At 40.5% G+C, this 132047-nt stretch overlaps 4 protein-coding genes and 1 long non-coding RNA gene across 5 annotated transcripts in view; all 5 read right to left on the bottom strand.

The window, feature by feature from the left end:
* skor1a (SKI family transcriptional corepressor 1a) overlaps positions 1-7268 on the bottom strand; it is a 10019-nt gene extending 2751 nt beyond the window's left edge. Inside the window, exons 1-7 of the mRNA XM_046393394.1 lie at positions 7058-7268; positions 3148-4909; positions 2494-2575; positions 2329-2385; positions 2079-2141; positions 614-688; positions 323-397 (exon numbers count right to left, since the gene is read on the bottom strand). Coding sequence (XP_046249350.1) covers positions 323-397; positions 614-688; positions 2079-2141; positions 2329-2385; positions 2494-2575; positions 3148-4899 — 2104 coding nt within the window. The 5' untranslated portion in view covers positions 4900-4909; positions 7058-7268. The remainder of the gene's footprint in view (positions 1-322; positions 398-613; positions 689-2078; positions 2142-2328; positions 2386-2493; positions 2576-3147; positions 4910-7057) is intronic.
* Positions 7269-14793: 7525 nt separating this feature from the next.
* Positions 14794-61733, bottom strand: map2k5 (mitogen-activated protein kinase kinase 5). Its single transcript, XM_046393258.1, has 22 exons — positions 61304-61733; positions 60627-60675; positions 59986-60053; positions 55968-56037; positions 55163-55203; positions 53706-53773; positions 53532-53580; positions 51882-51946; positions 44932-44971; positions 44735-44803; positions 44239-44320; positions 43090-43151; positions 41605-41653; positions 41422-41495; positions 40259-40309; positions 40080-40151; positions 38631-38660; positions 33978-34004; positions 33585-33617; positions 27943-28004; positions 26754-26799; positions 14794-17412 (listed from the first exon to the last, which is right to left on the bottom strand). Exons 1-22 carry the CDS (start codon positions 61400-61402, stop codon positions 17302-17304), a joined length of 1317 nt encoding a protein of 438 aa, XP_046249214.1. The 5' UTR covers positions 61403-61733; the 3' UTR covers positions 14794-17301.
* Positions 61734-63392: 1659 nt separating this feature from the next.
* Positions 63393-74342, bottom strand: LOC124061523. Its single transcript, XR_006843769.1, has 3 exons — positions 74274-74342; positions 66451-66631; positions 63393-64139 (listed from the first exon to the last, which is right to left on the bottom strand). It is a non-coding gene; the product is annotated as an uncharacterized LOC124061523 (long non-coding RNA).
* Positions 74343-83873: 9531 nt separating this feature from the next.
* LOC124061452 (mothers against decapentaplegic homolog 3) lies at positions 83874-112703 on the bottom strand. Its single transcript, XM_046393270.1, has 8 exons — positions 111921-112703; positions 92155-92348; positions 91649-91783; positions 91035-91157; positions 89874-90086; positions 89576-89713; positions 88174-88318; positions 83874-86455 (listed from the first exon to the last, which is right to left on the bottom strand). The coding sequence occupies exons 1-8, from the start codon at positions 112121-112123 to the stop codon at positions 86332-86334; spliced, it is 1275 nt and encodes a 424-aa protein (XP_046249226.1). The 5' UTR covers positions 112124-112703; the 3' UTR covers positions 83874-86331.
* Positions 112704-131358: 18655 nt separating this feature from the next.
* Positions 131359-132047, bottom strand: part of LOC124061340 (mothers against decapentaplegic homolog 6-like) — an 18189-nt gene continuing 17500 nt past the window's right edge. Inside the window, exon 4 of the mRNA XM_046393052.1 lies at positions 131359-132047. This exon is cut by the window's right edge and continues 307 nt beyond it. Coding sequence (XP_046249008.1) covers positions 131711-132047 — 337 coding nt within the window. The 3' untranslated portion in view covers positions 131359-131710.

The following is a 132047-nucleotide window of genomic DNA, read 5'->3' as shown; positions in this document are numbered from 1 at the left end:
AAAATAACCTTTGCAAACAAAACAGTGTGGCTTCAGTTTCACCCTCTGTTATCTAATAATTTACTCAGCTGCAGGAGTAAAAGTATGGAGCTTCCAGGAAAAAGGCGGGACACAAATCGTCAATATTTCAATATGCAAGTGTCACTTTTCCTTTCTTTTTTAAGTTCAGAGGCTAGTTGGTTCATATTGATTGTGATGGCCTATGTTATTTAAACTTTTTCTTTTATGGCTCATCCCCCTCCCCATAAACTTAAAGAGCATTGATCTACATCCGCTTTACACGTATAATCTATGGAGGCACAAAGCACAGAGAGACACCAACCTCGAACAATCTGCAGCTGCTGGACCATTTCCTCTCTGTAGGACAGCTCACGCTTCATTTGATCCTGAAAATTATCTGAAGAGTACCGAAGGCCACGTCAGATGGAAATCCTCTGACACTGTGCAGGTAAATTTAAAGACACGCTCCCAAATTCAAGGACAAAATAACTTGCTGTTGACCTAACATCTAAGCTGCAGGCAAAGGGTTTAGGTTTTCCAAACAAAGACGCGAACTCATCATCGCTCTGTGACTTTGACACACGAAATGCAACCACACTGACTTGTGTCTTACCTTTTAAATGCTGAAATTCTCTCTCCAGCTTTTTCCTCAGCTCAACTTGTTCTGCAAGCTGCTTCTGCAATTCTTCTGCAAAGTAAAAAAAGCCAAATTGGGTGAATTTTTTTATTTTTTTCCACCACATTATTTTAATCTGCAACAAGGAAATGTCATCGCCCACCCAAAAATATTTTGTGTGACTCCTGCATAACAAGCTGGGATGTGGTGCAGTGAGAAAACACAATGCAAATAACCAATCTGAGCGCAAATAACTTTCAGAAATCGTAAAAGCAAGCAGCACATTTTTCCTTCTCTGTGTCCTTCACATCAGTTTGATTCCACTTAATATATTTTGAATTTCTGCACATGAAGATTTATGTCAGCTCAGTAAACTGACTTCAGGTGCGTTTACATCCTTGATAACAACCATTTCATCGCTTTCCTCTTGCTGCTGCCACAGTAATTGCCATGCATTGCCTGGAGGTTGAGACGATAATAATGGAGTCCCAGGGTTTTTCCAAGCGTTGTAAAATAATTAGCTGCCGTGCCTCGGGGTTATGGCTCTGTTCGTTAAAATATTAATAGCCTCTAAACGATTTCCTCTTACAATAATAAGTCAAAACTCCCACATCTTGTGATTAAGTGGTTAACAACTATGGAAACACTTTAGGCCTACAAAAATGTAAATTCACATTTAGATTTTGGCACGTCATCTTTAGCAGGCCGTGGGCATTTAGCTGCATTTAATGTGAGCTGCAGTTCAGTGTTTACTGTATCAGTGGGCTGCAGTGCACTCTTTTATTTTGAAAGTTAAACAAACCTGGACAAACGGATGAGTTAAATTTGGGTTGATGAATTCAGAAATTCAAACAAATTAGAAAATAATTGGATGTATTTAATTACATTTATTTTTATTTTTTTTAAACTTTTAAATAATAAATAGATGGGCTGTTTCTTAAGCTAAATGTGGTGACCAGGCCCTGCAGGATATGTACTGTAGTTTACATTTTATGATCTTTTTACTGTTTCTAAAGGTCTTAATGGTCTTGGTGCCTCATATTTGTCAGTTTTGGTTTTAGCATACGGACCTCTTGAACCCTCGGGTCTTTTGCTTGTGGGTTTTTAATTATCCTTCCTTTTCCATCCTTTTATTTCTGTGGCGCAGGTCCTCCTGAAGACCCGAGGGCAGCAGACGATGTTGAAGACTCACTTTTTAAATCTGGCTTTTAATTTGTCTTTATTTGCCTATTAATTCATGTAGTTTATTTATGATGTCATGACCTCAGTTTTTGTGAATTGTTATGAGTGTTGGCGGGGATGGAGGGATCGTTAATGTTATTGTATGACCTAAACAAATAAAATCTGCTTGACAGATTGACTGATTGATTTACATACGAGCAGGCCTCAAAGCAGAAATAAATGCTGATGATAATTAATATCATCTGCCACACTTTTTCTCTCCTTCCTTTCAGCCTCCTACCTTTGGCCATGTTCTCCAGATTTCTTTCGTGCATGCTGATGTCGATGCGTAAAGCTCCATCGGCTGCACAAAAACCATCAAACACGTTATTAATTCGACAAATAAGTCATGTGAGCAACTACGAAATCGTGAAAAAGGCTTCTGAGGAAAAGGAGTTAAGCAGATCAAAAAACAGAGAGGCTGAGTTTTGAAGTTAAAAATGAGAAAATGCAAAACTAAATAATAATAATTACAATAATTAAAAACCCACCTTGTCGGTCCCTTTGCTCCTCGTGGTGGTTGTGTATTTCAGACACATGATGAACACCTAAATGTATACAAACGTTTTGATTTAAATTAAATTTAGATAAAAGAAAACAAAATAAACGGACCATTTGGCATTAATAACCACATCAGAAATCGGTCGGCTGATTACCGTCGGATCTGCTCGATTGTTTGGAGCCAAACGACGGAGGCTCGTTCAGCAGCACGTGGCCGTCCTTTTCAGGAGCGTACACCTGTAAACCGAAGCACACACTCCGGCTTTAATAACGCACAGCAATTATATGTCATTTAGCGCGAGTCTTCCCATAATTGAGGCCTTTTTCCTTCAAAGCCCTGCAATTTTAGATTATGTGAGCTGATTTCTAAAAGGAAAGCAGGATGGTTTGGCATTCACACGCACTAATTTGGTGGCGAAATGTCTTACAATCGAACAGACACGCAGGAAAATATTTTAGTATGAACAAATAAAAGAACTAATCAGAAGTAATTGGGTTTTAGAGTTTAATTACTATGAATTGCTCCTCGTTGATTTCTGCTTAATTCACCTATGAGTCGGCCTGGCAGGCTTGCTCAAAGGCCCTTTGGCAGGGCATCTGAATGACACTTTATCCAAACCCTATTAGACGTTTTTCTTATTAATATTTACAAAATATGCCTATCAAATATGTATTTTCACTTCCAGGCCAATTGATCGTGGCTGCATTTTCATCGGCCTCCTCTGTTCTGTAAAAGCACATTCGCCACCACTGCGACAATTCAGCTTCGCCCGCGGGGATCATTAAAGTTTCATTTAATCTAATCTTACTTCATGAAGAGGAGAGCCATTACGGATCCGTCTGTCCTCATCTGATGACCCAGTGTGCGCGGAGTCCTCCGCTGATGCTTCCGCTGCGGGGCTGGAGACATCAGGCTGGTCCTGGCTCTCCTCAGCACCCGAAGAGATCCGGTCCGGCACAGGAGAGTCATCTTTCTCCCCTCCCGGCGAGATCTCGGCCGGATCATCCTCGTCTTGTCCACGGTTGGACTCCACGTCCACGTCCAGCTCGTCGTCGTTCACCACGCTTTCTCTGTCCGGTGATATCGACCTGTAACTGGAGCTCTCGCTGATAAAATCCGGGGACAGGCAGCCAGGGCGCACGCCGTAGCTGTCCCGGTTGCCGTAGAGTTTGGCGATGGTCTCCGCGTCTTTAACCACGGGTCTGAAGGCCGAGACGTAGCTGATTTTCCTCTGGGAGGTCTCATCCCCCGACTTGTCCTCGTCATTCCTGGTGGAGGAGGACTGGGAGCTGGAACAGCGCTCTCCGCAGTCCTGCTGGTGGTGTGGGTGGTGATTGGTGTCTTTGGGTGTGTTTGCGCACCGGTCGCTTTGGTCCGATAAGTCAAGCTCGCCCTGACGGATGCCTGGCATCTCTGGAGGGAGTTTGGGTGGAGACCCCGGGTAGGGAGCCATGGGTAGGCCACCAGCTGTAGGCCAAAACATTGAGAAAGCAGGGTAGAGGGTGTCCTTCGCGGCAGGCCAAAACACGCTGGAGACATTGGTTTTGTTCGCATCAGGCACACCGTCGCTCTTTTTCGGACAGAGCCCATAGCTGGGGAAGCCATACGGGTGGTGGGGGAACAAAGGTGGGGGGATTTTCTGGAGCATGCCAAAGTTCTTGCTGGGCACTGGGATGACTGGGTAGGTCCGTGCGCCGCTCGCCAAACTCAGGTTATTATTCCCCTGATCCTCGTCGCACCGTAAAGTTTTGTGGGGGACCTCAGGGGAACGTGACTGGGCCAGACTGGACGAGGCCTGTGACTTCATCGACGAGGACATTCCCGAGCCGTTCATGGGCAGAGTCCTTTTTCTACTCCCCCCGTTGAACATGGCCTTTACATCCTCCCACGCGTGGATAATGTCCTCAGATTTTATGTCCGTCAGTTTCAGGTGGCGTCTCCACGAATTGAAGTTGGCCGCGTCCGGCTGCAGGTACTTGGACTCTGTGGTGCGATGGGAGTGGAAAATGAATTTGTTTGGGGAGAAGTACATGTTGCAAAGGCTGCACTTGATGCACTTCGCTCTGGAGCTGTTGTACCTGGCGGGGATGAAGCTGCCCCTGCAGCCCCAGGCGCAGTCATGAGACACATCAAATGCGAAGTTTTCTGGCAGCTTCGGGGGGGAGTGCGCTCCCAGGAAGGACTTGCAGAGCCTCTCGGCCTCCCGTTTGGTGATCATGCCGCAGCGCCTGGAGGAGATGGGCATGGCCCCGGCGCGCCGCAGAAGCTCCAGCTGGACGGGTGTGCACTGCACACAGGTGATGCCCAGAGCGACCCGGCGGTTGTGTATCTCGTTGTAGCTGTAGTTTTTCAGCAGGGTGTTAGAAATCTGTGCCAGGCAGAGTCTCTCTTTACCGTCTATGACCAGAGACACGATGGGCACCCCGTACAGCGAGGTCTCACTCACTTGGTTTGGTTTGAGGGAGCTGGGCCTGGAGAAGCTCTGCGCGTCCTGCTTTGAACCGGGGGAAGAGCTGGCGTCTCGTCCCGCGTCTCGAAGCTGTGCGGACATCGACTCCATCCCTGGAAGCCTGTCAATCAAAGAGGAAAGTGCAGTGACAGCGCATCAGTACATCATCTTGAATTATTTTAGGTCGTGACAACAAAAACTGGCACTTAAAGGCAATAAAATAAAATAAAATAAATGATAAAAAAATAAAAGAAAAATGAAGGTAAAGGGGGAAAAAGCCCAATCCAAATTGTCATGATAGCATGTAAATAAAGATGACACAATAACAATACTAATAGTAATTAAGTATCTTAAGCGGTAGGCCTGTTACTGGTGATATTTATAAAACAACAACAACAACAACAACAACAACAACAATAATAATAATAATAATACATTTATTCAGGCATTTGCAGGAAACGTCTTGTTAATCATTTCTCGTGTCGGTCCAGTCCTGTCTCAGGTTATCCGGGTTCCTGCGCGGAGGTGGATCTGCTGCTCCTCTTATCTTCAAATCGGCTCTGCACTTATGGGGCAACTACTTAAGAGTCACGTAAGATCCTTATACGCGGATAAGGACAGAAGGAAAATGCAGCCTGAGCCGCGCCAATGCGCTTAGCAGAGAAGAAAAGAGCGACCATAAGCTGCTTTCCTGGTAATTACACAGATCCAAGAGCGCGTCTTCGTATTGTTAATAAAAGACCAGCCCTATATATAATTAAAGCTTCTGCGCAGATCAGCCTCAGCCAGTTGCTCGACATTAGGCCTGTCTCACGTTCACCTGCGCACACTCACTTCACGCGTCTGCTCACCGTCTCTGCGCCTAAAACAGCTCGTGCTTTTTAAACAACGCGACGTCAATGAAACTCGTCCGGAGCGTCTGGCCAGTTAACACAGTTTTTTGTGCGATAAACAAATCAAAGAGCGACTGGAAAATTATCACGATTCTCTGGATAATAACAATCAAAATAATAACTATAATAATAATAATAAAAGCATACCTTTCTCTCCTAAAAAAGACGACACACTCCAACAGGGTTTGGGATGGAAAAATGAATACTAAGATGAATTAACAGATGGAAAAGCAGGCCCGGTGAGTCCAGAAGGGGACGATGATGGTCTGACAGGAGAAACTCTGAGCTGGAGTCGTTATTTCACTTTATTTCAGTGCAGGCAGTCGCAGACAGGACCTCCATCCCGTTGGATCCCGGGGAGGTGAATGGCGTGACAGGAAGCACATGGCACCTCTCTCCCCCTCTCTCTCTCTCTCTCTCTCTCCCCCTCTCTCCCTCTCTCTCCTGTCATGCTGTGCAATCTCTCTCTCTCTCTCTCTCTATGTGTGTGTGTCCCAAAGACACACTGAACGACTACACACCAGTTTCAATAATTCACAGTTTTGCAGCTCTGACGCACAAACATGATCAGAAACAGAAAAAAATATCACGCACAATTAAGCCCCCGCTGACCCCAAATGGAGGCACATTTTGGCCTTCAGACCCACGCTTATGAATATGTTTGCTATTAGCCTACGTATATATAATTGAGTGTGTGTGTGTGTGTGTGTGTGTGTGTGGTGTGGGGTGTGGGGTGGGGGGGCATAGCACAGTCATGTAAGTATGCGCGAATACACGCCAAAAAAATAAGAGTGAAATTGTAACACTGGTAATTGGGGACCCTGTCAAGGACCCTCTAGGGGGCCCCCGGACCTCACATTGGAAACCGCTGCCGTCCTAACAGATCATGTACAGTGTGCTTCAAGCATCAGCTCAGCTGTAATCATTCACATCCCGTATTATTTGCACCGCAGCAGGAGCCGAGCTGACAAACAGAGGCGGCGCGAGTAGCACTTTGGAGGGCAAGAATGACAAAAGGCCCGCGCTCATTTATCAAGTTTCACCGCCATCTGTTAGGCTTCCACACCGACCACGCAAGTCAATCTGAGGCCTGAGAGATGAAAGGGACGTGGGAGAGGAGGAAAAGAAGGACCCGAAGCTAAACAAGAAGAAAGGCTGGCCTTTGAGTTAGATTTTGTTTGTTTGTTTGTTTGTTTGGTGTGTTTTTTTTTTTTGGGGGGGGGGGGGGGGGGGGGGCGTCAAAATCATCTTGACGCGATGGAAATGAATGAATCTGGCACGAGCAGATGATAATGATGATGATGCCTCAGGCCAGACTGTTTTACACACACACACACACACACACACACACGCTTGGCTATAAAGGAGTGGCTGACCTTATGCAGACAGAAGTGCGCTGCAGCAGGTGGATGGACAGAAGCACACTCAGTGTTGGCAAATGAACAGCAGGAAGTCTGTGAAGTGAGGAAAAAGAAAAAGCAGTCAGACATTTTTATTTGGTTTTTCTTTTTACGAGCAGCCACGTCTTCACACCGGACCCTCACCTTTCCTGTGGGGTTTCTACACGCAGTCCTTCCCCTCTTTGTATTTCAGACGCTGCATTCATTTGGAAGTGATGACAAATGTAAATATAAGATGTTGTTTTTTAATTTTTTTATCGGCCCAAATTCTCCATGGATTAAACCCTAAAAGAAGTCTTCATCACTTTCATCAGGCCGACATGAGCTGACTGCAGGTGTACTGGTGTCAGCTGACTAAACACACATCTTGGGTGATAATTATTTAAAACACAATCACAGATTTAAAGGATTTATGGTGCAACATGTTTAAAGATCAGCCCACATATTATTATCTGACTTTATTTTTGTTACTTTAGTGTTTGTTAGGTTATAGTGTTGACCATCCAGCCTGAGCTACTTTACACCACAGCAGAGGATCAGTCCTGCACCTTTTCATGTTCCTTTATGAGCTGTTTGGCGCTTAAAAGCTTAAAAGGAGGCAGGAGGGACTACAGGACCAGGACCCAAACAGATGGGTGACATTTTCCCGTACTGAGCATGTGGTTCATTTTGAGTCAGTCCTGCCATATACTTACGAACAGCTGAAAATAATCCCAACAAAGGCAGCATTTCCTCGTGATGGAGCGTCAGAGAACAGCGAACATGGACCCCAGAAAGTCTTTGTTCGGCCTTGAATTCAAACTGACCCACAGCTGGTTATGCACACTTCATGTGATCTGTAGGAAAACAAAAGGGGCTTTGCAGCCAGTGGCAGTGAAGTTACACTGTAAAAAAACAAAAAACTAATGAAGGAAGCCAAGATAAAGTAAACAAACAGTTGAGCGCGTCTTGAGCACGACAGTTTCTAATCAATAAAGTTGAAACTGCAGCTGTTAAGCTAAAGTGGACTCATTCCACACACTCTGGTTGATGTGAGAGTGTGTGATGAGTGTGTGTGTGGAGCCAGTGTATGAAGTGTGTATGAAGCATCATCAGCCCGTGTGCAGCCTGAGCTCGCCTGTTTTACCTCCCTGCAATATTGATGGCGAACCCGATCCTGAACGCATCCTCTCGTCTTTCACCATCAAGAGGCTTCCCCTGCAGCCCCCGCCAATAATTACAATTTTATACTGTAATTATTCCTCTCTTTTTAATTATTTAGACCGCCGACTTGAAAGCAGCCATTGTCGCTGCTTATTCCGGGGGAAACGTGAGCTGACGTGGCTGGATCAGCAGCGAGGAGTTTTTAATTAGACATTTCAGCGGTAATTTTAGGCGAGCTCTTTATTATTACTGTTGGATACAAATTACCCGGGCCTCATTGATATGCGCTCGATTGTTTAAACAAACCTTTAACCTGAAACATTAATGCGCCTCAGGTTTAGGTCATTAGGGCTCCCAACTCAGCAGGTGAACCCAGACCTGATGGATTATTTAACACGGCTGTGGATGCGACAGTTGTTTGTTTGTTTATTTATATTTTTTTTAAACAAGCGTTTGATTTGTACTCACAAAATGCAACAAAGCCTGGCGACCGTCTGAGCAACAAATCGGCCTTGAAGCAACCCTCTAAAAGTTATTGTAAAATATGACAAAACCCTTTAATTCAGTTTAGAAAACATCACAGCTGGGAGGTTCTCGCGTACTCTCCCCTCATGGTGCATTTTTAAAGAGATTTATTATGGGCTGCTTTTGCTCCGCTGTTATTTCAGGACATTTTATTTTATTTTTTTTATTGTTCGTGCTCTTCTGGTGCATCTGCTCGCCTTATGCAAATCAATTGAGTTTGACTTGACTTTTTAATCAAATCCACAAACAATTTACTCGATTGTAAATCAACGTCAACTCAAGGAAAATAAAAAAAAATAAATTAAAATAAATAAATAAAGAGAGTGAATTAGCTTGGGGCCATAAGAGAGGGTTCTGATTGGCTGATCAGAAACTTTGAGGTCAAGTTCAAACTTCTTCCTGCTGTCACATCACTGACGAAAAACTGCGTCCATTTTAAACAAAAACTGATTTTAAGACCCAAAAGAACACATGTGGCTGTAAAACTACAAAGGCTTTTGCGCATTTCCCGACACTGATTGCACCGGAAACGTGATTTCCACATTTTTCCCCATGAGGCCTTTCATCCTAAAGGTAAAAGTTTATTGCGCATGTTGCCATATGATGTAAAATAAAGATAAATCAAGGCCGCCTCAATCAGGACAGGCTTCATAACAGCAGCAATCGAGGCCAAATGTTTTATAATTAACAGAGGTATCAGCACCCTATAAAACCGTGACCCCTATAAATCCCATTTTAGAGACCAATCAATCCTCCTCTTGGACTAAAGGACCTATTGATCCCCTCGTTGCTCGGCTCACCTAAACGCTTTCTCTGTGTCCTTTTTCTGTTTCCAGTGAAAAGAGTATTTCGATTGCACTTTTTTTTTATTATTGGAGGAAAGATTCCGCCGAGAGCAGGGCGATGGCTCGAAAATTAAACGGTGACATTTTAATTACAGGACATTGATAAAGGGATCCGGGTAATGGCTGTGTACAGGGCGAGCACTCATTGTCCCGCCTGATGTGCTAATCAAGCGGGACTGCTCTGGAGAAAAGGTCAGCGGCCGATACAAAGCAGAGACGCAGCTCGCTGGGAGTTTGGGAATATGAAGACGCATCTCCAAACAAAGCGCGGTCAATATCCCGGAGAGAGGCCCGCCAGATGAGATCATGGAGCATCCAGATTTTCATTCCAGACATATTATCACTATAGGTCACATGAAGCGCAGCCATAGATCATCTGGTGCCACAATTTACACGCCACGGAAAACAGTTGTGGCAGGCAGAGCTGTCACAATACCGCCGGGCTGACGGATCGTGGCTGCTGCTCCCAGTGGGCTGCAGTTTAGATAAAACGACCCCTCTGATCGGCAGGTGTGATAATAGTCATCGTGTCAGCTTTATAATGTGATACAACGCCGTGACTTAAGTTTAGGAGCTCAGGGAGAGTCTTCACTCAATGCTTCAGCAAGGGTTTCACAAATAACTGGGGCCAAGTAACATCCAGAGCTCCTCTTCCATAGAAATAAAATACTTAAGTGTATTAATTTCAGTGTTCAATTATTTTCTCTGAGATGCAGTAAAAGTGAGCCTTATTCACACTGTCAGGTACACGAATGATTAATCCTTCCAACCGACCCAAAGTTCTTTACAGTACAAACAAAATCCAGTCCTAGTAAAGGCTCAAATAACCTGTTGGTGGTGCTGCAAGCAAAGTGTGGGAACCATCAAAGTCAGCAGGATTCGTCTGCTGAGGACCATCAATGTCTGATCTCGTGGGGATCCATCCAACAGCTGGTGGGATATTTCAGTTTGGACCAAGCTGGATGACTGGCATTGCCCTCCAATGCATCCATTCGCAGGTCTTAAAACAAAGGAGGGCATGCAGGGTTTTCATGAAAGGACACTCACTGTTTCCTGATCAGCCCTATAGATATAGTGGATTGTTGGAGCTGTGATCCATAATGGCAATGATGTCATTACATATTGATCAAAACAAATTTTTGCTGAGAAACAAGTAAGCCAACATTCATGATCACCAGAGGATGAATGCCAATGACTTTGGTGATATCCTATGATTTTTAATGAGGTTTTGAGTGACAGGTCTTAACAGCCTGTGGATGGATGGCCATGTCACTTGGTACAAACATTCAAGTTCTGCTCAAGATGAATTGTAATTCGCTTACTTTTCATTGGTCAGTCACTTTCAATGTGCCCAATTCTTCGTTTTATGAACAAGTACCCACAAAACTAAACACATTCCCATAACTCACAAATGTCATCATTTTAACAAACTGAAGTAATTAGTAAACACGGTACCCGCGAGACACCAGAATCCTAACATAGTTGCTTTGAACATGCTAACATGCAGACATGAGCATTTCACTTAAGAGTCCGAGAAACATCTTGTTCCCATTTGGATCAATATTACTCCTTACTTTGGAAAGCAATTAAGCAATTCAAAAGGGTTCTGTTGTTAATGAACTCACTGTAACCCTTTTGCAAAGGAGCTGCATTTAAAGTGTGAACTGCAGGTACACTCAGCCAATGGCCTTTATAGTACGGTCAGATTTTTGGAAGTGATGCATGGTGGGAGTACTTGAATAGCCAGCAGTGTGTATGTGAGGCGAATTAACAGCAAATAATACTGCTGATTTTAAAACAAGTACACTTGACCAGCTGTGGGAAGTGAGCAGATACTTCAGGATTGTCAGTTTCAGAAAGAAGCAAAAATGTTTAAAGATGTTCCCTCTTGAAAGGACGACGAGCTTTGCAGTTCTTCCCCAAGTTCAGAAGAGCCTTTGACTGGAGGCACGCAGCGGCCTATGGGCTGATATTTAAGCACAACTCTCTCATTGATCTGGTAGCAGGCGTCCAGTGTTGTTGTTGTTTGAAAGGCTTCTACAGTAAGTGAGACAAAAGCAAAATGACTTTGGACAGATGCTGCAGTGGTGCACTACAGAGCCGACTATGCACTTTTCGACTTTGGGACTTTGCTGGCAGGAAGTTCAGTCAGTATAGAGACAGTTCTCTTTGCCACTAGAAATTCTTGTAATTTTAAAATAAATAAATACAAGGCCAAGCAGTATTCTGGCTCAGAGTGGGTATTTGTTGTATTACTGCCTTTGGGTGTCTCTCAGAAGAATGACTGAATAATAAATTGCGGTGTAAAAAGGAGTCAAATAGCTATATATGTGACAGTGGGAGGATCAGTGAAGGTAACCTCATTAACAAAATAATTTTGCTTAACCCGATTTTCATTCCTTACTTTATTTCAAATAAAGTAAGGAATGAATTTCTGCATGTTCATATAAGCATGAAAGAGCTTTGAAATCACATCATCTGTCCTTCTGCTTTCTGAGGCTCCTTTTAAAAAGTTCATAATACACACAATGCAACACAGCACTGACTGACTGCATGCTGTTTAGGTGTGTGTCAGGGTCCTGAAATGTCTTCACGGCTCTGCTGTGTTCCACAAATCAGATCCTGCTGCCAGTCAATGTGTATGAAGCTGCATTCAGACAGAAAATTGTATAAATTACTTTGTACAAGGTCTCCAATTGAGCAAAGTATGACTAACAGTAAGTAACACAACAAAGCTGTGAATGCCACAAGTGTCAAGTGTCAGTAAGGAAGCCTGGGGAGGACCTAAGTAAATACAAAACTTCTTTATTTAAAAATAATTTTATGGTGAAAGCAAGACAAGTATTGTGTGATCTTTACATGAACTTCTTTTGTTGAGGTCTGATCTATTTGACGCTCGAGACAAAAGAAAAGATTTGAGAGATTATTTGAGAAAAATGCAGCCTATGTGAGCCGTAAAGTTATTTTATCACATGACAGTAAAAAATAAAAAAAAAATAACAATAAACCCCCCCCAACCTTTTTACATTAAAGGATTTTGGTGAATGCCATCCTTTATTTGCATGGACATTAATGTCATATTTGGCAAGAATGTTTTGTTTATTCTTGATTCCTGCAGTTGTGAACAGTGACGCTTCACTGTTTTTAATCCAGCCATTTGTGATACAAATCAACAAGTGGGTATGAGGACAAAACTATATGGCAAACTATGCAACAGTTGTAAAGATATTTTATTCTAATTAAAAGAATGTCAACTTCAAGGTGGCACTGGAAGACAAATCAGATTGGCAAACCAAAATCAGTAGGATTCATCCTCTGGGAACCACGAATGTCTGCACTAAAGTCCACTGCAACTCATCCAATAGTTGTTGACCAGTTAGCATGGCTAAAATCAACCAGAAATCAGGATGCTGCTATCACTATGACTTTTGGTATTGTCTGTTGTTTAACTGTTTGGGCCTCAGTTTCTCTCTAAAAGTCTCAAAACAGCAAGTTATCAAATGTCGATTATTCAAGGTAATGCTGGCGGATGATCTTCTATTTCAAACCATATTTTTTGACAAACTGAGATTAGCCAAACAGTTTTCACAGTGGCACATTTTTTAACATTAAATGACTTGAATTAATGAATATATTTACACTAAAATTGTGGCTGATTTTGGTAGTTTTTAAAAATACTCATCATATTGTGTTCTGAACTGTTAATTCAGTGGTGTATATTTGTATTACATTCAGAGCCTTGTTAGGATTAGTTTGTGAGGCTGTTGAGAGGCTCCGTTGAGTGTCTGGTTAAATTACTTCTTAATGGTTCCTCCTGACGGGTCTGAGGTTAAAATCCTGTTATCAAGATGTCCATGTTTCACTTTAGCTCCTCTTATAAACTCTGACAGGTGAAAGTATGCATACTGAAGGCTTCATGTTCAGTAACGTACAGAGTTATAACAGACCTTTTCGATTCAGCTGTATTGACTTGCACAAAAACAAAATGTGAGGCCTCATTGATAGCTTAAGATGAAAAGGAAAAAAAAAAACAATGTAAAACAATCTCCTTATTAGACTTCACAGTATGTGTGTACTTTGAATTATTTTCACAGGTTAATGCACAAATTAATAACCAAGAATAAGGCTGAGGTTAATTAAAGGTTGACCAAGATTAATTATGAAATGCAAATTTTAACTGAACTTAAAGGATAGTGAGGTGCTGTCAGGTTTGGGTCAGTCTACGCCAAGACATGCAAATGTCAAACTATTAATGAAGTGACCCTCTTTCCTCTATAAACATAAAGTCATGTGACAAGTTGGGGCCATGTCCTGCAGGTGTCCCAAGTCTTGTTATTGCAATTTAAAAACCATCAACCTACACTCGGTCGCCAGTTTATTAGTTAAACCGCACAGCTAAATTTAGTTAAACACAACAGGCCTGCAATAAATCCTACATTCATGAAGGTTTACAGTGTGTGAACTGTTTTAGAGAGGTGTCGACTGAATTTAAAATCCATTTTAGAGCCTGCAGTTTGTTTGTTTACTATTGAACTGCACTGCATTACACTTAATATCAGAATCAGGTATTAGTTTGTGTTTTAGTTGGCTGTTTCTGGAGCCGTCTCACCACCGTCTTCAGTTAACATGTAATTATTCAATGCACCACATCGTGGGACAACAAAACACACAGAAGTCAATGTCGTAAGCATTATTGTGTATCGAAGTATACTGGATTATGCTTGTAAATGTTTTAGGTACTCAAAACCAACTAAGAAACTGTACGTAACATGAAACAGGGACAGCTGGTAAGCTTTCCAGCATTTTCCTAAATGTTCCGTTTTCTGTTTTCATTGCACATTTATAGCCAGACTTCAAAAGCGCTACAACTTTAAAAAGTTAGCAAAATCGAGAGCGATACAGGAAATGAGTGACAAGAATAAAAGTCAACAAGACGTCAGTCGTACAAACGCGTTTAAGTCCAGAGAAACTTCATCTACAGAGAATCTACTTGAACCATCTGGGCTGATGAAGAGAAGTCAGAAGGTGATATGTTAGTTACAAATACTCAAACGTAGAGCGTATCCTCAATACGATTGACTCGTGAAGCAGTGAAATCTGTTCTCCTTTCAAAATACAATCACAACATGTAGACGGAGATAAAGAAGAGAATATATGGTACAACATAAAGTGAAATGAATCTCAAGCTTAACAACATGATTATGTTTAAATACATTTTATTATTACTTGTGCATTATGGTTGGAATATGTGCCAACACAGATAAGTACAGAAAAGGCCATAATCAGTCAGTAATGTATCAGCACTAATATTTCTGCTGAGTCCCATCACTGACTTAATGCTTTGTGGTTTTAGCAAAGACAGGAAAAATAACAGGGCTAGAGTCACAAGAGGTGATCTCTGTTATGTGCAGGCTGAAAAGTAAAAAAATAATAATAATAAATATTTTCACCGATACTGCAGATGCATATTTAGAAATCACAGTCAATGAATACACATTGCCAAACAGTAAAATATCAGAAGATTTGGAGTTTAAAGTACATGTGTTCAGATAAATGAAAAAGTTTTTTTTTTTTAAGTCATTTTTTGGTTTCATTTGGGTTTAAAGAATACATTAATATTTGCAGAGTGTTCACGAGCAACCAGCGGCCACTTCACACTCCTCCTATTTCGCAAGCATTCATTAGTTTTACCACACTGCTTAAGTTGCATTTAAGGACAACTTCTGTCTCGCAGATGCACTGATAATTGTGTAGAATTTGATTTACCCACAGTGACAGTTAATTCAGATATGTGTGATATAATGAAGGGTATATTTTCAATTTTTGTGCAACTGAGGAAAAATCCATGTCAATATATTCCTGTTATGGTTTTCACTTGTTGACCTATTATGACCAATTACACTGCAGTGATGAGCAGTTAATGTCAGTATGGGCTGCTGTATTTAACTTTCATGGTAAACAGTTTTGGTTAGTATTTAAGATATTTTTAACTGAATGATTTTGTATTTATAAGAAACAGAAATCCTTTGGAACAGAAATCTGATAAAATACTCCACTTACTAGCGTGCACCAAAACTTTCTACTTTCTAGTTCTAGAAGCCAGTAAGCTGACCATGAGCTAAAACTGAATTGGATTTCCTTTTTTTGTTTTCAAGAAGATACTGGAGCTGCCACTCTGCCATTTTCAATCAGTTTTCCACACACTGCTTTGTCGGCCATCAAAAACCAGACAAATTTCATATGTGTGTAGTATGGATTTGGACACAGCAGAGTACACAACCAGCATACTGAAGAAAGTACTCACCACATGTATAACAAAATGATGCTTTAAGCCTTTTTTGTTGCCCTGACATACTGCTGTTAGGTTTGTTTCCAGCGATGCTCCCGCTGCACGCGTCACCGCTGGCTGTGTTTCCTGTGCCTTTGTGGAAGTAATGGCATTTAATTGCACTTGAGCACGACATATTTCAACAGCTGCACACAAAGACATTGTCAAAGCAATTCATTTCAGTCACTTTACCCACTAAGTGCGCCTCTGTCAGGAGAAATCCATATAATTCACCATTTGGTTCGTCAACGGTCTTTGGCGTTAAGTGCACTGCATTAATGCTTCCCCTCTACAGCACTGCCTATCAGCTGATCTCATTAGGCAACGCAACAGAATTGTATAATTTTGGTAAAGCACATGACATATCTTCCTAAAGGATTTACTGATGAAGAAGTGGATAAAACAAAAGCTTAAAACTGGTTTGCAAGGGGAAGAAGAGTTACGGATCATGTTGCGTTTGCGTAAATGGCTGCTGAATGAACACGGAGAACTGCTCCAGCGCAAGTTCCTCTCCGACCGTTCATTCAAATGGAAATAAAAGATAAAAAGGCAGGATCAAAATGGAAATAAACCCTGGTTCCTCCCGGTGGGTGTGAACAATGAACCGTTTTGTCATTGTCCGTGTCAACATTTCACTCCATTTTAACACTGCAGAAGCGTCTCAAATTCTTTGATACCACAGGCTTGTTGTTCATTTAAACATTCCTTAAGACAGAGACCGAGCTTTGTATCCTCACAGGATTAGGAGACAACTGAGTACAAATGTTCTAGTCCTGGTATCGAAACTAGTAGTTTTTCTTTTGGGGGGGGGGGGGACCCTTCCTGTTACAGGTACAACCGAAGTTTGCTGAGGTATTAATTTACACCACTGGAAAAACAGGCACACACATGGGCAGTTACTCACAGGCAAAAAACCTTAACATTCACGAGAGGGCTGTCAACAGTAAAGCACAAGCCGGTTATTTGAGATCCCATCCCACAAACAGAGGATGACTGCCAGCGTATTGCAGTCTTACACTCTGAAGTTATTTAGTTCAGTTGGACCTGCGACGCTCACTGGGTTTCAGTATACTCCTGAAGCACGGCGGGATGAAGCTGCAGATGGAGACCACCGCAAGTAAAGACAGCGCAGGTTTCTGTGCACGTTTTGGATGCAGATATTCAGAGTTCAAAGGAGCTCCTCAATGTCACAGCGCAAGACACATAAATACTTCGTGTGAGATTTACTCACAAGAAGTATTCGACATCTAGTGATATTTGTCCTTGTATATAAAGTCACTTGTACAGTGCACATGGACGTACTTGACCCCGAAGCCGTTAAGTGTTCAAGGTTTGGGATCAAACGTCCTGGTCCAACGTGGGCGGACAGCAGGAGGACGTCAGACGTGTCCCTGAGCCTGTTGAGCTCGTCTCTCCTCCAGACAGCGACAAACCCACATGGAAACCACCTCTGCGTTTCCATCGTTATACTGAATGATGAATGAATGTTCCTAAAACATTAAGAGAAAGACAGAAGTGTTTATTTATTTATTTATTTTAGAACTGACAAGTTTGGTTTTATTTTGTATCATAAAGAAGACAAACAGCTTAAAAGCAAAATTATTGAATTTAAAGGTTTAATTTGATGAATCTGGATCTAACGACGAGGAGGAAATTAATTCAAAAGGTCAGAGTTTAATGACAATTTTTTTTCAAAATAAAAGTAATGGCAAAGATGCGGCTGATTATTCAAGTTAGGTTTTGTGAGTACATTATTTATTTTTTTGAGACTAAATTGCAGAGACGTATCCAGACAGACTGCACTTTATGCACCACACATACGACCTTGAGAATAAGTGCCATCCGTGGTAAATACGGACTGAAGTGGGTGTGGCAACCCAAGTAATAAGCTTTCATAAAAACAACAACAAAAAGATGTTCCCATCGCTATCAAAAATGTTTATAACTGCTCCGCAATATCATTTTTATCATCAAACAGATTGAAGTCACAAAAATTATTACAGCTTTATGTGAAGTGTACGGTTTAGTTCTACTTGTATAATTATTCTAAAGCATAACTCAAGAAATAATAATAAAATAGAAATAAACAAAACAAGAACACCATTAAACCCTCTTAAATATTTATGTCCAACAGATTTGGTATAAAAGCCACACGTTTAAGTAATGGCTTTTCAGGTCATTTTTAAGAAATATCTTTAATGATTGACATGAATCATCACAGGCTGTAAAATGAGCTTTGTAATAAAAGGCAGCAGTGGCAATAACACAAACTGTCAACCGCTAAGAAAATCTCAGGTAAATTAGTCCCCCCACACCCCAGATTTTCAACAAAGAGTCCAGATTTTTCATCAGTGATGGTGATCAGCAAGCTCTTGAAAAGCCGTGACCACGTCTCTGTCGGTTGGTAGCTCATAAAGTTTGTTAAATGCTTGCGGGGTTCACTTGTTACTGCCGCAGGGCTGAAACAGAGATGTCACATGTGATATCTCAATGACAACAGTCCCAATCACCAGCCTCATCTGGGACACTTTCCAGACCAGAGCCAGAGGTCCCGGAGGTCGCAGAGAGGTCAGAGGTGAGAGGGGAGGGGGCTGTAAATGAGACACATCAACTGAGACTGACCATGAATTTTATTTGTGGTGTGTGGGTGACCAATTAGATAAACAGCGCCGCGGCCGGCCAGTTTAAATGAACTTGTCAACGTTGATTTTGCTGATATACGTCCTGAAGACTGTCCCTGCTAATAGCTCAGTCTGAGCGTGAGCAAAGAAGACAATGAGTATATTGTTATTAATTTTGTACACTTCTTCTTCAAGGCCAAAGCCTGCAGCTTTTCTTCTCACACTGTATGGATCAGTGGGCCACAGTGTAGGTGCTCACACTGAATGTGAGACATAAGAACCACAGTCTTTTAGTAATGTCCAGTGACAACTTCAGTGAAGTTTCAGAATCAGAATCACAATTCCTTTATTTATCCCTGATGGGAAATTCTTATTATTTCTTCTTCTTATTATTTAATCGAGCAAGACGGCTCCAAAGAGTTTTAGGCACAACATGTAAAATACTGCTCAAGTAATATCAAAACAAGCCGACTACGATTTACCATGTTTGACAGCAGATATCAAACCTCAGAACAGCTCCAAGTGCAAGAAGGCCAACCACATTTCTGGACATGTCAGAAATCCATCCAACTGTGTGCGAACCAGATCGCTGATCATTATGGCAATTAATCATGAACTGTGACCCTCCTCAAAATGGACAACTGACCTGAAGAGGAATTTCTGAGATCTGAAATGATCAGAAATTAACTGGTGTCTGTGTATATGTCAGCCAATAATAATGTTTTAAAATGTCCATTTGATATTTAGTGCTTGAAAGGTATTATTGTAAAAAATACTGTGTTTGGTCGGGCTACAATACAATGTTTAAAACTAGAACAAAGGTTATTAGACTCATTACTTCACTTATGGATGAGCACATTTTTTCATAAAACACTGAAAATATTTTAAAGTGAGCCTAAATATTCGCAAATGCCTTTTACAATTACTTTACTGCGCTTTGCCATTAGGGAAATAAGCCCATTCTGTCAATAAGAATATCATACCTCACTGTAACAGTGACGTTACCAGTTTGATTTTTTTGTTTTTGTTTCTGGGGTGACACAATGTTAAAAAAACTCCACAGCAACATCCAAACTGGTGTAGGCATTGTAAGATTAGTAGGACAGACTGGTAGTGATGGTCCACTTTCTTCCTCCTGGGAGGCTTCTTGTCTATTTGCGGTCACACTGGAAAAGAATATGTGCATGTATCTAAAAGGAAAGTCACATGAAGGGTGACTACAGTGAACAGTGAAGTTACTGTAGCATCATGATTCCTCTATGAAATCTACCAAAATCAAACTGTTTGATTTTGACTGTTGCTCACTTTGGTTACTTTACAGTGTGTGAACGTTCAGTCGCCACATGTTTATTCTGGTGTAGTTTTATAGTTTGAAAGAAAATGGTAACACATTCCTGAGTGCTCTAATCCCCGACGAACTAGAGATTGTGAAGGACTTGGGGGGAGCCCCATCAATCCTGTTGTCCTTCTAATGGGCAGCTGGGGTTAACACAGTCTGAGGTTAATTACTCTCATATCAGTGTGAGCTTGTGTGTGTGTGTAAGTATGAGACGGGTGGAGTGGACGCTCCTGGGTGCCCCTATGTGCTGGATACCCATCTCATCAATCATTCTTCCTTGCCTCAGTAAAGAGGGACTGATACCGAAATAAAGAAGAAAGTCCTGAGTGGTGTTTTAAATTCTCTACCACCACCTCTGCTCCAGAAATTAACCCTGACAGGCCGGACACATCTGCTGGAATCTGACCTGGATGAAGGTGCGTGGCTTGTCAACACGCACTCACACACCATACATGCACAGACACTGCACTATACTCCACCCTGCACTACCTTACTTTGAACTACCTCCAGTAAAGTATTTATTTCACTTATTTTATTTTGTGTTACCTTATTCTATTTTATTTTTATTATTTTTTATTTTATTTTATTCTTCAATTATATGTTACTGTTATGTTCTATGTATGCACCAATCACCAAGACAAATTCCTAGTAATGTGAAACCTCTTCACTTACATGGCAATAAAGTCTTTTCTGATTCTGATTCTGATTCAGAAGCACGACATTAACTCACTCCGAGCAGTTTTGCGTTTGAAGCCGTGGTTCAGAACTGAACGTATCCTTAAGCCAACACAAAATACAGCTAATTAAATGTCATCATATAAAATCAAAAAACTAAAAAAATAAGAGAAAGAGAGAACCAGAGACAAACGTCAAAGCGTCAAACTTCATTTCACAGGCCCTGTGTTGAGACTGTTTTATGAACTGGTGTTTCCATGACCAAAAATGAACTTCCTGTCTAAACACTTAAGCCAACATGACCGAGAAGATGGAAATTTAAACATCTTTAATTCCATGACTACTGATCAAACTCCGTCTGCAGTCGCACTACCAATAAATCGACCTTGTTACGATATTTAACTGACTTACTTCACTGCGGTCTCAGCAAACACGAGGTAGCAGGCACACTCAGATTTTACGTACCGAACTCTGCTCTGATTATCCAGTGTGGCACGAACTGCAATCACATCAAGCACGTTTGAGGGAGTGGACTCACTACAGATAGAGTTTCCAGACAGATAAACTGCTTCAGATTGTCATTAACGTGCCTTGGGTTGATGCAGCCGCATACAGGTACACACAAACACACCCTGATATTAAGGATGTAGTAATACATCCTCTGTCTCTCTCTCTCTCTCACACACACACCCTAATTAAACTACTTGCAACTTAAATATGAAACCTGTAAGCGAAGTGTTATAAATACCGAGTGAATAACCACTCCTTAGGTCAGTGAAGGTGCTGTGACTTTCTGCTGTAGCAGTGTGAGGACAGAGGTGAGATTGGGGGGGGCAAGGACTCATTTAAAAGTTACATTAATCACCGTCTGGCCACATCAAAATGGGATAATCACCTGCAACTGCTCCGCTCAAACAGAAATGGCCCAAACCCAGGGGAAATTCTACCTAAGTCTTTAATTGTTCGAAGCCTTTGAAGGGTCTGTTTAATCTAAGATTAATTCATGCGATTTTAAATAACTCTATGTTTGATTAATATGCTCAGAAGAAATTAAAAGGAGTTTGAGGCAATTATAACAAGAGACTGGTCACCACCTCATTAGTGATGGAATTGGAGGAAATATGGTGTGTTTGTCAGTGAGTGTGTGTGTGAGACGGAGAGAAGGGCGAGGAGGCAGATAGAATAACAGGGTCTCTACAGATCTGCATGCTAACCACTTGCTCCCTCCGGAAACTGTCTGGCTATAGCTGCTGTGCGCATGAATGAAATGTACGTGTACTTTGGTCGATCTCAGCGCACAGAGATCTTCAGAGGACTTCTCTTAGTGTTACACTGTTGTTTCCCCTCTAAACTTAATGATCCAAGCATGTAAAGCTCCTTCCAAATCTCTCTGGGTTTATGTCAAAGAAGACCCAAGGGATGTGAGAGCTGTGAAAACATTCAGCAGCAGAGGGGCTGACAGAAAAGTTTAAGGACGAAGTTTGAGACGTGTACCTCCAAATAGGTCCAATGATATATAAATCCGCACGGGAAAATCCTTTTTGCACATATAGCAATGTAAAGAGTTTGACACGTATTCCTCGGACACTAAAAGTACTCCCAAAGTTTGGGACACATGACAACTTCAACTCAACTTCACCAACAAGGACCAGTGACTTTATAGTAAAACCATCACCAGGTCTTGAGAATATCACACATCACCTCTTCTTTAATAGTATCACATGATCTGCAGACATGAAAATGCTGAAGAAATTGGGAAGCAACACTCTGAGAGCGTCTGTCATATTCTGTTATTCTGCGGACCCCAATCCACTGCATGCAACATCTCATACATGTCTGTTTCCACAATGTGGTGTCACTAAGTAAGTCAGTAAAGGACATTAGAATCTTTTCAGTGGCTTCTTCTTCAAAATAAATAAATAAGAAAGTTATAAGAAACTATTTTGTTGTGAATAGAGTTAATGAATGGAGGAATCAGCAGTGTGGATGGTAAGGGTCAGTGGTTACTAGGTTGACATGATGTAGTATAACAATTATCCACAGTTGTTGATACCGAAGCTGGAAGGGGTCAAAACTTGGTGCTGCTCAGCTTCTCTGTGTTTTTGTGTTTCTAAACTCGATTTGAGAACAGTCCGAGACAGGAGGGGCTCTTTTGTGAGAAACTGAGGGGCTCATCTGGTGTTTCCGGGGTTGAAAGGGGGCAACGAAATTTGTGTGTGTATGTGTGTCTATGAATAGAAAAGCAGAATAGGAGGATTGCATTGACAAGGGTGCTAAAAGGCTGTGTGAAGGCTGCTGGCTGGGGAACGGGGGACGACGAAGGAGAGGGGAGGAGGGAGAAATGAATTGTCCATCGAATCTCAATCAAAGACAATAACAGTGTGGGATCATGCGTCTCATACACACAAATGAACACATGCAAAAACAAGCGCACAGACATGCAAAACATCGATACACCACTTGTATTTGGCCCTGCAAATCTATTAATATGAAGCTAAATGTAATGAGTCACAAACGCTACATTTTCTGTCTTTTTTCACCCCAGCGGTTAATAAATAAGGAAGTATGTGCTGCCTGCAGACCAGCTCTTGTACTGAAAGAGACGAGGGAGGACAAAGAATCAAAAGCAGGAAACCTCAGACTGGACAGGTCATCTCCAGCTTACATCCTGGGAGCAGGCCAATGGAAAGTCTCCTCAGCTGACTAACGTCATGAGCTTATGATGACAGGATAGAGTGTCCACAATGAAAGATGCATTAGTATGAGGACAGAAAAACAGACCCACTTTTCTGTCTGATGTGATTCTTTACAAAGGAAGGGACTTGAAGAAATGGGAAGAAGAAGAGGAAGAAGAAGAAAGGTCTCTTACTGATAAAGCCTTGACTAGTTTAGCATCCAACAAAGTGACAAACTGATTATGAGTCATGGTGTAAACCATCTGGGCTCAGCTTAACTCAGTGTTTCCTTTAGTGCTGAGACTTCTTGGTAAGGTATCACATTAAAAGCCACACATTTACTTGTTACATTTTGTGTGTCACTAAAAACTCAACTTTTTTTGAAAATGCTTAATTGAGGCAGTAATGACCAAATGTGTGCCAATTCACCAATCGATCAACATATTAAACTTTACAAAAACAACATTTTTGGAGGATTGTGTTTGTGTATCAGAATGTGGTGAAAAGGACACATTGTTTAATTTTGTTTCATTCTATCAATGTTGGAATTTCTTCTTTCACTGCACCTCTTAGCTGCAAAAAATGAAAAAAAAAAAGGTTAAGTTAACCGGATGAATTATAAAGAGTATGAGCAAAGCATCCAGTATAAGTAGTTGTGGCAGACTGTTTACAGCTTCAGGAACGAAACCCATCAAGAGCAGGCATGCAATCAAACAGCAGCCCTTTAAAGAACATCTAATAGGATAAAATCCCAGCGAAAACAATGTCAATAAAAGCTATACCAGTGATTAGAGAAACCACATGCTGAAACCTGATGAGCAAGCTAGAACTACTAGGTGAGTTTGTATGGTCATAAAGTGACATTATTTGCTCAGTTTCTACACTTCTGTGTGATTTCCCACATTAGCTTCCAGGAGAAACGAGCTGCAAAGATAAAAACTGAGAGCAAATGGTGGCAGTTTCTCTACAGCGCACGAAGAGGGAAAAAGGCGAGCTGTGGCTAGGTGCATTAACATACAGATAGAATAGGTAAAGAGTTTTAATGTACTCAGGAGGCTGGGGGTAGCGTGAGCGGAGGAGGAGGAGGAGGAGGAGGAGGAGGAGGAGGACGGAGAGAGAAAGACAATCAGCAGGCTGGTGCCACAAAGGCAGGCACCCGTGACCTTATATCTGAGTTCATCGTGGGCAGAGGAAGAAATGAAAGGCCTACAGGAAGACAAAAATATAGGCAATGGAAAGATGAGAGATGGAGTAGAAAGTGTGAGTAGAAAAAAAGGGAGACATAACAATGTGGAGAAGAGTGTGTGTCTGAGCAATGATGATGACCGGAAATATTGGGGGGTGGGGGAGGGATACAGGAGGAAAAGGAAGCTACAAGACAACACTTGTGCTTCCCAACAAACAAGAAGGAAAAAAAATGGCAGGACTCGCCAAGTCATCATCCTGTTAAGCAGAGTAATAAACATTCTTTCTTGTAGTCTAACACGGGCTGCAAGCTGGACGTAGCACACATGCATCACTGAAGAGAGCATTCAGTTTACCAGCTGGAGACAAGAACCCTAAGGAGACTTGCAGTTTGTAATCTCAAATTATGGAGGATATTCTGGTTAACACAAAAATTATATCATATATATATTATAGAATTAAATACATATTGGAGTGTAGACAAACTGATCAGAACCACTGGATAATATTTAGGTTTACAGAGGATCCTGGGATCAGTGGTATTCATATGCTGATGTTATCAGATAAATGTGTGTGTGTTGAAATGAAGCTTTGGCTGTGAAAACAAGCCATGGAGAACACAATAAGCCACAAGAGCACAATGTGAAAGTGATCTTATAATTCAATCTCTTCAAGTATTCAAAGTCTTCGCCGTGGAAGAATAAACAGAAAAGCAGCAGAGAAGATTTGTCAAGCGCACAGTCAGCCAGTCGAAGAAAAAACTGGAAACAGAACAGATTTTTCAGCCAAACTAAAACTAACATCCTCTTCACTAAAACAATTATATAGAAAAATACAAATATCCACCAAAGTAGTAAAAGGTACCACTCAACAAACACAAAGGTAGATGTGTCCAAGCAAATACAACGAGCAGAAAACAACAGAAGAAGTGCGCGTCTCACCCTCCACAGAAACACTTTCTCTTTTTCTGGAGGGAAGAATTCGAGTGTCTAGACAACATTTCCCTCCACTCCTCCCTGCTGGTGTGAGACTGAGAACATACATCCTGTTATCAGCTCTGCATTTACACCCTCCAGCCCTGCGTCCCCCACTACACAAACCTTCAGCCCTGCTCTCTCTGGGGACCTAACTGTCGCTGTCCTTGGTCCTAAAACAGAAACCTGAGCGTGTTGCAGCTCTTAAAAGGCAATCTGTGCAAACTGCTGAAGCCCCGCGTGCTACTGCTAGAACAGAGAACATCATCGAGACACGTGACAGCACAAGCAGGAACTTTGAAAACTGTGCTGTACCAGAGCCACAATGCACAGAATCTATAGACACCGTATAGACTGATTTGTTTTGATTAACACGTTTGTATATTTTAAGTGGAACTCCTTGTCGATGGCATTTTAAATTTGCATAATGCTATTAATGATAACAAAAAAAATAACTTTATACTTTTAATATTCTTAATGCTGGGAGATAATTTATCAGGGTCTCAGCTTCTCACATTTTTAAAATTTAGACTTTTTAAAATTTAGATTAAGAGAACAACGGAGCCCATCCAATTAGAAATTTCATTATTTCAATGAGAATACTTAAAGTACACACTGCCACGGGCTATTTTACCTTACATGAATGAGTGCTGCAACGTGCACATAAACTACCAAAAAGGAAAGGTGGCTTATAACATTCTGAAAAGGACCAGGTGATTCATATTTATGAATAAAAAGAAAAACAGACTCAGTCAACCCAAGTGTTACTAACTTGAAGAGGAGACATGGGGTCACTGTGGTGACAGCAAACTTTTAGATTTTTAAGATTTAATTATTTGTACACTAAGATGAAAGACAAGTAGTCTACATGGTGCTGGGAACGAACACACACACACACACAGAAACACTTAAAATTAATTTCCTTTTGTCCCTTGCTCAAATTTTTATTAGGCTATAAAATTTAATTTTTGTAAACTAGAATTATCTGACTCTTGCACTGCAAATTGGCCTGATTCATTCAGGTTGGCTTCAATGCAGTGAATTTAACAAATTATCGCTAAGTAGGTTTCAATCCTCAAGGTTTCTCGCTGACCTCCCTGACATCTTTCATTGTTAGTAAAAAGTTCATTACTGTTGTTTCAAGACAGCAATGCCAACTTTGAGGGTCCTTGAACCTGAGCACCTCAATCATTGCAAAAAATACAATTGTATGTTCCAAACACTATCAACATAATAAAATTATGTTTAATTGAATTTTCATTGGAATTCATGAATATGATCATAACCCTCTGTACACAGTTATTCAAAAACAATATTTTGTGGTCCTTGGAACGGTTCAATGGAAGGCTTGGTTTAACTTACCATGAGGTTATTAGGGGCAGGCCTCTCTTTGGGTTGCCGCCGCATACTGAAAAGAAAAAAAAAAGAAAAAAAAAAGGAGATAAAACAGTCTATACCCACGGAGAAAAAAGTCTATATCCAGCCACCATTCAAATTTTGATTGTGAGTGTGCAAGAGATGTTTTTGTTCTAACACTTCATTTCAGAGGCATAATTTATAAACACATATTCAAAGGGAGGCTTGAAACAAACTTTTAAAAGAACGACAGCGTTTGATAGACAGGAAAACACTATAACAACACAGCACATTCATTTCAAACAGAATCATTTAATTAATATTTCTCATATCGTTTAACATTTCTTATTAGTCGGGGCACTAAAACTGAAGCAAGAAGAATGGCTCAGTGGATTCACATTCATGTTTCTGCGTGTGTCCTCCAACTCATACAGGATCTGTCAAAACGACCCATACTGGGGACTTTGAGGAATTAGAGCAGGGACCTTTCTGCAGCTAGTCATGTAACGAGTTTATGTATCACAATGAATGGGCCATGACCCTGTAAAAATAGCCTGGGAGAAGGTAGGGCATGGCACCAGTACCTCAGTCTGTCCTGAGAGAGAGGTACCTTGTTTGAGTAAATAAAGCAGGCATGGGGGATAAACAACAGCTGGCGCAGGCTAGTGAGTACTGTACACAATCACACACTCTTGCATGTGGTTTGTGTGTGTGTGTGTGTGTGTAGATGCTTGTGTGACAGTAAAGGTTACAAGGGGCTAATGAATCAGAAGCAAATGCAGAGTAAACACTGTCTTTGTCCTGTTGCATTAGATAAATCAGCCCTTCTTTGTTAAAAAAACAAACAAACATAAAAGAACAGCTTTTTATTCAACATTAGCAGCACTGAAAATCATTGCTAAAACCATTACAAGCACAATGCACAGACACACACAGGTAAATGCCCTTCAATCTCATTGTATACCATGATACCTTTAATACATCTAATCATTGTGATTGTTCAGTCTGGCTCTGTGGCGCTCAGATGTTTGACTGTGCCATTCACATTAAGCTCCTCCAAACTAGAGTCACAAACACACCACACAACACACACTGAAAACAGAAAATCACATCTAAAATCTGGAGGCGTTAATTAAAATTATTTCTTTCTAGTCTCAAGACAAAGCGTATTAAAAAGCAACAGCAGGTGACTCACCACTGAGTGATGAAGTGAACAAACTTTTCACTGAACTGGCCGACAGGAAGAACTGGAGGATCCTGTGAAGAGGAATCAAACAACTTAGACGACAGCGACAATAATTTAACCTGGGATGACGATAACTGACATCAACGAAGATTTATTTAAACTTGGATGAACTTAGTTTAAAATTATTAAACCCAGTATACTACTAATGTACCTCTTTCTTTTAACATTGTAGGGATTCGACTCACAGATGCGTCAAACTGGCATCATACAGCCTGACAAAGATTGTGACCAAGGCACCTTTAGTTTACAATATGTGACTGAATTTATGTTGATTAATGAATTCACGTCATTTAAAAAAGAAATGTAAAAAAAATTTGGGTTGAGTTTTCCTTATTGTCTCCCCTGGGAATCTGCTAAGAGGCCTGGTCATAATTTCTGGTTCCAGAGGGATAAGCCAACATGTCAAACAAGGTTCAAAATTAAATACCACTAGGTTTCTTATGTTTTTGTTGCAAATGAGTTGCAAGATAAAATGCGTTTACAGGTCAATCCACTGGTGACAGAAAAAAACAAAGAAATGACATAACTACACTGTGTAGTTATTGTGGCTAACATGTTAACCATCAGCGGCCATCCAGCTAAAACAGATCAACGGCTTAGCAGAGATGTAAAGCCGGGAAAGCTGCTCTCCCTGCCAAAGGACTACGGTAAGATGTTTCCTTCAAGCTTTAGTGTTTATTCAATAGAGACTAGGTCTCAAAGGTGCACTAGTGCACCATTTAGTGTTTAACATTTATATGTTATCATACAATTACTGATATAAAATTCGTTCAGAGTAGATAACGCTGAAGAGCCCGGATTCAGTTAAGTACATTTTCAAGGCTACATGCTACACTCATCGCCTGATGTATTCATGGCTGCACTGAACGGTGATTGGCAGCCAAGTTAATAAAATAACAACAAAAAAACACCTTTCTTGTCTTCTGTAAAGTGTTCTTATCTCAGCCATAATTTCATTCATTTCATTCTTAGTCACTCTTTAAGCAACAATAAACGCGTTGAGCAAGTCTGACTTTAAGTTATATATAAGGCAAAGACAAGGTTCATTTCAATGCAACCAGCCCATGGACCCTCTGGCCTCAGCCACTATTTGAGAATTTACACTATGTTAGTTTAGAGAAAAATGTGTATATCGAGATATATAATGTATACTGTGGCACAACCTAAAAATATTAAAGAAATTATTTATTAGCCATATTGGCCAGCCCTAATATGTGGCATATATAAATGTCAAAATAGGGAGGCACATTCCATACAAATGAGAAAACTGCTATTATGCAAAACACCAACAATTAATGTACTGCATCCCAGCACACACACACACAATATGTGCAAAAGACAGGAATGTTTACCTCAGATGTACTATCAGAAAATATTTAAAGCAAGATGACCAGCAGATAAATACTAGGTGTAAGTGCTAAAAGATCTGTAATATGAACAGCACTGACATCCAGTGATATGAACAAAAAACCCTGAGTCCAAAACCAGACGTTTATTCAAATGCAGAGAATTAAATCCCTCTATAACTGAAGCCCTGCTGTGCCATTAAAAACACCTCTGGGCAGTGTTCGCCATTCCTTAATGCTCTGATCGGCAGGCTCCCGCAAAGCATGATGCATGAACCCATTTAAATTAACAAAGGAATGGGTTCCCTTCTAATCTCGCTGCACTTCACAGTGCTGCCGCCGCTTGGATGAGCAATATATCATAGCACATGCACGTACACACACACACAGGCATGCACAAACAAATGCCCTTGAGCAGTGCACACCACAAGCTTGAGTGTACATTCAGTTTAGAAGGAGAGAACCAAATAATTTGCAACTGCAAGTGTAGCATAAACACACCCAGAAAAACAGGATCAATTGGACCCACAGTTTTGTGCAAAGTGTTGACTACACAACTAATTGATGTGTTGCGTAGGCTAAATCTCATACAAAATCTCTCTGTGCACTTTCCCCACATATTTGCATGCACATGCGCTTTTTTGCAGACACAAACACAAACACACACATTTATGCATGTATTCATGTCTCCAGCCGAGAGGAACACCGCTGCAGCTTTGATGTGGCAGCAGGCAATGGGCACAAAAGACAAGCAGGCTGATGAAAGTGACTAGTCTGTGTGAATTATTCCTCCGGTTGTCAGCACACTCCACTATGAGACAGAACACACACTATGAGGGTACAAGGGTACAAGTAAATATACATGTCATTGCCATGAAGCAATTATTAGGCAAAATTAGATCAGTAATTACAGGCTTGAAAATAAAGTGGGAGTTCTTTATTAGTGGAGCCACTTGCTATTCAATAAACAGAGGAGAGAGAGAGACATTAATGAGGACGGACAGTAGACGGATAGCAGGAAAGGCTACAGAGAACTTCTCGTTCAAGACCTGGGCTGAATAATGTGAGTATGTTTCTCTGCCATATACTAAACACCGTTTAACATTAAAAAAAAAATGCACTGAAAAACTTCAAATGGCACAACGGCACTTGCATATTCTTTGATGAAGGATAGGCAATTGACTGTTTACTGAAATTGCAGTGGCCTCAAGAAAACTCAAATTACACTTGAATTGTTGCTTTTGAGCTGGCTGCACAAAAAATAATTTCTAGTGACGGAAATGAACAATATCAATAGACTGTAAAATGTCCTATCAGCACCAATTAGTGAGCCAATAGCTATATCAGTCTACCTGCTGTAATTTCTACATACGTATTCATTAAATATTATTTTTGTTAAGTCCACACAGCAACATTGTTCTCACAATTCAATTCTTTTAACTGTTTAAATTCTTTCTACCACAGAAAGGACCATTAAGAAAACTGGAGACGGTCTGTCTGCTGGACTGTCCATATAAACAACCAATCTAAACTAAACTTTCAAAATTTAAGAAAATTCCATTCAAGTTATCCTCTATTGTGCTGGGATGCATGGCTTGGTAATTAAATAATAGATATGTAAGTAAGTAAGTGAGAAAATGTTGAGGTCATGATTTTCAAGGCCGCTCTACCAGGCACACGGAAATTATTTCAGTATCTTTGTCTGACTAATGTGTAGCCGTGTGCTGAGATTCACTCAGGTGAAAATTACAATCCTTTGTGAGTCTATTAATCCGTCTTCCTTAACTTAATGATCACCTCTGTATTCACTTGATCTTCACTGAGCCTCTCAGTTATGCCTCGCTCTGTGTTTGAGTGTGATAGAAAAAGAAAGTAAGAAAACTGTCACACTCCACCCCTCACCATACATACACCACTAGCTGCAATAATATTAATGACCCACTCACAGGAGCCTATTACTAATTCAGCCATTACAGCAACTTTCAAATCCCCAGTGGTCTATAGTCATACACAACTTCAAAGCATCACACCTAAAGAATATAAAAAGTGTTTAGATCACATGTACAGCATGTACCAATGGGCAATACTTATTAAATGTCAGTGAGTCAGGTATAATTTATTACACGTACCATGATGTTGATGACATGCCCAAATAAAAACACCTTAGCGCTGAACTGACTACATCACGGGATCAACGCTCATCGATTCATACAGCTAGTTTTATAACGGAAAAATGAAAAGGCAATTCATGAGGCGCCACGGTACCTTGAACCTACAAGCTGTACTACGATAATAAATGTTATCTGTACAACACAGTTCAAAACAAATTCAAAAAGTGCTAAACATGATTGAATCAGGAATAAAGCATTTCACGACTGCAATGAGGCAAGCAGAATCTGACAATTAAAAATAAAAGGAAAAACCCAGAATACAATAAAATAGCTGAGATGATATAAAAAGCATGAATGACTTTCTCATGATGATCATGTCAAGAGAGAAAAGACGTCATTTCTGAGATGCTCCTCAGTGGATAAAAACACGACTAAAGGGTTTTCGTAACTTGTTTTTCAAATGTAGGGTCAAAAGTCAAATATTACACTCAGAGGCCAGGCTGCAGGGTTGTCATGAGTAGATGGGGAGCCAAAGTGTTTCTGTAGAACTGGGATAGATTTTGGCAACAGAACAGGTGATATCACCAACCACTAGTAAAAAGTAAACTAAAAAGTTCTGTTTGATAAATAAGAGTTGATCCTGTGGCAAAGGCTGAGCTGAAATCGAGAAGACTGAACATCAAATCATCTAAATAAAATGTTGGCTAAAAAAAACAAAGATAAAATAGTAACTTAGAAATGGGTCTAACAGAACAACTGAAGGATAAGGACTTCAGTTTGGTAACTGTATCATTTAAAGAGCCCTAAAAACTGAGCAAGGCAGAGCCATCGCTGTGTACTCGCTCCTGAACAATCCAGATCCAAGACAGAGCACTTCTCTGCGTATTGTACTGCGCAATGAGGCCAGTACGCTTCCTTCATTCTCATGTAGTCCCCCAACCATTACATTATCTCTGAGCAACTTCATCTTTCCAAAGAGCGCTTATCCTCTTGTCTCTGCCTCCAAAGCACTGACTTAGCTGGGACAGACAGGACCACTAGGGACAACAGAGAATGTCCTCTCGCCTCAAGGGGAGGAGCACAAAAAGGCACGGGAAAAATAGTTTGACTGATGCCTCCATCTAGCTGACTAATGAACAGTTCAGCCCGGGTCAATCCATTACAACCGAAAGCATTTAATTATTAATTAGGGCCAATCTATAGGCAGTTAAGGACAAGTGACATTTGTATGTTTAATGTGCAATATGGATGGTGGTGGGGTTTGGGGATTTAGGCTTTAGAGGTGTTGTGGCATTTTTGCTATTAGGGTAAGTCAGCAAAGAACTGAAAAGCAAGAAGAAAAGAGACGAGGGAAAGGTGAAAATGTAGGTAGTGTGAACTGACACATTCACGCACACAGACGCATAGCATTTCCGTCGTACAAATAATGTAAAACTCCTCGGGCGAGGCTTAGGTAGGGTAGCATTGTGACAAAGCCTGGTTCTTTAAGTTTCTCCACAGATAAGCTGAGATGGGACATAAGAGCATGTTACTATCATTTGTCACCTAGGTAAACTCATTTTGTGGGTGCAAACTATGTCAGATTTTTGATGATTTCAATTGTGAAATTTGTCAAAGTTTGAGTTATTTACTGACTGGAAATGATGGGGCAAGGGCATGTTAATTATGACATAAAAAAAGCTGCAAAGGGCACATTTATGTTGGTTAACACCGCATCTCATGAAATCACGTTTTTCAGTTCATCTTTTGCTTTGTCGCATGGTGTGACTGCTGTGTTTATACACGAGCATCCGTCTCTCTTATCTCTCTGTTACTATCTGTTTAGTTGCGTGTTGTGCCTTCTAATAACGAAACAAACACCCACTGCAGTCATGAGAACAGGCCTGGTTAAATTTTGTGGTATACAGAATTGAGAGCTGAGGTGCTGTGTGTGTGTCTCTCATGACAAGTCCAACCTCTGCAGTAATGTGCGTGTGCATATGTGTATTGCCTGAGGCAGTTGCATAGGGTGAAGGGTTGAGTGAGTGGGGAGCAAAGCCGCCTGAGTGGTTTGCTTCATTAGGAAACAAAATATAAGCTTTCCGGGCCATTAGGACTGACTTTAGATGCAAAAGCACATAAGACGACGACTCACCTCATCAACGATGCATTGCAGTAACTGGAGAGGCTGGAAGAGGAGAGACACAAGGAGATAAAGAAAAAAAAAACATGTCATCCCACATAGAATTTCACGGCAATAAGAAAAATCAATAGTGTGATAAAAAAGAAAGGTATCTACTTAGATTAATCAAATGCAGCGAGCTCAGGCAAAGCCATCCTTCAGCTCTTGAATGTTTTTATTATTCCATAATGGCACCTAATGTAATACCAGCAGTTTAAGCATGATCTAATATTTCACTGCAAAAATGCAATTTGAGTGTTTTGGGGTTTTTTTTCTTTCAAATGAGAGAGCCAACCAAGAGTAACAGACTATAGTGTGGGAGACCTCTATTTTCTTTCCCCACTATTCTAATGCAATAAAACTTACCATTAAAGATCCTTGGTTTTTCTGAATCTGTAGGGCAAGACAGAGTGGAAGGAATGAGGCGATATGTAATTAGCGTGTCATAATCAAGATGATGCACTTGGACACATTATGATCACTAGGAGAAAATTATTGCTTTCCTGTTGGCAATTTGTGAGTATGCGTTAACACCATTTACATAATGAAAACACACAAATGTTAATGGTCTTTCTTTCATTTGTGGAGAATGGGGGTAAAAGATCCACTAATGCTGATTTTCAGAGTAGTACTTTGTTCCTGCCCTCCAGGTTATGTAGATGTGCTGTGGCGAAGAATAATTGTTACAAACAGTATGACCAAGATTTGTACTGAGCATGCTCAAAGCATCAGTTTCACAGGTGCAACACTGACAACCAAAGGGCCAGGACACGGTAAGCTACCTTCATGCAGGACGATAACAGGCTTACAGCTGTCATTTTTGAACGAGGCAAAACGGGGAAAAAAAGAGATTTCAAAAACATAATTCTAAACAAATGGCACTGGCCTTAAGAAGCTATCTAATACAGCAGTTCTCAAACCTTTTCACATCAAGGACAGCTAAACTGACAGACCACAGACCACTATTTGATAAGATTCTGTCCCAAGGTTCCACAGCTCATAAGAATTTTGCTTTTAGATGTTTTATTACCAAAAGTGTATGAAACCTACAACCAGAATAGCCATACATTCTTCCACTGTATTACTAAAAATAAACTGTCCACTTTGCTGCAGAGCCCTAACACCCTCTCAAAGACCCCTGGGGTCCCCAAAATGCACTTTGAAAACAGCTGATCTAAGATAATGCAAATTATACTCGTTTGACTTACCAACTCTATTCCACGGTCACAAACAAATCATATGAAAGGACAGAGCCTAGGAATAAGGAATATTAATTTAAGATCTAGACCACTGATATATAATCTTAAAATGACACTGCAGTGAAACAACACAAAGTATTTAGGTTTCCTATTTAAACCCTCCAGGACTGAATCCATCAGGACAATCTACTGCAATTTCGAAAAAGTCAAATTTATAACCTCATCATATGGACTAAATGATATGTTTTAAGGCCTGAAACCTCAGCTCAGCTAAATGTCTAATACTGTTTGGTAAATAAATTGCTCATTTCTCCAGGTCTTTTGACAGTGCATCAAGGCACTTATTGATTCACTCAATTAAATACAGGTTTTCACACACTGCAAATACCAAGAGACTCCTAAACTCCCTCTATATTCAGTTTTGCCTGATTCAGACACATTAAAGGCGACTATGGAAAACTAATTTGTTCAGAAATAATTACTAGGACAAAATTGCGTGCTGCTCCAGGGGATGAAATTGGATAGTGAGAGACTAACTTATTCAAGCATAAGTGATCACTTATTCTTCTTGTACTAGGTAAGTTGACCACATATCAAAAAGAAAAGGTGAATAATCCCTTCCTATCTTTCCCACATAACAGAGTCTCTCATCACTGTGGGCTGATTATCTGCTAGACGATCATTATTTGCATGTTGGTCCTGAGGGTAAGCATTGCTTACTATGAAATTTACACTTAAAAAAAAGACTTTCCAATAGTACATTCCCCCAAACTGACAAACATACGGATGTATGACAAGCAAGGGTGGTGCCCTTCACAGTTTGTATGGAGTCTGCAGGATGTGTATGAGTGTATACATCTGTGTGTGTGTGTGTCACTAAATGACAATTGTAGCTATGCAGAACATCCATTTCCTTTGTCCTCTGAACTGGACAGCCTTGGGACAAGCCACATACTGGCTTTGTGATGACTGAAGATTACTTTTGAGCAACATCAAGTTTAATTTATCGCTTGAAAATATCTCAGCTTGATAATAAGAAGTCCAAAATGCAGTTTTTAGAAATCAAATGATTTCAGCTCTTTCAAGAGCAACTCAAAACACTTCTAAAAGATCAGAAGGCTGTTGCCCCTCCTTCAGGGATATTTCTTCAAGGGCAAGGAATCAGAAAACTCTCATAATACTCTCCCTTTCTTGATCAAAACCATGATTCTCAAGTTTTACAAGCTGGTTTGGGCAACAGCAAAGGAAGAGCCCCTCTGTCACCAAAGAGATATCCTGATAAGAAAATAGAAAATGGTGAGTGGTACTTTTCTCTGTTCTCTTCTTTACTGTTAGGTCAACAACAACCAAGTTTCTCTGTAAATAGTAAAGGATGTAGTGCAGCTTTACATCCTCAAGGTTCACATCATCCAAGTAATTTGAAGGTTGAGAGGGAAGCTCACTACACTGAAAAACAATTTTTAACTAATTTCATGAAGGAGAACATGTGGCCAAGCAAAGTATGAAAGAGTTTGGAGCTGACATTAAAAAAAACAAACACTGTTTACAACTCATGTACAGTACAAACTGACAGTACCATTTCCTTTCCATTTCACATGAGAGGGAAAAAAAACAAAGAAATGAAGGGAAAGCATCTATGCTGTATTTGATGGATGCAGTGATGTGTAATGGAAGCTCATGAAACATACACACAAAAAAAAACTGGCATGATATTTCATCCTGAAATTCATTGAAATCTGAGATAATATGACAAAATAAAGAGAAACAAAAACAACCACAGAGCTAACAAAAACACAACAAATCAATCAGAGGCAATAGCGCTGGCGGCTGTATACACATCACATCAGCTCTGGTGTCTTCAAAGACTTTCAGAGCGAGCCGTGCAAAAACTCCATTAACTCCTGACAAAGGACGCAAATGAATCCCGACATGTGGTGGAGTGGAATTAAAGAGACCATCTCTAATCACGACAAACATGAGGTGATGACTCCCCTGTGCGTATACACACACACACACACACACACACACAATGGAATGAATGAGATAATGCATCAACTAAACATCCACAAATGACAGCAACTGGCAAGCACACATGTAAAGAGTGAACAAAAGAGCACAAACAAGGCTAAAACTGGCTTTTCAAAAGTGCAAATCACCAATGTGTGCCAAATTCAACTTCAACAACTAGTCCCGAATCTTTCGCTTGTCTGTAGTAAAATTCAGATGCCACTGACTTCTGATCTCTCTCTCTCTCTCTCTCATCTCCTCCAACTTCTCCCTCAGCCTGTACTAAAATGTTCTCTGTGAAGTGTAGCAGGAGGTTTTGCACAGACAGCTGTGCCAGCATCTGCAAAAATGACAGCTTAGGCCCGAGGACTTTGGCTGGCTGCGCCTGACGAGCTGGATCCGAGCGCTCTCGCCACACCGTCCTGCTACAGCCTGCAGGTGAACTGTCTGCAGTACCATATGGAGTTAGGGAAAAATTAACACTGAGAAAAGGAATGCTGCGTGACAGTGGAGAGCCTAAACTATAAACTCAGAAGTATCTTTAATATTTTGCCTAGTCTCTTTATATCATGGAGGGTAGATTAAACCACCTCTAACGCACTAACAACTGACATGATTAAATGATGGAAGGGCTTTGAACACATGCTTTTCATCATGGATTAAGAACTAATGACAACAAAGTATGTCCATAGCTGCATCATGACTGCAGTTTGTCTCACGGATGCCTGAGGACTGTGGAAATACACGACTAGTTGCTGAATTAATTCTTGATATTAACAGGATAACGGCTTTAAACAGGAGTAACTGGCATTATCGTTCAAAATAGCTCAAAGAAATCTTAGTTCATTTAAATGCACAGATATTGAGATTGTCTTGTCATCCAACTTCAGTGTTAAATGTACTGGTTCCATTGTGACCAGGAAGGACGGTTGCCAGAAGGTATCAGTCACTCAGGCAATCCTCGGGCAGATAATGTAGCAGTTACATCACACTCTGCTTCTTTAATCAACCACAATGAGTTTACATTTAACTGACGGCACAGTCCAAGTGTTGCAGGAAAATTAGACAGAGAATGATCAAATGTGCCAAAACGCACCTTACACTATATTCTTCGCGCATGACACGAAAAGTTGCAGGACGTATCCATGGCTGCCTTGTTACGGTGGAAAATAAAAACAACTTTTCCTTCATATAATTAAGGTTTTGAATGCACAAATTTCACACAATCACAATGAACTGTGGTTCTGAGGAGAAACTCTTCATTAGATTCACATTTCATGAAGATGTGGGGCCAGGAGGTAACCTGAGGTAACCAGATTGAGATTGCTCAGCTAGGGATTAGTGAGATAAACCCATCTTAAATAGGCTAATTAAGACTTGATGGGATTGGGAAGTCACTTCTGTGGTCGGCAATTACATTTGAGCGGGATTTTAACTTAGTGTAATGAGGGGAAAAAAATGATCCCAAACAGCAGATTTATGCATTTAAAGTCAATACTGAACAACTAATGCAGAAAGTAATATGGACTGAAAATTATATTTCGAGGTCGAGATGATATCTTAGTCTCATTCTGGAAGACTAAGATAATATTTGATGTTTGTAATCATTAGAAAACCTTATATCAGTAAACACTAGTGTCTAAAATGGACATGAATGCATCTTATTAAATACTTTTTTTAAAAACCTATTTCACAGGCTGAATGAGTTTATACAAATATTTCCTTTTTAATGTTTTTTTTAGGTTGAGATTGATTAAAAAAAAAAAACAATTAGCCTAAAATACGAAACAATGAAACAATGAAAATCACTCACCTGTGGATAGGGGAACATGCCCAGCGCCAACTGTGTAAAGAAAACAATTAGGATGTTCTTAAATTCTTCTGGACATAATGAAAAACACAGCAATATCTATGAACACCTACACAAGCTAACGTAATCCAGTCAAACAACCCTTACATAAAGCTTACTTTTGTGCAGCTTACAAAGGGCAATTTAAGTAACTTTATATTTTACCCAGCATGAGCTTGAGTGTGTATGTGTACAGTATATAAAACAAACAATATAATAATAACAACACAAGAAATGATGGCTTTAAAAGGGCCCTCACAGTTGAATCAACACTTCTGACAAATAACAATTCACGAAAGTAGAATTTCTTGCATGGGTGATGGAACTCCATCCTACTACACAGACACTCATGATAATGTACCCACACTTGTATTAATGTATACACGTCTTTCCATTGCCAGAGTCGTAATGGCATGGAATGTAAGAGGAGACACAGAAGGAAACTGCTGCTAGAGCCACCGAAGCATGGAAAACTTAAGACTTTCTGTCTTTGAGGTGGGCTTAGTCCCCACCTGCTGATAACACCTCTTTCATCAAACAACATCAGCTATTAGTTAATAACCCCCCCCCCCCCAACACACACACACACACAATTACCACCTGCAGAGAACAAAAGGAAGGGATAAAGAGGAGGACAGGATCGAGGATGTAATACGTGTATGTGTGTTATTTTGGCTGGGGGGTTGGGTGACAGCTCTCCCTGACATTTGGCAATTCACTTGGGGTGGGCATTTTTCATCTTGGTCAAGGGCAGCTTATTGGCAACATTACGTTATTAAAATGTCAAAATGCTCACGGTCTCTCCTTGAACATAAATAGACCAACTAGTAGGCTAAAGATCAATCCAAATGGAGTGGGACTGCACGCCATTTCATTTAGCTTAATGCACACATCCACAGTCAGAAATAAAGTGAACAGGGCCAGGGGGACCCACTGCTATAAAACTCTATCTTTATCACACAAAGATCATGTCAATAATTTTGACATGGCTCCTTCTCTGTGAACTCATCCATTATTGTTATAATTGTAATGTTATTAAGCATTATTGACAAACAAAGGCGAGGCAGAAGCCCACATCATTTGTTATACTGCAGAGGGAGAGCTGTGGACAGAAACAGATGGAGAATCAATAACGTCAGTGGAAGGACACGAAACCGGGGAAGTGTAATACTGAAATTAAAATGTTATTCGAAAACGCAGGGTGTCAGTCAAGCAACACTACTGGGAGAGATGAACAGACTCTGTTGTGTGCACACGTGAGAACATAAAAACATATGCATCTTATGATGATGATATGAAGTATATGACACCTAACTATGGAAAATTAAATAACTTTCTCTGCATAAATTCCCCACACATCCCTCTGTGTACAAACGCCAGGTATAGCATGAAGCCATTTAAGCACAGTCGTACCTCCATGAACGAGATTCCCACACTCCAGACATCTGCGTGGATGCCGTACTGTTCTCCCGATATCCTTTCCGGCTACGGAGCAAAAGCAAACATCAAAAAGAGTCAAAGTTAGCTCACTTCTTCCCATATGCAACTTTAAAAATATTTCGCATGAGAATGAACTGAAAGGGAACACTCACCGCCATGTATGCGTTAGTTCCCACATACGTTTTAGCGATAGAATTCACCAACTGCAAATGAGTAAGTAAAGAGGATACACAAATAATTACACTGCATATCATTATAAATTTAGACTATTCAACTGAATATAATAAACCTTAACCTGTATAAATAACTTTGAGGAATCATTACTTGGTTTTCCTATATTAGGGATTTAAAAAAAAAAAAAAAAAGACAGGAGCTGAACTTACATTATCTAAATCTATTGACATGTCAGGTGATATTTCGGGCTGCTCTCAACCCTCGCTCAAGGGAAGAAGAGTAAGACAAGGAGACATTAGTGAGAGCGTGCGTGTGTGCGTGTGTGTGTGTGCAGATACAAAGGCACATGCCATCAATGACAGGACTGTGATAATGAGTGTCTGTTCCCTTATGGCTTTTTTTTTTTTTTTTTTTTTGGAGCATGCCCTACAGTGTGTGTGTGTGTGTGTGTGTGTGTGTGTGTGTGTGTGTGTGTGTGTGTGTGTGTGGTATGTGTGACAGAGAGATAAACAGAAAAATAAAGTTAAAAAGACAGAGGACAAGTCAATGCAGCTAGTGTTACTCATAGAGGTTGCAAAATTCACCTTGGAGAGTCCAACGAAGTGGAGGTTAAAAATGAATAACAATTTGCAGCAGAAGTGATGGTGTGTGTGTGTGTGTGTGTGTGTGTGTGTGTGTGTGTGTGTACTGAAAAAGGAGACAGAGTCTTCAGGGTTGATGTTTTGGGGAACGCTGAAGGTCTGTCCCCAATGATTACTTTACAAACACACACTGCGACACACACACACACACAAAATGACTAGGCTATTGTCTGCCACCCACGCTTTCACCACATCTACTGAATACATATCAATGAGGCTTTGCTGATGTGTGTGTGTGGTTGGGTCAGAATTATAACAAGTGATTTTTTTGAGGCTGCAGAACAATGGAGGTGGGGGGGTGGAGTTAATATGAGAGGAAGACCCTTGGGACAGCGCTGATGTTTTGAGTTGAAAATGAATGCAGTGATTGACAGGCTGACCATATGCACACAGATCTGTGCGCGCACACACACACACAGACTGAACAGGAAGACAATTGTCCATGCTTTCCCTCTGTCTCTGTCTCTCTCCATCACGCACACACAAACAAATCAGTGTACCTGTGTGCTGACACCAAAGTCACAGAGCTTGACTTGTCCCCGGGTGTTCACCAGCATATTGGAGGGCTTGACATCTGCGGAGACAAACTGCTTGATACAACTGCAGCATCAGCACTAGCTTGTCTTATCAACTCTGCCCCTTTTTTTTTAATAAACACACAGCCTGCACACTTTCTTACTCACCTCTGTGAAGTATCTTCAGGCTCCACAGATATGTCAGGCCTTTAACTACCTAAACAGACAAAAGCAAAAAAAAATTTTGACATCATTCACAGTTTAACCAGGACATGGCTGAATAATACATTCGCTCGGTTAATGTGGAGTGATTACTAACAGCTAAACTATACAAACTTAAGTTCTAGGTAGGGAAAAAATGATAATAACCTTGTTTACAACTCACAACCTGGCTGTTATGGTAAACATCACTGATTGAGATCAGTCAAGGGTTTAGACAAGACTCAACCTGAAATTCTGAAAAGGTTTGGATACTACTGTGCTGTTTTCTGTTGTTATATACATCTCTGATGCTGTATCGATGTTGTCCAGTAATCTGTAAATAGGCTTCAAGCTATGTTGTTGGTGGTGCTATGGCAGAATGGGTTAAGGAGTGAGAGCTGTAATGGCATCCTGTACAACAAAGGTCATCCAGTGCAACTGTAGGCACTGGGTTTCCACAGTGTTGTGACTTGTCTGTACTTTTGTTCATGGTTTTATGGACAGAATATCCAGGAGCACCCGAGGTCTCTTGCACTAGTGCAAGCACTAGTTTTTGGTAAAGAGGGTAGGAGAAGAGAGGCACTTGTTTTTCAGTGATCACGACTCCACCCGTCTGACTGGACTGAAACAACAGCCACATAATCATCATATTTTTAAGTACTACTCATCTCCCGATGTGCAATACTGCTTTGTGGTGATGTTTTCATTTAAGGGATGTGAGAGCTGGTTCCAGCCTTTAGGCTCCTGTCATCCATCTCTGATGCACGCCAGCACTGAGATAAATTAAGGGAGCACAAAAGCTCTCTGAAGTCCTGCTGCCTCAAAAGGTAGTGGTGTGAATACTGCAGTACACAGCTTCACTCACACCCTCTTGGGTGCTTTTCCTTCTGTGATAATTAACAACTGTGACAGTGGAGAGGAGGGAAAGCTGTGAATTAGAATTAACACTGACTAAAGAGCTGTCATTGTTTGATTATGGACAAAGTTAAGGGGGGGTGTGACAGGGAGGAGGTGGAGACAGGGGAAGGATAATGAGTGTGGAAAAGGGACATGTATTTATCAACATCAAGGCCATTTCGATTAAAATGTTTTGAGAGTAGACAGGGAGGGAGCTGGGGACAGAGGGGAGGACAAGGGGAAAACAACACCGACTTTGTCCGTCACTTCACCGAACAGAAGCTAATTGAAAAATTCACACCTGTGGTTCTCTTTTCTTTTATTTCGTTAATAAAATGAGTTTTCTCCTCAGACCTGTTCTGTATCCGACAAACAAATAACAGGTCACACTGAAAACTGGGACCGCCAGGCACACACGGACCATCACTCTCCAACAGAATACAATCTTAAATAAATGTTCCTATGAACCCCAGAACACACCTCTCAATACAACTGCTTTTCACTGAGTAATCACACCACTAATGGGGAGATTTTAAGTATTTCATTAAAACTTACTGCCACTGCTATCCTCCCCAGGACGTGCTCTGGAATTCTTTTGTACACGTCGAGAGAACCACCTGGAAAAGACAAAGTATTCTCTCAGGTAATGAAAGAGATATGTGCAATTTGTTAACTAATCTCTGAATGGCCTTTTTTGGCACAAGGCACAGCCAAATTCATGTTGGCCACACAGTAACACTCCACACATATCCAAAAACAGCTGACAAAAATAATTTGGATCCAGATCAAGCATTTCCCGCAAGGCTTCGTAGCCTAAACAGGCACCTTTGACAAGAAAAAACAGTTGTTTTTTTTTTACACTGGAAATTGAGACAAAATAAATATTTATATATATTCAAGGTTTAAAAGAGAAGTTAAGATGAGCATTCACAAAAGCATTGGCTGAAACTAGCACAAATTTGATTTAATTGACAAACATTTGTGATGTGTGCCTTCCTGAACCTAAACTAACAAAAACAAACTACAGAAGAAAACGAGCTTTTCAAATTTCTGCACATCAGCTGTCCACCATACATAACGCTGAAGACGGTTTAAATGCAGAGAATTCGTTTGAGATAAATTTTAAAATGTTAGTTGTAATTCCATTTGCTGACACAAGCATTAATCTGTCGTGTGAGAGAAAACAAGAGACAATATTACAAAGTCAATATTTCCTTATGCTGTTTCAACCTTCCCAATATTGCGATTCCTTGTTTGAAATAATCAAGTACAAATGGAAATGACTGCTCAAAGAAAAGTTTTATGAAGTAAAGAGAGCTGAGAGGTTGGACAGACTTTGTTGACAGGCTGCGAAATGTGTGAAACTGGGGAATCACTGCATTAACACACACTTGGACAAACACACACAAACCTAAAAACACAGACAGTCCCCCATGTCACACAAATCTAGACACACACACACACACACACGTACAAACACACCTACAGATGCACTTAAGTCAAGATTTATCACACCCTTGTAGCTTTTAGCACACAGGCATGGTAAGCAGCTCACAGCGATAAGACGTTCTCTTGATCTGCAGAAGTGTAAATGGATACAGAGTAGAGAGACAGAAGACAGTTCCCCAAAGTCTCTTCTACACAGCTGTGGCAAGCAGAGAGAGAACATATGATCCACTGGTTTCAGCCACAGACAAAACTCACCATCCATAAATTCTGTGCATATGGATATCCTGTTCTCTACAAAAAAGGCACTGAAGAAAGTGATGATGTACGGTGAATCACACTGCAATCAAGAGAAGAGACGGTGCGATCATTAAGAGCAAGCCAAAATATTTATCTGGGATACTAAAGAATTTGTTTATATGCTATTCTCATTAAGAAACTGGCCAAAAAGTGATTATTTGACCAGAACTCTGAGGGCAAAAGTGGCACTGATTTATAGAGCTACTCAATTATGGCAAAAATCAGATTTTTTTTATTTAAAATGATTAGTGCCTTTGGAAACATCATGCATTTAATGAAAAAAATTAACAGTAGAATTCCTTGAACTTTAATTGTAATTCAGCTGAAAAACTCTGAATGACACTTTAGACTCTTGGTTTACTGACATTGTAGCTCCAGTTGGACAGCAACAGTCAGTGGACAAAAGAGAAATTGTTTTGGTAAAGAAGAACAGCTGTAATCAGTCAAAACTAACCTTGTACAGGATTTCTAATTCCGACATGATCTGCTTCTGTAATTCCACTGTGATATCCAGGGGAATGACCTGTAATCAAACATGAGCAAATAAAAAGGTACAGGCATTAATAAAGACAAAATTAACAATTTCTGCTGATGTTTTGACGGAGTGCACAAGTCTGAGGGTCACTTATGAAACGTGGAAGGAGATCTCACCTTGACAGCTAAAACTCGCCTGCCAAGAACGTGGTACGCTCTAGAGGAACAGAACAGGAGATGATATGAAACCAAGCTGAAGAAAGCAGTTATTTGACTTAATTAAAAAGGCAACTTGAGCTTTTGTGTTTTGATTTTTCAACTGAATTTTCTTCATACTGAGGAGCCTTGACCATTCTGTATATCTTTCAATCTAAAAGAAACAGTCCCATTGCAACCATTACACAATGTTCCAACGTGGTTAATACATTAACTAAAATTGATCACAGCAATAACAGAATATTACCAATAACGTACAAACGTGGGGATAAAGCTCAGCTGATACGAAAGGATATAAATGGCACGAAATAAAAATGCAGCAGGTCTTCTGCGCTTCTGAGAAATAGTAGAGTCAGCGTGACAAAATATCTCTGCTATTTCTTTTAATGGTCACCACCCAAAACCAGATCCAGTCAGCCCTATCACGACCTGTTCCAGACAGAGTTTTGAGTTGCAAGTAAAGCAGCAGTCACAGACCGTCCCAGTAATGATTTAATTATCAAACTCCTTAATGCCAAACATCGGCTTTAGTTACAGCCGTCGAAGGTCGGTTTACGGCACCAGCGACAATACCTCAGGACGTCTCAACATACAATCCTCAAGGACGAAGACTGTCCAACAGCTGTCAGGTGATGGGGGATGAAGTGGGGACAGTGGACGTCACACAGTCTGGTTAGCTTGCAAGCAGCTTTAGTGAATGCGATACCTGGCTGCTCACCTATCAGTGGGTCTTCCAGAGAGTATGTGTATGGCACAAGGTGTGATTAATGTGTCTTAGATTGGACTATCACGTTGCTCTTCGGCCAGACACCCCAAAACTAGCCAAGGCCTTTAATTAATGACACCTATTAGCGGCATGTCAGGTATTTACGCACAGGTACTGTAGAACAAACACTGCTCTGAAGCTGTATGTTGCTGTATGTGAGCTGCTGTTTACACGTTTGATAACAGTCTCACCACTTCTACGTTCAACAACAAAACTAAACTTTACACAGATTCAGTGGAAAACACAAAAAAGAACTTAACATTTACATTTCAAGCTGTCCAGAGAATCCACAGCAATCGCACATACTGAGCTATTTAATTTCACATGTGGTGTGATCACAAATGTTGAACCAGCAATTATTGTTTGTTTCTAGAACGTGTCCAACTTTGTTTCAAGCCACATGACAAGCTTTGTCGGCTATCAAGTAGCGATGACCAAAGGTTTACACATAAACGATATGAAGCCTTTAATTATTAGTCTTCTCCTGACTTGAGTGGACAGTGTTACTTCTTTTTGCCCCAAGACTGTTGGGGGTAAAGTCATATTTACCTGGAAGAATTCTTTGCACATGAGGCTGATGGCCTTGTTTCCATTTTGATGTCTCTGTCTTCCTTTAAGCTACAATCAATATCAGTTAAGCATGACTGCTGCCTCTTAATTAAGATGAAGATGTTAATTGAGGCAAGATTGGAAGGGTAGATGTGTCAAATACTGCCTGGGCAGGCTGAGTGAGTGTGTGTCAGGCAATCTGAAAAGAGATTAAACCATGTCTTCCCCCATTCTAAGCAACTTGTAGTTGTTCAATTCTCGACACGCAGAAAGACATACGTGTGGCAGAATGCACATAACCACAACTTTAACACATGTGACTACTGCTTAGTTAAAGCTTTATTCTCAGACCGTCCTTGACCACCTCAGGGCCGAGCATCCCTGTATGAGTTACTGTGACAGGCTTGTGACAGCGGGAGATGTGGGGACAAGGTTACATAGCCACCCCCCGCCACTTCCCCCTGATCTGACCCCAGTAAACGTGCCCCATTGCCTGGATCTTATTTACACTCCAGCCCGCTCTGTAATAAAAGCTCCATCATGCAGTATTCATAGGGCATCTCTATGTCTCTGAAGTTGGGGTTGTGGGTTAGGGAGACTGGCCTCCTGGATCAGGGCTAACATGGTACTTTTACACTGCCACATGGATGACGGGCTGCCTTCCCTACTCTCCGACTCTCTCACCTGATAGAGATATAACGGGTCTCCTAACTGACAAAAGACAGACAGACGTGCATGTACACACAGACATGGACAAGCTGGCCTTCCTAAATATCCAACACATGAGGAGCTCAGATTTAAAGGTCTGTTTTGTTTAAATCTTACCATGATTAAAAAGAAAAAAAGTCAAAGTTAATATTCCTTAATTTCATGAATGGACTCTGATGTTACTTTTGAGAGCAGGCTACTCGCGGCAGAGAGAGAAATTACAGCAGCACGATGGCTGTTTGTTGTCAAATTGTACTTCATCCACTCGAATAGCCTCCAAAGTTAAGTCCAACGTCATTTTAATGAGACAGTCTCTGGACCAGCAGCTGTGTAGAACAGCAGAACAATATGCACAAAAAAACAGATATTGTGACTGTGATATGAGTCACAATTTTAGTGGGAATGTTAACTTTTGCATTAAATTTTCATGTTTAACTGGTAACAGGTGAGAGTATCATGACTGTGTATGAAAGGAGCAGTTTGTTCTTTGTATAATTTCTGTTTTTTATGTCTGTATTGTACATTTTACGCTTTATATTATGTCCCATTTAAGTTTAATTGGAACATAATTGTATCACACTAACCTCCAGTGGATACCAAATACTGAAACAATCATTTCATATAGCAGTTATTTCATAATCATTTAGCTTGAGGCTGTAAAACACTAAATAATGTTTTTTGAAGATTTTGTAAGTGAAAGTATTATTTTTTTTAACAACACCGGTCACAAGGACACTCCTACACTGGATGATTGGTATTAGGAGGTATTGAGAATACGCCCTCTAGAAAAACTGACTCACACCCTCCATGACAATGGATTTATTAAGATATGGCAGCCAATCTTGGATGTGGTTGATCCCCTCTGGAAGGGACTTTGTCTGACCTAATTAATAACACTGGAACTGACCGCAGCGCAACCTAGTAAAGTAGTTAGCTAGAACTGTACTGGTGTGGTGGTGTGTGTATGTGTTTGTTTGTTTGGTTCTTTATGGTGGTAAGGTGTTGTTTATGAGTTGATTAAGGTTGTTTAAAACTGGAAGTATATGTAACTGTTGCCAAGATCTCAGCAAAAAAACAAAACAAAACACAGGCCTCAAATAACACTTTTTAGATAATACTCAAATACTCAAAGAGCCAAAACAGGAGAAATACAAATTATTTCAATAACACTCACACTTACAATCCAAATATTCAGCACCAAAGGCAACACCAAAACCCAGGCCTAAATTTTTGACTTTAACTAACTAATTATTTTCAGTGTAGATCAAAAGCATTTCTTTATAAACTTGCTTAATTAATACTAATTGTACACTAACGCAATCACAGCACTAACTGAAAATGACACACAAGTCATTGGTGATCAGTTCGGGATTAAACTGAATGTAATAACACTCGGGAATGTTAGATTCATGGTGGAGGTGTGTTGTATTAAGCTTCACTAAAGGAGTGTCTCGTCAGCATTATAGTTTAGCAATCCCATTCAGCTGGTTCTAGACACAATCTAAAATATCTGGATACGTCACACTAGGTTACCACCACTTAACCAAAGAGGTTTGGCCTTTCAACATGCAGTGTAATCAATGAGGTTAAAAAACAAAATCAATGGAGAAAATGGGCTGCGAGACTAAAGGGACCGGCGTGGGTGTCTAAGGAGATGTCACCACAGCCCCAGACAAATAAATGTCCTTTTTTTTTTTTTTTTTTTTTTAATTGCACCACTGGATCCATGAGTCACAAAAATAGCCTGTGTGTCCTTGTTTTTGTATTTATAAGCCATAGAGTCAGTTAGATTGGTGGACAAGATGGACCTCTGAGAGAGTGTGTAATAAAAAACAAGGGCCGACATTGATGGATGGCTAGGTCAGTGTGTGGCTATGGAGAGCTGAGCTGCTGGTAACATCCAATTGAGTCTAAATGGCTCTGGGTCATAAATGGGCTAAGAGGTTAAAAGGTGGGGAGTGGTAGCGCTTTTCACACGTGATAAGTCTAATATAAGCTGGACCAAAGGGTAGAGGCTGAAGACGACAGAGAATTGGTTTCTAAGCAAGCGAGAAACCTGTCCAGGTCCTTGTTGCGTATGGATAAAGTTGTTGGGGTTTTTTTGGTTTGTTTTCTTTTAAATGGTGAGGGCATCACACATTGGAGGACTGTACCACATCAAAACACTTGCACATGATAAGAAGTGATGCAACACCATGTGACAGATGGTGAATTCAGCTGATCAGAAGCAGTTTCCATGTCATCTGATCATGGGACATGGGGATTTCTGTCTCGTTTGACCTGCTTTGGGTGATACTGCCTTGATCCAAAGTTTCAGCATCGGTTCTTTTTCAGTGTACAATGGCCAGAGCCACTGTGTGAATGTAACCCAGCTTTTAATAAACTGCAGTCTGAAGCAGGCAATAACAGATGCCTTTTCTTTCTTTCTTTAGCTGATGTTTGAAAGTGAAATCTCCGTAGCATTATCCAACCAATGCACAACATAAAGTCTTTATTTAACCATAAAAACAACTTTTCATATCTTGATTTTTTTCACTATTTTTTACTATAAAAAAAGACTGACAAATAATATGTAAACACAAAAAACTGAAGGCATTAAAGTATGTTGCAGGCAATTAGACCAATCCATGCTAAACTAAAGCCATTTTTTGTGTCTCTGTACAGAAACAAAAGCCAAAGGCCAGAAAGGGGATCTTTCCAAAATAGACTCCTTCCATTTCCATCTCTTTACGCACCTGACAGGATTATCTCTTTCCTGTCCAGACCCTTAAGAAAATCCCACCATGATAAAGCTTTTCTGAAGACAGAGCGGATAATTCTAATGTACTTACTGTATCACTGTTTTTGTCTTAAATTACGCTAATTTACTTTTAGAATTAAATACTTGTCAAGAGATATTTACAGAGAAGAGGACTTGACTTAAGTTGTAATCAGTTGATTAAATATGTTGAAGTGAGAAATTGGGGGAGGGAGAACAATATTAAACATTTGGAGCTTTTACTGACTGTGACAATATAATTAAAATGAAAAAACAGGGAGCCAATTAACAGTTAGTGATGAAAAGTTTTAGGAGGGGATGTCAAGGCCACTCACGCAATTAACACCAGTATAGAGGCAGGAGAGCGACAAACACTAGCGTATACTGTTTAATATACTAATGACTGACATATTAAATTCATTTGTTTCCCATGGTAAAAGGTGATCATTGAAGTCACTATTCAAAAAGTACACTACGATTAAATATTCTACTGGACAGACTTTGATAATACAGTTTTGCTGGTTTGAGGCTATATTCAGACTGATTTTAGGTTTCATCATTGAGCCTGGCTGTTCAGTGTCATTTTAGAGATTGGGTACATGCAGTCAGAGTAGAACCTTCTTAAGGTTTTTGCAGTAAAGAGGCTGCCCAGAGCACAGTCGGTGCTTAGTAAGCTACTGCCGACTCAGCAGAGAGGGACCCGGCAAGTCAGAAAGGATGCAGATGTAGTAGTTTTGGAAGCATAAGCCTGAGTAGGGTGAGGAGTTGGGCTTAGACAATGACTTACAAGCATCCTAAAAGTGTCTGAAAAAGCATCTGTTGATGCATAGAAGGATGAGGACCCTAGCAGTCCTCAGTAGGGATGGGGACTGGTGACGTCAGTTGGGACCTTCCTGTCTCATTTTTGCAGGTGGAGCATATCATTTATGCTCACAGATTCATTATGTAGGCACTTGGTTTACACGCCAATACAAAACTGATAATGTTGTAATGATCCAAAATTGTCAGTAACAACTGACTTGAAATGAATGAATGAATGTTGATTCAGCTCAGATCTTCAAGCAGTTGAAAAGTATGTTTTGGTTCCTCTAATAACTAACAAAATGAGAGACATAAAATAAAACAGTCTTCACCAAAATAGCAGACCCCATCAGGCTGTTTTTATTTATATTTTTTCCTCTTCTCTTTCCAGCCATAAATATTTCAGCACCAAAGCATATGGATTTCTTGCTGGGCTAAATTGACTGAGAAGTTGTTGGACATGCAATATTGGCCTTCACCAGTGCAGTGTAACCATTTCTAGTGCCAAACTTATCAGCAATCTCCCGCTTGTACAACTATGAGAAACTGGCTCTTGTGAAACTATCTTTCAGTCATAAAATGGTGAAAGGTGGTTGGAAAGGAAGGGGTGAAAAAAAAACCCACAGTCATGTGGATTTGCTAGATAGGAAATTTACTGGGCTGGCTTGGGACTGTGTGAGGCAGACCACTCTGTCAAGTCAAGGTTAGCCTGAGAAGTGATCAATACTTCAATCTCAATAAAACAGCTCAATAGGTAAGGATTGATGGGAAGAAGGAAACACAAGGTGGGGAAAGAAGGACAGAAGCTGCAACACAAATGCCAACCTTGTCATAACGTTTGCAGGGCAGTAATACATTTGTCTAGCTAGAGAAGATGGAGCTCTTCTATCGTGGCAGGTAATGTGCTGTACTATAGACAGATTAAGTCCATTGGTGTCATACTTTACAGCCCCAAAATCAATATCATATATGTTTGCAACCTTCAAAGTAGAATAAATAAATGCAGGAATAGACACAAACCAGCCTGATCGATGTCATACCAAAACTGAGAGATAAATGGACAGATGAAGGAACAGGAGAAGGGTTGTGAACAATAGAGTACCCATCACAGACCCTTAGTGAGTGATGTTTTTGTCATATAAAAAAAAAATGTAGAAAAAAAAATAAGTCAGGACTCGTATTACATATCAGTCTAAAACTGGGCACTAACTGAGACATTCTTCCTTAGTGTTTGAACTGTAAAGAGGCATTGCCACACTGTCATTATCTGTGATTGTGCTGTGGTCTTGTAGTGTTGGTGCCTCAATGTGAGAGCCAGCAAATACTTACTTGTAAACTGTGCCTCCGTTTCCATGGCCAAGCTGCTCTTGATAGCGGATATCTTGGGCATTTATCTGCAGAGCCACAAACACACACAGGAATAAAATAACAGCATTTAGATGGTATTACACGAGAAGACACGCAACCAGTGGATGATCTGTGTAACTACACAGGTGAGAGAGCAAGAGAGAGGCAGGGAGAGCGAAAGGGTGAGAGGGGACTACATTGTCACTGGAGGCTATAAACAAGACGAGCATTCAGGTCACTCCAAGTTCAGCAGCATAAGGAGAGTAAACAGCGAAACAGAAGGAGGAGCAGCGCAGATCAATACAACATTTGCTGTCCAATTTATAAAAGGACATTGTTCTTGGATGAGTGGGGGAGTGACTGATGTACAGTTTAATGACAATTTGTTTGCGGTTGTTGTTCCACTTAACTTTGATAAAAAGTGTCAGAGGCGGGTAATGTAACGCAGGCATAGACGTAGCTATTCTGAGCAAATGCTTTCTCCTGCATCGATGAAATTCCTCCAGACAGAGCAGATAATTTCATAGTTCCGATTTAGTTTTAGTTTAGTTATATCTTAAATAGCAGTAACTAATCAGCACTGAAGAAGACAGCATTAGATCTGTAGAATCCCTGAAGGTGGAGAAGGGTAATGCACTGTCTGATGATATTGTTTGGATAACTGTAAAAATGAACACTGAGGAAAACATCTAGTTCATCACTGTATTTTAACAGCAACTGTACTACCATAATCAAAAATAAAAAGGGTCAAACTTTTATCTAAACATATTTGTTATATATCTAAAATACAAAAAAATGTAACTAAAAACTAATTCTATAAGCAAAAGCCATATTATTCACAGTATCAATATAAGTCCTACTGATGCAACAAGAGCTGTAAAATTATGAAGGAAAAACATTGGTTATATTTGCATCCCAAATGGTCAGAATTTACAATGTCAGGGGAATAATTTTCAAATTATCATTTCCTCTGCCCATGCAGTTTGCAGGCTAACAGTGCTCGGTGAATAAGCCAGATTGTGGGGACAGATGCCTGATAATAGTATGGCTGATAATGATATCAGTGTTGTGCTGCCAAACCTAACTTTGTACAGACAGAAAGAGGTCAGCATCCCAACAGAAATGCACGCATGCATGCACAGAGCACACAAGCACTCACCCCAGCAATACACCTCAATTGATTAGATAACATGGCGAGAGTTAGGAGAGAATGAGAAGCGATGGATGAGAGAACGGAGGAGAAGGGAGCGAACAGCTTTATTAGTTCAAGGTGTTACAGCAGAAACCTGAGAGTACACTGGCTTAATTGTCTTCCTGACATACTCTGTGTGCGTGTGAATGAGAGAGAGAGTGTGTGTGTGTGTGTGTGTGTATTCCACAGAGAGAAACATGACTGCAGCAGTCGTGCTCTCAGGAACCCACAGACTCTCTGCTCCCAGCACAGCACAGAGAAAAGGCAGTAACCGAACACACACTTTGCATAACACGCACTCAACTGGCATCACAGACAATCAACAAAGGAACCAACCACTAGTGAGAATGCGCTCTAGTCAGTCAGGACTCTATGGGTGAGAACAAGACCAATGAGATGCCAGCAGCTGAATTCTACTTAAACCCAAAGCACAGACTCACCTGCCCATTTGTCAGGATCCTCTTCAGCTCGGCAGAAGATTTTTTTAAGCTGGAGGAGAGAACACAGCACAGTTGCACTGACGCAAGTATCACAGACATCACTGTGCTCATTAATTAACCATACAACTGTAGTTTATTGCAGGTGGTGAACTCCTCATGCAGCAGCAAACTCACCTGTTGTTGGCCATGGAGTCGGGGACAGCATGAGTGCAGTCATTTGTTGGGTTAGGTCTTGTATTAACCTGAGGGTGTGCAAACGCATACACATAAATGTGAAAGGACGCACACACTCACATGCACACACAGACACACACTTAGTGGTCAAGGCCAAAAGACAGGCAGACAGACAGACATATGGCCAGACCCCCTAATGAACAAGTACAAAACACAAGCTCTCAGTTCAGCCTGAAGGTTAATTGGCTTTCGTGGGAGAGAAGGGAGGCAGGCAAAGAGGAAAGAAAGAAGTATCCATGTAGAGGAGGGTAAAGGATGACAGACAGCAGAAGGAAAAAGGGAGGAAAGAAGAGGAGAGGGGAGGGGAGCCAAAAATGTATTTGCATGAAACTAATATGGCTTTACAATAGAGGAAATGAGACAGATGAAACAGATTTGGGCAAAGGCTGGATGACAGTAAAAACATGCCTCACTAGGGATATTATTCTTTACATCTATTCATCTGCATCTATGTTTACTCCCAAGACCGTTGCGCTCAACCTAGATACAATACACAAAAGAAGAGACAACACCCTGTGAAGAGGATACTAAATATAACTCATTTAATTGAGGTCAAAAGGCCAGTGTGTTGGGTCCACGAAAGCACAGGGATTCTCTCTTTAATTAGTGCCCAGGAAGACCTAATTTAAAGAGTGCGCAGGACTCCCTTCAGCCAATTACTTTACATGAAAACTGGAGAAAATAGGAAAAAGATTACCAAAGGTTTCCGAAGAATATCATCTTCACAAAGAGAGCCTTGACCTTAAAAAACTGGCATGGTTCAGTAGTCGTTACTAAAGCTCCTCAGAGGATACATTCAATAAAGCAGTTTTAGTATTTGGAGGAATGGGGAGGGGGTAATTTTATTACTGAAATGGATATGGTTATAATATGGATCATCTGGAGAGATGGAGTAAGTGTCAAGTCATTTAACCCATGGTAATTAGCAATGAGTTTCAATAGCAACATATGCCTAACATAAAATAGGAGGGTCTGTGGAAGGCCACTCGTATATGGCAGAGGGGGGTTTGTAATAACAATTTCATGGTTGAACAACTGACTTCTTATTGACTTGGTTTTTGTTCTAACCAACGCTGATGTTCTGCCTATCATATGGAATGAGTGGATCATAATGCTCAAGAATGGGATCCAGGTTTCAGCAACTACTGCAGTATATGAAACAAGAGCACAGGGAGATTGGAATAAAAGAGTCCTGCAACAGCCACAGCCAGACGTCTCCATACATAAACATAGACGAAGAGAGCAAGAAAATGAGTGAAAGGAAAGGAGAGCCCTGACTTCAATTGACATTTCAATAAGTGGAACACAGCGTTACCAATCCATTTGCCTCAACTTCCCTCCCACCCCTCCCCTCGTTCTCTGTGTAAAGCAGCTGAAACAATTATTGAGAAAGGTACCTTCAGGCCATGTATGTTCCGGATCCCTGGAGTCTTGCCGGCTGAAACAGTAATTGACTAGATTGTAGAACACATCACTGGGCCATTTACAAATGTGCTGAAAAGGAATCGGTTCTTTACAAAGAAAAAAAAAGATGAAATGAAATGAGGGTTATTCTGAAATTAGTTGTAGACAAGAGAGTGATTGAGATGCTGGGCTCTTGAGACAGCTGGTGGCGTGTAGGAAGAAAAAACAGAATCACAGAGTTAGAGAAAAGAGAGCGAGACAGACAGAGCGAGGCAGATACAGAGTAAAAGGATGAAAGCGAGCGACAAAGAAATGTTTCGTCACTTTGCCCTTGGGGCCTGTTAGCGATTATGTATGACTTTGAGTGGTGAGAAAACTATATGAAGACACAAAAAAAGGCATGCATTGAAAAAGCATTCATAGTGAAAACCAGTTCAGAAAGAAACAACGCAAAATCAGAGATATGGGCAAGGCTTAGCTTGCAGTTTGGATGTCCTTGGAGCAAAAGAAAATCAGATTTATAAATGACTGTCAACAGATTAACAGAATGAGCCACTGAATTCTAATATTGTAATATTGAGACTACATTGTTACGTCTGGCCACCAAATGCTCTGGTTTTCTTATTGTTTGACCACAGCACAATTGGTTTATCCAAATTTCATCTGAAAATTGTGTGAATATTTTTAGACATTTAAATTTTGCTTGTGATTAGCTGTTGTCATCACATTAATTATGAAGATGTATTGAGCCTTCTAGTGTTATAAATCTGTGATAAACTGTAACACGTCACCCTGTACCTCGTGGAAAAATCTGCAGAGGGTCCGGCAGCAGTCCATTCATGCGTTGTTCGTTCATTGTGTTACAGTACTAAAAAAGAAAGGAAAAAGTCACAAATAAATTGTAAGTGATGGTGGCTTGAAGTGACTATTGCACCTGCTGAAACTTAAATATACTTAAGAAGGCCATCAAAGCTGTTTCATAAACCAAAAATCTGTTTTATGTTAACAGAATAAAAACCAAATTCAAATTTAACAACATAAAACAGCTGAAGAAAAGGTAAATCCGCAATCTGATTCGGCACTGAACTGAAAATTTTTAGAATATTACCCACACAAAAATGTTTGTTTAAGTGACGTCAGAATTAGTCTGCCATGTTCCCAAAAACACGAGCATGCTGTGCTGAAATCTGTTGCCGATGAGGACCAATGCCCTATGGGCTTGTTCTGAGGGAGTGTAGCATTAACCCTTTTCTCCTCCAGGTCAACAGCTCACCAAACACTCATATCCTACAGGACTAACACGTGCACACACACTACGCAGCCTCTCAGACGCTTGCCAAGGCAATGCAATAATTGATGTTTCAGTTAACCAAACCATCTGTTAAACTGTGAGCATGTGTGCGTTTGTGTGAGATTGTCTGTGTGCGTATGCATGATTTGTTTATGTCCTCTCCTTCACACCAACAAAAATTAACAGCAAGACCTTGTCACAGACACAGTTAGACACTTAAGAAGACGTATGTCTTTATGCAGGCCACACATACATGTTTTCATCGTGTTTCATTTACAATCCGGTATGAACTACCAAGTCATCACAGCAATATGTAAATTTGCACTCTCATTGTGAATGTGTGAGAGTGTGTGTGTGTGTGTTTGGGGGGGGGGGGGGGTTGGATGGGAATGGATCAGAATGGCTACCCAAGTGGCACAGCTGTTATTAAAAGGCCTATTTATCACTGTCAGGTCCCTCCTCGCTCCTAGCCCTCTGCTTTCGCCCTGCAGCATTTTCACTAGGCCACATCTGAACAATGGGCCTAATACCAAAAAAAACATGCGTGTGTTTAGGGTGTGTGTGCGCGTGTGTGTGGGGGGGTCGGGCTTCACATACCTTTAATTTTCCGCTCAGCTAGCTTATTGATTAAGGCTGCAATTACCACCTAATCTGTAGTAGGTGTGTTATTAAAAGACATTCTCCATTGTTGGCCAATAACTAAACAGTGTCCGATCCCAAATACCATCGCTCAGCCTTAAGGGACAGGTGGGAGAGCGAGAGCAGAGAAAGGGTCTCATCATCATTAGCAGACTAAGGGGAAATTGGAGTAAGAATGGTGGAATTAGAGCTACTACCTCCAGGGGGAGCTGAGCGAGAAACGGATGAGGTCACATGTTTTTTTTTTAGCACCTGACACCGGCGAGTCTTTAACTTTGAACAGGGACTTCTGTCTTTCAAGGTGTCGAACAATGATTAGAGATGCCTGGAAGACTAGTGGGCCTCACAGGAGCATGCAGCAATCAATGTTCTCAGATTGGGGGGGTACTTTTCACAATAAATGCCCTCTGCAGACTGATGTTAATTAAGTGCTGAATTTGAGCATTAATTTTGCTCAGCAACAAGGAGCATGAATTTTTCACCAGGCGATGTCGAAGTAAAGATCTTGAATAAGAAAAAACACTGTATTGTGAAAGCATACTTAAAAGTCTGGCATTACATTTACCATCACAGAGATCCAAACACGCAGGAACACATGCACACAAGAGGGAACCATGTGAGGCCTTGATGAGTCCTTCCACCTTTCACCTAACATGTTGGGTTCCCTTAATTCCTATTAATTTCACATAATGGCTGTCTCCTCGCCTGGAATTAACAACACTGAGGCAAAAATCCACTGGGGTCTCTATGGAGGCCAAATGGCAAACACAGCAAACACCCACAACAAGGGAAAAAATCCTCTGGATACAAATGCAAATGACTGCTGAAATGCATAACCGTTGCATAAGACATTTAAAGAACTCAGCTGGTGTAAATTATATTTTAGTGGGCCCAGTATTTTCCAGACGATCAGCAGCTTTTCTTTATACACTTGGCTGTCCCACGAGGAGCAGAAAGCCATTACGGGGCTCTTGGATTTGTTGGTCAAAAATTCATTGTGCAAATGGCTTTTTAAATTTGTGGACGAAGCAGCGCAGTGTTGTGGATACTAAATATTTGTGCTGCATAAAGTGAGATGCAGGTCGGGGTCACGAATTAATATGCTGTCAAGACACATATCACATCATCTGAATAAAGGGTTGGGACAATAAGCTACCGTTATACAAACTGAAGAATCATTCTTTACTGTAGCTTGTTCGGTCTAACAAACAAATATAATATACAGGCAGTGATTAATACGATAAATTGTGATAATATTTGACTAAATTAACTTGCTATCAGGAACACTGATGGCTCCAACTGTAGCTTTTAGTTATTATAGTATTGCTACTCTCCTATTTAAAAAAGGTGCATGATCATTTATCAAATTATTGCATCAAAAGCATCATAAATTATGCATTCTTACATTTCCTGAAAGAGTGCAACAACAACAACACTGCACCATCATAATCTCTTGTAGCTGCGTAACTTTACTTGCACATTATGTTGTTAAAAAAATACGAACATTCAAGTCTAGCATGCAACACACAAGTGTTCCATAAATGAAAAACCAAGGACAGGAAATCTTAATCTTAATCTTAATCTTGAAACCTTAATGGGGCATCAATACCGCGATAAGTTACTCCCATTCAACAACAGAACACACAGCACAGCAGGGTAAAAATCGAAAAGAATTTTCAGCTGGACTTGAAAAAGCCGGCTGAGGTCAACACTTTTTCCATCCCTGTTTCGCATCACTTATTTTCACAACAGCTGTCTCTTTTTGCTTAATCACCCTGCTACCCTATGCTACTTAATGATTAAAAAGCAACCACAAGTGAATGCATGATAAAAATGGACAAAAAACAAGGAGTGTAAATTATGCCTGTGGCTCCAGCAGCATCATTGTGAGCTGATGGGGGGTAAAAGACATCCACAGATGAAAGTAGATTTTGAACAATTCTGCAGCCCAGGGGGCCAGCTCTTTAATGAGGCAAAACTTTAAGTACTGAATAATAAATAATAAAAACTGACAGTTCATATAGCTTTCAGTGTACCTCGTAGAGAAACCCATCGCACACCATTACTCTTACTGTCCGTGGCGTGAACAGTAAGTATGGTGGAATATAAAGATGTACTGCACTAAGTGGGGGAGCTGAACGGGTAGTGGAAGAGTGTATGCTTGTGCGTGCATGTGTGTGTGTGTGTGTGCCTGAAAACGACCAATAAGATGGTGATTTTACCATGAGTGAAATACAACTGGATGGGGTTATATGCTTTCAAAATTCTTAACAGGTTGTTGAATTTCAAACAAATATAATGTCAGTCTAGTGGTAGCAGCAAGAAGTCCAAATTTGTCAGTCCTATCTTGCCATCAGCATGTACCTCTTTCTTTTCAGATTTAGGCCAGAGGTGCCTCCTTCGCTACATCAGTGCAAGCTTTTCCTTAACTGTTTAACTTCTACAGCATGTGATAGATCTGACATTTAGAACAATGAAAAGGGAGGTGAGTGGGTCTTTCATTGTGCTGCACAAAGCAATAAAAATATAGGACATTTAAAACAATGTTGTCTTTAGTCTGTGTAGCTGAGCTCTTTTATCCGTATGCCTCAAAATCACAAAGTTGCCTCTGAAGTCTTTATAATCTTCAACATACAACAACCCTATATTCTCAGGCCTGCAGCGTGGAAAAGCTGCACAGGAAGACATTGAACAAAAAATATGTGAATAACCCTAGAATAAGAGAGGAGGGATGTCTCTCTTTCAGGATGTTAAGACATGCAGTGGATACTGTATTTACAGAAGGAAAAGAAACAGCCCCCAAAGAAAACAGAGATAAACAGGGAAAAGAAAATGCATTTTCTGGTATAACTTTGTTACATGATGATTATTCATTTATATACTCACATATGACAACATAGCTTTGAGTTCTTCGTCACTTCTCACAGTGATTCTATCCCCCACCTCATCCTCATCTGAAAAACACAAAAGCATCTTAAACTTTGGACTTTTTCACGAATTTATAAAACATAAAAAGCAAAACACATTGTTCAGAAAGAACATGACTTATTTAGAGTACAGAGATAAGATTAGCCAACAGTTACAGCAACTTGAACACAAAATTAAACAGACAGAAGCATTACATCAACTAATATTTCCATACAAATACCATAGGTGAACTGAAAACAAAAACACTGATGCAGCCCTCTGAATACACACTTTTGCCAGTAACTGCAATGATATGCAATGAGTATTTTACACATGTCCTCTCCACATATACCACAATACAAAATACCTTAATTAAGCACAAAACTTAGGGGAATAATCATTAAAGGGGTCCCACACAGTAGCTGGAACACTATTTAAAGTACTGATATCAAGTTAGTAAACGATATATATAATAATGTTTCATTGTTAAAAATATTTTTACCGATGTTAAACACAATTAAGGTAACCGAGGAGGATCACTATACTGTGAAATCTGAGAAGGTTAGCAGTCGAAAAAGTAGCTGCAGTTCTCCAAGTTGAAGTGTTAAAGAGAAACTCACATTCAAAGGCTGTGACAGTGGCTTCAGGCATGACATCTCTGATTGCAACCTGAAATGTTTGGCAGAGTGACTCAGTGACTGAGAAATTTTAACAAGGACAATGATAAAGACTGATGCAGACAGTTTATCACAATAAAGAAAGATAGTCAGACTTAACCTATTTGTGCCCCCAAACTACATTTAGTATAATAAGGAAAACTACCACAACGTTTGTTCTGATTGATGCATCATCTTGAAGAAAGAACAAAGTAAGGATTTTCATAAAATGAGGAGAAACACTGAAATTCTGTTTATTAGGTGTCTTCCCCGATATTAGACTTTTTACGAGTTCAATGATATGAAATACTTGATTGGGTTCCTCCAAATGATTTCTCCTGCTGTATGGCTAAAAGCAGTTCTTTGTAGTTTTTAAGAGTTTTAGAGAACTCTCCCATCAAATGAAATTCAAAATTTCTGTCGCAGACACAAATGGACTAAGTAGATTAACAAATGTTGGGTGGGTCGTAGTGTAAGAAAATTTTACTGTTCAGACAAGTTAAGCCAGAAACGGAAACTGACAAAATCAAACTATGTCGTTTCACCGTACAGCTGTTTTTAAACTGCTGAAAACAGCTTACATCTAGCGGAATTAAGAGTGACAGTTAGCCAGCTAGCTCTTTAGCATTCTGAAGACTCACCAGTAAGTCATTGAAATTCAGAAGAGATGGACAGTCGACGGACGAGTCCATGTCCCCTGACGGCGTTTTTATACGGATTACTATTGCCTCGGTGTTCATGGCGCAGAGGTTATTTAAATCGAGTATGAGGACAAAGAGGAAAAGTGAAGCTTCATAGTAACACTTGGCTGCCTGTCTAAGCTAACAAGCTAATTTCCTGCAGTGGTTTGCTAACGACACACGCTAGCATCCTGCTCAGTCCAGACACTTGTGTGAAGTGTCGCGGTTATTTAAAAACGTTAACAGTCACTGCCGACACCGAAGTCACGTCATAACTTCATGAAAGGTTAAGCTTGAACTGTAACTGTATATTCGCCTGCTGCCTAGGGCAGTTTTACACTGAGTTAACGGAGATATACAGCCATATAGCTAGTTTTAAGGAAGCCACAATTGCTCCTTCCGAATCAACATCCTCAGGGCATTTCAAAATAAAAGATCCCCATCACTATAGCCACTCAAAACATTGCTTTTACTGTGTCAAGTATGTGGCCTGACATTCACAAAGTACTACGAATATTGTATTTACTGCCTTTGCACAAAAATATTTTAACATGCATGCAGTTAATGTAGGCTGTAGGCCACTTGATCTTACAAAAAGATCACTGACACATTTTTACATAACATGTTGAAACACATTTTTAACTCGTTTGTATCAAGTTTGATAAGAGAGTACAATTTTGAGCACATAGTTTTCTTGTACTAAAATGATGAGTATCCAAAGGGTAAATAATCTTTAGAGAACTGACCTTCAATCACTCATGTTCCATCAACATTTGCATATTGTATGAATGTGCGAACATACTCATGGACCATCAATATTCACGTATTCATACAATATGCAAATATTGATGGTCCATGAGTGAGCAATGAATATTTGCATATTATATGAATGGTCCTCACTTTCACAGAATTGCACAGCTGGACTCACTGTAGTTTTTCAAGTAACAAAGAGATTTTTGCCAGTTTCACTTTGCATTAACACAGGAATAGTATTTAAAGGTTTTCACTCAGCATGAGTCATTAGTTTATAATTGAAGTAAAACAAAGGAGCACTTAAAACCATTGCTGATTACGGCCTTATGATTGACAAGCTGCATCAGTTTCTCTGCCTGCTCCCTAAAGAGCTCTGATTGCAGTTCCAAGAACAGGACATTGATCTCTGGACAAAATTAAGTCTCTTTCTGTGTTACTGTATACTCTGTTCGCAGAGCTCATACCCAAGTGTAACAGGTAATAATAAGAACTTGTTAAAGCTTGGTCCATTTCCCCGTGGCTCAGATCTAGCTGGACATGTGACACTTGAAAACAGCATCAGTAAGACACGTGCTGTGCCACCTACTGCAGTAGGTTGGGTTTCACTGGCTGTTTAAAAAAAAAAAAAGTCTCAACCTCTGGTTGGCCTGAGGCTGAACTTTTTTTTATCAGTTGTTGTCATCCAGCTGCCAACTATCTCACACACACATTACTGTACACACACAGAGGTTAGAAGTTCATCCCATAGAACTCCATCTATGTTCATATAATCTGTTCCAACAGCAGGGTTAAAGACCCATTGATTTCCATGTAATGCCTCAAATTATTACTTTGCCTAATTGTTACAAGAGGCTAAATGGAAAAACAAAGCCGGGCTATTAAGTGTTCTGATTAATGCCTCCACCAGCACTGCCCACTGATGAAAAGCAGAGGATCTATATGGCACTTTGTCAAACAAACTCTCCCAGGACTTGACGTTTGGTCCTTCTGCTTTAGGGGCAACTAGGATGAAGCCCAGTCAGCAATCCACATTATCAGAAATCAAACTCCTGACTTAGCTTAGAGGAGAAAGTGGAAAAGGAAGGCCAGTATTCACTGTCTGGTAATTAAAACCCATTTTATCAGACCTCCTCCTTTGCCCTGTGCTTCTTTTCCTGCTATTGACAAGCTGCTTAGCACAAAGTGAGCTCAGTTTGACTCTAAATATATGAGGCACACTTATTTAACTTTCTCAGCAAAGAGGGAAAATCAGGTAAACAAGACAGCAGCAAAACTGTCCAACAAGGTTGCTCATTATTTATTACATTTATTATAGTTTTATTTTTGATCTACATCTGTTTTCGTGTGTAACTAAGTGTCCAAAATGCAGCCTGTGTTTGTTTCTTCTTCCTCTTCTTTCTCCTCCTCTGATTATTATTTCATTACTCTGTGTCAAAAGTATTGGCTGGATTGTTGTGTTTATTGATTGAGGAGCCAAAGTCAGCACTGTCTTTCTTCACTGCAATGCTGATATAGAAGATCTTGAAATACTATTTGTCTGCTGGTTACGCATTGATCGTTCTCGCAGATATTGACTTCTCCTTGGTAGCTTTCTATTTACAATGCACCTTAACATTAATGGTAATTATTCAAAGTAAAAATGCCTGAGCTTGTGCTTGTCATTTACCTTGACAGAACTGACTGTAGAGAAGATGTCACTGACTTTAGTCTCAAAAAGTGGTTATACATGCTGTGAGTTCAGCAAGAAAAACATGTCCCACCGTCTGTCCAGGGACACGCCCCACGTCAGGTATCCAGAGGCGAACCCTCCAGCTGAAATAGAGATGTGTCTCTTCAGCCTTGAAGGCTGAAGCCTGTTGTTTATTGACACTGCCAGAGTCCCTGCTCAGATCGATACCATCTCCACTCAGATGGGCCTTCAACACAGAGACTCCAAATTGAGGTCAGGATATGTAGAGGGTTATGGCTCTTCAGCAGATATGAATTGCCTGAGAGGCTGCAATCATTTGTTACATCTTCCTTTAAAGTTCATCTCCAAGTTGACCTGTGATGAAGCATGGAGAGTTTGTGAGTGACTGGCGTGAGAGTTATGAGGAAACGCACAGACACGCTGGAAGAAATGGACTGTGTGACTACTTCTCAGCTCTCACAGCGGCACGTTTTCCCTGCCTTTAACCCGTGTTTCAGATTCACCTCTGAGGTCCCCTTTATGGCTGCATGTTGTTTCTGTTGTTTCTAATAAAGAGGAAATATTGGTGCCTTCCTGACCTGCTCATAGGGGCCATAGAAAAATTTATGGGGTGTGTCTTCTCCGTAGAGACTGAGCCAGACATGAATAACACAGCACCAGTTCACCAGAGCTCTTTTGGCTCTTCTTTCATGCTGTGGTCAAGTGACTTTACTGAATGCAAGATGTGACTACATGGTGCTGTTTTCAAATGTGAAGGGTGAAAACAAAAATGCTTGTGTAAAGGTATACAATATTTCACTTTGCCTTAAGTATTTCCTGTTTGTGTAACATTTTTTGACATGAATATGCATTTCAGGCCAGGAATCTGACTGTTAAAATTGTTCCAATTGTAGCTTTCAACTGTACCAATAATTCCCATGATGCAACATTTTTTTTTACAAAGCAAACCCCTGTGGATCTAAACTGCTTTGTAGAGACATTTTATTTTTTGAGCAAACAGACCAACTTTTGGATGATGTGAAGATAAATGACAGGGAAAGTTGAGACCACAGAGCAAGTTAATGAACCTTCTCGTTTCTCCCCTTTGTATTCTAAATTACATAAAGAAGTACCTTTAAAGGTTTTGGCACATTATTCAGAATGTTTAAAAGCCTTTGTTATTATATATATTATATAATTATTATATTTATTTTATTATATGTTATTATATCATTAACTGATTTTAAGACTGAAGTTGAGCTAAGTTTAACTCCAACCGTTGGGTGGCTTTATTTAACTGTAGATTGTTTTATAATCATTGGGCTGTATGTACAATTTCAACCCACAAAGTAAATGGTACCCAAGCTGCAGCTGCCAGATAAATGCAGTTGAGTTAAAAACACATGTATTACCTTCCACAACAAGTATTTCCAGCTGGTTGTGGTCAAACACACAGTTCAGAGGAAAATCAACGTAAATAAACAGTAAGTAAAATATTTAGAACAGAATAGTAACAACAACGCTGTAACTGTATATACATGCGCATGCATATGTGCATGACCGAGGCCAAGACGAGCGACCTCTCTCTAAACACACATTGCTTTGGTGCAGAGTGTCAGGTGGCCTGTTTGTCAGCTGAAATATTCATCAAATAGATCAGCGGAAAGTCTGGCTGGCTTGTCAACTGACAACTGCATGTCAATAATTGATAGGGAATGAGGTAAGTGACTTGAGTGAGTGTTTGGGGGGGTCCTTCTCTTTCTGTAAGTGATGCCGCTGACCTTTGGTGTGTGAAAGAACTCATCATGGTCGGTGCTCGCATGTCATATAAAGCCCGACATGAACAGTGAAAGTAATAAAGAAAGGGAATAATATAATGAATAAAAGAAAGAAATTAATCATTCGGTAATGACATTAAATACTTTCTTTTTGTGCCTTTATTTTCTGTGAATCAGTGTCTTTAAATGAGGCTTTTCAGAAAATATTTTAAGTTGCAGTTTCAGATTACAATGCTGTATTAAATAATTACTAAAATTAAAACAACTGTAAGAGTTCATTATGATGCTGAATGACCAAATGGTTGAATATAGTCTAGAGACATTGTACTTGTACCCACAAAAGCACAGTGGATTTATTTAATGATTAATTAGCTTCAGAAATCCTGTTTAATAGATCAAAGAAATTCTGTATTATGGAAGAATAACACATGACTGAGTGCCTGTTCTATATTATCATGCAAAAATGCTCAATAATCAAATACTTTTAGAAAGAGTCATGATATAAGTGTCCTTTACAAGTCACATAGTCCCAGTCGCACATTTAACAATAAACAGTTATCAAGTTATTTATTGAATAATATGACAAATTACCACATTACTTAAAGTGTGCCTAATGCTAATATCATAAGTAATCTATTTCAATTAATTAATTTCCCTAACCCCAGACAATCTCTGTTTCCTTTTATATTTGCTTAATTTCCGCATCTCTCATTCTTGAAAAACACATTTCCTTCAGTGAGAAAGGAAACTGTGCTGTCACTTACGTGACCTCTGACCTCCCTGGAGGGAAAACAATCAATCAATAAAATGTCATATTACTGTGTTATTATTACACCACAGGTTGTGGTTAATTAAGTTGGCCACGAGCACCTACATTTGTTTGGTCTAATTTACTGCTGATGACATACCTGATACTGAGGTGAGTCAGCGGAAAGTTGCAGAGCAGTCGGGGCGTGTTGGCCCGTCGTGTCAGATGAGATTTTCCCGACTGCCAGCACACTTGAATCTTTATTCTTCTACCGGTTATCTCACCTCCTGCTCACAATAACCACCAGTGGCTGTACGGCATTTTTATGGTTCCAATATGATCTGCAGCACATGCAGAACATAGTGTATTTAAGCTGCACTATCAGCGTGAAATAATACCCTTATCCAGACAGACTTCAAAATACAGATTCTTTATCATTTTTGCAGGAACAAAAATGTGTGCAAACGACTTTGATTACAGGACCGAAGCAACTGCAGCAGGGACAGACTGTTCATTGAATATAAGCATTGTTGAACGTATCATCAGCAGATACTAATAGCCAATAGGACCAGTTAAAATTACGATACAACATATAATATAATACAGATGAAACTTGTGATCAAAAGAAACAAGAAAAATATGATTTTATCTTTTTATTGCCAAGGTGGAGATGCCAACAACATCTTGTCTGTTCACTGAACACTAAGATTTGCTATGGAAGGATGAGATTTTTTTGGGGCAAAATGATCTCAGTGTAAATGATTGTTTTTAAAAACAGTTTGAATGATTTGTGGCAGGTGGTGGTTTCTGAACTTCTGAGTGGACTCTTTGGAGCTGTACGTGTCGGTCACCCATTTTTGTGCAGTGGTGAAAGATATTTTAAAATCGTTTACTTAGGTAAAAGCACCAATTCAGCAATCTAAAAAAAAAAAAACTAAATAAATACCTAATTACAAGTAAAAATGTTCTGTATTCAGTAGTAAAAGTAGTAAAAGAATGGCTGTTATGACATTGTTAGACATTGCAAACACTGATGCAGCAAGTCATAAGAAGCATGTTAGCTGCTTGAGGTGGAGCTGATTTAACTACTTTATATACCATTTGTTTAGTCCCGTGATTCCCAGCAAAGGATTCCAGCCCTTCCAAAGGCTCACAGGGGAAATCTGACAGGTCTTTGATGGACATGTTGTGTCACAATCTTAGTGACTTCCTGACCCATGTAGCCTTATGAAAAAATAGCTGGTTGGAGACAAGACTTCAGATGTAAACTTCATTCATTCTAAAATGCCGCACAGACAATACACAAGTGTTAAACTTGCCAGTAATTCCTGAGAAGGTCATTTCAACCTGCCAGGGTCAGTTGTCCTGTCGGTGTCTCTGAGTGGCACAGCACAGTTTCTGAACTGCTGAGCAAACAATTTCAACCCGGGATGGTTAGCTGTCCTGTTCTGAGACTGACTGTGCGGTTGAAAATTAGTGGACGACGTGTTGTTGGCTAACAGTGAGCGTCTGTCAGGAGCGAGGCATGTGGTGCAGTGCAGCAGTGCGGATTTATTCTGTCTCTTCATCCATCCAAGGTGCCCACTTGATGCTGATGATGAACAAACAGTATAAGGGCTTAGTTATCCTCAGCTATAAATTATTGTGCATCATAGAGATCAATCAGTCATGTTAAATACAAACCAATTTGAATATCAGAAAAAAATAATGATAATAACTTTCTACCGTTTATCGTTTTGCCCTGAAAGTCCCCATTACGACTAGTATGAAGATAATCTGATGTCATGTCATAACTTCATTTGCTGCTGACACATAACTTGCTACAAATGAGGGGGGGAAAAAGCATTAATCAGGTGAGAAAATTAGAAAAATTCTGAGGCATTTCAACTGCAATGCGCAGCTAATATGACTGAACATGTCTGGCCTTGGACCATGTATAAACCCACAAAGGACTCCAAACTGTCCCGCCGTCTGTTTTATATTATTATTGCATTTGGTGTATATTTAATAACTTCTATTTGATGGAAGGTTTGGGATAATTAATATCTAATGTTCAAAATTCTTTCACATTGGCAAAAATGTTTCAAACATTTGCTTTTTACAGGAAAATATATGTGTGTATTATCAGCCACTACTGTAGGTATTATTGTCTGGTTAAATGTGTGTGTGTGTGTGTGTGTCTGCGTCTGTCTGTGCCCCTGAGTGTGTGTCCACACCGCCTCATTGTGGGAAATAACAAAGCCCTGGAAATACAACCTCCATGGGGTCTTACCTGGATGTGGCGGCCCCCACTTTTTCATTAAAAACTGCAATCCTGCAGCTGAGGCTCCGTTACACCACAATGTGACAGAGCTATACAAGGGCAAACATATGCGACCTGGACCCAACCTTCAAAGATGGCCCAATAGATGGATCTTTTGCTCTTCTCTATTTTGCGACAAGTTTGAATGCAAATTGATTCAAACCATTTTCAACGAGTGTGTGTCTGGCATTGTTGTTGGCCTTGCTGTTTTCTCAAGCCTCCCATGTTTAAGTATTGAAATGCCTGCGTATTGAAACTGTTCCGAAAATTTACAAGCTTATTTGGGGATGCATTAGTGTTCATTACTACAGCATCCTCTCCTCCCTTGAAGAATCAGGCCCGTTATTAAGTATGCAAATTATATAATATCAGATTAAAGAATAAAAATTTTGTTTACGGTACTTTGTTGTCCTCTTTTTTTTTCTTTATTTTCCCTGTAATGGCTTTTTATTGGCAAAATCTGCTAGCACATGTGGTAAAATTTGAGTCAGTCCATTCCCTGGACTATCATTATGATTTTGTTGGGCATGTGAGAGCAGGAGGTATTGAAGTGAGGAAATTGAAGTGTCCGAGACCAACCTGCTCCGGTGAGATGTGACAGTAAAGTAGCAATGTAATTACAGGTCATAAGTTGACCACCTCAGAACCACGGCGGGCGCCTGGAGAGCTGAGCCTGTCAAGCACTCTGACATGGCGCCACACACACAAACACAAACGGCCATCATTTTTTGCCAAAAATCCTCAGAATTAAGTGTCAATACACCAACTCGAAGCTCAACATTGAATGACCATTCCATAAGTTGTAAATGTATTTGCCAAAAACACTTGATCACAGCTGTGCCGTGCCAGGAAGTCAGAATGTTTCACTGTGAGCTCTCTTCGAGTCCATCCATGTGATACTACCCCCTGGTGGTGAGACAGGGAACACCCAAAGCTGGGAGTGCAACGCAGCTAAATTGAGAGTTGGCTGTTGTTTCGTAAGATCTGGAGAATTCAAAATATAATTGATGTAATATTCTTTAATAATCAAATACACATTTAGATTTGCATTTTATAATCTCTGGATTTTAGGAATACTTGAATACTGGCTCGAGATACACAATTGACTCTAACAGCATGTAGGCTGTCATTGATTTGGACACATCCTTTACCTGGTGAAGTGGTGTAACTGGGTGACTCCAATGTAACACCCTCCCCCCCTGGGCTGAGTCATTTGTTATCACCTCATGGATCCTCCAATGCACTACCTCCTCCAGGGTGAAGGGTCAAGCCCTTAAAAGGGAATTACTTCACTGACACAATAAGAAATGACAGTTTAGTTGACATCTTACCACCACTTCACTCCCCTCCTGCATCCAGCCCTGCCCTGCATCCTAACTGCTCCCCGGGGAGCATTGAATCTGTGTATGTGTGTGTGTGTGTGTGTAAGTGGGTGTATCCATGTGCTCTCCTGAGTGTGTGTGTGTGTGTGTATCTGGTGTTTGTCTGTGTCCAATTTTTTTTTGCTACAAAAGCTTTTGTGCCTGAAGAAACTGTGACTTAATATAATCAATTAAGTGTATTTGCGTGTCTGTTCTCAGTGTTTGTACCTGTGCATCAAATACTGGTATTCTGTTATGAGCGTGTGTGTGTGTGTGTGTGTGTGTGTGTGTGTGTGTGTGTGTGTGTATTTATTACTGCATCCCTGTCAGGTGTATTTAGAATGAATAGACTGCAGATGTTACTTAGAATTCAAGCACAGCCATGGGGCCTCAGTTTGTGTGTGTGTGTGTGTGTGTGAGAGAGACACAGGCAATGAGTGAGTGATTGACACAGGACATGTGTGTCACTCTTCAGGGTGATTGGGAGAGGCCATGCAGCCAGTCTGGCAGGTCATTATCAGTGTGTCAAACAGCGGTGTGACGGCTACTTCCTCTGAGACAAAACACACACACATACGCATGCACATGCATACACACATATACCAACTCCTTCTCAGCTAAGTCATTGAGGAATGCCTATCCAAGCCAATCAATTGGGAGATCAATTGGGGACCAACTGGCAATCCCCTGCAATCAATACGCCCCTTGTTGCGTGGCTCCTGAAGTGCCACAATGGCTGTGGCACTTAATTAAGTTGTTAATTGCTGTGTTAAGCTTTCTCAGGTACCCTCCCTAGACGGTAATTGAGAGTGGCTGGACAATTCGGCTATCGGCAGCACTTTGCTAAATTTAATCACAAATCAAAGTGATGGCAAAGGCTGTAATACAACAACAGCGACAGTGTCAGTTTTTGTGGAGGCGAGACGGTGCCGACTGTCTCACTCTGTCGGATCACGTACACGTAATGCAGAATCCTGTTTCTGTTGAAGGTCCATGTTTATTGCACCGTGAGGTCATCTAGATGCAGCCAGCCAATCACAGAATGCAGTACTCACTATTCAGCATTTTTAGGAATGATCACATTTGTTTTGGGCCAAAATGATGTTTTGAATCTCAGCTGTGGATTTTGTTAGGGTTTTGAGAACAGAGGGATGCATGAAGTAGTGGTGCCACAGCAAAACAGCAGCGCGTAAGTTTTTAACTAATGGCGGTTAGTTAACCCTCGTTGCTGACCAACAATGTTTGCACGATCTGGTTACATTAAGACAGATGGTTTAATCACTTTTATGTCTGCTTGCTTCAGAAAGCTACTTAGCAACAGCAGCAAATATACCATCAGTATCATCGGTTAGAGACAAACGGTATAGCACTCCACTGTCTTATTGCTTTTCTACTTATCTGCGATGTTGCCCATGCGATCAAATTAAAACAGCAGGTCTTTCATTTCAAACAGGAACAGGTAGCTTTACTCATTATGTGTGTTCTTAACAAAATGGGTCTAATTTAATGAAATATTGATGTTCCAGCAAGAGTTCTGTGATAAAAATCAAACACTCAACTTCTCACATAGCCGGGGCCTTGTGCCTCACTCCTCAACACTCCTCTGAGGGGGGTGAATACCAGCTCTTCTTCCTAACAGGGTGGGAGTCAGACCACTGCTGGCTCTGGCTGGCACTTTTATGGTGTTATTAGCACGCGTCCCAGCGTCTCGGTGTTAACATGCGTGTTGTAGCCTAATCCCATTACTTTCAACACTCAAATGGAATTCAGATGGAATGGTGTCGTCCATTTTAAGAAACGACTCCAAAAGCAGCAGGCGTCTACATTCTTATCCCTGCTTTGCTGGGAAATTAGAGTGGCGCAGGCAGGAGCCGAAAGCGTATCAAATCATCATTACAAAACACCTCGCACATAGTGGAAACATTTTCACCGCAGCATATCCACCTCCTCGGCTTCCACAGTGGCCTGAAAGTGCTGCACAGCTCTTCAGAGATTTGGTAAGAAGTGCTGGGGTGTAGTGGAGCAGGAAAAGTGGAAGTAGCACTGAGACAATGAGAAACAGCCATTGCTGCTTTAGGCTCTGTGAACAGGCTTGCCATTGATTAAAACAGCAAGGTGTGCAATAAAGCGCAAGGCAAAATGTTGCCTTCCATATGGACCCCCAGACCCTTAGGCTCTGGCCACCAATTGGGCCTTTCTGCCTGCCGTTGTTCCCCCTTTCTCCTCTCTGCTTCCCCTTCTCTCTCCCCCGATCCCCAGATGGCAAAAACAATTTTCCAGCCCTCTGTCTCTCTCTGCTCTTGCCCGCCACTCTGCAACCACAAAGGGCCCTGGCCGTGATTCAACCGTTTACTCCAGTAATTAACAGCACCCATACCACAACAATTACAGTCACCAGGCTACTACACTCCAAATATACACTCTCTCTCTCTCTCTCTCTCTCACACACACGCACACACAGTGTTAACAGTGTCACAGTGTGAATTAGAAGGGAAGGTAACAGCCAGAAGCTGTAAAATAAAATACAAATAGCATTAACAAAAAGGTGAGAAGAACATGCTGGCACTACAGCAATGATTACCTCATAATTAGACGAGACAAAGCTCTCTCCCTATCTAGTGGCAAAACACTGTAATTACTGCCGTGACAGAAAATCAAAGGCTACTTTGTAAGCAGCGGGAAAAATTAACATTTTAGGCCCTGAAGCTGTATGTCCTGATTAGGAACGTATTAAATCAATGCATTGCTAACTGCTGAGCATAAATACGTCCCCTCCTGAAGGGGCCTATAATTGCGAGAGCAAAAAAGTGGGTTTCAATTTCACAAGGAGGTGGCATTAATGTTAATAGCCGTATTATGTAGCAAATGTACACTCCTTTTGTTCTAAGATAATGCACTTAAAGCACCGCATTTTTGTTCCAGTGTGTTTTTCAGTTGTGGTGAAGATCAAAGTGTGTTTTACATAAAATCTCATAAATTGTTACCTAACAATTTACAATTTTCCTAGAAGTCTTGTAAATATTCTATGTAATATTGATTATATTACTATACTAATATTACAATGCACCAAAGCAGCAGCATTTTCACCATTCATACAGGGCCATTAGCATATTGTTTTTTGCTTAATCCACCAGTCAGATGTGATATAAAGTGTGATAGGTGTGATTTTAAAATTAAAGGTGTGATATAAAACTAACTTCAACTTCATTGTTTCTGGATATGAATTAGTGTCTGCTTTGCCTATGCGTTGCAGTATTTTATTATATTATATTTATTATTTATTTTATGTTTTTTTGTCCTTCGTTGTCAGTTTCACTAATTAAAATTCCTTCTGCTATGCAGGATCACACTCTAAATAAGAACTTGCTCTTAGATTGATTCAATCAAGGTTGAATAAAAAGGAAAGTAATTATGTGATAGCCATCACCTACAAACACCAAATCTGCAATGCAAAAAGCTGCTATTGAACTGTCCCCAGCTCATGGCTAGGAATAATATAAAATCAGTTAGAGCAGTACAGCAATTCTACATGAACCGAGATCTTTATCTTGCAATAAATATTTGCTTAATTTTATAAAGTGGTGAATGCCTGTTAAAGGAGAGGCCAGGTTGTTCTTAATCACAACAGCCAACTCCTACTGAAGTTTTCATGCACTGCAGACATTTCTCCTAATCTTCATCTAATTTCCAGACCAGCATGTTGGACATGTGACTCAACCAGAGCCAAATGGGTTATGACCCACCTAGTTCCTGCTACTGTTTAAATTGATAAAAGCTGCTAGTGGGAAAGCCAGTTAATCCCAAGCATCTTTAACATGCCCACAATAGGTTCCTTGGGAATACATCTAATTATTTCACATCTGTATTTATTTGATCCGTGTGGAATTCTCCCTTCTGTTACCAGTGCCAAGCTATGCCAGCATGGACTAACAGTGATTTATCTAAGTGACATTTCTGGCGCAGATTCACATCAAAGCAGCGCCAAAAATCAATGGGGGAAACACGGGGAAGACGGGGAAGAGAAACTTTTTCCCCTCAGCAAAAATGTCATGCATAAAATGCACCAGCATAAATAAAGCACGCCTGAGCTTGCAGGTTTGCTGAATCAGATAGGGCAGAAATAAGACACAAGCTGTTTGTTAATGGTGGCTTCAAGAAAGACTTTCACAACTACAGCATTTTTTTTTTTTGGGGGGGGGCACTTCAGTCCACAGCACTCAATGTGACATATTAGCACTGATAGCAAGGATGTGCCAACTTCATGCAAGAGCAGCTTCTAGTGACCTCTGTTGTCCAGTGAGTAAACTGCAGACCACTCACCCTGTTGTGGAGTGATGAAGCCCTGAGCAGTGCATCAGTTCCAACACCTTAAAAGAGTGACAGGCAGAGCTGCAAAATGAAGACATTTTATCACAAAACCACACTCATTATCAGTGTCTTACCCACACATCATCCAAATACAAGTTAAAGACCTCCAGACGTGTTTTAAGACATGCATAATCAAAGTACTTGACTGATAATGGGTTTCTGGTGTAGTTTTTCTACAAAAAAATTATATTATCTTGTTGAAATCAATCACACCAAACTCGTCATCACCTTTGTCATTGAAAAATCATGAACGATGATATTATTTCAATTGTTTAATTACTTCACAGGTGATCGGAGGCTTCAAGTTTCCACATCACACTTGTGTAAGTTGAATACTGGACCGGGATTGGCTTCCAAACTAGTTGCAATATCATGAATCCTACTCGTAGCTCAACCCCTTTATAAATTTCAACAAGCAGAGAAACTTTCCACTTTCAGCAGATAAATGTGAAAACGGCCATCTTGTGTCAAACTCTGCATAGTGACGCTTAAACATTCAACTGTAGGAACAAGAAGAAAAAACATTCTCAGTAGAGCAGGACTCAGCAATGGTAACCTTTTCTAAGTTAATGAAAATGTGATAACTGTTGTCATTAACAGGTTGACACTGGAGTCTAAAGTCACTAGTGTCCCCTAGAGGTTGCAATATTCACCACACCATGACACAGTGTGAAACAAACTAAACAGCATAAATGTGTTTGGTAAATGTTATCTGCTCAGATTGCTGCCTTCTACATATGAAAAACAAATTGTAGTCGGACTGGCAGGATAAATCCGGGTGGGCAACGTTAACACCACACTGATAGCCTCTTGTTCATTAGCACTGAAGAAGTTTCCATGAGCTACCTGCCTACTGTAATTCAACACATCCAACTTCCTCAGTGTAACCGCTCAGTGGCCAAGTTGTACATGTGTAAGTTTTGTGCAAATTAGTTAGAAAAGAATGGGGGACTTGACTGTGCACAGCGTTGGACCTTACATTTTTGAAGTTAAATACGAGAAAGAGGAACATGAGAAGGAGTTAATATAATGCTGTGTCAAAGAAACGTGCATCATTTCATTTATCCTCTTCATAATTGTATGTCTCCTCTGATACATCTTGGCCAGTCATAAGTCCTCAGGTTGGGGATGACTCACTGTAGTAACTTGTTCATTCTCTCCAGAAAAACAGTGTTATTTTCCAGAAATGCAGTACTAACGTAGACAGTATTGTCCATCTCACTCGAGTCACTGTCTCCTCAGCGAGCCCTCAGGTATCGCAAAACATCTAAGCATGTGGCACCGCTGTCTTTCCACGCTGCTTCCCTCCAGAAAAGAAACAAACTGAGGTCTCAGTAAATAAACAACAAGCTCTGTCTCGCCACAACCTCAGGGCTGGAAGGTGATAACTGCTCCAGGCAAAGCATTCATATAACTACATAGCTAATTTAAAACAAATTTACATCATAGTGTTGATTATTTAAACTCAACTTGGAAAAAACAGGACTTTAACTTCTTAATTATTCTTGTTCACACTGCATTTCCCATGCACACAGTCGCCTTAAGTGCAGATAAAGCCTCCCATCTGTTTGTAATTACAACTACATAATTTCAGTCTTTGTGGCTAATCATTTTGACTGCACATTCGATTAAAGCCAGTACAGAATTGGTGCAAGACTGAATTTGTGTACTAAACCTTTTGTGCTACATACAGATGTACATTAACATATGGCTACAAATGTGCAATTGAAAAATGTATAAAAGCTTGTGTAGACCAATCGGCTCAATACCACATCCTTTATTGCCCATTTTTGATGAAGACCTAAAATTACACCAATGCAAGAAGTCGTTCCCTGCTAGCTTGTGTGATGCTTTTTATTTGCCCAATCTCCAAATTAAATGATGTTTGACGCAAGAAATTTTAAACCTCTTGTCATCAAGCCTCTGCTCTCATCATGTAATACAGCCAGCAGCTGTATTTCCCTGTGGTGCCCATGGAATAGGACAAGCAGGCTGCATGGCAGGCTCCTTCAATAAAAGAAGTTGGAAAACATCATGTAATATCACTTTACTGGGTCTCTATGTAGGCTAAAAACATTATGAACCCTGGGGCAATGGTGAAAGCTAATGATGGGAGGATGATGGCAATGCAATGTTGCCATAGAAGCCAATTTCCAGTGGCTTGCCAGATGTTAAACATCTACATGTGCATTGATCAGTGACAGGATAGCCCATAGAGATTTCTTCATTTGCCCGAACAGAAAACAAGTCTTGACTACATTCCTGTTCAGGCTACCAGCAACTATGCAAAACATAAATGATAACTTGAAATAATTACATGTGTAAAAAACATTAAGTGCTTCAATACCAGTACGTCAATTATTCAGTTAGCCTGCAACGTGATTTCACTGGCAAGGGGTAGATTAGATGGTGTAATTAACAGAAAATGTATCACAACATAAGACATACACACACACACACACACTCACACATAGAATAAACCCTAATTAAAAAGTGATCAGCATTACCAAACAGTTGACAATTTTGATTTAAAAATGGCAGGCCTGGCATCGATGAAGTTTACAGTAGTGCTGAAAGAACTGGTTGATTAATCAACTGCTTAATCAACTAGTAATAAAAATATATATTTTGATTACTATCCAATATCAACAACTTTCCATAAAAGAACTATCCATAAAAATGATTGTTTTCAGCTGGAGAATTGAAAATTTTATTCAGTTTCACATCACTGGAAATTAAACATATTTTGATTTATTACATGACCTTGTTGGAAAATATGGAAATTAACAAAAAAAATTAAGATAATGTTTTGAGTAGTTTGAAGAGCATCTTAATCTCTTTCAGTCAATACCTATTAGTTTATCTAGAAAACAGTGGTCTATCAGTCTCTTATCATTTTGTGCTAATTTGCCAGCTAACTAAATACAGGTGAATAAATATGGTTAAAAATGAAGCTCATTTAGCACACCAGCACATGCACAGGAAAGTCTAAAGCACATTACTGCAAAGAAAAATATATAATAAAGGAATAATATCAGACATGTCCTGTTAGCTGTTACAGTTAACCCAACGTTAGCTAACTGATGATGGATGAGATGGAGGCCAAGGAACTGTGGCCCCATACCAAAGATAAATGGAGGAGCTCTGCTCAAATCATGAGACATTTCTTAAAGTTTGTCTGTAGTCAGTTTGACTCATTGCTATGTATTTCACCAATAACAGTTAGCTTGATTGCTAGCTAGTTGTAAATGTACCAGTTATTTTTGTAACAGATACTGGCAAACACCCAACAGGTTAGGTTGTTAAGGGCCTCACACATGTTTCCACTTATCCTCAGGGTGGATTTAGCTGGAGTTGTGTGACAATTATGTCAGGTCATCAAACTGCACGTACCAATAAGAACAATAAAGATGTAAGTTGTTTGTTATCAACCAAACTAACAGGAGAGAGTGAAGGAGATGTTAATCATGCAGAGTTTCTACATACCCTCCCAGTCCAGAGAAGAGGTGTAATTAGGCAGAGTAACTGATAACACCTGCTCAGGTGTGTCTCTGTCAGGCGTAAAGCTGGTTATAGGTCCAGCGTGTAGGATTTAGCGGCATCTTGTGGTGAGGTTGCAGATTGCAGAGGTTCTGTCTAAAGCCGGTGTTAAGTTTGTCTGTTCTGGGATGCTGCATGGTGGTGTTACATATTTCATTTCTGTCAATATTAGCTTTTGGTTAATATCATAGACTTACACGCTGTAGAAAAAAAATACTGTATCCCAAATCTCTCCCAAAACTACATAATTCTAAATAAGTTTTGGTTGGCAGCAGTTGTAGAGTGTAATTAGTGCATTTACTCAAGTACTATTCAAGTATTGAAGTACTCTTATTTTGAGGCTCCTTGCCATTTGACTAATATCATGTGGTATATTATATCATTTCCTCTGAAAGATACAAACTGAAACATTATATTGTGATGTTTAGTATCTGGTTTAAGCCGTGTAAAATCAGTATGCAGTGTAGAACTGACAAACAGCCTATGTTTGTTATGTTCAGAGTGTGTTTAAGCAGACACTTGAAATGAGGAGGCTTACCTACAATGACTCACACACAACTTCAAAAATATGGAAAGAAATTAAATTAAGATAACGCACATTTGCTTTCTCACATCAGACAAAATTTGTTTTTGTGCCCCCAAAAAGACGTTTTTTGTTTTTTTTTATGTAAGTCTCTGAATGAACTACTGCTCACCACCATCATGTGACATGAGTTTAACCAAAGCCTACTGTGGTCTGTTTATCTGTAGTACTGATTTGGCCACACTGATTTATATCAACAGTTGCTGTGTTGAAGAGCCATCGCTGAATCTTCCAACTCCGTGAAGCTGGCTGCTTCAGCAGCTTGTGATCAGTGCTGAGTCATCTAACATCTTGTATTAATTTGGTTTAGCGGAGTACTGCCTGTGCCCACCTACATCCTGCTTTGAGGACACATGATGACACATTTTCATGTCATTCTTTATCAACAACTGCTACTGACATAGACTTACTACCCTGATCATTGAAAATAGACCAATAACAGAATTTTTATCTAATCCCAGGTGACTTCAGATTAATAACGGCAGCTCTGGTTGCTGTCAAACTGATTTGCTCAGCTACACAAAAAGATGACAACCAAGTGACAGGGCCTCACCCAATAAACACAAAACAAGCAATTAACCCAGCTATCACCCTACAAGCGTGAATCAACTGTGGAGCTAGCTGGTTCCCGCGTTGCTAGCTATCGTCTCCATTTTGGCAGCAGAGCCTTTTGGAGGGAAAACATGGAACATCTGGTGGAAGCAGACAGGGGCTGGCGCGACACGATGGGAGAACAAGTGCCTGAAAGCTTCATTATGTCCCAGCTGTTGGGCTTGCTGTTGCCCTCAGCAAAAACAACCTTGGCAGGATGATGTTCCTGGCAAATACACCCACAGATTATTTGAAGCAAGTCCTTTTTTGTGATGTCTTGCAGGGAAACATGAGCAGGAGCTATTGGTGTTGGTGGTGTGAGCATGTGTGCATGAAAGGGCTGAGCTTCTCAGGGAAGCAATACCAAAATGCAGTCTAGGATGCAGTGTGGAAAATTAGACAAGGGGGATATCTTTATGAATATTTTCTCCCAATGTTTATTTATTTCTTTGTTTCTTTCTCTGATGAGGTTTTTTTTTTCCTGGAGCTTGAGATCAGTTTGGAGCCAATGTTTCGGCCCTGTCACGCCTACTGAACATGATAAGATATTGTTGGGATAAACAAATAGTCTTGATTTGACAAAAAGAGCTCAAACTACTTGTTCTTAGAGTGTAGGTCTAAGGATGTCAAAGCCAGTCTATGGGCTGGTCTCAAATTAAATAATTCAATAACTATTGGATGCATTGTCATAAAATTCAGTTCAATCATTCAGTCTGTCCTTCAGATGAACTTCTCATCAAGCCTCTCATCATCAGGTCAGAAATGTCACTTATAACATGCTTGAGTTTAAAATCTGCGCAATTAATGATATTCCCACTGAACTCAGCTGAAGTCTACTTGTGTTTAGTGCTATTTCAGAAATGCTAGTGTTTTAACACCCTAAACTGACACACATTAACATGTACCAGCATGTTAGCAAGTGTTATCGTTATCATGTTACCTTGTTAACATTAAGCTCAAAGCAAAACAGATAATTGGCAGGTTCTGAGTCCAGCTATCACGGTTGTGGAATGATAATATAAACTTAAACTGTGGACTAGTATTGTTGATATTTAATACTGTATCAAAATTATTATGAAAAATGTCTAATTAATGTTTGAATGCCTGCAACTATTTTTCTTGCTAAAATTCCCACAACAGCTATAGCCAGAATTTTGGAAATACTGATGAGTCATGATAAGTCCAGATTTCCTTTAACCCCTTTCTTATGGATGACAAGCCAAGAAAAAAAAAAGGAAAAAAAGAAAGTCTGTGAATCTTTTTCACAAAGCTCATCCTTGGGTTATTAAAAAGGTTGTGTCCTCTGTGTTCTCACTGGCTGTGAATCCCCCTGCGATTCATTCGTGATGTGTCAGGTAGCTGACACCACACCTGTCAGTGATGGAACAAAATGAATCATACGGATCTGAAATTTACTGCTCACTGCTTGAGCAAACTATTGCTTGCGTATTAAGTAGAGAATAGAGTGGGAACAAAGTGATTCTGGACACAGCATGGAGTCAGGTCAGGTGTTCAGAGTTTAAAGGTTGCGATGTGAACCTTCTTAGCTTGTTTCCCATTTCTAACTTTTCTTATTTCTTTTTCTTTCCAGCCCAGCGCTGCACCGACAGCAGCAGAGCCCACTATCTCAGGTTGGACAGCTTGTTCAAGTCGAATGCTATTAGTTCTAGGTCAGCGCCTGGGCTTTCTCTACACCCCAACAACACCTTTTCACCAGGCAGAGATTCCAACCACCATTAATCAGAGTGGTGACAGCCCATGGATGTCAGTAAATATGTTTCCCTCACTGCCTCTTTTTCCCACAGCTTTCCCTTCCAGTCTCTCTATTGCTCCTATGATTGTTCCTTTTCCCTGATCTTTGGAGTTTAAAGTTGACCTGTTCTTGCTTTCATCTTCATTACTAATATCAGGATTCAACAACTGAAGCATTCCAATACACATTTAAGTTAGACAGTTTTGGGTGCAATACTTGGTTTTTGTATGGCGAGAGGCTGAGAGCATATTGACAGAAGAAAAAAAACAGACCAAAGAGTAGAAAATAGCTTTGAGGGGCAAAATTAAATTCCTTCACTCATTCGCTGCTACATCAAACATCCTTTTACAACCAACTTGCATTTGAATATTGTGTATGAATGTTTAGTTTTGTTTTTTTGTTGTTGTTGTTTTTACTTTGTACTGAACATGAGTTTTGGCCAGGTGCTTATAAATGCTGTCAGAACAAAACATCTTCTCACTTGAGACAGTGTGACAGTTTCCTCTCTTGCATGAGTGGTAAAGCTGACGGAGGGGTGGGGTGGGGGGGGAGTTGGCGAGTGCAATGGCTGGTGTGTGTTTTGTTTCTGTTTGTGTGCGAGTGGATGTAGATGGGTGACATGCAGGCAGAGGGCCAATGGCAGCCAGTTGGAGAAGCGGTTGTCCATCTTGGCTGGCATGCAGGGCTGGGTACCTGCTGCTGTCCAGAGACAGCTGTAACGCAACGTAGCCACCCGTGTGTGGCCGTGCAATCAGGTTGGTGGCTACTGAATGCTGATAATGCAGCAGTCTGTGTTTTCTCTGCCTGGCAGACGGAGCTGCGACCGACCAATGACAGGAATTCCTCATGAAAATAACTCAGGCTGCAGGAGTAAACAGAAGACAGGAAAGAGCAGGAAGAGCGTGTAGATGTGACGAAGAAGGAGAGAGATGACAACATAAAGGGAGGATGAAGAGAGACAGAGTGGGAGACAATGCCATGAGACAAATAGCGACCTTTGTAAAGATGGATTTGTTTACCAACACATGTTCTCGCTGTCAACACCTGCTCCAGAGTGACCTTCACTCGGAGACAGGGCTGACGGCACTCATCTGTTCGCCTTCGTGCCCAGTCATCAACACTAATTCCTGTCATTTCAGCAGACAACGTGAGCCATGTTTCCTCCGTCTCTGTCGATAAATGGAGTATTTTTATTTCCTTGCATGCTCTTGTGTTCATTTAATCATGATTAGCTGTAATCATGAGGGCCCAAACAGGCTCATGAGTGATAAAGACGGGAAATGCATTGAGCTGTAGAAATTGTAGCAATTTCTGTCCTGTCTGTTAAAGCTGACAATTTTAACATCAAATCAAGACTTATCAGTGTTGGCTTTCTCAAGGCCAAAGGCTATGACCATATGGTCACGCTGTCAGAGAACTTTGAAGCATGTAATCTCTCTCCTCCTCAAATCCTGTCTACTAAAGCAAAAACAAACAAACAAACAAAACACAAGAAGAAATATAGAACACAACATTAATCTGTCTCTGTATGGGGCTCATCAGTAATCCTTACAGTCAGCAGATGGCAGCGTTGAGCTAAAACTGCTGCTGGGTGACTTCTATTAAAACAAGTGACAATGATGCAGTGTACAAATCAGTGACGCAGATGATATCTTATGATAAAACAGTTTCTATTAAGTCGAGGACCAGTTTTTTATAAATGCTTGAATGGTTGCATTAGTAGGTTAATGTGAAAAGTTCTGTCTGGATCTTAACTGTGTGGAGTAAATCATGTGAGGCCGTGATTAATAAATGATTTTCGCTCAGACGGGACCACTCCCTGATCTGATACCACCTACTGTACGATTGTGATTTATACTATATAATTGAAATTATTTTGGATTTTACAATGTTGAGGTATACTTAAGAGGAACTCGCATCTCCATTTCGAAAGCTCATTAAACCATATTTCTGGTACAAGTCTTCAAATAAACTCATAAACTGCCTATTGTAATAAAGTTACCCACATTCAGTAATTGTAAAAGTCACACTGTTCAAATTTAATTAAAATAGATGTTTGAAAACTGTGTTAAAAAACAGTAGTAAACAGTTTTTCTCTTTCTGGTTGTATTGGCCACATTCCAAAGCTTCTCTCCCAGTCCTTTGAAAAACACATCCGCCTTCTTTCAGTTCTTAGTGGAGCAGCTCCAGACTTAATGCACACATTTGCTGTATACATACTGTCTCAATCAATGATTCATGTTTGTCCTGCGTTTGACTTTGCTGCAAACCACGAAATTGAATTATTCAGTGCTTTTGTTGTCTGGCATGAGGCTCAGGCAGAACTCGGCTCTAACAACAGGAGACTGCGGTGGAGACATAATGTAAAGCTGTCTGTCCTTTGATGCCATCACACAGAGGAGGCCCTCTGTGAAGATAAGCATGATGCTAAATGCAAAAGCTTGTAGATCAGGACTGCTTTACAACTGTCTCATAAAGCAGAAAAATAAAAAATTCATCACTTTTTAATGAATCCAGATATTTCAGAGTTAACCGGCAGAATTAAACACCATTTGGCTTCTGTGCTGCCACCCTCTCACCTCAAGCACTGATTTTCCCATGTACCCAAACTATTTATCACCACAGTGAAGTGGTTTCTGAAGCACCTAGCAGGTTGTTCAGCCCCTTTTACCTTAAAGGCATCGGAACAAAGCCTGCATTCATATTCAAAGCCATGTCATGTCTCTGTGGCAGCGATAATGGTTTTGGTTTACATTAGCTTGTAACGTAGCAATATGTGAAGAAACAAGAGTGTGTGCTTTGGGCCTGTAATTACTGTTTCTGTCTGCTTCAGAGGACAGTGCCAAATTATCCACCACAGACTAGGAAATCCCCAAACTACAGAAAAACAGAAGAGTCTAAAATCTGAAATGTCTCCAGAGAGGAATGCAATAACATTTTGCGCTAACAAAAAGTTAGTAGGTGAGGGTAGTAGGAATAGGTTGAATTATACCACACTGGATCAGTTGTGCTCAACGAATCGAATCTCAATTGAATACAAGAATAACAGTTACTGAAATACAGACACGGTTTGTCGCCCCCAGAATCACCACAAGATATATATTTTATTCATAGACCAACAATAATAAACAAAAATATAAAGCATCACATCAACTTTTTTATAGGCAGAGAAAAATAAAGGGTATAATTTTATACAAGACTTCTAAAAAGATCAACTGAGAGCACAAAAACATAAATCACAACTAATAACTATTACAGCGGAACATTTAAACAAGGGGGGAAAGCACAAGCATTATAACTTGAAGAGTGTATAAAAATGACAAATCGGCTTGCAAAATATTCCCTACTGGGTAATTACATTAACCATGGGGTTAAAGCGCCCATCAGGATCAGGACTGCTGCGTTCAAGGACACTAGAAGCTCTACAAAGAGCTGTCTTGTCTCAGATTGGTAGATGCTACTGTTTCTGAAACAGTCCCACACTATAATTCAAAGGTTTAAAAGTTATTAAACATAGATAAAAACCTGCCAGCTTTAAGAGTAACATCTTATGGCTTTGTGGTTCTCTCGAGTCCCTAAAATGTTAAAGATTAGCACCACTGGGCTGGCATTAACATAAAAAGCTGGGTTAACGTAAATAAGTACTGTAAAAAGAATCCAAACATTGTCCACATTCACCCACTGTGTCTTTGTCTAGTGTTATAAAACCAGAAGGAAACTATCCACTTCCACCACAGTGGGTGACTGAAAGGAAACAGGACCAAGCTAAAAATTTGCTTTTCTATTTCAGCAATAGCTCTTCCAAACATTTAACATTTCCGAGTTTCTTTTCTGTTCTCCTCTTTACAAAACCACCAACATTATAAAGGTTAATGGTCAGATTATAGCACATGTATGTATTATATGTACATAGACCTAAAAAATAGGGACGTTATTTACACGCCTCTATCTAAACATTTCCCTTTGTAAAAAGCTTTTTTTTCTTTTTTCTTTTTATTTTCTTTTTTAACTGAAACTGCCTTCTCTTTACAGGTAGAAAAATACAGACCTGCGAGCAGTAATTTCTGTCAGACAATGCAAAAACACTTGGAACGGACAAGTTCGTCACCACGTTATCACCTTATTGTCCTACAAAAATAACCGGTAGCAAAATAGACTTTGAAGTCTCTAGTGTCGCACATCTGTCCTTTTCTGTACATAATTCAGTTGTTCTTACGGTCCTGAGTGTGCAAAAATGTCAATATCACTGATGGCTATAAGTAAGACCAATGTTATGGGCTGCTGAGAGGGAAAATTAAAAAAGCACAACCTCCTCTCTTTACACAGCCTTCTGCAGGGTACTCACATGACACACAAGTAATGAAACTGTCACTTGTGTGTCTAATTTGTAATTTAAAATTTCGCAGAATGGTACAGCATGTGAGATGATTTCAAGTTCTGTGTAAATACCTGTTACATACCTCTTACTACACAATACAACGCAGCAAATGTATTTCGCAAATTGGCAAAGCTTCCTGAAGTTAACGCAGGATATATAACCCCCTGACAAGAATCACTGCAGCTGTGAACCACAACTGCCGCTGAATGTACTTTGCTAACTCTGCTTCACTACAATATTAACATGTTACAAAAGTGCATCATCTTCATCATGACATCTGATGAATGCCACTATCTTTAAGTACTCATATATGAGTTTAAGGAGCTGTACCTCCTGTCTGGTCTGTTGTGTCCTGAAGCATCGGACTGCTTTGTAATCTGTCCCATGGTTCACATCAGAGTGCGCTTTACTTTACTGGACTGTTGGATGGGGAAAAGTCTGACTGTGTGAGTGTGACTGATTCCTTGCTTTGTCATTTGTTTCTGTCTGAAATGTGGAGTTAAACATCTTGTTATTTGTCTTGTCAGAGAAACACAGGCTGCACAAAATGACAACCTAAACAAATTTTCGTGCTAGACTTACAGTATATTCCTTCACGCAGCGCCTACAAGTGGTGGTTGAACATTTCCATTATAGTCGCACTGGGTCACATTTGTACACATCTTCATAACCTAATAAATGCCCAAATACAGAAACAAAGTCAAGTGAAATGCATTTAAAATGATCCTACACATGCTTTACAAAATGTTCTTGATGCTTAGAAAAATTATTTTTTTTTTAAATCATTGTTCACTTTATAATATGTACAAAAATGCAAAAATCATTAAAAAGAAGGAAATAAAATAATAATCTCTTAACTGATGAAAATATCCTCCCAATGCTGCAGCCTTTCTGGCACTTTGATGCCAACAATTAAAAGAAATTGCCATAAAAATAATTCTGTTGTTTGTCTCAAACAACATGTTTATAAAAAGTGCTACGGACAGCTGGCGGGGAGAAGGGACTAAGTAACACATTGGGGATTGGCTGAATTGGCTGAATTGGGTGGGGGGGCTCATCATCATTCTGTAGCTGTGTAGTTGTTCCATGTCTGCATGCAGTCCGTGTGTTTTTAGTCACTGACAGGAGATGTGGTGTAGAGGAAGCTGGTGGATGCACGGATTCCCTAAGAGACGCTGGAGCAGCGGATGCTGGGGGAACCCATTTGTGTGAGCACCTTGTCGAGCCACTGCAGGGGGCCGTTCAGGTGCAGCTCGATCCAGCAGGGGGTGCTGGTCACCGTCTGTCGCCTGGGAGAGACACGAGGAGAGCAGAAACAGATGGTGAGTACACAGAAGAAAGCTGTTTCAGAGCAGGATTTGTGTGACTAAACTTACAAAACCAAGTTTCTCCAAGACTCTCATTTTAGCCCCAATGTGACGCAGACACGAGAAGCTGACCTCAGAAACCCAAGCGAAAGAAGCATAAAAAACTTTCTTACACATCATCACTTTCTGACACAGTTTACTTCTAGTTAAGACAGAATTTAAGATTAACTGAAGTATACTGAAAAACCAGCTCTTTCTTTTCTATGCACGTTGTCATTTTTTCACTTGGGACTGGAAACCAAAAGATCTAATCTACAGTTCATGCCTACAATTTTTTTTTCCTTCATCTTATTCATACCTTATCTACATAGTAAATAGCTTGCCTAAATGTGACGCTCAGAGGCAAAACTTGCTAGCATCTCTGTCTCTCTAAATTTCAAATAAAATAGGTATTATTTAAATTCAGAGTTCAAAAGCCAACATCTGTGATGGAGGTGTTGTAGTGCCCATGGCTTGGTTAACTTGCACATCTGTGCAGACACCATTCATGCTGAAAGGTACAAACAGGTTTTGGAGCAACACGCTGCCATCAGATGACGTCTTCTTCAGGGACGTCCCTGCCTATCGCAGCAACACAATGCCAAGCCACATTCTGCACGTGTTACAACAGCGTGGCTTTGTAGTAAAGGCGTGCGGGTACTCGACTGTCCTGTCCGCAGTCCAAACCTGTCACCCGCTGAAAACGTGCGCCACATTACGAAGCACAAAATACGACAACAGAAACTTCGGATGCTGAGCAAATAAAGTTTGATATCAAGCAAAAATTGGGAAAGAATTTTATTTTCAAAACCTCAATAATCAGTGTCCTCAGCTGCCTCAGTCGGAATCAGGGTTGTTTGTATTTTGGTTTGAGTAGTGGAAACAAGCTTCTGTATGAATAAACAATTATTGCTTACTTACATTTATCTGTTTACATATTGTTGTCTATTTCTATTGAATTAAAAAAAAGGGACAGGCCAAAGAGACAAAATAGTTAAAAAACAATAAAACAACCAACAGTCAGCGTGGGAAAAGATGGAGAGAGTGAGGTGTGGGCGGAGGTAGAAAGGAGGGGGAGCCTGACTGGTCTAGTAACCTGAATCCTGTTTTTAAGTGTCTCCACATGTCAGCATTTGGTCTGGAAAGGACTGGAGAGCAGTCACACAAAGGCTTCCCCCTTGAGGAAACCCTCCTGTGCAGAGCCAGCTTTCTTCCCACCTTTTATTCCACCTCCTCCGTTCTTACTATCAGTGAGTCAGACTGTATGGAAAACAGGGAGGGGATAGAAGAGGGAAAGTCTGACATCTCTTTTTGACACAACACATATGTGTTTGTTTAAAAATAGTCTGGCATGCCAAGCGGGGCCCATGTCTATTGATGAAGGCACCGTATTCACCAGAGTGTGAGCAGATGCCTGGGAGCGTGGGCGGCTGGATTGTGGGACGTGATTCACACTCTGTTTGTTTCTGTTGTCTGTGTTTACATAAGGGCTTGCTAAGGACGTGATCTTTGCACAATGGCAAAGATGTTGCTGACAAGCTGGTTGTGGGTTTTATCGTCTCTTAAGGGCTTCAAGTCTGTGGCAGTTGGGGTTTACCTTTTGGAAATGAGTGAGTGGTTATCATGAACCCGTGATGAGCTGATCTGCGACTGCGGCTCACCTGTACTCGGCTCCCCAGCCCTTGACGAAGCTCATGCGGATGGTGCACATCCTCGTGAGCTGGTACACAGCCTCAAACCCCTGATTGACTGACTGTGCCAGCAGGGCAGCAAACTCTTGGTTGTTGAAGATCTTCAGGTTACATCCTGGAGGGAACAACCAAGTCACAAACCAAACATCGGGTCAGAACAACTGGTGATGACTGCTTTGGTTTTATTGTAAGGGGTCTTGGGAGTACTGCACATGTGAAAGAAATTTCATGTAAGCCTTTTGTGGCTCACTTTTAATATTGTTTATTTTAAACTGTCCATCGTGTCCCGCAATGTTATAAGAGTGCAAGGCTAAATCAGCAGAGCTGTCACGTAAATTGTGGAAAAAGTTAAAATATGAGAGAGACAGCTGGTACAAATTTTCTGTACTTTTAGTTTACCTCGACCAATCTGACACTGGAGGAATCTCCCTTGCATTGCAAAAGCAGCAGATTCAATGTTTCATACTTGAATCACTATTATCTCTCATAAATCATCTAACACACTCATCATAATGAGGTGAACAAGAAAAGGACTAGATGTCACTGCTGACTCAAGCTGTATAAGCATTTTAGTTTTGACACAATCCTGTATTAAGACTAATAGGTGTGTTGTGTTTTGGGAAAACTTGCAACACTCACATTGTGGAGAGAAGACACTTTTACTTTTAACTAAACTAAATTGTGGCTTAAGAGGACTTCCCTGGATTGGTAGTGAAGGTAAGTGACAGGCTAAATATGAGGCCTGCCGCTCGCAGTCATGATTATACAGTCACAGTGCATCTGTTGTGAATCATTTTAAAGAATCAAAGGCCACCACACTTCACTTGGCTGGATAATGATGCTCCAGTGTCATTGGCTTTTGCCTGAGAAAGCATTCAAACTGGAGAGTTTTGGAAAAGGATCACTGCGGCGATTTAATAGTTAGATTTATATGTGTATATATATATATACTGAATATAGCAGAATTCAACTTCACACTGGAGTTTTGTTTTTTTTTTAATGAAGAGCTTTTGTCCTAAACACTGTATTTCCCAACCTCCAACACACCCACCCACCAACACACACACACACACACACCAATGGCAGTTAGCTAACCATCGATTGGGAGAAAGTTGGGTTTTAACGTCTTGCTCAAGGATACTTCAACACGTGGATTGAAGGAAGTGGGGATGACCCACTTTACCTCATGAGCCACAGCGACTCTCTATTTCCTGTTTTGCCTTTTTTTTCCATCTACTCCTCTGACTTCTTGTCTCTCAATTTTGCCTCATTTGTCCTTTTCTCTATTCCGTCCTCTCTCTCTCTCTCTCTCTCTCTCTATTCCTCTGTCTCCAGCCTTCTCTGTCTGCGTGTCTGTCAGCCTGAAACATACCTGGAGGGATCTTGCAGACTGTGGCAGGATGCCAGCCATAGCGCTGGTTACAGTTGGGGCTTTGGACAAAGATGGCGCTATCGCTGAGACACTCAGCAAACACTTCGCCTCCGATGTAATACAGCCGCACTCCACGGCCTTTAGGAAAATAGAGACAGAGCGACAAACTCTTCAGATAACACTAATTCCACTATATGAGCAGTAACTAGAAATGTAGAGCACTGTCTTACTTGGAATTGGTATAAAAAAAAAATCAAGTGACTGTAAATGTGCACAGCAGATCTAGATGGAGTCCTACCAATATGTCTGCGTGTTAACTCCACAGCTGCATTGCGGTTCACGTTGGACAACAGGCCAAGGCAGAAGCGCTCTGAGTTCGAGGGGTCCGTGAAGCCATCCACCGTCAACGAGGGCTGCGAGGCGTGGAAGGTCTCTCCCACTCGCTGGTTCAGTTCATAGTAGGAAATAGAGCACCAGAAGGCTGGCTCGCAATATGTCACAGGCTGAAGGTCTGACACAGAGAGACGGACAAAGATACAGGTTGTCTTCGTCGAACCAAAATGCAAAGCAGAGAGAGAGAGACTAGAGAATGGAGCCCAACACTGTGGCTAGCAGAGCGGGTGTGAACACAGTGAAAATGTGCAGATCAATAGGAAATTTAACGCTTGAAATAACAGCAGAGGAAAAGAAACAAATTGGCTACAGATGACATGAGTCAAAGTTAACAGGATAAGAAGTGGGTGCAAATCAGAAAAATAATTTCCAGAAAACAAAATATACGGGAGAAAAACTGGAAGGAAAGAGCAATGGACGCAAGGAAGACGCACAATGGGTGAAATGTGGGGAGAGAAGGGGCTGAGGTGGATGTAAAGGGGGAAGAAAAACACCACTAAAGAAAATATTAGGCTGAGCTTGCGTCACAAAAATGTCAAACACACGCACTGTTCCCAGAAGCTTTTACCAGACAAAATCTGGAAATTCAACCCTCACTGGTGGGATGTTGGAGCCAAAATGGTCAAATTGCAGGTTTATCCATGATCATTTTCAGTAACTTCAATTGGTTCTGGTAATTTGCTCTTTTTTCCCTCAACATGACCACTCTATTCTTGGCTTTGAAGTCCAGAACAGAGCGAGACGGCACTGCCAAATGAAACTAGTGTGATTTTGTTTTTCAGCAGTAGCTTCCCGGCCAAACCCCCTGGCGTTTTTCCATCCTGATAGAATAAACGTAGGGTATTGTCATTGAAGTTAGTGTAGGCTGAATGGTATCTTGGCCCATTCAACAGCTCACATGGTGCGGGAAAGACAAAGGCTTCTTTCATCACCTGGTTTCCTCTTACAAAAATGGAATTAAATCAAAGAGAGAATTCCCACTGGGGACATAGACTATTGAAACATTTGTCTGTAAGAGAAGGCAGACAGACAGTAAAGTACACAAACACACACTCACAGTCCTTACCTAAGTTGCTGTGTGTGGGTGAAACAGGGTTGGGTGACAGATTTGGGGAGCTTGTGTCCATGTGGGTCATCTGGTGATCGCTGGTCTCTCCATCCTCGCTGAGGTAGCCTGGTGGTGGCGTCTCTGGGACACGTAAAAAAAACAAACAAAAAAAAAAACACATGCAACAAAAAGACACACACACACACACACACAGACAACAACTCATCATATTTGTTGCGTTGTTCCCCAACACAAAATGGTTGAAATCTCTGCAGGCATATAGTAGTTGGCTGATTGAGACACAGCAAAGGAAAAGCAAGAAGGTAAAGAATAAATGCTGGTCATCTATAAAGAATTACACTAAATAAAGTTTTTCTTACTTTATTTGACCAAATGTAGAATACAAATACAGCAGAAGATGCTCCTCAGCATTCAACTCATGAACAAAAGATTAACCTGTTAAAAGGTACCCTTATGAGGATTACCCAGAATCAAGGAACAGAAACTAGGATACATCAGGATACTGTGGATTATCAAACTTGTGTGTTTTATGGTGTAAAATATCATAAACTCTTGAGGTAAAAGGGGTATCTGGTTCTTAGTGTGAGTCACGTGAAGAGGCATACTCATACCTGGTATGTAGTTGCTCTGAGGCTCAATGCCAGCAGGGAAGTTGGTGTTTTCAGGGATTGAGTGGCTGTAGTCATCCAGGGGTGGAAACTCACTGGGGATTTCTGTGTGTCTGGGCACCAGCACAGGTGGGAGGACTGCATAATGGACAGACAAGACAGACAGATACACACTGGACGTACTGTAGCAATTGAGATTGATTTCATGTCTGGATAAAATACCTAAATATGTAATACAACACGATTTAATAACAAAACAATGAAATTATGCAATAAAACAATAAAATAGGACAGAGTTATGTGCGATAAATCACAGGACAAATACTGGATAAGCCCTTCAGATAAAAACAAGTCTATAAAAATGTGCATTGGAAAAATATCATTCCACAGAAACTGGTCCTGACAACAAAGTGAAATCTTTGGAAATTTTTTCCCCCCAAAAAAACTGATATAAAAGCCATGATAACATCTGAAGAAGAGATCAACACGCTCCTGTCACGCTGTTGTACCTGGCGTCTCTACTCTCTGGTAGTGGTACGGGTTGACACACACTTCATCCTTCTTCGTGTGGAAGGCGTACTCGCACAGCTCGACCGCCCGCAGCTCATGGTGGGACTGCAGGTCGGGCCAGCGCCACAGACGGCAGTAGATAACGTGGGGCAGGCCTTTTCTGTGGGAAACCTGCAGACGTCCATCCAGAGACCTGCAGACAGGGGGTGTGGAAGGAGCAGACGGGTTTGTCAATGCATACCTCCAAAAAAATATCACATTGTGTAACTATATATATATTTTTTTTTAATATTATGTGGAATATTAGATTATCCTCTTCATATTTTACGTGTATGTGCGCATTTGCTATTGTTTTTAAGTCTGCGCTCTGACCCCACTTCCTACTGATGAGGGTCCCAGCTGTGTCTGCACCAGCTATGAGGTATCATAATAAACAACCCACAATGAGATTACGGTATGTATAGCAGGAATTTCATTGTGTTGTACAACACTTGCAGCCGTCAGCTATACAAAACAGTTGGCAGGATGATGATTTAGGCTGCCAGAAAGTAATGAGGGGTGGTTTGACGCTGCACATTGTCATAATGGGGATGTAGCCTGTAATCTCTAAGCACAATGACCCATGAAAACCACACATATCATCTTATGCAAGAGGCACTCTCACACACAAACACAGAGTAACGGTCAAAGGTCAAAAATCATACCATATCATATTCATTTTTAATTAAGAAAATATAAAAATGAATATGATATGATTTTGCCGTGTTCTGTAAAAACAAGCATGTTCCCTTATGTCTAAACAACGTGATTTGTGGACTCTGCAGCACCACAATGCTGTAGCTCCTGTGATTCGGATATTGTACTGGGCCATATTGCGACTTCTGTAACAAATAATTAAATCCTCAGCCCTAGTCAAAGGCATATAAGCTAAAGTGCTTTAGATGGATAAATGTCTGTTCCAAATAAAAACAAGGCTGCGTACAGCCCAACTACTGAAAGCTCAGTAGTGACCCATCTGGGTCAACCATTGTACATCCACCAAGCTGAGAATGGTGTTTTAATTTTTCATGGCAAAGGCTTTCATTCACTGCCTGCCTCTGTACTTAAAAAGGACTGAGGAGTGTGTGTGTGTGTGTGTGTGTGTGTGTGTGTGTGTGTTGGAGGGGGAGGATGCCTTGAATTTGTAAATGGTTTCTGAGTACTTCTGTGCGCACACAAGCATACAGACGCATACAGCCGAGGAAGCAAACTAATCACAGGAAGAAAGCTGATGTGAAGCTTTAGATATGAAAACAACATCCTTAACGCCTGCAAGCGAGAGCTGATGAGTTAATGCCCAACTGATTCAAAACTTAAAATCTGCATTGCATCCAAAAAAATAATAAGAGACCAAATGTTGTGAGAATAAGTAAATTTAGTTTTACTGTCCACAGTACAAACCTTAATATTCCCCAAATGACAAGGATTCTCTTTATAGGTGTCTAATGATTGGATGTTTTTTCACTGTAAAACAGCAACCATTCCTTGTAGCTTCGCACCTTGGTGCTCTGGTAGCCACCATTAAAGAAACTGAAGTTGTTAGCAGAACTTTCCTCAACCATGAAATGCTATTATGGTCAATCAATAACACATAAAGCAGCAGGTTTTTCCTCCATACGTGTCCCAGTGAAAACAGAAATAGTGAGTTTGCACGTTGTACTGCCTCTATTAAAGTCTGCTTTTAATCATAAGTCAATTTTCAGCCTCATGGAAATTATCACTGCTGACACATCAAAAAGGGAAGTGAGCAACACAATGAGACAAATAATAATGAATCTATTGAACCATGTCTAAGAACATAAGAATGCAATATGAGCAGGGATGCCTCATGTAAACACAGTCACAAGTGTCTGATCAAAGAACTGCCAGACTTCAGGCTTTTAGATCAAGGACAAACAACAGTGGTTTGGCCGACTGCTCAGCTTTTGATCTAGTGTTGAGAGAAAACACCGAACAATAGTGAGAGATCTGGCTGCTCCAATAAGCTCAATCTGGATACTTACACAGACTAGACTTTGTGAAGAAATAATGTTCATCTTGATGATAAACGTTTCGATGATGGTAAACATTTTTTACATTATTTACTTGTGACCACTGCTCCTCCTTTCTGTTACAGCTTTCCTATGTTTGGCACATATTGTCATGATTTATTTAAGCTGCTTCCCTTCACCAGATTGCATAATTTTGCACTGCTGGTGACTGACACTACAGGCAGTCAGGGCTTTTTGTACTTCTGTAAGCTGCCTCGATCTCTCTCGGATCTCCATAAAAGTTAACTAGTATTTAACTGGCTGACTCACAGGGGACAAAGGTTGGACAAAATAAAAATAAAGACAGTTTCTTTAAAGTAGCTAAATCGGAGTTAGAAACGCAGCTATAAAAGTGAATCATAGGAACTTGTGGGAGGGAAACACATGAATTTGCCAAGAGGAATAGTTATCACATGCAGGTCTGTGCAAATTGTGCAATCGGAAATAAATAAAACATGACGGAATCCACAAATACACTGCATTGTAAAAAAAATAAAGCTGTGGTGTGGTTACTGTGGTGCTTTGGGGCAGAAAACAAGGCAAAGAAAAAAAAACGACTTCACTGTGGATGTGTTAAACGGTCAGACAGGGCTGATCTGATGTCAGTGGTATGTGCGCTGGGTCTCGGGCTGGTGAGTGGGTGTTTGGTGGGGCTAAACTCTGCGTGGGCTGAGACAGACATGTACAAACTACAGTGGCATTGCTGACTTTCTGGTGTCCTACAGTACTTAGTGTCCTCTCTGTAAAACTCCTTCCAGTCAGGATTTTAATGACACTTAAAAAACGGTTACAGTAAAGGTACGGTATGAGTCACATTACTTTAAGTTTAATGGCTGAGCCACATTCTACCAGAAGCAATGAGTATGACTCTTAAAAACTACCAATCCTCGGGCAGACATTGATCTTGTGAACACAAAATGTAAGTACAAGCTAATGGAGAGTAAAATAAAGCCAATTCCCAATATGTACATGCATTACAATGCTTCAGTAGGATTTACAGGTCAACAAAAGCCACAATGTAATGGGAGAAAACATGCCCATCAAAAGTACGCCCACTTAAAGTGCTTGTTTTTGCCACAGACAGACTCAGATTGTTATTTTAAGTGTCTGACATTATGGAAAGGATCCCTACAGAGACAGAGATAGACCCATGTTTTAACAAACACTAAAGTCACACAATAACACAAAAACTTAATGTGTTAAATTGTTCCATTTCTTAGCGTAAGAGATGCTTTTCAGTTTTGAAGTCTTTTACAAATGTGTGCGCTCACTATTTGCCGGGTGTAATATAGAAATGTCGCCTATTTTTATAATGAAAATAATAATATACTAAATTTGTCAATAGGGCAGCACCTACCTCCTCCACACCACATTCAGCCTAGTGTAGCATCACCAACACCCCACCCTTCCCAACAGCGCCTGCCCATCTCTGAGCCGTGTTCAGCTGCTGTTCATAGAGAACAGGCCAACCTCCCAACCAACCAAGCTTTTAAAGTTGTTGAGTTTGAATATAAAATTTACAACCCTAGGCAAAATGCCACCTCAGTCCCCCCTCAAGAGGGTTTTGTCCCTCTCAGACGCCTGCATTACTGTCTGTTCAAAATAAGTGAAATGAAAAGTATCCTTATGCATTTGTTTGCTGATCTGAAGCCCGACTTCTGTGCACTGTTACACGCTTCACGCAACATAAAATCAGAACAGGTATATCTAAAAGTTTCACAGGCCACGTCGGTTTGCCCTCTTATATGGTAGTTTAATTTGATTCCGTTTATCTATACATGAAAACAGAATAGAAAAACAAACAGCAACAGTCAAAACACTGTGTATATCAAACACAGAGACAGGCCCAGACAAACAGTACAGCCTCTTCAACCTGAATTACTCACTTCATTGAAGAGATTTATGACGGTATGTTGAATGAGACTTTAACACCTCTCTGACAGAAAAACCACTCCTGTACCAATATCAAGTCTGAGCCTGTTGTTTAGAGGAAGTGCCAGCAGCTCCATTTAAACAGCCAAACTAAGATGCTGCAAAACGCCTCAAAATGATTTGGAGCTGTGAGTGCTTCAGCTATGTAACAGAGTGAAGCAGATTCCCTGCTGGGCTCCTCTGTGCATGTGTGTGTGTGTGTGTGTGTGTGTGTGTCCTTATGTTCCAAGCTGAAGATTTGAAGGACATGGGTGGGATCTGAAGGCGTCCAAGAATTCTGGCCAACAGTTTTCGACCTTCAGCTCATCCCTTCGGTACCACAAAGCAGTCAGCACAGACTGATTTTATTTACAGACCGAGTCAATAAGCTCACACAAAAACCAGGAAGGAATAGCCTCGTTATGTTTTGCTAAAGATTAATTTTTTGAAAGACTGGCTTTGTGTGAAAACACTGTTATGCGAGCCTCAGATCTGCCTTTCAAAAAAGCAAACAGAAGTACCTCAAAACCTCAAAATGAACATGTAATTTGAGGGTGGTGAAGGCCGACTGAAGGAGATAACTGTGTTCAGAGTACATCTAGTATAGTATATGTGCACAGTGTGGTATAAAGGCTGAAAATCACATTTATCTTCACTATCAATCAATCCACCAGTAATTTTCTCAGTTAATTGATCATTTGTATTCTCATATCAAATAACTGAATATCAGAAAATTGTCTTGAGTACAATCATGGTTTCCAACGTCCTCTGATGTTTTTAAATGTGTTGTTTGGTATAAATTTGAATGATTTTTATTCTAAGTCTTGCACTAAGATTTGTACAGCTATACTGTGGGATGATCTGAAGCTGTCAAAAAATGTCTGAAAATTCTTACACATTCTCACTGAAATTTTTTAATGTCATAAAACTGTTTGTTTTGTACATCCAAGACTCTTAATTTTGTATAACATGTGAAAAGAAAAGCATCCAATGTTCACTACCGAGGCAGAAGAACTATCAGACATTTGGTATTTATTTTTCTTTTAGTTACCAGTCTAACTGGCTAATGGACTAATCTTTTCAGTGCCAGTTAATACTGACAAAGATGTCCATTTTAAAGTTTACTGCAATGTTGAAAAAATAACAAAAACACAATCTGACCCAAATAAACCAAAAGCCTCAAGGCAAACTGCACTAGCAATGACGTGATAGCCAAAAGAATGAAAAACTTTGTCAAAATATCCAAAGGTGCCTCCACTTTTCTGTCCTGGATTTTTATTTCTATCCATTAGGGCTGTGCGATTTTATCGATTTTTTAGCCACGTGTATCGATACATTAAGTCCCATTCAAATCCCCTCGTGTTCTATTGTAGGAGTAGCGATTAGGTCAGCCGGCCACTAGGTTCGCTATAGAGCTTTTCGCGCAAGTTACATGTCTAAATACAGGCGCCGACATATTTACCCTCCCGTTGCACAGTCCGAGCGGGCATGACTGAGAATGGCGAATATAAACACAGCACTTTCATCCTTAAAATCAGATATGCGCAAGTACTTTGGACTTAAAAAGAAAAACAACCCTAAACAACCTACGCTGGACAGCGAAGGGGATTGTCACCAACCAATCACCGTGGTTTAGTTTTACATTCCTTGTGGCCTGGCTACCTCACATGTAATGTCAGTTTTGTTTACTTGTAATAGTGCACTTTTCAAAGGCTCGGTATAATTTTAAGTAGGTTTAAATGTTGCACCTATGGACTTGAATTATTGGCTGCCATGATTTATTTTTACTTCACGTTTTGTTCACCATACTGCACTTTTAAAAGGCTTGTGTTTGCACTGTTTCAATAAATGAAACTAATTTTCCCATCACATCTTTGATTTATTTTGTCCAGCATTTGCAAGTTGTAGACTCTCTGTCCAGTCAGAGCTGTATATTGCGTAAATGATCAATGCTTGTATCGAATCGTATTGTGAGCTGAATATCCTGTATCGTATCGTGAGATTAGTGTATCGCTACAGCCCTACTATCTGTAGATACAACATCTAGTTAAGAAATGCCAGTGTCATCTTTAGGCCATCTTGATTCCCTTTCAGACTGAGAACAAGATCCGTTTCTCTGTTAAGTGACAGAGTGAAACTGATGTCCAAAAACGAAAGAGACAAATTGGTATAGATTTTTTGCCACTGGGGAAAACTGTGTCAACATCATCGTGTTCCATGACCTGAGGCTGAGACTGAACCTGACCTTTGCACAGATAGCAAGAATGTGATAAAATAACTATACTTGCAAGGGTGTCATCTGTGTAAAAGGAGTGTTTAAAGGGAAAAGGAGGAGGATATGCCAACGTGAGCAACTGTGAAGAGGCACAGAGTTTAGATGAATGTGAGTGTGTGTGTGTGTGTGCATGTGCGGGCTTGGCTGACTCATAAAACAGACTCAGACAGAGCAGATTGAGCTTCACTGAGCTGGGGTGGAAGGGAGGGGGGCAAAACAAACACTCTGGGGCATGCCCAGTTACGCTCAGAGACACAAACATATACACGACGTGTGTGTGTTCAGGCTGGCAATGGTCCGAGCAGTGCTGAACACACACTCAGACCTTTTGACATGGACTTTTTACAACTCTCTGCCAAGCTTCAAACTCAAATGAAAGCGTAAGCTCACTCAAAGATGCCAGCGAACACTGTGAGACACTGAACGTCTTCTTGTATTCATTTTGAACAGAACTCTCGTGTTAAATTCAAAATTTAAAAGAAATTATTTGGGGGCATTTTAAGTGCCTATAAGTGTATGTAAACATCAGGACCTCCACTCACAATCTGTCCTATAAGAGCACAGAAGGGGGAGGACAAAGTGGGTGATGGGTAAAGAAAGGAGGGTGCTGCTGGACAATAGGGCTGGCAGACTGTCTCAACAGCTCAAGGCAGCTCAGAGTGTCTGTGACTGGGCCCCCAGCACCCCCCTTCCCTCTCCTCCGTCTGTCCCACTATCCAGACTGCCCTGCCTCCATCCCAGTACTGAGTAAGGGGTGAGGGTGAGAATGTGGGGGTGTAGGGCTGAAATGGCCTTTGTGCCTTTCGTAAAGTCTGTGGCCAGTCTGTCGAGCCATGACCAACAGGGCTACAGTCCAGTGACATTTAGCAAAGGGCTGCTGTCTCCCAATAACAACGTGTGAAGAGACAAATCACACTCTGGAGAGCGAGCTGCTATTAGGTTTTGGTTTTGAAACCTGACACGTGGCAACTTGACCAACCTGTTAAGTTAAATGCATTTCAGTAGTTCTTTGGCAGTAAACTGTAAGTGAAAATGACTTCCGTGAAACTGCTTCATCTGCAGTTTCCCCTTTTCAGACAGGACACCTGCGTCACACGTTGATGAACGCATTTTCAACGCGCTTGTGGAACTGCTGTCGCTTGTTGTGACACCTAACTAACTACTAACCAACCTGCAACCGCAAAATTATTCAGAATTAGCTGCTTTACATAATTATAAACAATAAAAGTAGTTACAGTTTCAGTTCCCTCTGAACAAAGTGCTCCACAAGTTATTCTCTTGCTCTCCCACTTCAGGAGACTGAAGGGAGGCGGTTAAATGTTTAAACAACAATAACAATGAATTAAACTCCCTCCAGGAAATACTTGGTCAGTAAAGCAAGGCAGCACCTACGTTCAGTCCGGGATGTCACTGTGTTGGTCTGAAGCTTCTTCTTGTAATCATACAACCAGAAACATGAAAGGGATAACTTTGATTTTATCATGCCATCCAACCATAACGAGAATAAAACAGTCTTGTGGCTGCATTGCATTCTGGTCTACTGAAATAGCTGTCACTGGGAAAATGAATATCTGTTCTGCTATTACGAGAGATTTCTTCCAGATTTTTGAGCATTTCAGCAAAACCGTGAGACTAAAATGTAAATCTGAATAGTTTGTTCAATCATTATTTTGACAATTTATCAAACATTTTCAGCAGTAATCAGTTTTATTGCAGAAAATGCTCAAAGTGTACAAACCAAGGCTTGTGAGTACATTCCAGCAGTGTTGCAACTCACACAGAGGAGCATATTCCACACACACACACACACACACACACACCCCTCCCACTCTCTCTGGAAAAGCCATCAGACTTCTCTTTTTCTTACAAAAGAAGGAGGAGAAGGGGGGCGGTGAAGGAAGAGAACCAAGAATAGAGTGTGAGAGAAAAGTCTGACTGTGGCCCACAGGTGATATCATAGGGCTGGAGTGTGCTGGGACCAGTGAAGGGCCTAATGTGAAATAGGAAACCACCAGACAGGCGACCGGCAAGGCTAGACGACAACTAACGCAGTCTGGACTCAAAAAACTATAGGGACGATAGACGACTGGGAGTGATTAGTTTTACTGCTCACAGTCCATGAGCTGAGCAGACGGTTTCTTTCTATCTGCATCAAAATGATGAATGACAGAAAATATTCCAGATGAAAGTCAACAGTACATTTTTTTCTCCAGTTTTTCTCAGACGACAGGACAGTGCATCTGAATGACTGTTTTATTTAAATCTTTTAAAAAGATAGCACAAATGTACCATCCTCCACCTGAATCTGATAGGCCTCACACAACCTGTAAGTTAACCCACAGCTCGCGTTTGCTTGGTTACTGACTGATCTTCTTTTGTGCTCATGATCAGAGAGCTAAAGTGAAGTTCTGTGAGCTCAGATGTGGCTGAAGAAGTTCCTTATGTCCAGCAAACAAAAACATAAACAAAAATGAGAATATTCTCATCCTGAGGTAACTGAGAGACAGAAAAGTTACACTACTGTTGACAAATCAGAAAAAAAACAATTTGATTGCCTGAGTTTTTCCCCCAACCTTAACAAATTTCTTTGTATGAACAAGAATAAAAGTCTCAAATGCTACATAAGACTGGAGAAAACATTTTTCATTCATCTATCCATCCATCCGTCATGCATCCGCAGAGAAGTAATGTTCCATCGGACACATCAACAGTCCATTGCTGGGCTAACATTCACACTTTAACTAACATGCTTCTGGGCTGTGGGAGCCTCCCACAAGTCCTGGCAAAACAACACACAGTTAAATATCACCAATGCTTCACAACCTAGAAGTTGGTCCACTTTAATACATAAAGATGAATATGTTGATCACAGCACACATTACAAGAGTGAAATGTGATTCACGACAACCTGAGATGAGGTTGCTGAGGTCAAAGTCTTGATTAGCATTCATGGTCTCTTGTGTTGCTATATTGGGTGTCCTTGACAGTAAAGTGGGGGAGTTGTTAGCTGTACTTAAGTCTGGTTTTTCTACTTTGGCTTAAGTGGTGCTCTTATCTTCAGAGTCGATTCAAGGATGAATTTTTCAACACATAAAATTAAAAAAAAAAAAGATCAGCAGATGATTTTAACAAGTGCCACGCAAAGTTTCCAGTATGGTATCTTTTGTGAAGGACGCTGCTCATCTTCAATATTTTTCTGTATTTCACTACTTTCCTCTGTACTCGTGGCTTAAAAGTGCCCACCCCGCCCATCTCCGTTTACACCCCTGCTGCTTCATGTCAAGTTGTTTTCCCACACGTATCCAGCTGTAGTTCAGCAACGGTAGCAGCAGCAGCAGTGCTGTTGGTGGTGGTGGCAGTGGCCAGAGGAGCACAAAGGCAGGCTTGTTGTCTGGCGAGTGTGTCTGCATGCATATGACTGTGCGAGTGTGTGTTTCTGCATCGTGCACGTGCACTCCCCCGCAGATAGTGAAAAGGCCAGGGCCAAGTCAAGGCAGAGCTGTCTCTCTATCCCCCTCCACCCCTAATGCAAGCTGAAAACCAAACAGCGGCCCACACCCTCCTCAAGGCCCCAGCAGGCAGAAAGAGCATTCCTCTGAGCTGAGTAACCACACACACACACACACACACACAGAGAGAGAGAGAGAGAGAGAGAGAGAGAGAGAGAGAGAGAGAGAGAGAGAGAAATGTATGAAGTATGATGACATCAAATGACATCCTTTTGATATTATTTTCTTAAGTGTGAATGAGGTAGTCACATTTTCTACAAATGAGAATATGGCTTACACATAGATAATCACACGATTAGCTAACCACATTAAACTATGTGACATTTCATGACATTTTCATGGCACTGTTTACCTCACCTACTTGCACTACTTCCACTCTGTACTACCTCACTTTTGTACTACTTCCAGAACCATATTTATGTTACTTCTCTTATTTTATTTTGTTTTACCTTATTCTAATTTTTTTTTATTTTATACTATTATTATATGTTACTCGTTCTTATGTTTTATGTATGCACCAATCACCAATACAAATTCCTAGTAATGTGAAACCTCTTCACGTACATGGCAATAAAGACGATTCTGATTCAGATTTAATGTGATTTCATTTAAAACCTTTCAAATAACGGGCTATAAAATGTTTAATACCTCTTTTTGTCAGGGTTTTAAATGTTAAATGGCCTAGAGGTTGGAGAAGCGGCTTGTGATCAGAGGGTCACTGGTTCGATTCCCCCACCGGACGGGCAGGAAAAATTTGGGTGTGGTGGAGTGATTAATGCGAAAAAATGCTCCCCCCCCTTCATTAGCTGGCTGATGTGCCCTTGAGCAAGGCACTTAACCCCCCAATATGCTCCCCGGGCGCTTGACACTGCCCACTGCTCCTGTGTGTGTTTCACTGCATGTAATTTGCCGGGTGTTGCATGTGTGTTCAACTAAGGATGGGTTAAATGCAGAAGTCAAATTCAGTATGTGTATGTAAAAATACATATACTGCTAATAAGGTTGATTCTTTCTTTCTTTCTTTCTTTAAACATCAAAATCAGCATCAATATAATATCACAATGTTATGATACGATCACCATACGATGTCGTTTAAAAACTGTAAAGATAAGATGAACTTTATTGATCCCACAGTGGGGAAATTCACTTGTCGTGGCAGCATTCACAAGATCAGAAAAAGAGTGCAAAAAGCAACAACTGTGCAAAACCGGTTACAAAAACATACAGAAGTAAAATAATAACAATCTACAGAGTACAGTAAACACAGTACAATATACAGCTGTATACACGTCCTCCTAAGGGAGGAAAAGAGGACTAGACCATTGAATTATATAGTCAGAAGAATCAAATCAAGTCATTACCCAGCAGAATCACTTGTTTTTAGGTAAAAATTCTCTACAACACTGTAAACACCACTGCAGGTTCTGTAGTCTTCACACACACACACACACACACACACACACCCCTCGTATACATATCTGTCATGGCGCACAGCACGATCCCCTTTCAATCAAGAAAAACAAACAATGACAGGAATCTTGAATCCAATTTATTACCATCATTAGAGCCAGCAAGCCACACACAGACAGACAGACAACACACATAAACTCTCTGTGACCTGTCTTGCATCGCGTCCCTGTCGAACAATGCTGTCTCGGATGACTCAGGTGTGATACTTGACATGAAAGCTACCTCAGTGAGTGAGTGAGTAAGTGTGAATGCGTGTGTGTGCTGGTGTAAAAAAATTAAAACTTAATTAAGCTACAGGTGAGAGAAAACAGTACGGAGGGAATTAATCATCTCTATTGAAACAAAAAAAAGGTCCAAGTATTTTGATAATTTTTCATATGCAGCATATATATTGTGATTATTTTATGACAAAAATCTTGGATTTTGCAGTGCATTTAATTGATATTGTCAAACTTATTCAATTATTTCTGTTCTATTGTCTGTTTCTCGATAATCTAGGGCAGCAACAATCAGCAAATTAGATAATCAGTTCATCCCTTCAGTCAGTTTTCCAGCATTTCAAATGAGAGAATTTGCTGCTTTTCTATATTTCTATATCTTAATTTAATCGTAACTTTAATGAGATACCAGAAATTGGTACTTTATAGATCAATATAGATTAATTATTCAACCAAGAAAATAATCAGCACATCAGTACATTATGAAATAAAAGCCATATAATTTATCGTGTCAACAGTACACTGCCTTTGTTAACCAATACAACTACACGTTTGGTACATTACAACAATAAGTGATTTGCAATGACGATGTTAACCATCAGCTTTTAATATCCAGCTTTGGTTCAAGGTGAGTTCCACTGTAATCCAAAATTGCAACCAAACCTGGATTTAACCTGGGCAGGTGCTGATTCAAGTTAAATCTCTATGGGTGTATAATCATTACTGTCCATCTTTGGCTTTGCTTTCCACCATGCACGTCCATTCTCATTAACGGGAGAGCAAATTTGTCGTCTCAGCATTTTGCTTGTGGCCCTGTGTCATTCTCCCAACGTTGACCATAGTAAGAAAACAAAAGCGAGTGTCAAATACTACGACTAAGGACAGATTCAAGGCACATAATGGCAATATATTAATCAACAGGGAGAATAAACAAGCATTAACACACTCATACACACACAAACACACACATTCTGACAAACATTATGCTCTGATAACGACGTGATGCACAGACCTTTGCTGCTGCTGTATGTACAGCATATGTGTGGTATTTAAGCAGGTGGAGTATGAAGCAGAGTGGCTTCTTGACACAGCAGATGCAGTGTGTGTGTGTGTGTGTGTGTGTTTCTTTGTGTTTTCTGTCATCCAGTAACATGCAGACTCCTTTTGAAGTTGATCTATTGTCTAGCTGGAAAACAAACCAGTTCTATCCAAGCAATTAGCGTGTTTCTTTTTGTTGCATACATGCCACGCTAACCACAGTCTCTGTCTGATAAGCTTCAGAATCCAACGCACTGCCTCTTGCCAAATATTCTGTCTCCTTCTCTTCCTTGATCTAAACCCTTGGCTTTCTGGTTTGCCTTTCTCTTTCACATTCTGATCCCCTCAAATTGCCGTCTCTTTTTTCACCTCTGTTGCTTTCACTCCTTCTATTATGTCTTCTTCTTCTGTCTATCATTTATGTGTCATCCTCCCTTATTAAAGCACGACCTCCCTTGATGATGACTAGCCTTCCCCTCCAGCATCAGACATAACAGTGGGAATCCCCTGCTCCTCCTTATCCCCCTGTATTCCCTCTTTTATCTCCTTTTTCCACCGCTGTCTTCCAGACCAATTCACACTACACCAACAATGAAACTGGCTCAGAAAAACTTGCACTTGTTTGTTGGTGTAAATGTATCAACCCGATGGGGCTGCTAAAAACCGAGATGACATGAATGGGCTCCAATGTTCACTTATTTGGTGGAATATATACGTGGAAATGTGAGCTGTGTCTTTCTTAAGAACCTCTTAACTCGGTTTACTTCATGCTTGGCCCCTGCCCTCTTTTGTTTGGATGTGCATCTATACTCCCATTTATAAGACTAAACTGAAAATGCACCCAAAGAATTGGTGCTATTTTGATTTGAATTAAATCTGAAACAAACACGCAAGGTTTTCCATTTTGTGTCCCAGTCTAATTTCAACCAGGTTTTACTTCAAGTCTGACACGCCTCTGCTTTGTTGTGAAATGGTGACCACAAATTGCTATAAATAGAGCATAACCACAAGGTTAAAGTAAATCTAATGCTTTTGTTTTCTAGCACCTTCAGTCAGAAATTGTGACTACGGAGCACCGCTCTTGGCACAAAATTTGTCATGGGCTGACCAAGTCAATAAAAGCAACGTCCTCCGTGAATCTCAAGAACCCTGTTAAATACTGACATTCATGAAAATACAGATGTGGCCACGTCCTGTTTAAAGGCGGCGTATGTGAAAAGATCACTCTCTCCTACTGTGCTTCCTCCCTTCTTTCCTATCTCCCTCATTTTAACTTTATCATATCTTTTACTTCTGTGCCTGCGACTCCTTCGCTCCTTCCTTCCTGCCCTGACATGCAGCAGTGTGAATCAGACTGTAGTCTTGCTCCCAGGAGGGATGTGTGCAGACGAGACGAAAGCACTCCCCTGCACTGGCCCAAACTCAGAGAAAGTTAAGGTAGGCTGGAGTTAGGAATCCACTCCCCGAGGCTCTGTGAAAAGATACAACACCCTCATACATGCAACAAACGCCTCAGAACTTTTCTTTCACTATACCATCAGTATTTCCCCACTAACTGCTGCCTTATTTAAAGGGTAACTAAATCCTGGAGTCTTGGCTTAACTTACACTATCTTGAAAACTCAAAAAATGCCTCCAGGACACGAAGTGGGCGGGGCGGGTGCAGCGTCGGCATGGTGGCATGGTCGGGGTGACAGGAGCGCAGTACAGTGGTGGTTTTACAGCAAGAAAGCAACAGTGCCGACCTATTCTGAGCACTAGCTAAGAAATGCTCAAAGTAAAACTAACTGATGCTAAATCAAAAAGCTCTCTATAAACTACAAGCTAAAGCTAACCTTCAACTACTACAATCGGAGCACCCAACAACTGTCCAAAATCGCTAACTAGCCTACTAAATGCTATAAACACAGAACTAGCTGTAAAATTAGTTGGTTAGCATAAAATATCTATGCTAAGAGTACAATGAAACATGTCAGTCACAATAATAAATCCACGTCATCTCGGGGAGCTGTCACTATGGACATTTATAACAGGGGGTTTAGTTACTCTTTAGCTTCACTCTTAAATTATTATTAGACACAAAACCTGTAAATTTAATGGGTCATTCCTTCTGTTAAGGGCCGTTCGAAAGTGACAGTACTGTTACACCTAGACACACTGTTCTTGTAATAACTATCATTTGGCATGCAAAAATAGATGTATGCAAAAATGTACTGAAAGACTGTTCACCTGTCATCTCCTACAAACTATTTTCCATCCAACAGCGCAAAAGTAGTGTAGCTTGTGCAGTTTGTCACTCTCTCTTTTCAACCTGATGTCCACAATCAAGACACGTCATTTACAGACTCATAATTGCGGCTTAATTTGCACAACAACAGTACACAAATGATGGAGTAGTCAATCATCAGAAAATTAATAACTTTAGTCATCTATTGATGCTTGGTGAAGGCCAAGGTTAAAACTGAATCAAAAAATTAATAGGATTTTCTGCAATAACACAAAGCCATTGTGTTAGGGTCTCCTCATATTAAAAAAGATTCAAGTTTACTTATCAGTGTAAAGTCAGACCCGCCAAGCTGTTTTGTTGAAATGGAAAGCTGAAATTGTTAAATTAATGCAGACCTGCCAACCTTGTGAAAATATGATGCATTAACAATGTTAGCCTAACGTTACGTAATTTGGAAGCTTGCTTGTTCACCAGGTATTTTAACTGGCAAAGTAACAGTAAGTTATATTGCCCGTGAGTTACAGACTGTTAAATGTGACTTTTCATAGTATTGTATTCATAATCACTTCTGCAGTCAAAGCAGTAGCTGTAATAAGAGGAGCAGATGGCATGTGTTTGTGTGTGCACTATCGTGCGTATTGTGTAATAATGATTTTGACATCAGTCACCAAGGAGCTTCTGTCAGTAATGTAGAAAAACCTCTAGTTACAAAGGCCAACATTACTGGATCATTTTTCAATTGAACAGGCTACATTCTGTCATGAGACCCAACTGTTGCGTGCTTACACATATAAGCTGGCTCAATTACTTAATTATTAAATCACATGCAAATCCTGAACATGAACTTTGCCTTTATTCATTAATGAAAGCATTTCACATTGAAGCATATATTTTTATTGACATTATAAGAGTTTTGGGTTTTTTGTGTCTTCAGGAAGTGACCAATTTAGAGACTCTGTAGTCGTTCAGTAATGACTAATATATATCTTGCAGTAGGAGGCTAGCTAATACTTGACTCAATAGTCAACAACTCTTCTAAATTAATATACAAAATTTGTAATAGTCCTGCAGAATGACACACACAAGAGTTTTCTAATCTCTCATCAGCAGAAAAATAAATCATTGTCATTTTCTGCTTGGTAAGTAGTAAATCTCACAAAGCTACCTGCCAAACTGTTTGATATCTGCTTCAAAACAGTCATTTAACAAATACCAGTACATTTTGGCCAGTGAAAAATATGCTTGGATGGTTTCACCAACAAGACAACTTGGTTGTTGATTCAAAAAGTTAAAGTTAATTTCAGACACTGTTGACACCACTGTGTTCTCAGTTTGGGTGTGTTTAGGTGTGAAAACGACTTTGTTAGAGTTAGGGAAAGGTCATGGTTTGGGTTAAAATAACCCATTGGTTAATGTGGTATTGTGGTTTGGATTACTACTGCCTCCTTAAGGTTGTGGATCTTCATTTTTGTTGTTCAGTTTTGGTTAGGGTTAGGGAACAATATTGGCCATAGATAAAAGACACAAGCTGGACTTCTGGTAGGAAACAGGAACCAAACAGCTGCCTCCTCAGGTTTTTTAATTGACCCAACCAACCAACCTGAACTCCTCCCTCTAACCCTGACTTTATGGCTATTTCCTCTATGGCGCCACAAATGGACAAGAGTCAAGGGCTTTGTGACATCAAAGTAAGAAGATTTAGACATCTACAGTAGAAACAGCCTTGCTTACTGTTTATAAAAGCACCAAGAGTCTCCTTAAGGGAACTGGTATCTGGTACTTTTAAACCTATTTTAGTGTGAAAATTACTCATACTTACCAAAGTTTTGAAACCAGTCGAGTAGATCACATCAACTGGGAACTGCAACCCACTACAATGGCTGCAATATAAGAGTATGGGGCAACTTCAACCATCAAAGTAGAAAGGATCACTACGGAGAAGTTTTTTTTGTTATTGTTGTTAGTCGGTAAAATCCTTTTTGTTTCAACAGAAGCATAAGTCTCTCTCAAGGAGAAGTCTCACTCTGGAACCTTGCCAGAGGAGAAGTATTGCAGATAGATGACGGTAGAAACTTGAGTCAGAGCTGAAGAGAAGAGTTTGAAGTTAACCTAGAGGAACTGCCAGTCACTGCTGAATATTTGGCTCATTTCAACAAACTAGATGAGGCAATAACTGCAACAACTCACCTCAAAACAAGCACAACTTGAGTTTCCCCAAAGGACTGCATTGATGGTTGAAGTGATCAATTGGGACACTTCCAAAACCTTTGGTAAGTATGAATCATTTACACAACAAAACATGTAAACATAGGGCCCAGGTTCAAAAATACTGGAATTTCCCTTTAAACAAGGGAACGAAAGCCATTTGTGAGTCATCCTTTCACGTTTAAGCCGCACAGGCTACCACACTGCACGCGCGTCAGCCATTGGAAACCGGCAGACTTTCATGGCTTGACGTACTCTAAACACCAATGTCTGCGACTAAATCAAGTGAGGAACTCATAGAAAGATAGGATTTTAAAAGAAGAAACGGGCAGAAAAAGACAGAGGGAGGGTAAGTCAATACCACAGTACCACAATTGCTCGTTGTTGAGTGACAAAGGCTTGAACTTGGACCTAAGCCTCAGCATACATTTTGCTTATTGTTCCTCCAAAAAGTAAAAACAAAACCACAGTGACCTAAAAGGCAAGTGAAGCAGTAGCCCTGCCCAAGTGACAGGCAAAACACGATATACTGCAAAAGCCCTTTGTTTCCAGCTCCGAATGGAAATGTGAGTAAAAGTGACTGTGACTAATGTTTTTTCGTGGGACGCAGTTGTTATCTTCAGTGTAAACATATGGGGACATACACACGGCTCAAATTAACCACCCACACACAACCCAACCCCAAAAATAACTGCGTCTCAACCAAACTCACCCAGTTGCGATACCATGTCTTCTAACCAATGACTATCATGTTATTTTAAATGTCGTCTAGTGGGTCACAGCTCTTCAAAATGAGATGGCTAGCTTAGACGTACCATATGGCGAAATGACCCGTTATGAGGTTGATATGACAGATAAAACATACAGGAGGGAATGGTTTTGAACAATATCTATATATAGTTAATATAAACATTAATTTGTTGGACACAACTGGAAAACGTTAGCCTTAATATTTGGAGACTAGCCCTCTGACATCTGAATCAGCTGTGATGAGTAAATCCTATGTTTTCCAGTCCTACTTTAAATTACTCCCAACAGATAACTGCTCTGCTATTGACTCAGTCAATGCACAGTACACGCCTCCTTCAGCACTCAGCATCACAGCAAACCGTCATCAAGAGGGGTAGCGATCAGCGAGTTCATGTGTCAGAGAGATAGGAGCTGAGCTCCCTGTAGACGGGCCTGAACACGCAGGCAGCTGCTGTCAGCGAGCCAGAACGTAGGGGAATTAATAGAAACAGCAGCTCTCCAGGGACACTGTTAGCCCACACTGACAGCCAGCTCTGATCTGGGGTCATCTTAATGCACTCTGCCTCTTCCCCTCGGCATTAGTGGTGAGAAATATGAAACCTGGATCATGGCAAACCTTATTCAACTTTCCGGGTAGGCTTAACTCCGAACACTGGCCCAGGCCCGTGCAAGCTGTGATATGCACACTTGTGGCAATCAAGAATGTGGGAGCGCCCTGCTTGAGGTTCAATTTTCATCTGAAACACAGCATGCTATTAAATCTAAATGGCCCACACATGCAAGTAAGGTTTTGTGGACACAAACAAAAGTTTGAGACCATTAACTGTTACTTACAAAAATAGCGGAGAATAAAAAATAGCTATGAACATACACTTTGTTGCCAGTTCACGAATTACACCTTAGTGAAACTATGGCAGCCCGATCTGACAATCCTGCTGAAAATCCTATGTTCATGAGGGTGATAATGTTTTGTATTGCTATTGATTCAACTCTGTTGTCATATCAGAGGCTGTGGACTGCAGGGCAGTTGAATTCTTTTGCACTACAGTGAGAGGTCTTTTGTTTTATTGTTGCTGTGCTGATTCTGCTGTGCTGTGCAGCTGTAACCTCACCGGTATACTGTACACAAGCTGAACAAAGTTTAGCTTGGTGTCCCAAAAAACAGATGTTGTAGATGCAACAGATGCTGTTATATTATGAAATGCAATACACACATTGCATCATTTAAATCGAATATGACTGAGCAAAGTAAGACTTATGGAGGACATGGTCTATGTTTACAAACAGCACCTCCCAAGCTCTTATCTGTCACAGTCATCCTTCAAGGGAGGAAAGTGACCGTTTCAAACGGAACTGATTCTCTGACATCACGAACAGTAATTTCATATCGCATGCCACTGTTTCTACTGTTTGTTGTAAATAACATGTGGACAGGCAAATGGCTCTGCGGGGGCACTGAAAGGAGAAACAAAGCTCCACGGACTTGCCTACGCACTAACCCACAGCGTTAGAAAGCGTCCCAGATTAAGGCCAAGTTATATAACTTGGACTCCATTTGTGCTTTTGCATTGTATGTGTGGTGCTGGCCCGTCAATGCACACATTTTATCTTCTCTTCAACGAAATGACTTCGGTTAAACGATTTGCGAATAGTAGAAACTGTTTTCTTTGCTTTCTTTTTTAAAAGTATTTCAGTGACTCAGTTCACTTAAGTAAAGTGTATCGTTACAAATGGCTGTCGAGATGCTTCAGCGATGATTTGCTAGCTTTCCTCATGGATCAGCGTTAGCTCGTTAAGCGTTACTTTAGCCGCCGTGTTACTGTATAATAAACGAGAAGGAAAGCACAGTTTGAAATACTGACCCGAGACAGGAAGTGGAAATGTCAACTTCTCTGTCACGTAAGGATGTCACAGCCTACATTGGTTAAGGTGAGAATGTCACAGTTAGCAAACACCAGTTTACATTGGTGCTTTTAGTAACGAAGCTGTAATTAATTAATCGCCTGTAAAAATCAGCAGCTCGGCTACCCACCTCACCAAGCTAGGATGCTGATTTCACGATCGCAATCAACGCAGCGCTCAAACTCCCCTTACCTTGGTATGGTGATGCATTTTGTGTTGATATTCTGGGTGGTGATGGCCTTCTCCAGTTCGTCCAGCTGTCCCGTCTTCTTCAGCTTCTTCACCAGACTTTTCACCGCCTTTTCACACCATTTCTCCTCCTGGCCGTTCTGTTCTCCCTTCTTCCAGCCCAAAAGTCTTTTGACAATGGGGGGAGTGAAAGGCAAAATTGACATCTTGAGTTCAGTTTAAGTCTTTCCAGTGTCGAGAAGTCCGTCGATTTGGACCAACCAAAAAAACCCAAAACAAAACAGTTGATCCTCAAATGGTCCAAACGATGGGGACGAATGCGTTATTTAGCGAAAGACAAACTAGTGTTGTTTATTAAACGCCACACAGACGCATCACAGAGTTAAACCCTCCAGTTTTAGCGCACTCAGTCCGTCGCGCTCGGGCTCAGCGGTGTGCACCGGTAGTCTGTTGTGCTCTGGATTTAATGCTCCTCCGCCAGGAAACCTAGTTCCGCCTATACTTTTTCTACACAGAGCGATTTTAAACACACCCAACCCGCGTCACAACCAAACTACGTCTTTATCTCGAGCAGGGCTCAAACACCGAAGTGAAACGACTTTGTTAGTGTTTTCTCTGGACGTTCTGGTCTCCGTTCATAAAAGTTTTGTTGAGTTTCAGAGTCGTCCGCGGTGCGCGGTCTGCCGGCTGAAGTCTGCCAGAAGTCTGCATCAAATGCAAATGCTGGAGCTGCTGCTGAGAGTCTCCATTCAGGCTCCAGATTGCACAGCAGACCTGTGAAAGGCCAGTCTGAGCAGCTGGTCATATGTGCTACGCTGATGTTGCACAATCAGTGCCTTTTCCCCGCTATTGCTTTGCTGATAAAATTGCATGTGCCTGTCACAATCACGCACATGCACAGATCACTTGATTTGATTATGTAACTGTGCAAAACTGTTTATTGCAAGTGAGTGCGCTGAGAAAGTTAAGCTGTTAAAATGAAACAGTTCTTTTTGTCTTTTTCTCATTTTTGTGGCGCATACAAGACATAAAGAAGAGTATGCAGGCTGTGCGTAAACTGAGGAATGACTACATTTCCTCACACTTTTATTCATTCTCTCTGAATGGTTTTGAAAACTCCCCAAATAAAAAATCATCCATCTGTTTCAGTTTATCTTCGTAACATAATTATAGTCCAAAGAAGAGCATGATGTTCTTACCTCCTTATTTCCCTCCACAGGGTAGTAAAGGTCCAGGTTTTAAACGTAAGGAAAGTACACTCTTTTTTTTCTTTTCCATTTTATTTTTAGAAATACACACATTCTTAATTATCTGAAAAGCAGTTATGTAACTGCAACTGGAGAAGGCTACATTCCTGTGTGTGTTTATTGCACAAAGACTTAAGGGGTCTGACATTCAGCATCTCCTACACAAGACTCTACAGTAATTGCTACTGGGCTGTTTGTCTCCACATGGGAAAACAACTTAGGAGCTGCTGTAGGATGGAAGGTGATAAAAGTCATGCACACACGTACAAGCTGAGCCACCAGCGTGCCTGAGCTTGTTAGAGGTACGAACGTAGGCTGCCTATTCAACAAGGTGGCAGTTTGGTTTGTAGCGTCGCTCAGCTTCTAAAACCGCAACTTATGCATACACACACACACAAGTGCATCCCCCTCCCTGACACACTCACTGGTCCATATCACACACACACACAGTGTGAAGGAGTCAAAGTGCCAGATGTACAATAGAGTGTGTGAGCACAGCTGAGCTCACCACAGAGAGAGTAATAGTAGTGACAGTTTAGGGTGTGAGCCTGCCTTTGTTCTTCAAGCTTCAAAAGAAAGACTTTATTGTGTTCAAAAGCGCTTTCCAAACTTGGGCGTCTTATTTCCAAGTGCTTGAAAGAGTTGTAGAAGTTGTGAGTGCGCTGCGCAAAGACTTCTGCTGGGTGTGCGCTTACAAACACGGATTGTTAAAGTAACACACAGAAGCTATCAGAGCAGGACAAGTAGAATAACTTGCGAAATTAGGGCCCCCAAAAAGTCTGCAAATGTATGTTCTTGTTTGACTAAACTAATTAAGGATATATTTTATTTTTAAGAAGTACCAACCTTGAATCACTGCTTCCATTGACAGTTCACACTCATACATGAATAGTAGCATCGACCTGTGGTTACCGTTTAGGTATGTGTGTACAGGCGCATTGACCTGCGTCCAGCAATCCCTTCTCTGAGCACAGTGTGTAGTTTGTGCTAAAAATACAGCTGGCTTTAAGCTCTGCAGGACAGACCCCCTTCCTTTTATCTATTTTGGTCACACAGCAATGTATTTTTAAACCTGCTAAAGGCATGTCAAGGTTCTTCCTTCATGCTTTCAACCAAAAGACGACTAAGCCACCAAAAAGCCACCATGAAAAGATTCTGCACGTCGACTTAGTAAATCCTCATTAAAATAAAGTCATTATATTCAGTAATCATAGAACATTAGCTCTTTTCACTAATTTGATAAAACAAAAAAGCACATTGATGGCCCAGTGTGAAGGTCCTGTTTGCAGAGGGTTTTTGTGCTATCAGCAGCTCCTTGTCTGCAGTAACAATCAAGTCTACAGCTGTAAAACACACGACTCTTTCTGTCTCTCTGGTGTGTTGGCAGGTTGGAGCAGAAAGCTGGAGGAGCGTGCTGCCATGTGTCACATGCTGGGGCCCTGCGGCCCTCTCGGCACCTGTTTACGCCCCCAGGGACACGACTGGCCAAGACAGCTGGTTTGTTTTGGAGAAGTGCAGGGCGAGACAGGGCGGATATGGGGGTGCAGTGTGGGGGATGGGATTACAGATGGGCCGTAGTGGACGGGGGTAGGACAGAGTGGACTGGGAGACCGTGGAGGGAAGGGGGGGGGGTGCGTTTGTCTTCTGTGAGAAGAATTACTGAACACAAAAGGCACGTCAGCAAGACTGAATGGGCAGTGACCACGTACAATCCGATGGACGATAATGACATTGTGCTGGCTTCGACCTCAGGGGACGTGGCCCAGAGTGCATAAGGGTGTGTGTGTGTGTGTGTGTGTGTGTGTGTGTGGGTGTGTGTGTGTGGGTGGGTCTGTGTGATGTCAGCTGGTGTCCCAAAGCAGATGAAGAGTGAGAAAGCATAGAAACTGTGGGTCTCTGGATGGATGTGATAAGGACACAGATGTTTGGCCAGTTTAAAAAGGAAATGGAACATGATAGCCTAAAACATCCAAAAAATACTCCCTTTGTTAATAAAGTGTATTAACTGCTTAATTTTAATCCAATATCCACCTTAAAGTTTCCCTGAGCAGCTTCAAAATGTGATTAAAAACATTCCTGTTTACCACCATCATATTTATCTCTGTTTGGTTTCGGTATTTGCATCTTTTTTTAAAAGTTAAGGTCTTACTTCAAAATCTACTAAAACTGCAATATTATCATAAATATATACTTAGTACGTAGCAAAAGTATCCAGTATGCCGCTGAATGACTCCTGTCAGTGTTATACTGTTATTTAGTATATTACTGGATTATCAATACCGATGCAAATAAAGGATGATTTATTGAGTAAAAAGTGTAATGTTTCACTTAAAACACAAATACTAATCCATAAAACATATGGGAATACAGGTGCCATAGAACTATGCTTCAGTATAGTTCACTGTTATTTGAAAAATTCCAAATGAAGATATTTACAGAAAGATGAGTGACGTTTGTAACTTTAGAGCCAAAAATGTGTCGCAACTTCCTCTCTTGTTAAGCAGCAACAGATTTAAACATCTCTGTATGCTTAAATAAAGCTCAGTGTTTGCCGAAATCTTCTTTAAGCTATGCAGCGTGGATGTGATTGCAGACACTGATCCAAACCCGTGAAACAAAAGTGTTATTTCAGGTATGTTTGTGAGCGAAGAGGGCAAAAGGAATACCTTATAAAAGTGTTTTCACCGATCCCCTTGGCAATAACGTGACACCGTGTTTTCTCTCTGAGAAAGCCATCAATCGCTCAACAGCTCCTGACAGCCCTTTCAAGGACTGGAGCACATGGTGTACCGGAGGCTTGACATCATAACCCTCCTACACACATGCGCGCGCACACACACACACACACATACACACACACACAATAGACACCCTAGTGCATGCAAGCCAGCCCCTCCGCTTCAGTACTCTGTAGATGACACTTCTCTTCTTCTTCTCTTTCACTTACGTGTGCACTCCCTTCACAAACACCTCTTCTTTTTTCACATTTGTATGCAAATTCATTTCTGCAAACGTGCATTTATGTGGGCCCATTTGTTTATCTCCGATAATCCACTTGAGCGGAGGAAACAATTCTCAGTTCATGAGTCTTTGGTGACAAACCTTCTGAAACTTCAGGCTGTTGCACAACTTGCTGTGCTATGAATAACAGGAAGAGAATTATTTTTCCTCTCAGTATAATTGCCTGTCACACAGCAAATTTCTTGGCGGCAGCCTGCATAACTTCAAACCTCATATAAAGGTAGACTATGTTAAAGTGACATACCAGACGCTTCGGACATAACAACTTTTGAGGCTTTGTTTGTGTCTTCTTAGCTGTGGAGGAAGTTTTATGTGCACATACAGGATCAGCCACATTTATTCTGAAAATGCCAATATTGCTTACTAACTCTTGAAACGATTACCTAAATATATTTTAGTCGCTGGGTTTGAGCAAGTCAGCACACAACTAGCCATCTCAGTGGGAGGAATGAAACCCCTGATTAAAGTCAGATGTCATTTTTGATGTGTTCTGAGCTCTGGGCCGCACACTGACACATTGCAGTTTCCAAGTTATACCCACCATCTGTTCAAAACGTTCTCTGAAAAACTGACACACAAAAGAGGAATTTCACCTTCATCATCACCGATAGCATATGCACAGTAAGGTGCAAATAAAGCTAAGCTAAACAAAGCTGAGCAGATAAACATATAACATGACAACTAGACACTAAACATGCAGTCTCTGTACGCTCATTAAATTATTACTGACAATTATTATTGCTTGGCAGTACAAGTCGTGCAGTGCAAGGAATGCTGGAACAAATGATGAATGTTCACAAGATTTTTTCTATTTATACACAAGTGGTTCTTAGACAGATTATATGTGCCGTATGTATACAGGTTTTTGTTTTGTATAATGATTCACATTTTTGGGGGAGATTTTCTGTGTCTCTGTTGATTTATTGACTTCAGTGTTCTATTGTGGTTGCTGCAAGTTTGACTTTCCAGGACAAAAGTCCAAATAATGTGTCCTTTGTGCCTAAAAGTTGTCATTTTTCTGTACTGTAGACTCCCCCACAGTTTGCTAAAACGCCAAAAATTGCCATAAACGATTACATGGCTTGACTGTTCTTAGTGGAGGCTTCGGCCCTGATTCTGTCACAGCGGGACTGAAGCAGGCCTAAGTTTCCATTTTGCTTTTCAAGAAGGGCTGAGAGGTTGACCCACTGCGAGTGCTGCGACCCTCAGAGGCAAACGGCTGGTGTGAGTGTCCTGTAGTAACACACTGGTACAGCAGAATCATATGTTTGTGGCTCATCAGCTCTGAGTGACTCTGCTGACCCGACTTCTCCATCGTACTATGTGAACACACGAGAGGATCAAACATGACTCACAACCCAGATAGGTCATGTTAGCCTGATCTTTGTAGCTGCAGTGAAATATTTACCTCCAGTTTATCTCCGCTCAAGCTGTGACTCATCATATGAAAAATTAAAAAAAAAAAAACAATCCCAGAGATAACCTGGTGTTCCTGATTACTGAATCAAATCTTGTTTTGCAGAGCAGGCTGGGGCACCACTGTCATGACTTACCTCTGAGTCATGACTCACTATAAATGGCTGTTGGTCAATCCCTGTGAGAGCAAATTTCCTGTTGTTAGCATGCCTGCATAATCTCATTGATAGCAGACAGGATATTGAGTTGAGGTCATTCGGTTTGAGCCGGTGTGCAGAGGAAAGCAGCACACGGAGCGCTGTGCCACATATGAGCCTGTTATTTGGAATCATTTAACAACACATGCTCTGACACACTTGGACTAAATTGCTCTGGAGTGTTGATTCAGCTGTAGTTATGAACCTGATGAGCATTAGTGTAACAGGCCAGAATCAGATCAGCTGTAATTGACATGTTGTATCCCCCTCGCAAAATCCCTCTTGTAAATAACTCAACTGTACGTTCACTGGTGAGTCTGGCTCAATGCATGCAGATTTCATTACAATCAGACAGTCAATACGAGTGGATTTTTAATCATATAAAGATCTGACAGGAAAAGGAGGGGACTCGAGCCTCTGTAACAGCAGTTTATGTACTGTACTGAAATGTAATAAATGAATTTTCACCTGTCGATTGTCAATTCCTGTCTCACTGTCATAAAGGAAGTAAACGTACCTCGTTACCTTCCACCACTGGATACATCTTTGTCTTAACTAATGTGCAGACCTGTTACCGTCACGTGATTTAAAGCACATCAGCAATGCTTATTTGAATCTTTGAATTTCTAGTTAGTTATAGTTACCTCTGTTTTTTATTGTGCTCTTGAGAAACTTTTCCAGCTCTTGTACGTGCTTTTGGATCATTAGCTTTTTTTCACATTCACCCTGTTTTGCTGCGCTTTCCCAGCTGGTCTTTGGACTTAAGCTGGAAACAATGAAGCCTTCAGTCATTTCCACTCGTCTTTACTTTGAACGAACTCACGTTTGTAATTCCAGTCTCCAACCTTTTATAGACGATGGTATATACAAACAAATAAATTAAATGTATTATAAATAATTATCAGTAAATAAATATCAATCAAAACAACAGAAGACAGAAATCTTTATGTAAAGGAGTTTCAGTGACCAAACTATTAAAAACCCCTCTGGTTTGCTACACTCTGCTGACTGTGAATATGTGTAATTTTAATGTTAAAAACAAAAAGAACTGTTAAATTGCGCCACCCAGCGGCAGTACTGCTTTATTACAAGGAATTTACACCCCCATAAATATTCCATTCCCTGTAGCGAAGGATGTAGTCTGACTTAACAAACTGTCTATTATTGATCAGAATCAAATCTATCAGCAACACCATCATAACCAGCCAAATAATTAGACTTAATCAATTCTGGCCATTAAAATCTTTATCGTGTTTTCTCTGAAGGAAATCAACCACCACGCAGGGTGCTGACTGTTACTGATTTCCATTTTAAGGGAATCAAATCACGCTGTGTGGTGTACATATGTTTCCGTCCACTGCACATCATACTAGAACACTAAAGCGGTTTAGAGTATAATTCCTATTTGAACCATAATTGCATTTTATATCCCTGCATACCAGTCTACCATTTGCATTTATATGACAACAAAAGCCCTCAATCTCAAATAACATATGCATAGAAGATTGAGCGTTTGGTCACAGACCATTGCTTTTCTTTGTGGCTGATATAATTTCTCATTCTCCTAAACCCTATTCACACACCCCTTGACAATATGCAAATAATGTCCCTGGGCTACCATTGTATCGCTGCACTTGAACAATACGAGTGAGAGGAACACTATTGTTGCTGGAGTTCTTATCAAATTCCATGAGCCTATAAAAAATGGATGCAGCTGATCATAATTTAGGGGCATAAACAAAGAGATCCGTGATGATCTGCCTAATGTTGTTTTAGAAATGAGAGTCCTGCATTATGAACAACATGGAAATGAGATACTCACATTAGTACAGCTTATCTCAGTTTATTCTTTTTTTTTTCTTTTAACTGTTTTTCCTATTCTGCAATGATATTTGGTATTATTTGGAATATTTTTCATCTTTATTCTGTGACTCCTCAGCCTCCTCTGAGTTTCATCTCCATCTGCATGCGATCAACGTGGCAAAATCACAAGCAACACAGCAGTACGTAAAATTTAATATATAAAAAAATGTCAAAAATAATTATCCACATTATCCACAGCTTCACCAGCTGCAACATTAAAGTAATAAACACACACAAAAAAAGAGTAGACATTCACACAGTTAAACACTCACACCTGGAAGCTGCCCAATACAACCGCAGTCGTATGCGTCGGCTCCACTGGACCAGTTGGAGTTTAGGGTTTTGTAGAAGGGTCAGCAAACCCAGCAAAACGTCCGATCTCAACCTTTTGGCCACAACTGCTAATTGCAGTTTATTAATAAAATATACATTATTACATTAATGTCCCATTCTGCATTATGAGTCCTTTCACTTAAGTCAAATACTAAGCAAAGTATTTCTCCTCCCTGATACTTTTACATAATGAAATGATCTGAGTACTTCTTCCATCGCTGCTCAGTCCTTCCGGAGGGAAATTCAAACACAAACACAACATGACCTGTTAGACTTGTGCCAAAAGATGGCAGCAAAAACCCATTGTACCCACAGGAAAAGTGTGTCCCTAAACGCAACCACACAAACCACTTCAGAGTTGCAGACAATCGTTTAATCCACAGCACTGTAAGACTAAGCCAAGGTTTGGAACAAAATCTGCCTGTGTGTCTCCACTCATCGTGTAGAGTCTCACTGCCTGTCTGCCTGTCCATCACTATCTGTCTGTCTGTCTGTCTGTCTGTCTGTCTGTCTGTCTGTCTCCCTCTGTGGTCAACAAACATCCCAGCTGCTTTAACTCTGCCACGTCATTTCCCATGTCTGACTTGTTGTTGTTTTGTTAAAGTTCAACAGCTTTTATATTTCTTGAATCCACTCAGGTCTGTGTACATGATGAGAAGACTGCTGCGCTTGTTTGTGAATCACAAGTATAATTTTGCATGTAATGTAAATTCCACAGTACATCAACCATGTTTTAACTTCTGCGACGAGATCAGTGGCGGAATAAGTACTCAGTTAATTATATAATTATTCTTACAATACATAATTTGAGGAAATTCAAGTCCTGATGCCTTTGCATGTAGATAGTGACAAGATTAGTCTTGTCATTGTCCGTTAACGTAATCCCATTCATGTACATTTTAGTCTCTTAGTGTACAATTTGCATGTACTGCATTACATTTCTTTGATTTAAGTTTTAAGGTTTTTTTTGCTTTAATTTGTGTGCAGTGAGCCCATCATGTTATATTTGTTAGAATCACTGCCTCAGAAATTAATTTAATCACTACTACAATTTTCTGTTTCCCTGTATGGTCACAAAACAAAACAAAAAATATTAGAAAGTGCTTAGTCATTATTGTTGGAATGCTTGATTTGTCTGTCTGGATGTGCTTTAAGAGCAGTGACATGTCTTTGGAAAATTATTGTGAAAACACACCAAGATTCCTCAGATTCTTTTAGTAGAGTGAATGTATAATCTGTCATATGTACGGCACTTCAGTTGAAGATTCTTATCTTAAGGTGCAATGTGAACCCCTGTGCAATTTCACACCAACATTTCTGTGGTTTTCCTTCTCATTTTTTTTGTTCGAACACTGGTGCCTTTTAGGTTTTTAGGATCAGGTCTTGATTTTCAGGACTTTCCGGCATAGCAGAATGAAAATCTAAGAAGAAAAGACTGAGGAGAGAGAACAAAAAAAAGTGATTTTAAAACAGCAGCAAAGGCCAAGTGCAGCACTGCAGGGCATGTGTTGACAACTCCTACAACAATGTTAGGAACATCGGTAGTTGCGGTAATGTTGCCTTCAGGGCTCAGGCTAGTACCTGCAACACTGACAAGCCGACATAGTTTTCTTCCCTCCACCTCAGTTTGATTGACAGCTTCATACAAAAACCCAGAGAGTCATCATCGTTAATATACTTCAGCAGGGCAGACCTGAACACAAGCACATGGACTTTGATTTGATCTGATCCCTCATTCGCTGCATCTCTTGTTAAACACCCAACCTCTCCTTTTGAAAGACTATCTGGTTACTGCTGCAGGACAACAAGGCAGTTTCATCCTCTCTTGTCAACATGATGACCTGAAAGTGAGTTCTCTGAAAGTGAGACCTCTCAGTTCCACCCTTTTATTTCTGTTTTTAACACTTTGCTTGAGACAAAGGGCGAGAGATGAAAAATGGCCGTATACCTCTGACTGGTTCAAGAGCAGGTCGGACAATATGGCTCTGTGGTTTTGGCTCGCCGCCACGGTTCAATAAAACGCTTTGATATGAGGAATAATGTCTGTGTGTGTCAAAGAGAGAGTGAAAAGAAGAAAGGGAAAGGGATGAAAGAGTCATGTTTAATGTCTTCAACTGCTTTGGGTTGTCTGAAGCAGACCTGCACTTTTCAATGGTCAAGTACAGTTTAGTCCTGTTCATGTATAACACTGATACCACAGTTTGACGATGACTTGTCTATGGCTGGTCGAAGCAAGAGTAATTATATTTACAAATGTGAACAGTGTCAGAATTGCTCAATAATTTTTCCCAATGTATAATTTATGATTTTTAATGACTTTTTGAATACGAAGGCCAATTACAACAAAGACTTTTTAAAGGAACAGTTGGAAACTTTAATTAATCAAAATTATTTTCAATTTTATACAATTAAAAGTATAAACATCTGAAATCTTTGGGGCAGCTGTATAATGCAGGTCAGTGAAGAGAAGGAAATGTGGAAAGAGTCAAAAGAGGCGAACACTGTGAACAAACACTGTGGAACAACATAAACCAACTTATTTATTGTGACGCTTTTTGCAAGTTAAAGTGCAAACTATTATTCGTGGTGCCTGGACTATGAATTCTAATAACTGATCCCTGATCCTTCATCGAGCACAATCATCAGAGTTTTATGGTTTTCAATCAAATTCCTGCAAAAGTAATGACATCAGCTGGGCTTTGTATTTAACACTACTTGTTAGCATGCTAACACGTTAAGCTAAGACGGTGAACGTGTATGATCCATCCATCTATTATCTGTGGTTGGGTGGTTGGGTGGTTGGGGGCTGGAGCCTGTCCCAGCTGACACTGGGCTGCTAAACCTGCTAAACATCAGCATGTTAGTGTTGTTATTGTGAGCATGGCTTTAGCATTAACTGCTGTGCCTAAGTACAACCTCACAGAGCCGCGAGCACGGTTGTAAACTCTTCAGTCTTGTTGAAAAGCATGTTCTCCTGATGTCACAGTATCTCATATATCTTATGGCGAACACCCACGCATTTTCCTTGACATTTATCTCTGTCGGTTTTGACTGGAACACAGCATACTGTATCTGCATGTCTTTTTCGTGCCATTATGTTCGCTTCACTTTGCTGTTTTCTGTTTCACTTTGCTAACGCGTTGTTGAGAAGTGCTTTCCTTGCAGCTTCACAACTTTCAAACACTGTCAACTGTTTAGATAGTGTGCATATTTGGTACTGAGAGGGTCTGTTTTGCAATGGGAAAAATGGCCTTGGTCATCAACAGTTACATGACGCCTTTGGGTCAGTTTAGTTGCATGCAGTGCTTGTACAGAAATAACAAGACTATCCTGATGTCAGGCAAACTCATTTCCACAAGCTCTGAAATGAGCTGAATGGACAACAAAGGGAAAATTCCGTGTTCATCTGAGGTTGTGGAGTCAAGAGAGGGTGGAGACTCATGAAGTCTCTCTCCCAGCGAGAGGAAACCTGAGCAGGGTCGGTACCGCGCTGGAATCTACCACACTGGCATCTGCCAGAGCCAAAACCTCATTCTGGAAGTTTGGAAAGCGGAGTGGAGTGACAGCATTTCCTGCATCCATTTAGAGTCCCACAATATGGAAAACATTTAGACCTCTTAAAGAAGAAAAGTTAAGTCATACATCGGTTGTGTTTTCTGGTGGTATTTTGAGTAAATGTAAGTTTTTGTAAAGGAAACCTTTTATCTCCAAACAATAACAAATTGAAAACAGAAGGGTGGTTGGGTTGATGCTTGATTGTGTGGTCTCGTGGTAGAATTGTTTTCTGTTAAGGATCTATAAAATGAATAATATAAAAATTTCTATGAAAACAATCGAACATCCTGAGTGTCTCTGGAAATGTGCTTCAGCTATTGTCTAGGTGGTGTGGCTCTGCGCCAGGATAATCAGGCACAATATTTACACTAACCACCATATGTTGTATACATTTTCACTGTTTCTATACTATGACTGTATCCATTTCATATGTGTGGAACTCAAATATATACATGTCAGTCCAGAATGTGGAGGATAAATGCTTTGTGTTGGTTATTTAACCCCTGAATCGCTCTTAATCCTCCCTGAATCACATGTACTTAATATGCGAGGAAGAATGTTGGGATTAAAAACAAAACAGTCAGCATTAATGAGCTGACATTAAACGCTCCTCAAGTGAAGGTCTGAACAGGTCATCAAAGGCTGGGTCCACACCCTTTTTGGTGTTGAAAGCTTTCTGTGCACAGTAACAAATTTCCTAGAAATCAGAAATCATGTTAACTCATGTATTATGTCTGTTGAAATCGTACGATAATGCTCAACTGTTTGTTTTTGCCGGCATAGCATCAAATTATCACGTGACAACCACACTTGAAAAGATAAATTTCAGGGGTCAAAAATGTCTTCTTTCAACAAGTTGGCAAACTGGAGAACAGAGTTGTTTGCGGGTCTCTGAATGTCCATACACCTGTCTGCACGCGATGACTCTGTAACGAGAGGTGTATGACCAGGAAAACAGAACTGTCACTGTCACATTTATGGTTTAGGTTATGGTTAAAGGATGATATGTTCTTGGTATTTGGTAAAGCAAATTAGTAGTATAAAAACACATTTTGTAGGAGACAGGCTTAGTTCTGACACTTGAATGTGACATGACTCACAGCTGGCATTCTCTGTAGACTTCACTGTTATGCAGTTTAAGAAGTGCTCAGATGCTTTACTTAAGTAAAAGTACAAATTACATTCTGTGCAACAAGTCCATGCATTCAAAACTGTACTCAAAACTGTAAGCACTGTCTATTTACAGTATCAGTAAAAGTACTCATTCTTCAGAAGTTAGTCAGTGTTTTACTATTGCATATGATGTTTTTGGATTAATATTACTGCTGCTTATGTATATGTGTTGCATTTCACTGCTGTGGTTTTTCAAGGTTAGGCGCTAATTTGTAGTACTTTACATGCTGGGTAGTTTAATGTACAGCAAAGTATCACATTCTGTAAAATCATCACATGTCTGTAGCTGGGCTGTCCAGTGAGAGCCACAAATCTCTAAATAGTCAACTTATGTTTTCAGCTTTGTGACAGAATACTTTCCGTCAAATCTAAGAGGGTTTTTAAGAGGGAGGCAAATGTTCTCAGCCTATAGAAGCACACTTCATTCTTCAGTTTGACATGAAATTTCAAATTCTAAAACACCAAAATTTGGGGATGCATGATTTTCAGAGGAGCTAAAGGTTGTGAAACTCGTATTTGGAAAAGTAGCAAGTAACTAAAGCTGTCAGGCAAGTGGAGTAGTAGAAGTAGAAGTATTGTACTTCTACAGTGGAGTAGAAGTACAACACTTACCCCTGAAATGAAATTTGCTCCAATGTGTAAGTTGCTGCAGGAGTTGCTGCAAAATATGTACTGAAGTCTTGTGAAAGCTACGAGTGGTAAAAACATTAAATAATGGTTTACGTTCATTGAAAGCATTTTGTGTAAACATTTGATGAATGTTCAGTAAGTCAGAGGCGAACACTCTGAGACATGACTGCTCGTAACTCCTGAGGAAACCGTCCGTGTATTAATGATTGAGTAGCTGACAAAATCCATTCCACAAATTACACATCTGTCATTTTGCATGACACCTCTCCAGGTTGTCGCTGCCTCCGGGATCAGAAGCCGTTTGAGGAGACCCTCAGGTGGATTGTAAGAAAGAGCTCCTTGGGTGATCTAAGGGGTTAAAGGGGAGTCAAAGAGTCTCTTGGCTGCTTTTCAAGAGGCTCACAGCTTCAGGCGGTACTGGTCGCGGCTCACAGCAGCTGAAAGAGAAGGCTGTCTCCAACGCCTCCCCCCCTCCTGTGTCTCTGTCTCCATATAATTACACTATGGCTGACAGACATGGTGCTTAAAGTAACAAAACAAAGACGAACTGGAAAATAAACTGCACCTCGGTCATCCTCTGAAACGCTGAGCCTGAGATGGGTGCATTGCTGTGTTTTATACTCATAGTTTAGTGGCCACGGGACAAAGTTTGCAGTGAAAGCAAAGTTATGTCTATGGAAACCATAAAGGTAACAGCCAGTCATCCTATTACTCATTTCCACTTATTAATGAGGTAACAAGAAGCTCAACCACAACTGTTATTATTGTTCTGTGTCCAATGACACAAGTGAGTGATGTTATTTTCAGTTTGTAATTGGTCTACAGTGATATCATGCTTTAAATTTCAGAAATAAAACGGACAGGACTCTGTGGTGGATGTGTGTGTGTGTGTGTATGTGTGTGTGTGTGTGTGTGTGTGGGTGGGTGTGGGTGGGTGTGTGTGTGTTGCAAGTGGGCGTGTTAATGTTTGCTAGAGAGAAAGAGACAGGAAAGAAAACAGAGAGAGTTAAATTGAAAAGGAACATGAGTAATGAAGATCATTACTCTGTATATTTTCAAATGATATTTAGACATCATTATTAGACTTTAGACATGTTTGATTAATTAATTAATCAGCTTATCTTCACAAAATCACTAATACAATGGTTACAACAGTAATTTATCGAGTAAAATTGCAATTAATTTGCTGGTTTCAGCTCCAAGATCAGCTCACCATTCATTCTCTCTTATCAACACAACATGTGCAATTTATAATGGTATTTGAGCTACTTAAAGTAAATTAAGTAAGAGGTGAAAGACAAAATTTAATGATTAAACAACTTCTTTTCATAGACTAACTAAAGCAGGTCAATCAAACAACAAACAATTCAATACACAAATCAAAGATAAACTAATGTTGTCTTTCTTCAAGACAAATGGACATTTAGACCAAACATTAAGTCCTAAAGCCAACATTTCGACTTAATGATTAATCTAAATTATTCAAGGTGTGTTCAAAATGTCAACTTTGTACACAAGCTAATTCATACCAAAATAGGCAGACTGCCATAAAATCAGCTCTGTTGTCACTGTTTTATTTGTCTGGCCTTTTTACATGACAAATGACCTGATAAATTAAATTATCTGGTTGAGTTAAAGATTGTTTCATCGCCCGACTCAGATTTGAAGATTTGAAACGTAACTATTGATCACATTTCTAGCACGTACGGCAGCCTGTATGGTGCTGCGTTGCAAGAAAGGAATCTAATACATACAGGCAGATTACTTTAATAGAAAGTCTCATTTTGATGTTTAAACCGGTCACAGACTGCATGCTGCAACTATTTCTTAAGGGCTAAGCAACTGAACTGACATGACTTTATTTTGATCTGTCTTCTGGTATTAACATGACTGATGAGGTAAAACATGACTCAGGGCTTTGGGCAGCAGAGTCACAGAGGCATCTTTAAACAGCTCTGACCTTGGCATCACGGGACATGTCCCCTTCACATGATGACTCTGCAAACACCCTCCAAGTTTACAGGATAATAACTGAACTCTGAGTGGTCTGTTGGCGAATTTGCGTGTTGCTCAGATCTCCCAGAATGCTAGCATTTTCCAGGAGCCACACCCATATTTCTGGATTACATGTGGCTGGCGTCTACCATTCCGTTAACAACCTTCAGGCCATGTAGTGGATTTGTAGTTTCTCAACAAACTCTTAATTGTTTATTTTCCGGTTTAGAGTTAGTGAGAGACTACTTACTTCTCGTCTGTCATAATTGTTTGGTTGTGAGGATGACATTAATAAACGCTGATGTGCGATCAGCGACAAGTTGGTGAGGCAACATCTGCGGTTTCACACAAGAGGGCTTGCTGAGAGTGGAGCTATCGATCCACAGGCACTCTGAGCAGCAAAGTGACAAAACACTGTCAAGATGACGATGAAGAAGAAGTTTTCTCTGGTGATCACTTGTGCTGCTTCAGATTTCTACAGATGTCACGTGAAGAACTGGTGACACTCTTCAATTTCTTTACATTTTTAAGTCTTTAAGTTTTTTTATTGCATGACTTAATGATACAATTGTCTTCTTTTTTGACATTTAAAAAAAAACTCTGTTGACTAATTGGTACGCTAAATGTTTTTGAGGCAGTCAGTAATGCTAGGATGCTGACACTTTGAAAAAACAGTTAGCCTTATTGTGTTATGAGAACTTCACAAAATTAGTTAAGTTAATACAATTATATTTTAAGGAAATTTACAAAGGTTCCAGATATGAACTACACATACATTAAAACTAATATCTATTTACTGCTTTCAGGGAAATCGGTTTCTTCATTTTTTTGAGAAGAACACGTTCAGACCTCCTTCTGCTGAAGGAAGTGGCTGCAGTGATGTGCAGGTGTACCCCAGGACTCCGTGACATCACTGCTGGGTGCATCTACAGGTGCAACAAAGCACTTTTTTGACAAGTGATGCAGTGACTCTCAGTCAAGGCAGATGGCCGCCCACATTGAGCCGGGGTCTGCTCTGAGGTTTTGTCCTCATAAGAGGAAGTTTTTCCTCGCCACTGTCGCCAAGTGTTTGCTCATGGGGGCTTCGTTGCGTCTCTCGCTACCAAAAATTAAATTAAAGTATTTGGTTTAGACCTGCTTTAATTGTGTCATCAGACAACTTCTGTTGTGATTTGGTGCAATATAAATAAATAAAACCGAACTGAATTTAATTGACTCTTGAATCTTTCAACCAGAGAGAGCAGCAAACATCAACCTGTTGCTGCAGTAATTTAAGCAAAACGGATGCAGTCCTGATATTTACCGTAAATGATAACTCCTACATGAAACTATTCACAACAAGGTCTGTGGACTATTTTGAAGTAACCATGTTGTGATTTCTGGATTTTTCAGAGATTTTTTTTTGGTCACTTTGAGCACCACAAGCAAAGTGCCATCTATTTTCATTATGCCGTAAAACTTGACAATTTGTACAAAAATAATCTAGATGGATACAAAACACTACAGGTAAGAGGAAAAAAAATATAATACAGCTAATATTATATAACAAAAGTTTTTTTTTTATTATTTTGAACTGTCCCTTTAAGGAACTAAAAGTTGTAAACACATTTGTGTGTTCTTTTGAGTGCTCACTCATCTTGTTTGTAGCAAAAACAGAAAATGCCTTCCATTAATTACCCATCCCTGATGTACTCATTAACATAATTATAACATCATAATCTGGACAGGGATAATTATACAGTGAATGGGTGGAGCTCGGGAGCCAGTGGCAGAATTAGCCCACTTTCCTTCAGTTCACAGTGAGGTCAGCACACACCGCAGTCCTGAAGACAAGGGCCAAAAAAACCTCCTCCACCGCTTGCTGCCTGGCTTCCATTCCATCCTCTCCATGACTTTGAATCCTGACAAAGGAAAACAATTAAGACAGGAGACTGGACAGGGAACTTTTCAAATGAGAAAACCAAAAAAGAGAAGTTTTTGGACTTGTCCTGCCAGCAGCAACTCTCCCACCCCAATGCCTCCTCTGAATCCTTCCATTGTATCCTAACCACAAATCCCACACTTTGCCTGGAAAAGCAGAGATCAGACTAGACTGAAATATACATCGGAATTTTCAGGGGTTGTATGGGAATGCCCTAAGCTTTTATAAAAGCTTTTGTTCAATTTTGTCTGTTGTTAAATACAAAGTGTTTACAAGCTAAGATATTGTACTGTTTCTCGTGTCCTTGCTTGCCTTGTCTTCATCTATTTTAAGATCACACTACAAGCATACTGTAACGCTGGAGAGATTTCTGAATTCTGAGTTCTCCATTTTTCCTCAGGAGAGCTGTGACTTTGTAATCAGCCTCTTTTTACTTTTACAGCTAAAGTTAATTACAGGTTTCAGCGAGCAGCCTGCAGAGGTTCAGGGTCAAAACAAAAATGCCTGACTGCCGGAGCTGAGCGACGTGCTGCTGCTTCTTAAACAGCTTTTTTTTGCTGCTTTTTTCATCTCGCTGTTCTTGCTCTTGAACACCTTCTCAAATATGAGTTTCCATACATAATGTGTAAATAACGCATTGCTGAAAGACAAAATTGCATGCCTTTATTCTATAAACACAGAACTTTCTCTCAGTTTGGGCCTCTGTGCCCTGCTGTGGTTTGTTGTGTAATCTCTCAGTTATGCACTTTATTTTCTTACCACTGGCACTGTGATGCCTTGCAGTGTTTTCCATTGCCACTGGTCCCTTTTGATGCCAAGAAGATAGTTAAAACTTGATGATTCATATGATGAACACATTTGAAAAAGTATTTAGTGTAACTTACATACTGACATAAAAACCTTTGCAGATGAGAGTTCACTCTGGACTTCTGGGAACACTAAAACAAAATTAATCAGCATTTCTGGGCTTTTAATTGCAACTCATGGTTTTTCCTCAGTAAAAAGAGCTGCCTCAGGTGATATCACCTGACCAAGAGCTGCATTTTACTCGACCAAAAGTTTACTGTCTGGCGGTACCATCACCACACTCGATGTCCTGCACTTGATCAGGCAGTGTTGTGCTTTCATTGTGTTCCTCACAGTAACTGCGTTTTCATTCATTCATTTACTTCATGATGGGAGTGACGGTGGGCTGCATACATACTTAACAAACTAGAGTTACGCCAGGCAACCTCTATTTTGCCTTGTCTCATAACATAACAGGGAAGAAGACTAATGCCATGAAGTTTCTGTTCTTTCAGTCACTATCACTGTAAGGCAGTTGCTGTGTCACAGTGGAGGTGGCTTTGTTGGTGGTCTGAGACTGAAAAGGAGAGTTTCTGCAACTGCTTTTATGACTTGTCTTCACTGTCAACACACTCTGAGACTGGGCCGATCTGTTCGGTTTAGCCACGCTGGCTAACTTTCCTTGAAAGGGATCAACCAGTCACAGTTTTCATGCATGAAGCAAATCCACTTCCAGGAATGTAAAAGATCTTTGAATCGCGCTATCTAACAAGCATTGGAGCAGAAATACAGTATATAAAATAACTGAAAAATGTTTTGGATTTTTGTGGTGAGTGTTTTGTGTCAATTTAATAATAGTCCCACAAAAATATTACAATAGGATGGAGGTTAGCCCTCTTCACCTCGTCCAATTCATCCACTGTTTATTTAACTGCTTCCAGACCTAAACGCCACAGCAGCAGAAGAAAAGAAATAGTTCAACATTTTGGAAAATATGCCAAATCCATAACATTCTCATATTCGTCCATTAATATGAAGCTATGGCAGACAGTTAGCATAGCTTAGCATAAAGACTTTGAGCAGGGAGGGGGAAGCCAACCAGCTACCCAAACCATCCTGTAAACACTGAAAAGATCATCTACGGTGTAAGCAGAAGAAAACCTTGGTGGGAGAAAGCAGGAAAAGTGTTGGAAAAATGCTTGGTATAATGGTTGGTATTAGGTTAGAGGTCCTAAAATATAATGTTGTAAGCCACAGGCTAATCCTCAGTTCTGGTAGAAGCACTTGAGACCATCCCAGAAATCTTAATTTAATACAAATACTTTATTGACAACGTGTGTATGGCATATTTTTGATGGAATTGCTAAATCATGAGAACATAAACCAAGTTTTTCTTATTTTTACAGTTTACATTTGCAAAATGACACTGAGAAACTGTAATGCATATATAGAATCAAAAGTGCATATTCTTGTTCCTTTTTATTTTGTCCATATACACATTACACTATACATAAATAATTGCATTGTAAAAATGACTCAAGTATTTACATGTATAATATATTTCATATAATATATAAATTTTATATTAAATCTAGGTAGATTACATTAAGGATACTGGGTCAGGAAACCTCATGTGAGTCTGTGAGTGTTTGTGTGCTATCTGTGGTTGTTGAGTAGCACCTCCAGCCAGCACGGACAGGAGGTGATGAACTGTCTCGAGTAGCAGGGGCCCCATCCTTTAGCAAAACTTATGCGAACACTATGGGGGTCCCAGGGCCCCTCCTGGCTCTCAGGCTTCACGCCGTGCTCCGCCATCCAGCTGGAGCGTTCATAGTCAAACACCTTGAGGGAGAAGCCCGGCATTACCCTTTTTACACTCAGTCCCCGAGCACTGGGTGGGTCCAGAGTGGGTGAGTGAACAAACACTGGGTGCTGGCTTCGATTGTACACCCACACTCCGTCCGGTTCCCGGCTCAGCATGATGCCGTAGCCA

This window comes from Scatophagus argus, chromosome 1, assembly GCF_020382885.2.
Source record: "Scatophagus argus isolate fScaArg1 chromosome 1, fScaArg1.pri, whole genome shotgun sequence".
Lineage (NCBI taxonomy): Eukaryota > Metazoa > Chordata > Actinopteri > Scatophagidae > Scatophagus > Scatophagus argus.
The sequence above is the reverse complement of the archived record's forward strand: the minus strand, read 5'-3'. Positions and strand labels throughout refer to the sequence as shown.

What these genes read in the sequence shown, in the direction of transcription:
- LOC124061452 (XM_046393270.1), bottom strand. Translation starts at nt 112,123, where the DNA reads ATGTCAATTTTGCCTTTCACTCCCCCCATTGTCAAAAGACTTTTGGGC. An exon ending in ACCCACACACAGCAACTTAG is followed by an intron (nt 90,087 to 91,034) that starts GTAAGGACTGTG and finishes TCTCTGTGTCAG; the next exon opens with ACCTTCAGCCTGTGACATAT. An exon ending in AGTCTGCAAGATCCCTCCAG is followed by an intron (nt 88,319 to 89,575) that starts GTATGTTTCAGG and finishes TGTTCCCTCCAG; the next exon opens with GATGTAACCTGAAGATCTTC.
- map2k5 (XM_046393258.1), bottom strand. Translation starts at nt 61,402, where the DNA reads ATGAACACCGAGGCAATAGTAATCCGTATAAAAACGCCGTCAGGGGAC. An exon ending in CACTGTCACAGCCTTTGAAT is followed by an intron (nt 60,054 to 60,626) that starts GTGAGTTTCTCT and finishes TGTGTTTTTCAG; the next exon opens with ATGAGGATGAGGTGGGGGAT. An exon ending in TCAAAGCTATGTTGTCATAT is followed by an intron (nt 56,038 to 59,985) that starts GTGAGTATATAA and finishes TTTCTTTTTTAG; the next exon opens with TACTGTAACACAATGAACGA.